Here is a 144,179-nt window from a genome sequence, read left to right as displayed (position 1 = left end):
ACAAAGAAAAAGTTTCAAAAAATTGTCATGCACAAAAAGAAAATCATGTATATCATGTTATACAAAGCATGTTAAAATCTCTTATCAGTGGTTCTCCAGTGGTAGAAAATTGTTCTTTCAGAAAAAAGGTCTCTTAAAATCTTTGACAAAAAATCTTTGTGCTCCATTATAACAGAAACAGTATATAATGCCACACCAATTCAGTAAGTATATCTATGCCCCAATGTTTATTTTCCACGACATGTAAACATAGCACAATCAAAATCATTTTAACAATTTTAATATCCAAAAAAGTATCTATTAAGTCACTCAACCCTTATTTGCAACGATAAAAAAGCAACCAACTTACAAATTAACATCACAATATTGTCAGGAAATTTAGGGAATGTTTATAAATCTAGCACATCCTATAATAAATTCAAATAAATCAACAGATACATGTAAAACATTAAACATTAAGGTCAATAAGGAACCTGGACTTGATTGTTAATACTAGACAGATGGACAGGAGTCTGTAGTTGAGCACAGTGGTGTGATATGTCTAACAACTAAGTCTACCCCCCCTTTGTTGACCCCCTTCGGTCTCTGGCCAGAAGGTTGTGCTGCTGTTAAAGCTTGACGTAGTGCCATTTGTCAACTGAAAATATGAATGAGTGCATAAAAAGTAAAATTAATAATCAAGCATTAATAACTAATTATACTTATGTTAAAAAAATAACCATGAGTACCTTAATCTGTCAAACAATTCCAAGTACAGTCCCTAAAACGTTCTACTTTCACTTTTTTCGTGCATTCACTGTGCGTTCACGGTGTGTTCACTTGTGCTCTCCGCTCCACTCTGTTCCCAAAGCACTCACCGTGCATTCACAAAGTTTTCACCTTGTGCTCACCGTTTGTCAAGAGTTCATCCTGCGCTCACCATTCGTTCATCGTTAACTTATCGTTCCGTCATATTATATTTAGGCTGATAACAATATATATGTGTAGTTTATTTGTTATTTTTTTCTGATTACCGACAAAGCACAATGTAAGGATAACTCCTGAGGCACTCCGAATAAATCGTTCATCTTGTATTCACTAATCTTTCACCGTGCATTCACCATTCACTTTGAGCTTGCGTTTGTACTCCGTTTGTGCTGTGCATTTGCTTACCATTCACCGTTCAAGAGCACTCACCAAATTCCGTTCAGCATACACTCACCATTTACTCAGAGTGCCCTCATCTTCCGCTCAGCGTGTGCTCACATTCACTTATCGTCAAGTTAAAAAGTAGAACATTTCAGGGACTGTACCAGTATTATCCTATGATCCTCCCACCCCTTATTCATATATACATACAAAGAAGTATATTTACATGTACCAAGTATTATTCCCTCTATTTCTTATGGAAACTTATAGTTAATTCATTGCTCTATAGAAACAGCCAGACTGAAATCTACACGCCCCGTGTATCGATTAGTCGAAATTTACAGCGGCTGAAACGGACAAGAGAGTGACAGGACTGAAATTCACACGCCCAGTTTATCGATTGGTCGAGACCTACAACTACCTAAAAAAAATCACGGACTGCACGAAATAACCATGATGATGTCAGACTCAAAGTCTCACAGGAGATGATTTGGCTGTTTCTTTTAGCTAACGTACTTAATATGTACATTAACAGTAAAATAGTGAATTTTACTTACTTTTTACCCTCAATTTATTAAGTAGTTAAAAGAAAAATGTTAATATAAACAATAAAATGCATTCTTTAATGATTCATGCGGGTTATGAAGGTAGCTATCATTGCAGAAAAAACTAGAAAACTGACCAGTCAGGAAGGGCCCCGCTATGACAATTAATATAGAAAAGTGAAAAAAACTTTGAATTCCATCCTCTTTATATTAACAATGATGAAAAATAAATGCCCGGCATAAGATGTAAAGAACTGCAATATATATAAGGTGGTAAAAAAAATCTGATTACCTGTTAAAATTAACAGCATAAAGGCAGAAAAAAATAAAATTAATAATTACAAAATAGAATAGTGAAAAAGGATATCTTAATATATATCTTGATTTTAGAATTCAATAAAATTATCATAAATCATTGTGTACTGTATTTTAACCAAAATAGAGTATGAATATTATATACCGGTATTTTAAATCCATATTTCAAAGAATGTACACAATACTACACATCATTCAAAATTGACCTTAACTTCATTTGCAGACACAGGCAGTGCAGTAATTAATCTCAATGTGACAGATAAAGATTAAGCTTAGGATTTTCTTCCTGTGGAAGGTTAATTAATCCCAAAGGACAAATATTGCACAGCCTTCCAAGTATACAATGGTAACATTCTCAGCAGTTATCTCTCTTTGCCAATTCATAAGGAATCTACCCCATCACCCAGCTCCAAACCAGAAGACATAGAGAACCAAACTTAGCATCAAAATATGTATTTCTGCCTACTGAACTACCACACCAAATTTGAACTTGATTGGGCAACCATGAAAAAAGTTATTAGAAAAAAACAGAAAATTTGTGGACGGAAGAGTGACAGAAGGACGGACGGACAGAGTGATTACTATAGGGCACCCGCAAATCCTTGCGGGGCCCTAATTACATAACCCGCGTTATTTTTTCTGCAATGTCGCTACCTTCATACCCCGAATGAATCACCAAAGAAAGCATTTTATTGTTTAAATATATACTTACTCTCGTCCGCTACTGGTTTTGCCGATCCTAGCTGTGGTTGCTGAAATAAACAGCCAAAATCAGATGATATGATATCAGGTATCTTTAAAAAACTGTCAACAAATTTTGTATTTTATTTCCATTGACTTGTACTCACAGCTTCAACAATTTTCTTCCCATCTTCTGGCGTAATCTTGTAAGGGCTGCTTGCAACTGATGTGTTCTCACTACAATTACATCAAGTCAACTTTTTAAACTGAAGTACCACCAAATTATTAAAATTAAATCCAAATGGAAACCTTCTCTTACAAATACAAAAGACATAAATGTAGATGAAACCCTGCAAGTTTATTAGCTTATATTTAAAGTAATTTGTGTGTTTAGCTTTGTACATGCATGTACTAACATGTAGAACAAATTACATACACATGCAGACTTTAGTTTTAGAAATACAAATATGAACAAACTCACCATGCAATTCCATGATTGTCACACTCTTTCCCAATTAATTGCTGCCACTGTTTATTACATTCGTTTACCACTTTCATGGCATATTCCTGAAAAATATTTATATAAAGACAGTCATATGGAAACAAAGATAGTAAGTACATCTCACTTGGGAAAGACCATGTTATACAACAGTGACAACCAATTCAATGACAGAAAAATCAGAACAGTCAATGAAATATTTGAGATAGAATTTCTTTTAACCGTGATTTACCTTGTTTTTAGCTTCTCCGTTGAAGGCAAATTTATTCTCTGGCTTGCCGTCAGGGATCTTATAAATTTTGAACCATTCATACGTTGCCTGAAATCAAATAACATTCCATACAAACTGACTTGTACACTGAGTGATAGCATCGCAAATGTTGTTTATAAAAATACACAAATCAAATTTAAACATTACGGTACTATTTTTTAAGAATCACATGAAAAAATCCAATCAAGAGATATCTGTGTTACATATAGAATTCCCCTTACACACAGTTCTCATTATTGGTGGGACAATACTTGAAATTGATTGGCACATCAGTCACTTTTGGCCACATTACAAAATCAGAAATTGTCAACATTATATCAATGGCCAATCTTTCCGTAGGATGGAATTTAAAATGAATGTTGAGCATGGGGCTCAGATATTGGTCAGACAATATTTGACAAGGGTACAGCATTAAATCTGGTAATATTTCAACAGAGATTAAGACAGGAATGATCATGATACCAGTGAACTAGGATAAGAATGAAGGAAAATTGCAGGATGCTAACACATGCTTAGAAATTCAACTAGATTATAAGTAAAGGGAAACAAATACACAGGTAGATGTGCACCATTTCCAAAATTCGATAAAACTAAAACATTATTATTTTCACTAAACATTTGTTTTGAGAGAGAAATCTGAGATTACAGTTCAAGATTAACGTAGCTCGCGGGTTTGCTGACGTCACAATAGGAATCGACGTAAAGAGTTGACCGTCATAGTAAACTCATTATTTTGTTTTAAAATGAAAAATGAGATATTTAGAAGTATAACAGAAAATATTTTAAAAAGCTTATATATGCGGTTTATGACTGTTCATACAAAGATTTATAATATCAAGTGCTGAAAATTTAAAGATGTCTCATACATTGTCACATTTCGTTCTATAAAGATAAAGAATGAGTGTGCGTTAGAACTCTTCCATTTAAAGTAATGTTTTAAAATAGAATGTATGCATTAACTTCGCTTTTTTTTACAATTATAACTTCCGTAATCTGTACTACCGATTAAATTCTTAAATTTCTTTTGGCTTGAGATAACTGTTTTATTCGATTACTTACTTATAATGTCAGTAGTTGCCTGGCATTTTATTTTTGCATTGATTGACTCAGAGTTTCATAAAAACAAAAATAGTAATTTTCTGTATCTTTACAACCTTACATTAATTGCATTTTTAAATAACATTCACAATAATGTCTAATAAGCATTAACATGTTCTAAAATGTATGTGTGAAACAGCTAGTCTTGTCAATAAATGCATTTCAATTTGGTGTTCTAAGAAGTAAGGAAATGATGACGTCAGGCTAACGTCGTAATGAAAATATAAGGTTTTGAGAAATCTTTTAAATCTTTAAAGTTTTTTTGCCAAAAATTGGCCGAGAACACATACTGATATTTTTTTATGAATTGATTCATAATTATCTCCTCTGTTTTTGTGTTGAGTATGATTAATTTTGTCTGAATCGTTTAAAAGTGTGGAGCATAGTTTTGTAATGCGTTTCTCGGTTAAAATGTGCATTTTACTATATATTTCATTGAAATGGCGTTGCTTGAGTTTATTAATGACACTGTATTTGAAACACGATAACATTATTACCGCGCAGACGAATCTTAAATAAATTTCAGAAATAAAACTATAAAACCTATGGATCACATGGAAAATTTTCAAGGTAGGTTTTCTCACAAGCCGGTAAACCCGCGAGCTACCTTAAACTTGAGATTTTGTTGTATGTTTATTCAATATTGCAGGCAAATAATGGATTGAGACATAACAACATTAGAATTACCTTTTAGAAAATGAGCGGAAGTAGACTGCACAGAACCATCTGTGGTGAAAGTGTGACGGCCCTTTTTATTAAGAAATTGGAAATAAAAGATGAATGCAAAGCAGACCTGCCAAATGTCAAACAATTTGTGGGCCACATCCACAAACTTACTTAATATCCATTCATCATTATCTCTAGTGAAAACTCCTTTACAGCATTATGATCCAAGAGAGATAACTCTAGTTTGTTTGTGAAAATCATCAAGATTTTATGAGCTGTTTTCTCTCCAGTGCAGACTTGAAGCAATTTAGAGTAGCGTAATTAGGAGCATTCAAGTATTTTTAGTACATTGTTTGTAGTAAAGTGTCATGTACTGAGGAATTGGTAATTGCATTTTCAAAAGTTTGGTGGGTGGTTTTATATCTTTAATCATGCAAGTTACAGTAGCTGAGACCCAAGTCAGTTCAGTTAACCAGGTATTTCTCTCGAAACCAGGAAATGGTACAAAAGGAACATGGAAAAAGTATTTACAAAATTCAAATACCAGTACAATGACATGGTAAAGGTCAAACAGAGGGAAGTTGATTAGTATCTTAATGGTAAAGCAGAATCCACTGCTTTTTTTGTTGTTTTTAAAGTTGCAGTCATCTTCATTTCAAATTAAAAACCAAAACATTTGTAAAGGCACAGTTTTACAGGTTGTGCAAAATTTTTGTTTCAACTCAAGCCTTCCTCCAAGAGTAATGAAAGCTGCAAATGCATGTACATCAGATACTTAAGCTACATTAACTACCATAATACTGCAACTTAATATTATATATAACACTTACTAGTATTAAATGATGAATAATTCCTTTCTAAATCTTATATGTCAAATGCTTTAACTTATCCTGAGATTGATATTATTTCTCTCTTTTTTCGAGTATGTTACTCATAACAAAAGGCACAGGGGCCACATTGCTCACATGAGCAACAATAGTCTTAACTCTGATAAAATTTGCATTAAAGAATCAAAATCAAAATATCTTGACAACTAAGTACAGTAGATCTTGCTAAAAAAAAATTTTTAATCTGCCAATTTTTATATTTTATTTTTTTGGGGTTAACACCAAGCCTCATTTTGTTGTAGTACCTGTAAGAAGATTTTTCTCTATTCCTATATACACCCCCCCCCCATTTTGTGGCCCCATTTTTCTCTAGGGAATCATGGTTTCATCAAACTTTAATCTGCACAACCTGTGCTTTCACAGAAGTTACTGCTTTTTGGACTGAAAACTTTCCCAGAATATTTTTGTTCTTTTTTTCCCTATATATTCCTATGTAATAATTCATCCTGCCATTGCGGTCCCACCCTATCCCCAGGGACTATGATTTAGCACACTTGAATTTACACTACCTGAGGATGCCTCCACACAAGTTTAAGCTTTTCTGGCCAAATAGTTTTTAAAAAGAAGATTTTTAAAGATGGAGAAGGCTTACATAGGCACTGCCTGCTGCCTAATCCATTTATGTAAATGTATATTTGCATAATAAAATATGTTCAAATCAAAACGACAATGCCAACAACGACAGACAATGGACAAATTTTGATTAGAAGAGCTCACTTGAGCTTTCAGTTCAGGTGAGCTAAAAGTGACATAGCCATTATGACCCACCATTTTATACCTGAATGTTAAGCAGTGACCAAACATTTATTTTATTACTGGAGGTTCACAAGTATGAACACGCACTCAGTTTTAAAGGAGACATACCGGTAAATCATGATAAGGGTGTCTTTCTAATACAAGTAATATTGCTCTTACCTTGAGAAATCCTGGCATATGCTTTTCAACATCTTCTATATCTAAAATTGGAAATCAATACCTTTTCTAAAGCACAAAATTTTGAAAATGTTTTCAATCAAATGCACTGATGTTCAAGTAATTAGTACATACAGCAGTAGACTGTATAATTTTTAAGGAACATAATTAAACCAAGTATAAACACAGTACCATTGAGGTCGCTGGCCAGTGGGTCTGTGACATCTATGGCTAACACCTTCCAGTCTGTTTCACCTGTACAACAGAACGCATATACCTGGTACATGTATATTCAAATAACAGTGATTATACACATGGAAATACACTTAAATAGATATCATTATTTTGTCTCTGGTTTTGGCATAACAAAAGGTGCACAATAAGTTCATCCAATTTGCAGCATTTGAAGAGCTTTGTTTACTGGTAAATTGTAATAATAAACACTTTTCCCTTTCCCATCACTCATTATACATGTACAACAAAGAAGTTTGGGGACACAAATCTGGTTTCTGGAATTGACTAAATAAAAAAAAATTCTCCCTCTTTTTATGTTGGAGGCATACATCTGTCTAGTTTCTCTCATTATATTTATTTAACAAGTTACAAGTCTATGTATATCTCTCCCCCCACAGCCTTAGTGGGAAGGCAGTAAAAAGTAAATTCAGAACTCGATGGATAAAAATCATATTTCAGAATCTATAAAATACACAGGGGATCTGAAAACTAAAAATTGTTATCAGAATATTGAGTTTGAGACTTCAAATCAGTGTAATCATCTGCAATAACTACCTTCATCGATCAGGCACATAACCCCCAGGACTTTAACTTGAATCACTGCCCCTCTCTTGTGCACCTGAAAAAAATAATTCAATTACTGATAACCCTTTTCTAAAATATTCTCCATTGACATCAAATTCAATGTTAAACAAACTTATTTCAGAGGATTTTTATGACCTTTAACCAATTTCAAAGACAAAACTGAATCACTTTCTGCTTACCTAAAGAAAATGTCTCACTTCCTTTAACATACTTCACTGACCATTTTGAGTTACTATCTGTACTATCTCACTGACTATAGGAACTAACCATCTGTCCCATCTCACTGACCATAGTAACTCACTATCTAACTATCTCACTGACCATAGTAACTCACTATCTAACTATCTCACTGACAATAGTAACTCACTATCTAACTATCTCACTGACTATAGGAACTAACCATCTGTCCCATCTCACTGACCATTGTAACTCACTATCTAACTATCTCACTGACCATAGTAACTCACTATCTAACTAACAATAGTAACTCACTATCTAACTATCTCACTGACTGTAGTAACTCACTATCTGACATATCTCACTGACCATAGTAACTCACTATCTAACTATCTCACTGACCATAGTAACTCACTATCTAACTATCTCACTGACAATAGTAACTCACTATCTAACTATCTCACTGACTATAGGAACTAACCATCTGTCCCATCTCACTGACCATAGTAACTCACTATCTAACTATCTCACTGACCATAGTAACTCACTATCTAACTATCTCGCTGACAATAGTAACTCACTATCTAACTATCTCACTGACTGTAGTAACTCACTATCTGACATATCTCACTGACCATAGTAACTCACTATCTAACTATCTCACTGACCATAGTAACTCACTATCTAACTATCTCACTGACAATAGTAACTCACTATCTAACTATCTCACTGACTGTAGTAACTCACTATCTGACATATCTCACTGACCATAGTAACTCACTATCTGACCTATCTCACTGACCATAGTAACTCACTATCTGTACTATCTCACTGACTATAGGAACTAACCATCTGTGCTATCTCACTAACTATAGGTAATAACCATCTGTCCTATCTCACTAACCATAGTAACTCACAATCTGACCTATCTCACTAACCATAGTAACTCACTATCTGAACTATCTCATTGACAATAGTAACTCACTATCTGACCTATCTCACTGACCATAGTAACTCACTATCTGTGCTATCTCACTGACTATAGGAACTAACCATCTGTGCTATCTCACTAACTATAGATAATAACCATCTGTCCTTTCTCACTAACCATAGTAACTCACAATCTGACCTATCTCACTAACCATAGTAACTCATTATCTGACCTATCTCACTAACCATAGTAACTCACTATCTGACCTATCTCACTGACCATATTGCTTCACCCTTTGACCTCTCTCACTGACGGTAGTAACTCATTATCTGTTCTATCTTACTGAACATTATAACTCACTATCTAACCTATCTCAATGACCGTATTGACTCACAAACTGACCTATCTCAATGACCATACTGCCTCACCTTTTGACCTATCTCACACACATCTAAAGGGTCGTTGTCTCCTAGTGTTTTGGTCTCTGGTGTTTCATGTTTAGGGTCCTCCCATGTCTATGTAAAGAAATCAATATCAATCATAAATCAAATATCTCCTAACATTTAGGTATAAATAAATATACCTATATGCTTCCCCTAATGTTAAAGGCTAAATTTAAAGGGATATGGTCACATATTTCTTCTTCAAATTTTACTTTTTTAAATTGCTGAACTCAGGTATTTCCAATGGTCAGACAAAATTTTAATGCCAGTTATCAAGTTATAAGTGAGAAAAACAGCTCATAACTCTTTATTATGTTAACAAGGTATGGTGACATCAAACTTCCTGCATTTATACCTGGGGAAGAGCGCCATAATTCCAGATGTATCCGTGATGAGGAAAGACATTTTTCACATATCTTAAGGCACCTTTCTTAACATCCTGCTTGATGGGGTTCATTTTCTCCTCTTTGCAAATCTAGAAGTACAAAAGCAGTAAAATACATAACAGAAATCAATACATCCTCATGAACACATCATCAGAATTCAATCTAGATTGTAAACTTCAAGTTAAAAAATCAGTGATAAGTCATTTTACATACTGTTGTTCCAATTTTCATGGATATAAGGAATATCAAAGTTTCGAGAATATTAAAAATGGTCCTATGAATACATTACGTTGTAAGATACTGCACTTCAATAAACATTGAAATTCATGGATCAACTCAAAAAAGTAATCCTTGAAGATGGTATTCAACAAATATTAATTAAACCACAGTATCAAATCACTATCAATAATTTTTCATTACTTCTTTTATCATTTCAAGATTTCTTAAAATTTAAGTTGAAAAGTCATAATAAAATACAGCTTTTCAACACATTTGATGTACAAAATAGCCAAGACAAGTAAACATGGCAATGAAGATATGGACAGAGGCCTAGTACCTCCATCTTGCTGTTTGTCCAGCGTGGAATTTCTACCACCATATTCATCACCGTCTTCTCTGTGTTGGCAAACAGGGGGATGTCATGGAAGGGGGACACAGTGTTTCCATTGGGGCCACCTAAGATATAAAAAGGAGATTACTATGGCTTGTGGTTAAAAAAAACAATTGGTTCAATGCTACATGAACATTTTTTTGCAGTTAATACTCTTATTATCATCATCATAGCCAAAATGATAAGCAATTTACAAATTTATTCTACTTCATAAATACTTACACACATACAAAAATCACACAGTTGTTCACCTTGTTCTGAATGTAAAACTCACAACATCAAAATAAAATATGTTTGTGAAATTACTTTGCTGAATGTCAAATGGAAGCAATTTTAACCTCTATGAATAACATGTACATTGATGCTACTGATCTAATTAGAGACAGATGGAAGGATAGACACACATGCAATTATAGATAAAAGGAAAGAAAGTAAAAAATGAAGCCCAATACATGTATTACTCAGATTTGATTTACAGAACATAAAAAAGAGATGTTCTTTAGTTCCTTATAAAAGATCTATGAAATTTACTACCGGGTACATCTTTGCATTAGAGGAGCTATGTGAAACTTGATCAATAACACAGCACATCAAAAGAAATAAACTGCCTTATATGGCACTATAGTTCTCGGAGTTTATTTACTGACTGAAAAAAGTAGTGTTTATATTCCTTGTTCAACTCAAAACATTTTGTGTTCCCATATCTTTTTACACTGTTACGTGGCCACTGTACAGAAATAACAGTCAGTAATTGAGTATAATATGGGCAGTTCTAAAATTAGTTAATAGTCTTGGGATATACATGCTGCTTACCCTCTAACTTTTGTAAAGGAGAGGGGGTATATTGTGACAAGGCAAGCAGACACTGAACAATACTGTTACATTTGGTCTGTCACTGATACTGGTTTACATTACATTGAAACAAACTCCTAAACCAGTCAGTATACACTGGGACAATTTCAGTATGTATATTCTGTAGAATTATTTTAAACAGGTTAAAACATTGTCATACAAAATGTACATGCACTGTTCTACAATTTCAATATTTCATAGGCATAAAATAGTAAAGATTGTCCAAGGCATATGGATCGAGATTTATTTCAACATCATGGTTTGTAAGAGTAAAATTATACTGGTTCATATACTATCGAAGGACCAATAAACTGCACACTAGCTCCTGAACAGAGTAATGTGCAATTATGAAAATGTCACCAGAACAGTGCATAATATGAATTCATACAGACAATCAAAACAACCTGCCTCTTGAGGGATTGTAACTTTACTAAAATATGTAAAGCTTATGATATAGACATTCTTGTCAAAATAAAGTTTGAATAAAAATATCAGGATTATAATATAATAAAAATATGAATGTTTTGTATCCAAACTCGAAATATTTAAAGTCAATCCAAATCAGAATTTTATTTTACGGGTGATCAAGTAAGTGAGGTTACAACTTCTATATAAGCCCCCCAAAAAGATCACAATATTTTTTAAATATTTGTTTCTAAAAGCATTTTTGAGATTATTCTTCTTCCTTACTGTCGCATTTTAAATGCAGTTAAGATTCTTGGTTATCAATTTTAAACTTCAGAGTGAAAAAAGTAATGATTGCTAATGGATACATTTTATCAAGGTCATGAAAGGTTGAATAAATCCACTGTCACTCTTCGATGCATAGAATCAACATATGCCAAATAACACTTGAGAATACCATAAGGCAAACTCACTGGAGGATTCTGGCATCAGTTTCAAAAACTGAGTACAAACCAAATTTTTGTGCATGCGTTAGAGTTTTCAATTCATGACAAGGTAAAGTTTTCAAATAATGTTGAGTGACATACATTGGCAGCTAACTGGGCATTCAGTTGTTTCAACTTGTCAAAGGTATTGGTAAAATTAACATACTTCCAAATATCTACAACTTCAATGTCCAACATTTACCTAATTATACATATACATGAATGGTAATGTACAACAGTTGTACGACCTTAAAATTCATTCAACATGTCTAACCAATATATACGGGTAAATATTGCACTTAACATGTTCATAACATACATTTAAGCTTACTGGTACATGGTTTTGTGGTTATATTATTGAAATAGATAAAAAAAAAAAGTACGATTTATATTGAGAAGCTGTCATCATTACATGTCACAAGTACAAGTGCCTGGAGTGTATTGCAGATAATGACAAGGAGTTGAAATATACCTTTTCTGTAATATTTGACAGCTTGGATGTAACTAATCAACTAAGGGGCTGGTAATTATATTGATGTTTTTATCCTTTATAACCCTAAGTTCTTTTAATTAACTGATCAAGATATACAAGAATGGACTATAGGAATATTTTTTTATCAATGGTCACTTTGGGCTTTTAACAACATGTTTGAATTGAACAGGACAACTGAAACTCATTGTTATCCCACTGGACCAATGTTTACAGATGACTTGGGAATAAATGTCTCAAGGGGTAAGGGCTCAATTGTGACAAAGCACTAGCCAAAATTCAACAGCAACTGAACATTACAAGAACTGATACATCAATGTTTTAAACTCATAAAGGAAAAGAAAAACTGAGATATTTGATTTGAAATGTCTTTTGATTAATTGTCACTTTTGGCAATCTGTCACTTTCATAAAGTAAAAGAAGAAATATACATAATCTTCACAAAGTTAGAAATTTCCAAGAATCCCTATATATATAAACTGAAACTTGAGTCACCTGTTATCAGAAGTTGTGAAGGATTGAACCAGGACATGCACTTTTATCTCTACTCTTGTTAAAACATATCATTGATTTTTCTGTTCTGGGTGTGTCTATAGTCAGGGAACCTTAATCATGATGATTATATAAAACAATCAAAATGTATCATGAAAATATCACAGAAGTTATTTTCACCTAGGCTACCCTAATATATAAATAAAAAATTTAAAGTTAATAATAACGTAGGGAAGAGAAGCAGATGAAATACAAAGTCTTGATTTACATTACACCCCCCCCACCCCAAGATTCCACCCAAATTGTCATTAATGCAAAATATAAAATATTTTAAAAGGGTAACGTAAATCACAAGTGCTGTCGACAGTTCAGCGAGTAATACGGTAACAGGCTTCGACGTGTTATTTATTATTGTTTAGTCCTAAAATCACAGAGTATACCAAAGAAATGATTTCAAACTCACTGAAAAATACTCTATATTCCAAAGAATTTGGGCATCCTCTTTCAACTATTCCGTATGACATTTTGACCTGTGAAGAACTGCTGAACAGTCTCTCGTTTGAAGCTAGTTTACGAAATGTGGCTGCTGTCGGAAATATCACAGGCTGCTTTTGTTGCAACTGTTGGAATATATTTTTTTGCAAGAAGACCTGAGTTATTCGTCTGAACCGGTCTACACGTTGCATTGAATAGGAAGTTGATGGTTCTCACGAAGGAAATATCAGTGCGCGCGCATCGGGGTATTACTAATCACCTCTGAATACGCAAATGAACTTGCTTGTTTATCATTAAAAAAAAAACCAACACATTACCACACAATAAACAAACAAACTATTTTGTTATCGAGATAATTTCATCGAAATTATTTCACACTCTTTATTATCTAAGTTATGCTTTTGTCTTGAGCTACATGTAGATCGAAACTGAAAGTAGATAAAATCCTTCTCCAAAGTAATGAAAAACACTTAAATTTTAGCAGCCATGTTATCATGTTTATCATGTTATTAATTACATGTACTTAAAATAAAATTAAATTACAATGCTAAAATTTAGACCAATCCAGATAAATAAAAATCATTGATCACACTGTAAACATTTTTAATCAGTTGTCATTAAATAGAAACACAAAAAACTTTAATTTGAAGATTTAATTATTTTTGTACAAATGTATTTTAAAGTATACATGTAGTTCTCTTGCACGTTAAAATGTTATGCTAGGCCCTACAACCATCTTCGCTAGCCAAGGGTTTTCGGTCCACTTTGTGCAAAGTGGACCGAAAACCCTTGGCTAGAGAAGATGCCCTACAACCGATCCTCTGTTGGCCCGAACTGATTACAAACACCGAGCTCTACAAATTACTCATAATTTGATATAGCCAGCATAAGCGGATTTTGCCTCTTTTTTTAAAGGGGGGGGGGTCCGAACCTTTTCTGAGAAAAATAAGAAATTAAACTTAATCAAATTCACATGGTACTAATTAAGGTTATCTAAAATAGGCATTGGACCCCAAGGCAAACGAAATTCTCCCTCAGCCCCCTAAAGATATTCTTTTTGGATCTACGGGAATCAGCTAGGTTTGTCGGACCGTAAAAATTTTGACGTCTTCAAAATATTTTTAGTTACGAAGAATCTCGCTGAAATAACTGAGACTAATCAAACTGCTACCGCTTCACCATCCCATCCAAATATCATAGCAATTCAACAGAAATTTGGTATTTGTAAAATTCTTTGAAAATCGTAGTAATTTTGATGTTTTTAAAATTCTCCTGTCAAAAGTAAATATGACACAACCCGACCATTCAAATTGAAAGTCTATTAACAAACACAAATTCTTTCCCAATGTCCTAAAATACAGGTTGGAAGACACAAAATAATCTTCGATTTTTATGTTGTCCATTAATAATGGGACAGGTGCAATGGCTTGCTGAATTGACATTGAATCCAACTATGGTAGATTTCTCTACTTCTTGGCGGCATTTTGGTCCGCGTGATATAGTACGGCACATGTTTTTTTTAAAAGTCCATACATCATTTTTTTTCTCTCTACACATTTTACAATAATGTAATGCCTTTTTTAACACAGTAACACTATATCGTTATAAAGAAATGCTACACGTTATTCGTTATTTAGTTCGTTGTACATTTTATTTTTGTTAAAGCAATTCAAAATAATGGTATTGTAACTATAACTCTTTGAAAGTATGATTAATGGGATACAAAAACTCGTCACATAGCACGAGAAATATCTTATCATGACGAGTTGTACAGTTATTTGTAACCTTCTTAGAAAATAAGTTTATTAAAGTAATAATAATCCCTTTACAATATAAGAAACTCATACCAGTATATAAATTACAGGCACGTAGCATCAGGGGGGGGGGGGGGGCAGGGGGGGGGGGCCTGCCCCCCCCCCCCCCCACTTTTTCTCGCAACAACCAATTTACATATAAAAAATGGAATTATCATGGAGTTGGCCCCCCCCCCCCCCCACTTTTTTGAGAGTATGTAAAAAATTGATATGTAAATAGGGAAATGAGGAGTGAAATTGAAGTTATATAGTACGCCAGCCCCCCCCCCCCCCCCCCCCCCCCCCCCCCCACGGATTAGGATTTTGAAGATTTTGGGAAACTTAAAATTTTCCTTTTTTTTTCTTTTTTTGCTTGTCAAGATTTTTGGGATGAGTCTGCCCCCCCCCCCCCCCCCCACTTTCAAAAACGATGCTACGTGCCTAAATTAAGATTATCATCTCATTGTCTTACATTCGAAACTGGTAGATACAATAATGTTTCATTAAGAAAGATGCATATGTCCTTTATGTACTGAAGAGATAGAAGATGAATATCATTTTATACTGAAATGTCCCTTATATTGTCATTTAAGAGAAAAAATTCCCTAATGAGTTTTACTATATGAAACCCTATTTGGACGTGCATTTTTACCAATAAGACAATGTATCTGTCTTTATTAAAATTCAACTCTTGTCATTACAAAATGTAAAAGAATTTGGCACAATTAATTGTTCAGAATGCTTTTGTTACGAGAAAACTTCATGTGTTTATACTAATTGTCTTAATTGTATGTCTATGAGCTGTAAAGCTATTTACCAATAAACAATACAACTACATAATACAAACTTGGATACTGTAATTGGGAGTAATACATGTATTCCATGGAATTTCCGGTTGCACTTTGCCCTTGCAGAAAACTTTTAAATTTTTCTCCCACATAAATATGCTTCTACATGCATATAACATTCATGGAGGGTTATTAAAATCTTCACAAAAGTCGTTATGATCAACATTTCATTGTAAAGAATAATCGCACGACAGCTACTTGTAAATCATTTATCTTGTTCCAGTCCTATAAGAAGCTAGATTGCCAAAACATACAATGTCTTACAGGCTAAGTCGCACACATAAACGTGTGTTTAAACTTGGAGAAGAATTAAAGTATCAAATAAATTCAAGAAATGCGAGAAATAAGAATGACATGCAAATAGCAGCAACTTTATTTGGGAAAATTAAAATAACTTGGACCTCGACGCCTACATACATATGTATATCCTCAATTATCTTTTACTTTCAAGCATATCATAATTAATCCAAGTTCAATTTTGTCGAGTGAGTCACGCAGTATGATAGTAAAAAAAATTGGAAAAAAGTTCAACGATGTCACTGCGATTAACATTCTAGCACCAAGAGAACCATTTAAAGTGAAACAGGCTGGAAAACTCTCGCACAACGGTGACAACTAGCGACATGAGTTATTGTCTTCAAAATAAACGCATGAATATTTTTAAAAGTAACGTAGTTTAACCGTGATGATTATACGATAACCAAAATATAGGTGAAATATGCTCTTATTTTTTGGATGAAGAGCTTGTAATTTGTTAGAACTTTTGAATAATACTGCAATATATATATATATATATATATATATATATATATATATATATATATATATATATATATATATATATATATATATATATATATATATATATATATATATATATATATATATATATATATATATATATATATTGCTTCGCGTCGGTTGACAATGGTTTTCTCGGGGTGTCAATTTCAACTGTTACCCTCCTATGAAAATAAGGAAATGAGGAGTCAAATTGAAGTTACTCCCCCCCCCCCCCCCCCCCCCGCCACGGATTAGGAATTTCATGATTTGGAGGGAGGAAATTTTTGGTAGGGAAAATTTTTTTTTGGAAGTATAGTTTAGAGTTTAGTCCCCCCCCCCCCCCCCCCCGGATTAGGATTTTGAAGATTTTTGGAAACTTTAAATTTCCTTTTTCTTTTTTTTTTGCTTGTCAAGATTTTTTGGATGGGTCTGGCCCCCCCCCCCCCCCCCCACTTTCAAATACGATGCTACGTGCCTGTGTTAAATACTGAAATCTGATTGCTTTCATCTAAAAATTTAATTCATATTAATGAAGAATTCAACACTTTTAACCAACATTTCGAGTTCACATACCATGTTGACATTCGAAACTCTCGAGGTTTTTTTTATATTAAATACACTGAGTTAGAGTTATCTCCCGTATTTCCTTTGATGAACAGAATATGTATATGACAAATTTTCAATGAAAATTTACATGTATTTGTAATATCGTTTCTGAGTTTATCCATGCAAAGTGATATTGTGGAAACATAAACTAAAGAGCCTCCCGTGATTAAGCGTGAATGTAATGCGCATGCGCAAGATTGTAAAATCCAAAAAATCTAGATGATTTCCGATTTTTCAAAGGAATTTTCGTTGATTATTAATTAGCCTAGCGAAGCTTGATTGAGAAAAATAAAAACAAATTGGTAATCTTCAAGTACCAATGATGTTTAAAATATATAAAACAAAAGACAGTACTCTTCCGATTTCTCAGTATTAAAGCCCCAAAATTCGAGTCTATTATTTTAATATAGTAGTATAGATCAGATGCGGGTCCAATCAAATACTAGTAAATATCTACAGGCAAAACAATTTAAAACATGTAAAACATGTAACAATCAGTGGTGTCATTTTATCAAATAAGATATACAACACGGAAAGGACACCAAGTATAAATGGAGTTTATTGGGTTTTTTAAGTTTTTAAGTTGACATCAATTCACAAAATTCAAAGGTATTTTGTCTTTTACAAAATCAAGGATCTAAGTATTTCTTCCTATATGGTGAAAAAACGTGACATTTTTGCAAAAGGAACAATATCTTTCATAAGGAATGCCTAACCATCTACCAATCTCTACATGATGGCGCGCAGTGATTTGATGTTCGAAATTTAACGCATACTTTTCGAAATTTGATGGCAAAATGCTTACAGTACTTTTCCTATCCAAATGTTGATTTAAAGGTTTTGTATATTTATGACCTTTGGAAGAATTTTCAATATCAAATTACCATTTCTGCACCAACTGTCTGGTCTTTCAGTCTTTGTTTGAAATGAATTGAAGACCGTTGGGATGAAATAGAGAGAGCTAACTGTTTCGATTGTTTTGTCTATATCTTGAACATACTTTAAGGCTATATTAGTATTACCAACTACACAAAGGATACTGTAATTGTTTGTATCATCGACTTTCTAAATACATGTATGTAATTTTGTGAAGCAGTGCTATAGTTTAACAACACCAGCTGTTACAAGGACACTAAATAATCCAAGTAACACAATTCAAGTGGAACATGATGCATTTATGTGCAGGGGTAAAATCCTAAATACTTCCGGGCCATCATCAAACAAGCATTGATTAAAAACCCCACCGTCCTCATTAAAAATAAGAGTCGATCTCACTAACAATTATTATTATTTTGTGGATGGAGGAGGGAGGTGGTTGGAAAGTCTTATGCAGGTTACCTTTATGATCAGTCTCAAGAATAACACCTGCGTATCTATTTTTTAATTGTTGTGTTTATAATTTTGAAAAAAAAATCGCAATAAGGAATAGTTTTAAAGTAAATGAAGTTCTTAAAAACAATTTCTAAAATAAATATATCTACATGTGTTATAGGACGTTCATAGAAATAACCAACCGATATGTATATATACTCCAGAAATCCGAAAAATCGAAATCCATGATCTATAAAGAGGTTTATTTGTGTCCTTTCACATTATTACATTATCTCCCTTTGTTAGGAGACCGGGGAAAAGTTGATATAAATAAATCCTGACCTCAACCTCTTTCACAACCTGGTGTAAATTCTTACATCCAAGCCTTATCATACTTTTATTTATTTGGTTGACTTTAATATTTTTTGTCTTCAAATTTGTCTTCATAAAAAAATTTGGCACCCTAGCATTCCACTCTCATTATATCCACACTGTCACAAAAGGCAGTATCAGTATTTTTAGATTTTTAGTACTTCATTTCCATCCTTAAAGTATATATATATATATATATATATATATATATATATATATATATATATATATATATATATATATATATATATATATATATATATATATATATATATATATATATATATATATATATGGTGTTCCGATGGGGCCACTTCGACCTTCGCACTTTTGCCTTTAAGGCGAAGATGCGAGATGGCAAAAGTGCGAAGGTGCGAAGGTGCGAAGGCGGAAGGAGCGAAAGTGCAAAGATGAGACGGCGAAGCGCGAAGATGCGAAGGCGAATCGAAAAAGCGATACTATCGCTCCTTCGCCTTCGCAACTTTACATTCTCGCCTTCTCAACTTCTCACTTTCGCCTTTTAAGTCTCAATCGATAACACGGAATTTGACGCTGGCACCGTACTCGCCCAAGGTTTTCCGATGATTATTCCATGATATTATTGGTACATATGCGCTAGGCCATCGTGCTTACTATGAATGTTTATAGATATTTTAATGTGTACATGTGACATAAATGTTTACCAGTGCCAGCTATGCCAAATTATTATATACTCCACATAAAATGTTATGTCCGCCATAATGTTAACACATGCAATTCCAGACTCCTTCCACTTACCAGCTGTCTGTTTACCGTAGATCAAAAACAGTAACATTCTAATTTATGCGAAATTCCTTGTTCATGCATGGATTCAGAGGGGAAGAGGTGGTCCGAACCCCCCTTCCGGAAAATTCAATATTAATTTATAATTTCACACAGTAAAGGGGGGAGGGGAAAATTTAATTTTTTTAATTTCATTAAATTTTTTTCTAAAATATGCCTCGGACCCCCCCCCCCCCCCACGACAAATACAATTGTAACCCCCCCCCCCTTAGAAAAATATATGGATCTGCCCAGGTTGTTAAAAATAAATTCTAAAAAGTTTGTCTACTGACCTTAGATGTCATTAAACGATAGAGATCTCCACACTTATATAAAGGCAAAGGCGGAAGCGCGAAGATGCAAAAGCGAGAGTGCGAAGTTGCGAAGGCGAAGGAGCGATAGTAGTATCGCTTCTTCGCCTACGCAACCTAGCACTTCCGCCCTCGCATCTTCGTGCCTCGTCGTCGCATCATCTCACTTTCGCTCCTTCGCCGTCGCATCTTCGCACTTTCGTCTTCGCAACTTTACACTCTCGTATCTTCGCCCTATAGGCGAGAGTGCGAAGGTCGAAGTGGCCCAATCGGAACATCATAATAATGCTCTTTTCAGCATAGAAAGGTTTATGTAGCGTTCATAAATATAATATCTTTGTGGAACAACTATTTATTATGGTGTTCCGACGGGGCTACTTCGACCTTCGCTTAAGTTCGAGGATGCGAGAGTGCGAAGTTACGAAAACAAAAGTGCGAAGGCAAAGGAGCGAAAGTGCGAATTTGCGACGGCGAATGTGCAAAGGTGCGAAGGCGAAGGAGCGATACTACTATCGCTTCTTCGCATTCGCAACTTCGCACTCTCGCATTCGCAACTTCGCACTTTCGCCCTCGCCTTTTTTGATTGCATTCATCAAGTTTCAATCGATAACATGGAATTTGATGCAGGCACCACTCGCCCAAGGTTGTCAGATTAATCTTAGATATTATTGGTACGCATGCGCTAGGCCATCGTGCTTACTAAGAATGTTTATAAATATTTTATTGTGTAATGTGACATATATGTTTACCAGTGCTGGCTATGCCTAATCATTATATACTCCACATAAAATGCAATGTCCGCCATCATGTGTACACATGCACACTTACCATCTGTGTATTTATCTTAAACCAATACCGTGGTCCGGACCCGAACCCCTTTCAAAATTCAATACAGTAAATGGCGAGTAGGGGTCCGGACCCCATCTCCGCTGGAAAATTTAAAATTAGTTGTATCGCTCCTTTCGCCTAAGCCTTCTTCGCGCTTCGCCGTCGCATTTCCACACTTTCGCTCCTTCGTCTTTGCACCCTCGTACTGTCGCCTTCGCAACTCTCCCATCTAAATTCGCCCTCAAGACAAAAGTGCAAAGGTCGAAGTGGCCCCATCGGAACACCATAATTTATACCTTTGCACATACCTGCAACTTTCCAATATATAAGTGAGCACAAGGTACAGTTCTGTGCAAAACTGGTTTTATTTTTGTAAGAATTTAAAAACAAGGGTTTCGATCAGTTCTTTTTCTCACAGAATGGACAGTTTTCGGCTTATGTGTTATACATAATATCAGAATTGTGTGAATGTGTACAGTATAGTATTGTTTGTATACTGAGTTATCATTTGACACCCTTCCGCTCGTCACTATTTTGCATCCATATCAGCTTATTTTAGCATACCAACTAACATTATTTTATTATGCAAGACAGAAAATTATAACAACTCGTATACAGCTATTCTCATTCTTTTGAAAAGCTTTAAGAAACAAACAGTTGTTGATCTTGATGAGATTATTTTTTTTTAAAGAATGAAGCAATTAAAATAAAAAAAAAATCTTTTAGAGATAATTGTACGTACATAAAAGATTGAAAAAATGAACACTTTAATTTGTATTGATACGTCATGATTAAAGAAAGAGTTCTTGCGACTATAGTACACACAGTTCTATGTTCACTCATATGCCTTGTGCAAGCACATTTACATGAAGCCAACTTGGCCCGAAACTTCATTGAACACACTCCATGTACTTAACGTATGCGGAATAAAATGATATAAAAGAGGAACGTTCTCGTGCATACTTTTTATATAAATATACTGATATGAATATGCACAGGAAGGAAGCCGCTGTCTTGTTTCGAGGATTAACTTGTTTTGCTTGAAGTCGGCTACTGAATATAAACTGTGCCTTTTATCACACACGTACGTTTACGCTTATGCCTTTATAAAGACACAAGTTTTTGTGACGTACTAATTATTTTTAAAACCAAGTGTACATCTGGTATATAAACCCTCAAATGCTTTACATGTAAATGTACATCTATATATTTTATGTGACACCATGTTTGAATCAAGGAAGTTAAATTTATAAGATAAGATTGCCCGAACAAGAGATTTTTAAACCCCCTGTTGATAGACTGCGGTCTAGGTCGCCAGAGTAGAAATATCAATTTTAGTCAACGAGGAAGTAAATCGCGTTTGTGTTAGAAAAAAACAACAGTCAAAAAGACAGCTCTACTGTGCTACTAGTGTACTCACTGAATACAGTAAGTTAACTTGATTATTTATTCAGTATGAAGATCAAAAAAAGTTTATAATCTATTTGGATACGAGAACTGTATATTTTGTTGGAATATATCGTTTTCACAGTGTCGACATGGGATGTCGTGAATCAAAGGAAAGGAAGGAACCCGGGGACTTCACAAATATTAATGGTGAACAAAGTGGACAGGTGAAACCATCATCGGATGGAATAGATAATCCCGTCAAATCCGATTCAGAGCCAAATTCTGCACAAGGTACTTATGTTTTATCATGTCGTGCTGACACGACTGTTCTCGATAACGTTTTATCTCATAACATGAAAAACGTGTGACGATTGAAATAATAAACATAACCAAAATACTCACAATTGAAAATGACTGTTTTTGGAAAAAGAGTGTAAGAATGAGATATACAATGTACACACATAACTACAATGATAGCTATAAGTTCTGCTTAACTGACTATTTTTACAGTGGTAAGTAAATCGATATACCCAACATTTGACCTAGATTATAAGTTGACCAGGAAGCTATACGAATGCTACACAGCTTTCTGTTTCTTCGTTTATGATGACATTGTATGTAATCGTTCAATCAGACTGTATAAGAGTGATATGTGCATTTTACAGATAGAATCCATCTTGTCTCTATAAAGTGCCTGCTTCCTTTTTTGGTTCTAATCCGAATTTTACAAGACCCAATGTTGGGTATTTACCCGTCGTGGGAAGTGAACAGACGAGAGAGAGAGAGAGAATCTGGATTGGATGTTGTGTACTTAGCGAAAGTGTTAATTATATAGAAGGGTTTGAAGTGGCCAGAAAAGCAGTGATAATGTACTATGCTTCTAATGCTGATACAATGATGCTTATTACTCTTCTTTCTTCTCTTTTTTATACTGCTATACATATTGTCTGATACATTTCAGACAATTCATTGTACAAATACATGTATGTGTAATCCGTTTTTATTTACATGTACCTCTTCAGATGGTTTGAAAAATGAGATGTTATATTATCAGTACTAATACAAAAGTAGCTTAAATACAGAGACGTCTGAAGTGGTTTGAGAGTCAACCATCCCAGTCGAATTCTCTTCCTTGTAGCATATCATTGCATGGAGTTAGCGCTCCTTGAGCAGTGAAAACCGCTCCAGTTATTGTAAAAAAAAGATGCTATCTAGTCCCTCTCTATTCTGGTTGATATTCTCCTGTTTATTCAATGTTTTTATTGTTGTTGCTGGTTCACTTGTTATATGGAATGATTTACCACGTGCATACGGATATTTTTTAAACAGTTGTAATTTATGGCAACTTTTGCCAATTCTTTTTTGTTTTAAAATTTCAAGTACCAAAGAAGTCTGGTGGAAGGTTCAGCTCATGAGATAGTAAAGGATAAATTAAAGAGGACTTTCAGTGTTTAAGTCATACACTTAAGTAAACATGCACTGTACATGAACAATTTAATAAAATTATGGTCAAAAACAGTTGCGATAGACTTACTTGGTTCGATCCAGCGATATCGTAGTACTAATAACATTATTGCTTTGGCAACATTGTTTGTACCAAATACAATGACATTCAAAAACATACTGGTTAACAACAATAAATTGAAACGGAACATCAAGACATTAGCAACATTATAATTGGCACGATCGTCAAATTCAAAGGTATACACTATAAGCTTAATTCAGAGCAACAGCTTCACACGAAACACGAAGAAACAAAATCTGAACAACAGTGTTGTTCTAAAAGAGAGCATAACATCAGTTTTTACAGCAAACAGAATGAACCAAACTGAAAAACTATGTTGACAACTTTTACAACGAGGCAAACTCAGATCAATGACACACCAAGAAACAAAATTAGGGAACAACTTGACAATGAGACAAAAATAAACAAAAACAACAACAATACAATATTACAACATGATACACCTCTGGAAAAAATTCAAATAACAGCTCGAAAATATACATAACAGAAACAATCCTATGTAACAGAAATATGTCTTTTCCCTTGAATCCAGAATTCTTGAATTATTTTTGTATCAGGTGAAAAATATTTACATGTATAACAGAAACAACACAATGGAAATCTTTCTCTTCTCTTGGAGTCTGAACTCTTGAATTGTTTCGTTTCAGGCGGTAAAGGGACGCTAAGGGCGCTGTATGACTATGAGGCCAGGGCGGATGGAGATCTACCCTTTAAGAAAGGTGATCGCCTTACCTTGTTGGATGACAGGTAGCTTTTTAACTCAATCAAATCCATACCATAAAAATCGATATCACGTGAGTGAGATAAGTACTTTTATCTGATAAACGATATTCATTCAGGAAACTTTGCCAAAACACCCGAAAAAAAAGATAAACCCTAGTCGCCTTTAAACAGAGAAGAGCTGCATCACCTTTGTCCTTCAATACATTAATACAATAATAGTATTACAATCAGCACACGGAATCTTAATTTAAAAGGCTTGATTACATGTTTATAATTTGATAGATTTATGTTTGCCTTACAATTATTAATCGTTTGGAAAGGTGGTTTATGGAAAGTTACTAGTATATCAATATTTAAAAAAACCCCGAATATCAAGTAGTTCAACACGAAAAAATAAACATGAAATAGGTGTAAACGGAACTATTGAATCGATATTGAAGATGAATTGTCCTAGGGCTTTGAATCCTTTAAAACTCCACTTCATAAGTTTATATGTGTTTATCTTGTCAGCATATATCAAATAAGGGTTTTATCAAAAGTACAGAAAAGGTGATTTTTTTTTCTTTCAGTTATGTGTTGATCGTTCATTCAATAATAAAATATATTCGTATAATTTCATATAACTTCCCGCTAAAGAAATAAATAAGTAATGGACAAAAAGAAGATTGTTACCGCATTGTTAATCCTAGGAGATATCAACAGCGGACAGTGAACAATAGGAAATATTTAACACGATAAATTCACTTCATGTAACTTAATAGAATAGTCAAGTTTCGTTGTCTTAACGGATATTTCTTATGGTGACATAAATCTGCCACCACTTGTCAGATAATTATGTTAACTTCTCATATGATAACATGTGATATTGTTATACTTTCATGTTAAATACTGAAATCTGATTGGTTAAGACACAGTTAATAATATTTACTATTACCCTCAGCGTTAGCAACGCACTTGGCAACGGGTAACATTAAAAAATGTTACATGCGCGAAAATTATGCGCGTACGGTTCGCTGTAGAATTCACGTTAATCCTATATAAAAGCAGTAAAATTTTCTTAAAAATTTTAAAAAAGACATTCAGTATAACAAAATAAATAGTGCCTGTTTGGGAGGATAACAGTTGAAATTGACACCCCTCGAAAACCATTGTCAACCTCCGCTTCGCGTCGGTTGACAATGGTTTTCTCGGGGTGTCAATTTCAACTGTTACCCTCCCAAACAGGCACTATTTATATAATGTCGACTTGTCAGATATTTATGTCAACTTATCAGATCTTATGTTGACTTGTCAGAAAATAACCATAGTGACTATAGATCGAGACTCAGTATTTTCTTGTCAAAGCGTGTTAGTGCCACTAACTGCCATTTACTTGTCATCATTATATCATATATAAGTCGACATAAATATTTGACAATATTTGACAAGTTTACATAATCATCTGACAAGTCAACATAAAGATCTGACAAGTTAACATAATTATCTGTCAAGTCTGTCAAGAAAATTATCATTCATATTGTAAGTCGACTTGTCAGATAATGATGTTGTCTTGTCAGATGTTATGTCGTCTTGTCAAATAATTATGTCGACTTGTCAGATAATTATGTCGACTTGTCAAATAATTATATCGACTTAAAAGATTATTATGTCGACTTGTCAGATCCTTATGTCGACTTGTCAGAAAATATTATTTCAAATGGATGGCACAAAGTGGACGTGGAGAGGTTAAAGTGTTGAATTCTTAACCACGTGAATAAGTGACAAGTCGGCTTAAAGAACTGACAAGTCGACATCAAGATCTGACAAGTCGACATAATTATCTGACAAGTGGTGGCAGATCTATGCCACCATAATTTCTGCATTTTTAATGATCAGTTTAATGCTGACAAGACGGAAGATATACACCCATCTACCGGTAAATGTGTTATCCAAAATATACCCATTATTAAATCAAGAAAACAGATGCTGTTCGCAAAGTGTTAAGAATCAGTATATGGTCATTTAACACAAGTAGGCAACATTATGAAAGACCATTACAACCATCATCACAATGAAATATTTATATACATGTATGGCCTATTTACACATACATGTACGGCGTTTTCTGTTGCAAATCTTTAAATAGCCTTAATGATAAAACACAATCATTAAAATATACATTTAGTGTAAGTGCAAAAAGAAACAACTTTTTCAAATCTTCCCCAACATTGCCCCCCCCCCCTCCCCTCCGCTCTCAAAAGAAAAGAAAAACAGCAAAACGAAACAGCCAATCAATATAAAACACTTCTATTATTGACACTGAAAACAAGAAACCAGTGAATGATTTGTTTTTATGGTTATTGTTGGAATACCAATAAGCAATGAAAATTAATAAAACGGATATAAAGATTCTTCTTGAATTTATTTCTTTTAAACCAGATAGAAAGAAACCATTGTAGATAAATAAGATGACGTAAAAGCCCTATAAACTAGTTATAGCTGCTGCGGAGTTGCATGATCAAAACTGACTTTATTTTTTTCTTTTTAATGGAAACATAAAATTAATGAATAAAAGGAGTCTGACATATTAATTAATTCCTACTTATCGGTCAGATGAAGAACATGTTGAAGTTTAACGAGTGTCATCACGTGACATTTTAATGTCGTCTGCTTTTGCCGTTTTTTCCTTAGTAATCCTGATTGGTGGTTCGCACGAAAAACAACATCGGGAGGGGACAAAGACGAGGGTTACGTCCCCTCCAACTATGTGGCAACAGAGGATACCTTGGAAACATACGAGTGAGCCAATATATTCTGTAACATGTATAGACTAAATTAATTCATCACTTCAAAGATCGAAACAAACCCACTATGAGTTGGTGTTTACCCTTGAGTAGACAATCTTGCCAAAAATTTCAAAAGAAAAGATATCTCTTTCTGTTTTTGTACAAATTAAGGCATTATGAGAGTTTGGTTATCTAGCATTGTTTTTGGCAAACAACACCAGTTTATTTATATAGCAATATTATAAAGTTAAAAATAAAATGAGGAAAATACATATGCTTACCATACACAAGCCTTTCAAATGTTATACAGAATTAATGAATAATTGTGTATTTTTATCATTCAAATTCAGATGGTTTGTTGGGAAGATTTCCAGGAAAGAATCAGAGAGACAGTTATTAAGTCCAGAAAATGCATTAGGGTCTTATCTGATTCGAGAGAGCGAGACGGCACCAGGTCTGTACCAAGGATAGGTCAATAATTGTTTGCACTTTCACTTCCTTTGTCCTTCTCCAATTTCAACCGTATTGCGCAGATTCAACCATCAGATTCTAATATTCCGCCTAAAATTAATACAAATTTAAACGTTAAAAAAATAAGTACATAATTTTGAAATTTTATTCTAATAAATTTATTTTCAAAAAGGAAACTATGTGCTTTGCGTCCGGAGTTTCCAAGAAGGAAAAGGTGATGTGGTAAAACATTACAAAATCAAACCACTGGATGACAACAAAGGCTTTTTCATCACTGCACGAAGAACGCTGCCCAGTCTTCAGGACCTGATAAACCATTACACTGGTACTGTACCATTCTACAAAACATCAGAGATAAAAAATGTCTTTTGTGATGTTTTATATGACTATAAATGTACATGTATACATTTCATAACTTACATTTATACAGAATCTGCGGATGGATTGGGACAAAAATTAGAGAAACCTTGTGGAAAGTCAAAACCAGTCATAGCTCTGAGCAAAGACGCATGGGAAATAGATCGGGAATCTCTAGAACTATCGAAACGCTTAGGGGCGGGGCAATTTGGAGAAGTTTGGAGAGGTAACGTCAAAAAGGAAGAAAACCTTTCTACATTTTTGATGTTGAAATACAAGTCTAATTTAATTTTCATCTTGAATATTTTAAGAGCGTAGAGATTTATACATTTGAATGTGATTCTGTTCTCCTTTAAGTTAATTAAAAAAGTTACACGGTCATCCGAAATCTAATTTATTCTTTAATCAGGAAAATGGAATAAAACGACGGACGTTGCGGTGAAGACCCTGAAGCCAGGGACGATGTCTATCGAAGCGTTCCTCCTGGAAGCCACGATCATGAAAAAATGCAAACACGACAAATTAGTGCGACTTTATGCCGTGTGTACAGACAAAGAACCCATCTACATTGTGACAGAGCTTATGTCCAAGGGCAGCCTTCTTGATTACTTGCGAGGGGACGAAGTCGATTCTCTCAAGTTCACGCAGCTGGTGGATATTGCTGCGCAAGTATGTACAAAGAAATCTCATTAGATATAAATTTTCAAAACGGAATATACGTAATTGCAGTCTAGCGGGGATATGGCTTAAGCCTTTATAAACTCATTTCAATATAGTTCTTTTCTGGGCATTCGCAGCAAGAAGCCAACACATAAAGAATTATTTGAACAAATAATCACAAAGTACAAATCAACAACTTTTTTTGAACAGTCGCCTTATTTAAAAAAAATCGAATGTCACTTTGTATCGCAAAACAAACTATAATGTGACATATTAGGCCTATATGTTGTAAACAGTTTGAGAATAATGTACTGCTATGGAATTGAAAATTCTGTGGTAAATTATAGATGCTTTATTGAAAGCAATTGTTTGAATTTATAGAAGAACTTAGCATTCGAAAACGATTATATCCCCAGGAACTTGAACATCTTCAATGGAAATATTAAGACAAACACAGTAAAAATTCTAAGTTGTACTACATGTATTTACGCAAATCGGCTATATCATTTTTCGGATTTCTCCAGAGTAGTCTCCTAATAAATGATGAACCAATTTTACACATATCAAAAGACGTTCTTTTATATTTCAAACGTCAAGCAACTGTGCAAACAGTACATAACCTCTCTCTCTCTCTCTCTCTCTCTCTCTCTCTCTCTCTCTCTCTCTCTCTCTCTCTCTGATACAAAATATATAGTAGCTACACCACTTTGTTCAGTGTATTCTAAAAATAAAATAAAATTAAATGATGTAGGATTTTGAAAAAAAAATAGAAATGGAGGCAATGATTTTCTGACTAGAATATACAACATATACATTCGGTGAATCTTTTGCACTTATGTTGAAAAAAAAATATTGGATAAACAATCGTAAGATAGTGCGCCAACAGAAGTGAGAAGAGATGATGTTGATACAATAAGTTCTCTTTGTCTCTAGCTATACAAAGTAAAACGAAATCCGAGGATTGAGTTAACAATCGATACCTTAATTCGTAGCACTTTTGAATTTGTAGGTTATATGTTGTTTAGAAGATAACAGGGTTATCCAAACAATATATATCACAATCACCAACAATTTTATTTTACGTTCATTTCACAAGAATTCAATTGCTAGTATATATAGATCATTGCGCAATACACCTGCCACAGTTCTCCATTTCAAAGGTTGGGGAAAAACCCCAAAGATTTCCCGAACGTTTTGTTGTTTTTTGCTATTTTTTTCTTCGAGTTTCATTCACACAATCCTTAGGGTAAATAACAAGAATAACATATGACTGAATTGTTGATAATTGTTCAGATTACGAGCAAAAACTGTATGTTCATCAATCCTCAACACATTCTTATCACTTTACAAAATTACCCTTTAGAGGATGATTGAAACTGTTTTACTCATTACATGTAATAAGTTGATTATTGGTGAGAACCATGTGAGTATCAGAACTTGTGATCAAATTTTGTATATTGTTATATAAAAAAAAATCTGATTTTAATACAACATTTACATTATTACAACTAGCTGTCAATTTACACAATGACAATACTTATGTATATATTATGCAATTAAATACGTTTTTTAAAAAAGGGGAAATTAATTGTAATAAATCAATAATTTTGATTGTCTACGAGGTACCTATCGATACTACCAAATCATTTGATATGGCAAAAATTGATATAAAATCGGACCAAGCAGCTTTAATTATACTTGAACTTTAATTGAATGCAATATTGATATGAAAATGCACATGCAAGCAGAAATTAATAAATTAATTGAATGATTATATGAAAATGTCTTCAATAAAGAAACCATTACGGCGGGGAAAGATTTGATATCTATCAATATTAGAGAGGGTCTATAAATGAAGTGTATTGTAGGTCGCTAGCGGAATGGGATATTTGGAGGAAAACAAATTAATTCACAGAGATTTAGCGGCCAGAAACGTCTTAGTCGGGGACAACAACTTAGCAAAGGTGGCGGATTTCGGTTTAGCAAGATTAATTGAGGATGACGAATATACCCCCAAATCCGGTAAGTCTGTTGACACTGATTCCAATGAAAAAAAGAAAGAAATTCTTCAATAGCAATCAGATTTACTGAAAGTGGTCAACATAAAATGGGGGAATGGGTCACGACCCAATTAATGTGTATTTTTGTGTTTAAAATTGTGTTAATAAGCAGGAGTTAAAGATGAAATGAACTATTTTGGGCATTCACTGTTGTAGGTGCTAAGTTTCCCATAAAGTGGACGGCCCCAGAAGCCGCGCTCTATGGACGATACACGATCAAATCCGACGTGTGGTCTTACGGAATCCTGTTGGTGGAAATTGTGACACGTGGACAAACACCTTATCCAGGTACGATACTTGTGGTCAGATTCCATGGGAAACTGTCCGCAAAATGTATGCTAGATAGTTTTATGGTTACCTAGTGTTAATGTTCACGTTAGTGTTAATGTTGTTTCTATAAAGCTCAAACTTTTAACGTTCAATAAAATTCAAAGTGCATAGTGTTAGGTAGTACAGGTGGCCATGGAATAAGAACTTTTAACGCCAAAAATATTTGTGGTCGCCTTTTTGGTCATTGGTCCTTCATATATTGTTTGAAATGATTGTTGAAGAATTTTAAAAATTAATGACATTTTATATTGACGAAGAATCACTCGAAGCAATCGTTGTTTCTCTACTAGATACAAAATCTTACTGGTTCCAAAACAAGAGACCTGTAAATTGGCAAAACCTTATTGTATATTTTCTGATGATTAACACGTATTTCACTCATTCGATTAAGTTCAGTCTATTAGGCTACATTAGGCATAATTTTGATATGATTGTATATTTTGGTATAATTTCTTCCTCACACCATTGTGCCACATATCTCAAATGGAACAATCTGGCTAAATCAACATAGTATTTGCCATTTTGATATAGATTCCAGAAGTATTTTGCAAGGTCAATATGATTATCTTGAGTAATCTTCTTAATATCTCGTTTGAGCACAAAACCCCGAGGGGTCATCATAACCATGAGTCGTTACCAAGGCCGTCATCATAACCTACGTAAACTAAACAAACTGGTTAGATATCAGTAAATGAACAAAATTAGGTTATCATTATTGTAATTGTTAGAAATGTGGCGACTGAGTCTAGTTTTAGTTTTGAGAGTTGATTTGCATATTCTCAGGAGATCGGAACAATTTCATATGTAAAAATAACCTTGTAGAATTTCCCCCCAAAACAGCGTTCCGTTGACTAGACGGATACCCTTCCCAAGAGCAAATGTTGCTTCACAAATTGATCAGGTTGTCCCGCAAGATATTCGGAAAATTTGCGCATATCAATCACAATTTGGGTTTTTCGTTTGAAGAAAAAAATTACGTACGGGTGTACTAAGGGCAGATACACCTTAAAACGCATTGTGACTTAGAACTAGATGAAGAGAATGAATGAACTAGATGAACCAAACGAATCCACCTAAAAACCCTAATGGACGACTCGGTGTTTATTATTGTTTTTTATTCAAATAGACTTGATAGTCCACACTTGCATAGATGAATTATTACTAATAATTAATGTCGGAAGATGAAGAACTTTTGTTTATCGTTTGTATTAAACGGTAGGAGGATCAAACCAACTTTCATCAGCTCTGAGGATTTCCGTGGGTTTGGTAATAGATGATACGATGTCTCTGAAGGTTCCATTTGCAGATTTTGCTTACTTTTAATTAGTGACGTGTAAACAATTCGTAACTATGTATAATGCTTTTCAAATATTGGATTAGGACAGAAATTGATGATAATAAAGAGTAATGAGAACGAGTACTGTAGAATCTATTTAAAATGGGGAATTACAAAAAATGCATGTTAATAAGTTTATCTAAAAAGTTAATTCCATTGCAGCGAAGATAAACGTCAATTTTAATTCCGATTTATCCGGGAATCTAATGTAATGCACTCATTTAATTTGTGTGATTGACAATGAGATTGCAGGTATTGATGATGTAAATATTTGTTAAAAGAATGAAAAGGTGATTTACAACTGTCTCTTATGATTTGTGTTGCAATGTATATGATGATTTGTCTTCTCAGGCACGTAGCATCGTTTTTGAAAATGGGGGGGGGGGGGGGGGGGCTCATCCAAAAAATCTTGTGACAAGCCAAAAAAAAAAATAACTAAATGAAAAACAAAAAAGGCAAGTTCACGAAATCCTAATGGGGGGGGGGGGGTGTTTAGCGTAGTACTCCTATAATTTCAATTTTCCTGTTCATTTTCTTATTGGGGAGGGGAACTCCTTCATAATTCATTTCTTTATATGTAAATTAAAGATAAATCTTTGCTGCCCAAAAAGTGGGGGGGGGCAACAACCCCCCCCCCCCTTGCCCCCCTTCCCCGCCACCACCCGCCCCTCCCGATGCTACGTGCTTCCTTCTATTTCTGAACATTTAAGAGTCCAAAAAAGAGTTGAATCCGTTGATACAAAAATGTGGGACAGTCTTATTATCAGATGTTTCTCATTCACGAGTCTACTTTGTTCATCTTATTATCAGACCTTACACAGTAAAATCTCAGAAAATTTATCATGGTTGATACCAGATACTGATTAAAGCACGCACGTTATCGCGACCTGAGGTGTAGACTAATCAGGCATCTTTCGTCACAAACAACAGTGCAAGATTAATCAGCGCTACAAACAAATGATATAATCTGTGATTACAGGAATGATGAACAAAGAAGTTCTAGAACAGGTGGACCGCGGGTATAGGATGCCTAAGCCAGCCCACTGTCCAGACTCCATGTACGAGATGATGCTGAAATGCTGGGACAAGAAGGCCGCCAATAGACCAACGTTTGAGTACCTGGCTCAGTTCTTTGACGATTACTTCATTTCCACTGAGCCCAGTTACAAGGATGCAGACGACTACTAATTAGAAGTTCTTAATTAAATCACGATAAACTTTATTACTTGATCTACGTATAGGTGTATTTACAGGTGGTTTTACACCTACATGGTTGTTCATACATTGACTTGTATAACTCTGGAGAGAGAATGAGGGGAGAGAAAATGAGGAGAGAAAAAGAAATTAAGTATAGTTAGTTTCTGTATATGTTAGAGAGAGAGAGAGAGAGAGAGAGAGAGAGAGAGAGAGAGAGAGAGAGAAGTTAGTTTATGTGAGAGAGAGAGAGAGAGAGAGAGAGAGAGAGAGAGAAAGCATTTTAATGCTTTTATTTAAACAACTATATAAACATTTTAGGTGATATATATGTATATTTAAATGTATATTTTATAGTATTTTTGTTCACTCAAATTTTTTTTATCCAATTTGATTTTCTTTTAGTTTCAGTGCATTGTGTACTATAGCGCTATTTTTTCATGCGATTTCATCCAAGTACATTAGATATTTATTTAAGAGTTAAATAAATTCCTGCAACATGTTTTAATTTACTAGAGTAGAGCGCCAGTGTGGAGTATTAATTGATATGAAACGGTTAATTTCAAAACCGTTACATATATCCTCACCAAAGACTGCATTACGAAAGGGGGGGGGGGAGGCAGCAAAAGTGATTTAGAACAGAGGGCATAGATACCGAATACATACAAAACAGTCGTAGTAACAAGTCAATACAACTGTGTTGTAAACCCAAAACAATATTTGGATAGACAAAGAAAATGTTAGGATTGTTATAAATCACTTTTTCAATGTGTCTTTTTCGTGTGTTTTGGTCTTCTTTCCAACTGATTTATGAAAACAGTGCGGTTTGTTTCCCAAATTAGCTTCTTGTCCAGACCAGACAGTTAACTAATAGAAAAACAGAATGTGTACTTTTGTCAGAAATTAATCATGTTATACTGATTTCATCATTAATAGCGAGTAGATTGGAATGAGTTCATTGCTGACATTTAAAAAAAATATAGTACATATGTACATGTAGTATAATGTGCAATTTGTTTAGTGGTCTTTGTTTTATGATGAGGAGATTTGTATGTTTAGGGGTATAGATTTTGTACATTTATAATTATGTATTTAAAAAAAAGGTTAAAACCACCATGCAAGACAAAGATATATTTGTTATTTTTATAAAGCCATTGTACAGTTCATTATTTTAATTCTTTTTTTTTAATATTGCAATTGTATGTATTTAATTTGGAATAAAACGCGTTAAAACTTTGTTTTGTTTAATACATACATGTCTGCATTTATCTTGATTAATGTAACTATATCACCAAAGAAAGAATAAAGGTGTATGTTGGCTAATTGATTAAAGTTAAATTCTAAGTGAAGAGCATTTAATTACATGTAGTATCAACAACATATATAAACCGTATGATGTTATATCTTGACGCAGCTTAGTTAGTCAAAGGGTTTTGGGTTTTATCATTTGTACGGTTAAGTGCTTAAAGAACTCATCGCTTGAAGTTTCCAATTGAGTTAAAACCATTTTAACAAGAGCTTGGACTTTGGGTAGTTGTGTCAAACGGCAATGTGACTTTGAAATCAACAAGATTTGTCTGGCTTTTGAGCTAAATCTACTCAATCATTGTATATTTCAATTGAAACCAGTGTCGTTTTTAACTTGTTTTGATGCAAGAAAAAGATAGTGCCATCCTACCTAAGTCTAAAGTCTTGTAAAAATGGTTCTATAGATATTTATCCAATGTTCAGCCTCTCTGCAGTAAATTTAATATTGAAAAACGGAGAATGGAATAGGTACACCTTTGCATACTCTATATATTATGAAAGTAAGAAAATTGTTTGAAATATTCTATAATACATGCTCGTGAAAGACCATTGCATGGATGAACTTGTTATAAATGCAGAATTTACAAGTAGATCTTTAGCTAACATGCTTACCAAGCATCATCGACGTTAAGAGAGAGAGAGAGAGAGAGAGAGAGAGAGAGAGAGAGAGAGAGAGAGAGCATTAACTGCATGAATTAAGAAGCGAAGTCTAAATCTTATAAGTCAATTAATGAAGTGAAGATGAGAACGACAAAAGCAATTTATCATGATTTTTATCCAATAAATGGTGTCAGCTTTTCCGTTCAGAAATAACACGTGGTTTATCGAGTGTTCATATGATGAATGTCACTGTCGCATTACTGGAGTTGACTTATTATATATTCTAAATTGACTATCAATCATTTGTGCATTTTTGCGTTGGAAACATATGAATCTGAAAGATATTTGATGATAAACTGCATTTTGCTTTTAACTGTTATCCTGCTGAACAGTTTTTTGATTTTGTGTTGCATGTATTTGGTCTGAAATCGGAAGGAATGATATATTGATGCTGAATAAGGTTACATTCTAACTAAAGTCTACGAATTCAACGCGAACCTGCCAAACTGTTAAACCTAATTAGAAGCACGTAAATATGGTCAAGGGGAACTAAATTACCGTAAAACCTAAATCTGTCCAAAGAGTCTTGCTTGGAGCTTTCCCTTTGTCATTATAGTCGCAATAAAGACTCTATTTAACTCCCCAAATGACAATTTTCTCAAATTTAATTTGTATGGTAGACGGTACCGTTGCACTTTTGATCGAATTAAAACACAGAGACATCTTCATTTTGGTAAATAGGTTAAAAACAGACGATCGTTGCCACAAGAGAAAAAAATGACTAACCCCTAAATTTGTATCCCAATATACTTAATTGTCTGTTTTTTACTCCAACGAAATAATGTAGATATGTTCAGACGATCCTCGTGGGTTCATTGATAAATGGGGGAAAACATTGATGAATATCGTAACCAAAACTGATGCATATAATTACTTCACCAGAAAAATGCAAGAAAGCTCTCGGATTATAACCGCGCAATGTAGTCATGGAGTAGACATTGTAAACAAATAAATATATATACAATTAATAGAAGTGTCTTCTGAAAGATTCTCTTAAATGAAAGTAAGATTTTCGAATTAAGCGACGGACAATATCAAACAAAACATTGGAAAGAAAAGAAAACACTAACGGAGACAAACGAATATAAGATATATAAGTCCCAGTAAAAATGATATTTTTTATGTTAAGAAAAAAGGTGTGGCTTAAAAGATTATATTTGATTGTGAATCTATATTGATATATTATTGAGGATTGCGGATAAAAATGTGCGAAATTCCAATTATGATTATACTATTTTCCAATATATGTTCTTATTGGGTTTCTCTCTTTCATTTTGGGTATGGATGTTATTTTTTAACTCCAGATCAGAGTATTTTATCTTATGGAAGTCGTTAAAGCAAGTATTGCATTCCAGCGCTGTACGTGTCATTTTTGCATACATGTATTTATAAAAAAAAAAAAAAATTCTAAATTTTATCGAAAACAAATTCAAAGCGGTTGAGCAAAATCTTTATTTTGCAAACGAGCCACAGCCACGTGACTTGGTGACGATTAGCAAGTTGGATTAACGCCTACGTGGTCCGGATAATTCAGCGTGTTCAGAGATTCAGTGAATTAACCTTCGCTTCATTCGTCTTCAGTTTGAACCCGTCAGACTCAGTTGGGCTCTCCGAAAGATCTTTAATATTATTGATCACCCTTACTGAGTAGCCCCAAGAAGCCAAATTAGTTTACAGCTTGTGTTTTCACGTCGTTAGCGTATTATAACAAAAAGATTTTTGTATCAGTACAAGAAAGTTTAGTTTGTTGCTGTTGTGTTTTAATACAGTAACCACCCCTTATTGTTTCATCAAATATATTAAAAGCAAACCTAGAAAATGTTTTGTTTAATTGGGATTGTTGTCATTTACACCTATGTATTGGTGGGTGTAAATACAAAATTTACAATATAAGGTGTCATGTTGTAAATTTTGTTACCAGGCTTCAGCATGGTAATTTTGTTTTTACATCCACCCCGCAAATTGAAAAAATACATCGTGACATTGGTTTGCTCGATGTCCGAGACTTGTGGTGAATATGAACAAATATTAAAATGTCTACTAGAACATGCGTTTGGAAAAAATCAATCAAGTAAAATTTGTTAAAAAAATGTCCCAGTTTCCATCGCTCTGCTTCAAACTAGGCACCAATTACATTTTCATACAGCCACTACAGACATTTTTCAAATGTGAACAAGATTACTGTAGTCATTCAAAGTGTTTTTTATATCTCCTTACAAAGAAGAGTTTTATGAATACGCTGAGAAATTGAATCAATAATTTTTCAAATGTAAAGTGTGATTAATTCCATAAATTAAGTTGATACAAGGCCTCATTGAATTCTTGTAAGCTTAATTTAAAACATTATTCAAATCAATTTCAAGTTCAGGTCGTTTACTTTAACTAAACAAAGTTGCTCTCCAAGAACATATATAACGAGTATTTATAGCAACATAACGTCAAAGGTTTATACATCCATACATAATAACATTACAAAAAGAAAATACAATGGAGAGAGAAATATGTGTAAAATAACAGACATCTGTGTATAACAAAAAAAAACCCAAAAAACGATTGCTTTTCCTCTTAAATGTTTGTACTACGGTCTTTTAAAATGAGATTTTCTTGATTGATTGATGATTAAATCTCATCAAGAAGGTGGAAGGCAACGATTTCAGAGCTTTTGTTATACCCGATGCTCGGGTACCAGCTCTCTTTCGTGCCAAAAATACGCATCATTTATAAAACTTGATCATAACAATAGCCACCATCCATATAACCATGTATTACCCTTATTCGTACGAAAGCCGAGAAGGATCATTCGAGATTCGAGATTCGAAATACGAGATTCGAAATACGAGATTCGAGATTCGAAATTCGAGATTCAATATCTAAATTAACCAATCAAATCATGGATCTGAAACCTGTATCCTAGCAACATCAAACTGTTCTAAATAAAGATCATTCGTGCATGCTCTTTCCTACAAATAAATGTCTTTATAGCTCTTAATAAATGCTATGTTCACTTCTCCCTACCTAACTAAATAATTATTTACTTTTACACAGAATATCTAAGTAGACTAGTAATAATGCAGTGTGCTTCACGGATCTAAGTGATTTTGTTTGCCCTGGTGCATTTCCACCTGATGCGTTTGAACCCTGGGGTATTTCACCACCAACCCGGGTTTATTCACCCCTTTTGTGTAAAAATGCGGTTATGGTAGAGAACTTCATAAGCGTAGCTAATTTTTTCTGTAGGAGGTCCTAGGCCAATTTTAAAAAATTTTACTATGTAAATTTAATAAGCTCCAATTTTCCCGAGGAGGGGGTCCAGATCCCCTGACCCCCTCCTTTCTAGATCCCCGCATGAAGATTAGTACATGTATCTAAATAATCTAAATATAAATAACCTGTCCTGTTTCACTAATAAATATAAGCATTACTTATCGTTTTTATGTATGCATACAGTGATACACTAGTACTATGATTATAAACAAATCATTGAGATATTATCACATTATACGGAATTATTAATAAATACAATTTATTTTCCTTTTCCTCAGTAAACAACTTATTATGAGTCTTACTTTTGGAATTGTTTTCAATATAGAAGGATACCTACTCTCTACAATTAAAGGTAGGGATGATAGGGTGCCAATTTGTTCACATTGCCGATTTCTTGTGCAGAGAACAGTAAAACTTTTTAAAAATTTGATTGTGCATGAATATTTGTTGTAATTGTTGTACATGTATTTTGTTATAATTCATTCATTGATATATCAATAAGAAAGATTAAAAGCATATGTTTCACAGCCAAGTTTCTCTGTAGTTTCCTACCCCCCCCCCCCCCCCCCGCACCAAAATTGACAATAATAACATATGAGTCATACAAATGTTTACTTTTTTTGTAAGTAAATCTCTAAAGATGTAAATAAGCACTGCAAACAAAGATGTGTGTATTTAATATACTACTACATTACACTTAGCCAGATCAAATGTAATCAGGATGAAGCTACAAGGGGTGAGTGGTGCAAATTTACCAATTTGTCGCCATACACACAGAACACCAAATAAAGAAACTGTGAGTGGTGTGTGGAATGCATAAAATTATTATAAAATTATCTCAAATAATCAGTGCAAAAACCAACAAATAGACTGTTATTTGTTACATATCCTGCAAAAACATTGATAAAAAATGCTATCGTCCCATAACATAGCCGGTTAAGTTAATGTGTACATATGGTCAACGTACATGTAATTCTAATATACAAGAAGGCGGACGTATCAGGCGGGGATCCAGAAAATTAAATTTCAAAAATGATCGGTTGAATTACATTAAATGCTTTGAAAATTGTTTTAAACTATCGCACGGGTCAAAATGCATGATAGAAGTTATGTACAGTGTAATTTGAAACTTTCATTTTATATCAATATGTAGTATTACCTATTATAACAAATGAGAGTATAGCACAACTGCCACAAGCAATACATGTCCTTTACCGGCACCACCTCCCTCCCCATAAAAAAATGAAACAATTGTCGTTTTATTTGCTAAAATGTGTGTGGTTCAAGATTTTTCTAAAGGACATACCCGATTAGAATTGAAAAAGAGTCGTACGTTTAAAACTAATTTTGTCAAATTTTTTAGATTCATTGGTTATATTTTGGTCCATTTGGGTAAATAGATGCACCAGCGCAGCTCTTATTTATATATAATCAGGCCATAAATTCAAAATATTTTCAAAAATTAATAGCTTTAAATCCAGTGGATGAAAAAAAGGAAAGCAAGTCGAACTCGATGAGTGCTAATACCTGTGTTGAATGAATGGTACAGTAGGATATGCGCAAAAAAGTCCCGTCTACTATTTCCTACCCTATATTTATTGGAATATTAAATCCGATTATAAGAGTCAAATTAAAAATCAAGTACGGATATGTACCTGTTTATCAAAAGTAAAACTACTCATAATTTATCTACAGTGCATCGTTATGGAGCTACACAAAAAGTTTTATATTAATTTGCCGAGCCAAATAAAAAAAAACCCTGGAAAACGAAGAGAAAACAAAGTGGGGACAGAATAACTGGCAAACTAATTAGGACTTTATAGCCCCCCCCCCCCCCCCCCCCCCCCAGATTATTGGAGTACAACATCCGCACACAATTTAAAGAAAATTTCATGTTTTTTTTTACCATTTTCGCTAGCTAATGTAAGACATCACAAATACCCCAAACCCCCTCACGGAAAAGGAAATGCTAGGTGATGAGAGAGAGAGAGAGAGAGAGAGAGAGAGAGAGAGAGAGAGAGAGAGAGAGAGAGAGAGAGAGAGAGTCGATGTAAATCACAGGTGCGCTAACACCGTTAAAATTAAAGCTTGCTTGTTGGTCTGCCCTACCCTAGCTACCTCCTCTCTTTTCTCCTTTTAGAGGCTTAATTATTGTCCATATATGCTTGTAACAAATCAAATCAATTTCAAATTCTAAATCAAAACTGAATTTGACACTACAAAACTCTCTGTCTGTCTGTCTGTCTGTCTGTCTCTCTCTCTCTCTCTCTCTCTCTCTCTCTCTCTCTCTCTCTCTCTCTCTCTCTCTCTCTCATATCGACATATTCTTATCTGGATTTTTGTCTTTGAGGTTGTAAATCATTATATCTTCTATGGTTTAAAACTTCATCATAACCTTTTGACATGTCGATTATTTCATTGAGTTTCGTTTCATAGGTAAAACATTTAGATTAAACAGATCTTTCTTCGCGAGCCGATTTTTACACAGTTGGGGCGAATACACTTCGGGTTAAAATTGTTCGGGGGGAAATACATACAGGGCAAACAAAACCACTTAGATTCGCAAAGCCAACAGTGTTATTTCTAATTTAATTGTTTATACTGTGTGGGGTTAATTCATCAATGTTAATTTAACCATGTTATAACCACTATATAAGAGCTATTAAGACATTTATTTGTAGGAAAGAGCATGTACGAATGATCTTTATTTAGAACAGTTTGATGTTGCTAGGATACAGGTTTCAGATCCATGATTTGATTGGTTAATTTAGATATTGAATCTCGAATTTCGAATCTCGAATCTCGTATTTCGAATCTCGTATTTTGAATCTCGAATCTCGAATGATCCTTCTCGGCTTTCGTATATTCGTGACAATACTCCGAAATATTATATTGCTAATCAAAGCGCAGTAAAGGGACTCAAAAGATTGACTAGCATCCAGTTACAAATATTTCCAATAAAACAGTTATTAAAACACTCCCTGATAATATTTATGAATGTTGTATTCATCTGTTGATACCTAGTACATGTTTGTTAATATCTTCATGTACATAAATAACTCAAACTCGATGTTTAGCAGAGAACAAACCATTGGTATTAATATTAAATCCCACGCCTTTTCAGTTTGATCACGAGTTCATTTGTTCATATCTACATGCACTTTAGATAACTCAGTATCAATGTTTCACAGAAAAAATCCACTTTAATTTCTACGCCTTTTCAACTTGAACAGGAGGAAGTAAAACCGGAATTACTGTCTGTGTTTAAACTTTTCTTGAATTTGATACAATACTTATAAGTATGCAGAGTATATTTTATAGAAAACACAGCAATTAAATTGCCAAACGTACTTCTATTGCGCGACTGCTATAGAATTTGAAAATAAAATCACTCATTTTACAAATGGAAAAAAAAGAAATCCGAATAATAAAACAAATTATTTTCAAATTGAAAGCTATGCATTTGCAAAATCAATTTTTCAAGAAAGTGATAATACACAACTCAATTTTAGATATTAGATATCATTTAAGTTACACATACATGTATAAGGTTATGAACTTCATCAGATAAATTTGGTGAATTTTTTTATTACCAAAAGAAACATCTAATTGCTGACTTCGCTGCATGACATTGCTATTTTTGAATTCTAAAGGGAATGGCAATATAATAACTTTAATTACTTTATATTCTTCATTCTGATTATTTAAGTAAACACTTCATTGCATCTTGACTAAAATTGCCTTAGAATAGAAATGTTTTCCTGTAAATTGTAAAAATATCGTTGATTTTGAAATAATGAAGCAATAAAAATGGTTGGCGGTCTCGTCCTTTAATTAACGTCGGAGATACTAGATTTAAACCATGTTAGAATCATACAGTTTACTGGCACTCGCTAAACTTACAAGCATTGAACGGTGACTATGAGCGAAGCACATTCTATTTTCACAGAATATTGACCTTTTTTAGCGTTTGCTGTGATTATAAAGGACGCAAAGCGGAAATCATCTCAAAGAAAATTGAATTATATTCTAACAGCTTCCGCTATCTTAGAAGCGTGTCTTGCAGAGAGTATCCAGGATTCCGAGAGAGGGTAATTTTATTACACATCCATTGGGGCTATCTCCCTCCAAACAGCTCTCAGAGTGTAGATGGTTGGTTGGCATTTATGTTTGAGGGCATAAAAATATAAAAAACAAAACCAAAATGACTTGAGGACACATCAGAATAAATGGGCATTATCTGTATATTGTGGCCCGCGATGATTAATGGGAGGGCCTCGCTGGTCATGGGTAGTTAAGGGGATTTAGATCTTATTCATGTGTAGACCGTTTATGACCTCTCCTGCCGGGATCCCAACTTGTGACAAATCGTCTATTTTCCGGTTACTTGATAACATTTATAGTAATGTAATTGAAAGTTATGGTTTAACATCATTGTCTTATTCTTTTTATAGATAAAAGCTAATATCAGAAAAGTGATGATGCTCGACGCAAATGGTAGATTTGGAGATCAAATTGGTAAAGAACTACCTCGTCGTATTGTGTTCAGTTCATTGTTGTATCATACTTGGGAAGTTTTGTAATGTGTAAATGTATTAGTGTAGTTTAGAACTGTTTTGCGAGACTTGATATCAAACTATAGCCGTTTAAGACCATTTCTCACGAAGTACCCATTCTCTCATAGAGCTAATTTTGCGTGTTTTGAAAATTGATACGTTTCATAGAATTCGCGATCACTTGTAGTTTGCGAGAATTAGTCCTAGTCCAGTTACATCACTACCCCTTGGGTCTAAATCCGTGGGGGGGGGGGGGGGGGGGGGGTTGTCCTGTCCTCAAGCATCTGTGGTATCCTTGTATGAAAGGGCAGGGAACAGTACAGTATTCAACAATAACTTGAGCAGTACTGACCTAGTTCATGGATCATGTTTTTATACTCTCCACGAATATACGATTTAAGGTAATTTGGGACACTGGTGGGGCTTTTATAATTTTACTTTTCCAGCAATTAAAAAGAGAAATTTTAAGTATTTTTGGTCAAATATTGTAAAATTTGAAAATTCTACACCAATAAAAGAATTTTGATTATAATGTACTTTTATCCACATTAATATCGACAGGTGTCCAATACCACGTTAAATAATATACACATAGTATTGACAGTCGTGGTCAGTTATGTATTAATAGTGTCATACAGATGTCGCCATACAAGAATGCCAAATACAGAAACAGCAAAGCAGATGCATACTATTAAATGTTAATCCTAGATTGATGAAATTCATTCAGATTCTAATTAAATTAAGTTGATGAAAAGAGGTCATGTTGTACTAATTGTGCGGTGTGATTTATAAGGTCAACATTCTACTCAGTTAATGATTATGATCTTCTATAGGGAAATTTGGTATTGATTCCTTAAATGTCGTAAATAACCATTTTTCTGAAGTGCTTTGTTAGAAAAGATTTATTACGGGTGGTCAGTCATGATTTATGGAAATTGTTTTTTATCATTAAGTATGCATTAAAGATATCACACCTTAGGTTAAATCAAGTATAAACACACAGTGTCTTTTGCTTACATGAAATACGTTGACTGTTCTGGTGTTGTAATGAGGTATTAATAGTCACGGTAATGTACGTAAAATGTAATGAAAGTTGCCGTAGGTACATGTATGGTGACAGAATAAGTTGTAGCAAAACTGGTGTATCTGTGTCAATCACGTGCCAAGACACTTTTTTCTTAATTATGCACTTACAAATCGATATATAAACAGATAAAGTCGATTTTATTCTTTAAAACCTTTAAATAGGTATACAAATCAGCAATGCGAATCTGAACGTAAGAAACACGATATGGACAATAGTAGGTATACATTTACACATCAGCAATAGCAAGTATACATGTAGATAAAACATTAAAAATGCATGTTCTTCCTAATCAAAACTTGTTTGTTGAATTTTTTTCTTTGTTTACATAAATGAATGGACACATATATGACTTAATGGGTTTAGAATATGAGAAAAGTTTTTTTTTTCTATCTTGTTAGAACCTAAGATTCCCGATTACCTCTAAAAATACGGATACACGTTATTAAGTGCCATTACCAGAACACGGTGTTTTGGTATGTGCTATTTTTCATATAATACAAACTTCTTTTTTATAACCAATACTAGCGATAAAACCAACCATTTTTTATAATACATGCTGACTGTGACCATGATAAGTCAAAGTGCATGTCAACAAAGTGACCGTTTTTGTCCCAGTGACTAATGATTCACAAAAATAAGAACTAAAAAATCGTATAATTGGATGTCAATGAAGCAATGATCAATTACACATGATAAAGTTATTCTTAAAAATTTGCACACCATTTGCATTGCGAAATGTTTTACCGATGGTTACATTATATAAATAGTGCCTGTTTGGGAGGGTAACAGTTAAAATTGACACCCCGAGGAAACCATTGTCAACCGACGCGAAGCGGTGGTTGACAATAATTTTCGAGGGGTATCAATTTCAACTGTTATTCTCCCAAACAGGCACTATTTATTTTATAATACCGAGTGTCTTAATATTAGATAATTTTTTACTACTTTTATACAGAAATGACGTGAATTCTACGCCAAACCGTACGCGCATAATTTACGCACATGTAACAATTCGTTGTGTTACCCGATGCTTAGTGTGTTGCTAACGCTGAGGGTAATAGAACGGATTATCAACTGTGTCTTAACCAATCAGATTTCAGTATTTAACATGAAAGTATAATAAATACATATAATACCGCTTGCGTGCAAAACCACACTTAAAACCATGCACTGGTGATATGAATATTCACGATAACTTATCCCGCAAACTCTTATACACTGTCAATAGTAGGTATGGTAAGTTCGCCATGTATTAAACACCCTTTATCTTTTATCAGATGTCCGCTATTGTTCATATAAATAAAAATGTCGCACATGTAAGTGTTCATTATTCTTTTTAAGAAAAAAAAATGTATAAAACAGTTAAATGGGACACTTCCATGTTGTTACATATTATTTATCGAAATAAACAATAAAATTAAGAGCAGTTATATAAGTAGTTTCTTTCCCAATAGTGCCATCTAACAGCGAGCGCAGTGAGTTATAGGGTTTACTACGAATCTGTAAGTCATGAGTTCGAATCCCACTGTGGGTTTACAATTTTTACCTTTCAAAATATTTTTAAAAGCTATTTTTTGGTTAGATATTGTAAAATATGAAAATTCTAAACCGGTGAAAGTATTTCAATTTTAATGTACATTAATCCACATAAATATCGACAGACGTCCCATACCACCTTAACATGAAAAATAATTATGCAATGGGTTATTTTATAATAGGTCGAACGATGGGAATAACCACGCAAAAGTTATTAATAAACAATTCTGGAGAATTTCGCTGTACTGACAGACTTTAAGACAAAGATAAAGACTATAGCCCCCTGGTTTGAAGAAAAAATTCTGAACATCAGTAATTGAGATTATAGAGTGTTCATTAGAACTATTTTAACAAGACCTTGGACTTTCCGTTGGACGTAGCTATTTATTCTTGCTTCAAAATAAGTTAAAACTGGCGCGGTTTTAAGCAAAATATGCACCGATTGCAAGCAGACAAATCTTGTTGATTTCAAAGAGAACCATGGCTGAGTGGCCAGCAGTGAAATAGACAGACCTACGTCACATTGCTGTTTGACACAACTTTATTAAGTCCAAGTTCTTGTTAAAATGGTTCTAACAAGTTGCTGTCCTTTAAAAAAAGGACTACAATACGTGGACCATTTGCATGTGTTTCCAACGAAAACGTGAAAGCCTTAAGATTATCAGACATTCCACCGACTCTAGCTCTCTGCTTTTAACCACTAAATTTGTACGTTGTATTACGTATACATGTATGTATAGCCCTGACTTTTTATCTCAGAATTTAAAGGGTTCATACTTCTAAAATAATTATGATCTATCTATGAATGAAGTTTGCATGTATAGTATCAGGCATTCGGTGAATTCTACTATTTGCGCACACATTACGAATCGCACTACTTTGTTATTAAAGAAATGATTGGCATGTGATATAAACTATCAGTATTATGAAATAAGTTAATGTTATGCCGAAACTACAACATGCATCAAATAGCATAATTTGCAATGTTTTGTTGTTTTCCGAATACACATGTAACTAACTTTACTTTTATAGTAGGCAATGCTAGAGAACTTCCCGATTAATTTTATAAGCATTTAAGTATGATTGAATAATTGTGTCACTGTATAAAAGTTTAAATCTCAAGAAAAATGCATCAAAATATGAAATTTTTAATTTACACAAAGGTGTCACTGCATAACGTTATGCAGTGACACCTTTGTGTAAATTAAAAATGTGTCATGAAGTCGCGGCCAAGAGACGGTTTTTAGTTTATTTGTGTAAAGGGGCAAACAGGCAAACAACTTGCAAATAACAACACTAGTACTTCTTAATCATTATACATCTTAGGATTTTCTTAAAGTACATGTACAATGTTTATTTTTAATGCAGCAATGTAGTCATGAAGAAAAATAGGTTTATCTATTTCGGCATTCAAATATGCTTTTACAAATAAACCGATTTTTTCGTTAAAAATCTTGATAGTGGTAGCTGTAATATGTTCTAATGCAAGAGCGACGTCTGTAACAGCAGACTCTTTTGTGTTGTTTAGATAGAAGATAGATAAAGTCCTATTCGCAGACACAAACTTGTTTTCAACATTGACGTAATATAACCTATCGTTTTCATGTTAGGTTCTCTTCTATCAACCAGTTTACTGAGCACTAGTTAAATATATCTTGTAATGTATACATTAGTCGAACAAAGAAAGAAATCAATTAAGAAGGCCTAGACACAATATAAGAGATCTGTTACATCTTACAATATTGGTTTACGTTCCTGTTTTGACTTTTTGACCATTTGTATTTAATTGGTCTTAAGAAAATTAGACGTCGTTTACTTTCTTCACCCCAGTTTTGGACAGCTGAGAGTACGGTGACTTATATCAGATAAAGAAAAAAAAATCATTGTAATAAAAGTAAAATTTAAAAAAAATTACTGTATATCCATTGTTTCTGGAAGTTAATTCAAACACTTCTATTTAAGCTCTAAGATAAAAGCAAATACCCGTGGAATTTATGATGATATACAAATAAAAAGGGCTTTGTTGTTGCGACATTAAAACTTAGTGTAAATTTAAAAAATAAGAATGGATGTGCAATGCCATTATTTTTCCTGTATTAATCTTTCAAAAAAGATGGACTATACATAATATGCAAAAAACGTTTTAGTTAAATAAAAGTCTTAATCAATCCAGGATTAGTGGATAATATTATTTCATGACTAGAAAAATCATAATTGAATTTTCAGATGGTTCTGATCAGGCACGTAGCATCGTTTTTGAAAGTGGGGGGGCCAGACCCATCCAAAAAATCTTGACAAGCAAAAAAAAAAAAAAAAAAAAAAAAAAAAAAGGGAAATTTAAAGTTTCCAAAATCTTCAAAATCCTAATCCGTGGGGGGGGGGGGGCTCAACTATGCTTCCCAAAAAAATTTTCCCCCAAATCATGAAATTCCTAATCCGTGGGGGGGGGGGGGGGGGGAGGGGGGTAACTCCAATTTGACTACTCATTTCCTTATTTTCATATCAATTTTTTACTACCTTCCAAAAAAAGGGGGGGGGGGGGCCAACTCCATTATCATTCATTTCTTTATATGTAAATTTTAAAAAATTTGTTGCTGCAAGAAAAAGTGGGGGGGCCAGGCCCCCCCTGGCCCCCCCTGATGCTACGTGCCTGCTGATTTTTTGAGTTTTCTTATTGTAAATAACACTAAATGGGTATAAACATATCAGAACAGGCTTAATTTTGTAAAATTAGTTTTTTTTTAATCAGAAAATTAATCTGTAAAGTCTTGAAAACCTCCTAGTTGAAATGTAAAGCTCAGTGCAGCAATATTTGTGCGATTTGTTAAGGCAGATAAGCCTATGCTGTAGCAATGTGCAATGATAAAGCAACAGATGAGAGAGCAATGAGGGTAGACGAACTGCCTTGAAATGAACGTGAGTCGAAATAAAACTTCTAGTTACCAATATGTTTCCGGAGGATGACAATGATTATTCTGATCAGTAAGCTCCTAATTAGGAAGTCGTCGCTTCTTGTTAGAGGTGTAGTAGTGCATGTGCAACCAGTGTTTCCTCTATTTCCACGTACAGAAATAGCTCTTTTGAATCTCTGTATTTGTAAGCGAGACATAAAATCCGGTGCTGTATTATAAAGGCCAGGGATTTGCTCGGAATGAAAATGAATGTTGAATTTATAAGGGACGCTACCTTGAGACGCCTCATTAGTTTCACAAAATTAAAATTTTTACAGGAGGTTTTATTAATGACTTGGACAATGCTATCTGAATGTTTCACAACTGATGTGTTTGACAACTCTTCGCCCAACAATTTACTGCAAGCACAATGGGAAAAAATCCCTTACTGAAATAGTGTTTTCTAGCCACCGTTCCTGAAAGGGCACATAGGACGATTTCGTGCCAAAAGTACACCCAAACCCCAAATTACTTGCACCTGTATAAAGATGTTGGGATTGAGAGGTGCAAATTTTCCCAGAATGCTTTCCCATGAAAATGTTATAAAAATTTTGACCAAGCTATTAGATCAGCTCTAGGTTCTGAATTTAACCTAGGACGGTGATAAGGCTTTTGGCGCCCTTCATGAGATCATTAATTCCACGGAGAAATGTTCTACCAGGTGGTATCACATAGCATGCAAAATTTAACAAACAAATAAGGGAACGTAACTCACACAGGGTAGTTTCCTTTTCGATACATTATTAAACTTTTGTAGACGTAACAATTTGTCTTCTGAAAGTTTTATTTCAAACTTGATATAATCTAGTTCTAAACCCATAAATTTTATTGTTGTGCAAAGGAAAACTGTTTTTTCTGATATATTATCAATTAATGATATAATCTGACAGAGTGTGTAAAGCCATCGGTGTATCATAACTCTGGTGAGTTTGGGTATCCAATAAACAGAAAACCATCAAGGATGTGTACACAATGTACCATAGCAAACTTATCCAAGAGAATCCAAGACAAATAGTCAATAAATCGGAATTCACCTTGGTTTTTTCTTTGGGACAATTTCAAGGGATGAAACTTTTTATAAATTGAAAATGTTTACCCACTGTAACTAACAAATTAAGATATACAATATACGATATAGATTTCAAACATACGAAATACGAAACAAATGTCAGCTTTAAAGTGTTATTAGATTATCGATTGTTACTCTAATGGTAACATATATATTAAAAGAATAGTGCACAACATTCATATTTTGTAAAATAATATGTTCTTTGAAAAAGGAACTGTATAATGATAAATACATATATTTAAATTAAAGTGTTTGTTATGAAATTAGGTCATATGCTTTTTAAAACAGCACTATTCATGAAATATAATAAGTTATTTTTAGTTGTTTTATTATTGTCGAAATCATACGTGGCTTCATTTTAAAGGTAGTTCATATCTTCTTACGAGTTCCATGTTTTTGTAGCAATCACGATTAAGTACGCTTGTGTACCCGAACTCTGTATAAATGATATTTTAAGAGGTTACCAAAGGAAAAAGAGAAAGGGTTGCTACTTCAAAGACTACAAAAAAGTGGATTGAGTTATTTTACATGTTTATGCATATAATGAATTCAATTTCTTTTTAACATGAAATCAAATTGTTAAAAATAACTTAAATGCCCCTCTTTTTCCTGAACGAAATCATTATTTACGAAATTGCATCCACAGGACTAATATCATTACAAATATAGTGATCTGGACGTCATTAAGATTAAAAGTATTGCGGATAAATTCATGATAACAACAAAGAAGATGGGTGAATAAGGCGTGTAAAATGACCATATGAGGAATGATTAGATACTGCAAAATTAAAATATCATTAAATCTGATACTTTTTAAAAAAATAATTAAAAACAATGTATATTTAACGTAAGATTGGTTTGTAACCCTTAAATATTTTAAATACTTGCAACAGGTTGATTTAAACCGGCGTATTAGTGTCAAAACCTCCAAATAGTGTCATTCTATAACTTCAATGCCTTTTCTTTTATGAAGTGGGTCTGAGCTCCATAATTTTATCATAGTCAATATGCGGTTTAATGGAATTTAAACCGATTTTAATCAACAAAAATGTTGAGAGATGACCCACTATACTTTAAAAATGTCATCTTCTTTATTGACAACTTTCTGAGCAATATTTTTCAATTCAATTCATTTCAGAAAAAAAAACACTTGTTTAAATGTCTTCATATTAAAATTCTAGTTTTAATACCGCAACAAAATAAGAGAAAAATAAATCGTATTACTTCACACAAACACTCGAGAATAGGGTACACAAACGGCGTAGTTTATGAAAAAAATGTTAAGAAATGATTGACACATCTGTCTTAATCTTTTGTGATATTGAAAATCAATCCCTGCCTGAATTCTTCAGCGACAATTTTCTTAGAAATTCGAGTACATTTAAGTCAGCTAAGTTGTTCCAGATGTTGGACACATATACTTATCTAGTCAAGTTAGACTTACATTTTATTTGAGGAATAAGGTATGAGTACATGTATTATAGGATGATCAATTACGGCCGGAAGTGATCAAATCTAATAAAACAAGAAGGGCTTTATTCTTTGTTTCCTTCTTTACTTTCATTTATATAATTTTTACTTATTGTTTGATTAAATATTAAATCAATAACATTACTATGTTATTTTCATTTATATGACTACAAACACCGTCTAGCACCCCAACCGCGTCGTTGATGAACTGTACCGGTGTTGTATAGCAGTTTTTCCCCCATAGTAGCTTTTCCCCCCGGAAAACCTACTATATAGTAGCCTTTCCCCTCGGGGGGAAAAGCCACTATATAGTAGCTTTTCCCCCATAGTAGGGTTTCTCCCTCACGTTTTTGGTTCAGATTTTATACAAAATATTTATGGAAACCCAGAAAGGATTAAAATCAATGTTTCTACACTCCCAGGTTGCATATATCTGCATTCATCTGTACAGGTTAAGTTTCGTTTTGCCGATTTATCATTTTTTATAGACAATGCTGAAAATTGAACATGTGTGTAATAGAATTATACATATAACTTAATTTAGGTAATTAATTGAAAAAAGTACTTGGTTTTACAAGATATACACTTATATGCATAATTCTGTGTTCTGAATTTGTAAGTGAAAAATGTTTTGAGAATTTTTTAATACACAATGTAAATCTATCAGTCCGTCTGTCTGTTTGTGCACATTTTATCCAGGCTAAACATCGATCTGTTGTAGAGAAATTTTGTTTCCGATTTTCAGAGCCCGATGTTTAAAATTCTATTATATTCTTTAGGGCCCTATATCTCATAAACTAGAGATGACCACATCACCATATTTTCACAGTGGCAGTGGTTTACCACTTGTAGATGACTTTGAAAATTTCAGCCCTCAGGATAGGGGCCCTCGATGTTTCAAGGCCCGATGTTTAAAACCCTATTATAATGATTGAATAGTAAGCGTTCTGTAAGTGGGGGCCATAATCTCAAATTCTAGAGATGACCACTAACCATATCTTTACAGTGGTAGTGGTAAACCACTAGTAGATGACCCTGAAAATTTTAGCCCCCATGGTAGGGGCCCTTGATCTTTCGGAACCCGATGTTTGAAATCCAATTATAATGAATAGTGTATTTTCTAGGGCCCCTTATCTCAAACACTAAAGATGACCACATCACCATTATTTTTACAATCATTTGAAAGTAAAAACATCATTTAAAAATACACACTCACTCACATATTTCTTTATCAAAATGGTTGAAAATTCCGGTTAATTCTGCTTTTCTTTTGCTTTTCTTTTTAAATTTACGAACAAAAATTTTAAAAAAGGTACGCGGGTAAATTCATTATTCTTCAAAACATTTAATCATTTCATAAGATGACTAATGATATAATAAATAACTAGATAAATAAATCAATAAGAAGATGGGGGAATTAGATGGCGCAAATGCCCATTCGGTTTAGTAGTGAAATACAATTTTGAATTTATTTTTTCCCAATTAAATCGATTAATATATATTATAATACAAGTTTGCAAAAGCACAATTTCTAACTATATTCAGTTTTAAATATATTTTAAAACAAAAAGATAAGAAAAAAAATATTGCCAGAAATGTTTGTGGTATCGAACCCATAACATAAAAACCCTAGATATATAAGGTTAGCTTATGTCAGGTACTCTAACCACTGACCATTTCAGACACAACAAAGTGGGCTGTTTAAATATTATGTGTGACTTTGACCACGAGTTTACGGACTTCTATTATTTTTTCAAAGCGGTAAGTTGTTGGGATACAAAATTATATTTTTAATGCATAGTGGGTCATCTCTCCACATTTTTGTTGATTGAAATCGGTTTGTTTTCCAATAGACCTTAATTACACTATGAGAAAAATATGGAGCACAGACCCACTCTATAAAAGAAATTGCCTTGAGGTAATAAAGAATTGCAATATTTGCAGGCTGTGATAAGTATACGCCTGTTTGAGTCAACATATTCCAAGTATTGAAAATGTTTATAGGTTAAAAAGCAATTATATGAAAAACGTATATTGTTTTAAAAAAATGTTTGAAAAAATATCAGCTCGATTAATTGATATTTTGATTTTTCAGTAGCTTGTCCGACCGTGTATGGGCATTTTACACGCCTTATCCATCCATCTTCTTTTTTTTCATAAAAGTAGCAACCGAAAAACAAAAATAAATACCCAACAAAAGCGCACTTGATATACGACTTTTTTTTACTTGCCAATTGATTAGAAGAACAAGCTTATATTTAAAAGAATAAGTCAGCTCATCGCAAAAAATGTGTTAGTTTTTATTTCTAATTACCCTTGTTTCATTGTTCGAAGAAATAATATGGTACACAAGTAAATCTTTATTGCAAAAATATGAAATAAATAAATTAAGTACTAGTATACGATTTTTAGGTAAGTGAATTGTATATCTTGTTTTATATGGCATCGTTTTCAAAATTGTATATTTATAAATCACGTTGCAAAATAAAAAAGCGGAAAAATTAGCACGTAGTGAATTATGATATATACATAAGGTTAGTTCGGGCTCCATTTCACATTTTCCAAAGTAACCAGCAAAGATATCGACTTTGTTCTGTTTTTTAAGCCATTTCATTTTTTGAAAAAATATTTACATCATAAGACCTCGCGTTTCGTTAAAAATGTGCTTAAAAACGTGAATATGAATATGCGTGACTTTAAAACAAAATTGTAAATACTAACTTTACACATGCCTTTAATACTATATCAATTATAACACCCCTTTGTTTATATCAGGGGTGAAAAAAACCATGTATTTTATTCTGTGTATTAATAAATGCCATAATTATCCTTTACTATAAGAAATTAATATCATATCAGTTATTGTAAATTATTGCCAAGAATGGTCCGCCATAAACATGACCGGAATGTAAAAAAGGGGGAAAATCTACTATATAGTAGGTTTTCCGTGGGGGTAATCTGGCTATAAAAAGGGGGAAACCCCACTATATAGTCAGCTTTCCGTGGGGGAAAAACTGCTATATAGCCATTTTTCCGGGGGTAAAAAACTGCTATATAGCCATTTTCCGGGGGGAAAGTTGGCTAGGGGGAAAAGGCACTATATAACACCGGACTATATGTTACAAAATCGATTCGCAGTGATATAACAGAGAAAGACACTGGAAAGTGAAAACACATTTTGATAAAATCTTTATTTGACAATGAATCAACGTTGCATAAAACATTGAGTAAAGGTATGTACAGAAAATAGGAAAAGTAAGCGAGCAGTGTCTGACTACAGGGAGTGTTAAGGGTGAGATATTAGTAACAAACTGCATCAATATTATATTCCTGATTCTATCACATATAGAACCATTTTAACAAGACAATGAACTTTTAATAGGACGTGGCTATCTATTTCTGGCATCAAAACAAGTTATAAATGACGCTGGTTTCGAGTGAAATATTCATAAATTACGTAGTCTTAACTCAAAACCCAAACAAATCTTGCTGATTTCAAAGATGAAAGAGCCATGGCTGAGTGGCCAACGATGAAATAGACATGCCTACGTCACATTGCTGTTTGACACGACTACCCTAAGTCCGAACTCTTGTTGTTATATTGTCAGTGGCACAAGAACAATTTCTAGATTACAACTAGAACTCACAAATGATTTAAATATTACATTGGTTTAAGTTGAAAATTGTTTCGTATTATAAACAAAATATGATAAAAAAGGATATGAGGCTCAGTATTGAAGACTCGACCTGAAAAAAAAATGTCAATGTAGATGATCACGTAACATTAAATCGTTGCATCCTAAGGCTTATTTATAAGTATTTGCTGTAGAATAATTTAATTTTTGAGAAACGTTTTTCTAATGATTTTCTAAGGGTAGACTTTGGTTATCATTTTATTGTTAGAATTCCGTGGGTAACATAGCACTAAACTAAATTCGCATAGGTGGTTTCACATTTTTACTGAAAAAATACCAAGTCCAAATTTTGACAAAAAAGACTTGTAAAATCTGGGGCTTTTTTTCTTTTAGAAACTCAATTTATTCTACTTTAAAATCATACAATGTTCTTGTTATAATATTAATATTTCCAAAATTTATTTTTTATAAAGTTAAAATTAGAAATATTTAATGTGAAATTTGTTTTTTAAACCTAACAAGATATTTCATTACATCACACTCTCCTTTTTCTTATCTTTTCTTTACATGGAATGCTGTACAAAAATTACCAAAAGGTGTAAAGAAATTTGGTGACTTGGTTTTTTCAATCGCCAATGATCGTAAATTAAAAAAAAATATACTTACTAAATGGGTTTCAATAATTATCTGACCTTTACATCAAATATCTTCTATCGAAACAAATAACATCAAAAGAGTGCATTCTAATATTTGGGAAATTAGTAATATTATCCCTTTGTATACATAAAAGAGGGGATTCACCACGATTTCCTGATTCAAGATAATAGAGTAAATTAATAGGAACCTCAACAGGGTATACCTAACTTCATTCACAGCTAGTAGGAGTGAAATTACAAACGTTTGTAGATAAAACAATTGTTTTCTTAGATCTCCTAATCATACTGCCTCGAAAATGAAATCCAAAGATCACAAGCATCAATCCCAGACAGAAAATTAAGGACTAATTGCATATCATCTGTGTTCTGAACGTTGTACTTCAAACTAAATAGAAAGGGTTGTCATCGAATATACGTACATTTTTTTTTGAAAGAAAAAAAATATATCAGAAGTCAGCTGAAGTACATGTAGGTAATCCCAATCTGAACAATTTTGTTCATGTTCGATCTGCGAGAGAACAAATGAAATCGTTTCATGAATTGTGTCCGATTATTCATTATTTTAAGCATTATCGAGAAAAGTTACAACTAAAACCCTTTTTAGCCTGTACAGTAACAAAACTAGCTTTACCTTAGGTTTCCATGGTAGACTAGGCAGGATTAGCTCGTTTCTATCTTCCAGCTTCAAATATTCTACTTATCCATAACATACATCAAAACGAACTTTATATCCTATGAGCAGCCTGTCTCAGCACATTTTTTACACCTCTTTACATCGCAAAACTTGTTGCAGAATGGAAATAGCACCGCTTAGTAAGTAGGTGAGATAGTTCGTTAACGCTCGCAGGCGAGATTGAAGGAAACCCCGAGTACATGTACTTACAATCAAAATTTGCGGGCTTTGAGGGCATTATATATGTCATAATTATCTTACCCTATTACAAAGTGATTAATAAAGAATATCTCGAGATATCCAGTATAGTCGATTATTATAGTCAGTGATGATTATAATACAATGCTTCAATACAGTGCAAATTGCCACTATACATGTACACGTGTTATGCATTCAATCTTTAAGCCTCCAAAAGAGGAAGATTTCATCCACGTCTTCCTTCTGTGTTTCTAACTGCGAAGACGTTACGTTACATATACTAGTAACTTTTGAACCTTTGTAACCCCCCCCCCCCCCCTGCAAGTTTGACAAAAATATTTAAGAAGAAACACCCTTTTAAACGTACTGAGGCAAATGACCCAAAGTGATTGTCTGTGATTGATATAATTATGTAAATGCCGACTCGGAGGAATCACCACTCATCGTCATTTACAATTCGTCTGATTACAAAAAGCTGACGAAAAGACTAGACATATTCTGATTGAAAAAAAAAAATAACGGACTGACTAGACATTTTCTGATTGAAAAATAAATAACGGAGGGACTACATCGACGTATTATGACGGGATATGAAATTATTACATCTTATTAATACTACGCACAAACACAAAAAGAATCTATAACAGGAAAAGTTGGGCATATTTGCACTACCAAAAGATCTTGTTTTTTTGTATGAAGTTGGATGCTAGTTAATATTTGCCGCTTAGTAGCCATGTAATGATTTGAATATCGATTTACTTGTAGTTGTATATATTTTTAAAAATACGTTAAAATAACCATTGAATTTCAATATTGAAATGAACGTTTTGGTATTGTATTATATATTATATAGTTATAATTTCAAAGTCCATAAATTGTGTCAGCTCGAATTTGGGTAAATTGGTAAATATTTTCTTGATTCTATTGTACTCGGTGCAATGATGCAAGGAAAACAGGGAGACAATTAGCTATCTTAAACCAACTGTATCCAATAAGACACTCAGAAAACTACAGAGACAAAACCAAGTAAACTGTCTCAGATTATTTACGCATATACATTCACGTGTTAAACAAGGTACAAACACTACACAGGACATTTTCATGCAGCCAGCAATGATTTAATTTAACTAAGAAAATTCAGAAAATTGCATGTTTGATAAGGAATGTTTTCACATATGAAAATTATATAAATAATAAGAAATGAAATATCAATATATCAACTAAAAAGATTCACATTACAATCGATTTCAAACAGGTGGTAAAATTTCTCTTCTGGATGAAAAGTTTTTCGCATGTCATTGAACAATAGCATTGCAAAAGGTAACGCCCATCGATCCCGCAGAAAGCAAAAACGATTGACTGTGTTCACCCACTGGAACGTATATATAAGAAACTGAAGACGTTTTCTAGTCCACTCGGTGTATAAAATTGAGAGGAAGCCAGAGTACCTGGAGAAAACCCCACGTGTCCGAGTGGGCGACCACCATACCCTCTCACGTACAACCACTAATGATCACGGGGATCGTACTCGGATCGCAGCGGTGAGATGCGAATGCGCTTACCACAGCGCTACCCGGATATTATATCTTTTCCCATAAGTCATTTTTAAATTAATGTGTAGTTGCGATTTCTTAATTTGCTGCTGATGAATGAATATGTCTCATTTAATTTGATCAAATTAAGAAAAAACTGAATCCCCTTAAAATAATCAAAAATCTTGGCAAAAGTAAAATTCAAAGTCGTACAACATTGCATTTTGGACAAAGCAAATATTTTACATTTGAGTAAAATAGGTGATTAAGGTAAAACTTGCAATTTTAAAAGCAATCTTTTGTAGCCATTACGAGAGAGAGAGAGAGAGAGAGAGAGAGAGAGAGAGAGAGAGAGAGAGAGAGAATTTTGAAATGAAATATAACTCTAATCAACGGATACTCTTTTAATCCCATTTTTCATGTATTGTATTAGTTAACATTTTAAAGGAATACTGAATAAAACAAAATTCGTATACTATATATTAAGTAACTACAAACTAACTGTTAGTTTATTGAAATTAAGTGTCTAGACTAAGTGTCTTACATGATACACACACGTCTTTTTTTTTTAATAAACCGGAAAAGTAATAACAGAAAATATCGAATCTTTTCTTCAAGGGGAGATCATCTCGATCGGTCACGTGGCTGGCGGGATTTTGGGTGCAATTATGACACTGAGACGTAAATCCTATTTTGTATTGAGTTTGTGTATTGAACACGTGTCGGTGGGTGAACACAGCCAATCGTTTTCTTCGGGATCGGTGGGCGTTACCTTTTGCAATGCTATTGTTCAATGACAGGCGTAAAACTTTTCATCCAGAAGAGAAATTTTACCACCTGTTTGAAATCGATTGTACTTTTATATAAGCATTTAGTTTTCTTCATTCTTTTTCACTATTCATGATATTGTTAGGTCGCCAACATGCTCTTGTTTGTTTTAAAGTTATGTTATGTAATAGATCGTACATTTTATATTTTTTTTTATATAGTTTGAAAAGTTTTCTGCATTACATTGCACCAAAGATATCCCCCTGGTATACATAACACACATTATTATCAAGTTGTTTGCAACATAATGTACCAATGTAGTTGGCGTTTTTGTTGGTTGTGATAATGACTCACAGATAGAACCCGATTGAATTTACAAGTCTTAAAATTCGATAGTAGTTAATTAATTCAGAATGCATATCTAGAGTTGTACAAAATATGCAACAATGATATGATCGATGTTTCAATGTACCCTTTTGCTGAATGACAAGGGATGTATCATATACATGTATCTTGGAGTAAAATGTGATGAACAGTTTGTCTCGAAAGATCAACCACTTAGTAAGATTAAGTGAGTAGGAATCTTTTATAAAGTTTTTATTTATGATGAAATATAGCTTCAAACATGCTTGATATTTTATTGGCAATACAGACCTGGATAATCGAGGATTGTACATAACTTAATTGTCTCTGGTAAAACGTGTACCTGTTGTCTCTAACAATCGTGACGTATTTATATCATGAAATATAATAGAACTTCATGTTTTAACATTTCATGATGAGAAAATACACGGTAAAATGTTATTGCGGAGATTAAATACCTTCGTTTTTTGCCATTTGATGTAACAAGGTATTCAGTTGATTACGATAATTATCTATTTTGAAACAATGAGACATAGAGAAATTGATCAAGTGCATTTGAAAATTACTTTTTTTAACATGCATTTGTCAATTGAAGCTCGAAAAACATTTTTTCTCTGTCTCAAGAGAGGAATTAGACCTTAATATCCGTGTCAGCATTTTGGATTTAGGAACCACTATCTTCATCAAAGGTTATTCACTCTGTCAACGTGTACCACGAACAATACTGGGAATAGGTGGGGATACCACTGAGATATATCAATCGTGTATCCAGTTGTAAAATTTAATTCATTTTGCTAATCATAATATAGTTTCAATATTTTATTCTCCATCGAAAAAACACATTGTACATTATCATAATAAAGTTTCGCAGGACGAAAATTTGTTTTACTGCAAATACAATACTTGTAACAATTCACAAGAAACATACACGTAAGTCACCATATCGACAATAACTTTGAAAATTACAAAAACACGTGCAAAAAGTGATGATCTTTAGAACTGTTCAGTTAGAATAACAATAGACAACATGCAATACTGATGACAAAGACAATAACACAATTTCGTTTGACCACGCGATCAAATCCAAGTCAACAGGACGTTTGATAATGATTGTGTTCAGACGTCTTCTTGCAATGTCTGACTCTCTTTATCGACATACAGGCCGTCATCATCACCATCGTTCAAAGAGTTGGCGCTGTCGTTTTTTGGTCGGTGGTCTCCATTGTCAGTAGTGGTTATCATTGTGGCCATCTCGAACTTTTCGGCTTTCTTCTTGTCCTCCATTGTTGTGCTTTTCTTTTGGCTTGACTTTGGAAAAACGCTATTTTCATGACACAAGCTTTTGTTGACGTCGTTGGACGATGCACACTGAAACGCTTTAACAAAACTGCGACGAAAATTTTCACTCAAAAAAGCGTACAGTAGTGGGTTTAGCATACTATTGGCAAATTGTAAGACGGTCAAACCGTTAAAAAGATAAATTTCCCACTCTTCTATGTCATTCTTTTTAAAAGTCAGATTTATTTGGAACACCCAGTAAGGTAGCCAGCAAACAACGTACACCGATATGACTGCCAACACCATTCTTGTGACTTTTCTATGAGATCGCTTTCGCTCTTTAGATTTGATCGCCGGGCCTACGTTCTGTAACCGTAAAATTACGGAAATGTAAAGGACCGATATCAGTGAAACTGGAATAAGGAACCCGAGTAGGAACGTGTACCATGTGAATGCCTTGTCCGCTGGTATTGGTTGACCATCCGGCCAGACGATAGTACAGGTCTGACGACTGCTTGTTGGGTCAGCGTGTGTCGTTGATGAGTAAAGAATTATTGGAAGCATGACGAGGAATGAAACTGACCACATGACGAGGCAGATGAAAAAAGCGATGGTAGTGTTGCGATATCTGGAGGACCTCACAGGGTGGCAGACGGCGAGGTATCTGTCAGCACTCAGCGCTGTCAGCTGAAACACGCTCGCAAAGAAGTTAATTGAGAATAACACAAAGTACATTTTACACATTGCTGCTCCAAAAATCCAGTGTTTTAAAATGGTAGTTACAATGAGAAAAGGTAAACTAGCCAGGAACAGGGCGTCGGAAACAGCCAAGTTCAGTATATACAAATTAGTAACAGTCTTCATTTTGGCGAATCGTAAGACGACGTAGATAACGAGTCCATTTCCGATCAAGCCAACAACAAAAATCAAAGAGTAGGAGGTTACCAAAATGACAGTTTTAGCAGTGATTGACTCGTCTCCGACCGCCGTTTCACTTCTGGTACCGTTGAGGTCGCAGTCGTAAAATGCAGCTTGTGTAGTCCCATTAACCACACTTTCGTTTGTTAACGAAGAAAAAGTCTGTAAGGACGTCGCCATGCTTTTTCGCCTATTACGGGGTATTTCTTCTAAACGTAGCTAAATAGAATCCTTGTTAGACGCACTTTACGGAGATCATCACCGTAAGTTACTTGCTTCCTTTAACTTTTCCATCTGCAAATATAGAGAAACATAATATCAACCAATATTTGATAAATACAAACATAACAATTAAATTGATGACGTACATTCAAAGACAAAGGATTTAATTTGCATTTGTGTTGTTTATACATAATAACATATCATTTTCTGCCCAATTCCATTGGTTAAAAAGCGTCCATATAGATAAGTTCAATGAATTTTAACATTTTCTTAAATATTTAAAGAAATGTAGGATTAATTGAATAGGACAGCTTACTGCATCCTAACATTGAAATCTTTGCAAAATTAATAAAATTGATATCAATGAATATTCAAACATATTATTTAATAATATTTATCTGACATAAAAAGAGATTTGCTTGAGATTCTGACACCCGTCTCGTGTTCTGAAGAAGGAATAAAAGATCCATATAAATCAGAGATTAACAATCAGATAATGAATTCATGTTACTTTGAACAAATGTCTTGAATATTGCAGTATTCAAATTGATTATCAGTAAGGATAAAAGGTTTTTATGCTAAATTCCTTAAGATAAAACGATAAATAACCTGCCAGTAACAAACCTATTTTGACAGTTTTATGTAAGCCGACAGGATTGTAGTGGAAATAGGCAAAGAAAACTGCATAAATTTGCGTCAATTTTTCAACTTAAAGCTTTAAAAAAGAGGAAAAAGCAATGAATATTTAATGCTGTCAACCATACCGCAAGGATTTAAGGATATTAGCAAAAAGAAATCAAGACTTTGTAACTTTGGTGATGTAATGCAAGGCTCTGCGTGTGTCAAGCAGAAATGATGCACACTATTATAACCTTTTATTTTTACTTCTCTGTACCCTTGATTGATATCGATTGTAATGTGGAATTTGGAACTTAAATGTCATTTCTTGTTTACGACTCAAGTGACATTTCATATCGAAGATGTAAGCAGATAATGGAAATTATAGTGAAACATTAATAAAACAGGAACAGGGTTGCGTCTCATCGTTAAGCCTCGTTTATTGCTGCAACGTGACAGATAACTGTGTTGCACATGATGCACTTACGCCATTAATTGGCTAAACAAAACCCGCTGCTAAAACAGCAATTGTACCATGTATTAAAAAGCAACATTGCCGCTAGAGACACTTGAAAGTAAAAGTTGACGAATTAATTTCCGATTGCCTCCAAAAACCGTACTTTTCTGGGCTTCTGTGTCTCTGGTGCTGCATAGCAAATCTTTGTTTTGCCTTGATTAACGATTCAAATAAGCCCGTTCGAAGTGATGCCTATCATTAGAATTTATCATAGTAGAGATTTTTACATTTTTATATTTGTTCAGCAATCAAGGCCCAGCGGGATCAGCTGGGAGTATGAAAAATAACAGTAGCCTTACATCCTGCAGTTGTTTATCCGGAAAATACCATATCACACAAAAATCAACATGAAAAGGGTTATTGGCTTTCATCCTTGAATGTGTTGCATCGTGACTTACGACATTTAATAGAGACGTCCTCGTTTTTCTGTTAGAACAAAGTGATATAACGGGACGACTGTTAGAGCCAATAAACACAAAATCAAAAAATCAAAACGACATTGAAGCTCTTTCTTTTCCTTGGACAGAGGCTTGATGAACATGTAAACTATTCTCTCCTCCAGACACTCAATTTTGTACCGACCATAAAAGAAGGCTATAACTTGCTCGTTTGACAGATGCCCTGTTTTCAACTAAAATTTTGTAACTACTGAGTATTTTTGTGCTCATCGTCATGCACATATGTTATGTTCAACCCTATATGTTTGAATTTCTTTTTTTCTTAATTGATTAGTTCTGGTGGGATTCTTAAAAAAATCAAACAAACCCACACACATCACACGACCATGCTTAATTATCTGTATTAAAATATTAAAACACTTGGGTTTTTTTTTCTTTATATGAAATTCTCCCTGGACAATTTTCAAAATCGATACTTTAATTAGTCCGAGAAACTAATTGAATCTTTATAAAACCAAGTATGGAGGTATTTTTTCTTTATAATAAAATGTATTATTTAAGGTACAGCGTTAAATTCTTAAAAATAAATGTTTTATTATTTAACAAAAGTGTTTGATTTGCTTACCTTAATGGAAACTTTATCCAAAACCCTCACACTAAACAACATGTAACCACGGCTGAAGGTGGTTCTTGTTTCAGAAACAATGCAGTAACTGCTGTACTGAGGAAAGACCAGAGCCCAGAGATCGATCGCACTATATAGGCAAGAGAGTTGAAATGGATTGAATTCTAACAAGAAAAAGCTTGGGATTTACAATCCACCTTTCTAATCTATATCGCGCCTAACCGACACTATTAATTCACCGGAGTACACGAACATCGCAGATTACAAAAAGGTTCCACACAAATCAAGGAAAATGGCTGTGAAGTTACATGTTTTCTCTTCAGACGATTAAATAGAAATCTGATCATCAACAGGTGAACACGGTTTATATTGATATACTTTTTTGGCTGAAAATACATGACCTATATTTTGACTACTAAGATTTGTATCTCAAATACTAGTAATGTACACCTGAGTTCGATTACAGATTGGGATGAAATATTACCCCAATCATACAAAATGCAAATCAATGAAAACAAAGGGAAAAGGTTATATCATTATGTTTGCTGCATTCAAAAAAAAGTAAATTCTTGATCATGTATAATAATAGACTTTTTTTTATCCACTCTAATCGAATTCTTTCGCGAATAAAGAATCCTCATGACCTGTTTATTCTGTTTGTTTTACGCTGTTTTTCCCAATTGTTCATTATTTCTTTTAAAAGAAAACAATGGTAAGATTTGGCCTTGTTCCAGATAGAGGTGTTTTGGAGAATTGATTCGTGAGTTTGACAGGAAACGTCTCGCGACAAATAACTTCATTGATAGGTGAATTTATGGTTCGAATTACAATATGATAATAATTTCTTTTCTGTAAGAGTGTTTGATCGGAAAATCGCATGGTACAGCATTAAATCCGGAGTCCGGTAATTTAAACAAATTTCACTACCAGCATGAATTTGACAGTCAGATATGCTTTGTTTAAAATGAAGAAAACAACAACAGGATCTTTTAGTACGCCTCAATGTTTTATAACTCCACAACGGAACTATCAAAATAGGTCTACCAAAGATATGCTTGATTTATAGAATTTCTCTCTCTCGAAATGTATATGTGTGATTGATTAGATAGCTAGTTAGCTGGGCTTCGTCAAGAATCACAATACCTATGCACGGAAAATGGTTATTAAATCCAGTATTCTATTGCAATCATATTAAAGCTTGATATTTGAGATGCCGCAAGTGAGATGACAAACGAGCGTCTCTTGGCTCGCCATCTACCGACATCACCTAATTAGTCCGAGACATATGTAAGATTCAATACGATTGGCTGTACTGAACAATTACTATGGTTTCATAATATTTCTGAACAAAAGATGCTTTTGTAAACAAGTTCTCTTCAGAACTTGTGTACACCGGTACATGTGTACGTGTAAAAGCAACAGGATGAAAAGTAAAAGTAATATTGTATAATTTAAATGACTTTTAACCACTCAATACTAGTGATCTATAGTGGTGGCATTTTGGACAAAAATCACTAACAGAAACATTGGTATCATACATAAATAGTAATAAACCGAAGGAAAAATAAAATAGTTCTCTTATGGCAAATTTTCGAAGGAAATTTAATGGTTGCCGGCGAAAGTAATTTCTTTGATATTGCATTCATGTTTCAATTATGCTAAATAACTTCCTAATTATACAACAAACATTAGGTAGTATTCCAGACCACACATTTTCAATCAGGGCTCGTAAATTTTGTTACAAATTGCAATCAAGTGTCGGTAATTCAATTTGGGATCTAGAGTAGTAAATCAATACTTAGATCTGAATGTCCTATATTCTACCAATTCAAGGACTTTATTTTTTTAATGAAAAACATTGTCGTATATAGAAAATAGACTTATAAAAAACCCTGAATATTTCCAGAAACCGACAATACAATTGAATATTTACATCCACTTTATATAAAAATCTTTGTACGATTACATTTATCTATATATTATATGATATTAACATCTGTCAGAGTACGACATACATGTATTATATTTCTAAAGTTAATTTTCGAATATATTACTTTCTGTTTTGATGGTAAATTATAAATTGACGTCATAATCTATAATATGATAATTATTATATTTATATATAATATTTACTGTCGTATATGGAAGAAACGACTTTTCATCACATAATAAACTGATCAATGATAAAATTATGTTCTATTAAGCTTTTATCTATATAGCTATGAATAATTTTAAAAGGTCAAGATCTAGTAAATGATTCCAGAGTGTCTTTTTTGTGCTAGAATCATTATGACGTCATATATGATTTGCTGAATCTTTTCCCGTATTTTACGACTTTAAAGGAATTATGTGGAAAATAAAACAATATTTTGACATTCTATATTTAATCACAGGAAAAGTAATCCCGGTTCCCATATTCAATTTGATATCATTTTAAAGAGGAGGTCAAGAACTTGTTTAATGTCGTTTTTGAATAGACTGTAGGCAATCTAGATTTATTTCATTAGTAAAAAATGGACAAAACTCCGAGATTTGTTACTTTATCTTTCATATTTTATATAAAATGGTTGTTTAAAATATGAATTTTTTATTGTGTTTACCAAAAATTAAAGGCCCGGTACACCCTATGAAACAAAGATATTGTTATAAAGCATCATTAAATAAAAATATATCTTGAATTTTATAAACCTGTAGGCACTTTTCATGTACTAGATCTGGACCTTAAAGAGAAATTCAAAGCAAGATATTATTCAATAATATCAGCTAATTTTTAACAGACTGGGGTTTTGTATTTTTCTGTAATACCCACCGAAACCAGAGAGCATTAAAATAAGCCAATGAAATCCCAAAACTTAAGGCGTAATCGCCTTATGAGCCAAGTATAAAGAAAATGCTTGCCGTGATTGTGTTAAAATATTTTTATTTTGAAGAATAATCCTTTTACTGTACATATGTGTTTTTATTTGTTATATCCCGGTAAAATTAAGCTGACGTACTGATACATTCTAAATAATAAGAAACGTTAGAAACGACTTCAAATGAAATAAAAGTTTACTGGAAGCAGATGTTCACCTTAAAACCAATCTATGTTTTAAGATCGATTCATTGTTGTTATTACTACTCATCAAAAAGCAGTTGAATTGAGTAAACCAGAAAACTTAATTTGAATCCAGACTTTTTTCGATACGATCGTCAGATGCATATAAAACAATTGATAGCAGATAGATGATATCAATCAAAGAAAATCGGTTTCAAACCCCAATCATTCCGAAGCTATTCAAACTAAAAAATGCAAAAGGAGGCTGAAGTTAAAATAAAAAGTTATTTTTGCCAAAAGCAGACTAACATCTGATAATTTACCTACAGTAAAGCAGAAACAGGAGCATTTCCTTTCTTTATTCGGCATCTTGTACATGCTCTGTGATGAAACCAAAAAATCTGAATTTAATTGTTTTTTATGTCAAAATAAGTTGAACAGCTTCAATTTCTCTGCAATAAACCAATGATTACTGACCATTATAAGATCAGATAATACATACATTGCTTTCTTTAGCTATAATCAAACCGTTTAATTTGCTGAGACCAGTTTTATCCATGAAATGTGATAAAAATAGGGTTGATGGAAACATTATCGTAGCATGCGTTGTATTGTTCGGGGTTTTTTTTAAAGTTCCGCCCATTTTTTTTTCAGACAAATAATACAGCCGATCTTACGACATAATTAGCAGTAAATATAATTTCAGGTAACTCGGAATACCATCAATGGTAGATGGTCTTGGTTTATTGTTCGAAAAAAACGAAGTGACCTCTTTCAACATTCCATAGGCCTGTGCTCCAGATGAAATAATCAATGTTCATTTGCATATAAATTTTGAAGGCTCAAAAAGCGTACCCATTTTTTATTTTCTTTGAATCGATATGATTAAGTATGTTCAAAATCTTTGCATTTCGAAGTAGCAAACAAGTAAAATTTAACGCTTTTGGTTGTATAAAAAATATGGTACGTTTAAAGCTAACACGTGCAATGCAAATATTAATGACTCGTTGTGTGCAAAACAAAATAGAGTTATTCTGTCGTATGAGAGTAGGGAATACACGAAAAAAAGGATTAATTTCACAACTGTTGAATTCAAACAATTGTCTGCCACAATATTAATCTTGTTTTAATTTGCACATATATCGTAAAAGGAGAGAGTGTCAATACCAACTGAGCCTCAATGAGCACTGATCAAAAGTATTTGTACATTGATTTCACTTGTATAATCATCAGATGTTTTGTTCTGTAGTAAATCTAATACGAACCCCAGGCTGTATTTCTTTTACAAGAAACGAACAAAGGAGGTCATGCTATGTAAGCTATCGATAAAATTGATTGAAATTTTAATCACAATTTCACTGAAATTCCAATTATTTTAATAATTTATGTATATATTTATAATTATAATCAATTATGAAATCGCATATAACTTCGTAAATTCAGAAAAATCACTACTCAACTATGCAGTAAATACAAAATGATGTTCAACTTTAAGTTGTTCGGTATGCTACAAACGCGTCTTGTAATTTCAGAAGTAAGTTAACTCCATTTTAACTAACTTGAGGGCAAACACACGAATTTCGCAGAATCATTTAGGATAATTAATCTGAAATAAACCTGCATACGAGCAGAGAAGGATTACACCTTAAGCTACAGATAATGTATCATCAAACCTGCTTATGCGAAGTCTTGCGTAGAAAAACTTATTGGACTTCCTCGCCGACAGCAACTAGAAAGGACAATGAGATGCCAGCGGCAGCCTCAGCGAAAGAAAGTGATGAAAGTGTGAATTAGTGGAGACATAAGTGGTAAAATTCGTAATTATTTACGGGTTAGAAATAAATGAAGATGCAGATGGGCTTAAATTTAACGGACGCTGTTTAAATCAATTACACACGACCATCAAGCTTTCAAAATGAGCCAAACTGGAATTGAAAATGATTCCTGCTATCATAGAGACCATGTTGAAAAAACCCTAGATAAATTGGACATGTAGATCTAACTCTATTAATTCACAGATCCTTTGACAAGAAGGAATTAATTAATGAGGAATACGCGTAATGCATTCATGATTACAAGCTATTTACTCGACGCCAAAGAGTAAACTTTTGTGATCTGTGTTCGCACCATACGATGCAATGACAAAGAAAGACGAATACTCGGGTAATAGCGAGCGCAGCTCGCCGGCGCGCAGCGCCGGCGCGAAGCGAGCTCTACCGGCAAGGCGTGTGTGAATAGAAAATTCGGACTAGTTGCACATTCATTCAACGGATTTTTTTGGCGTCAGTAAATCGGACCAGTAATGCATCGTTTTAATCGTCCCAGTAGTTCCCTGTAATCATGGCAATTTTTATCACTTCACACTCTCACGAGAATCAGCAAGACAAATTTAGACAGTAAAAACAATAACGATGTAAGCGACATACAGTCAATGTTACCTCTAAAGTTCACCTCAGTACACTTTCAATCAAAAATAATCGTGTGACGTCACAAACGTTTACACATTGATCCGATATATTTTTTCGGAGTCAGTAAATTTTGACCCACAATTCATAGTACCAATGGTTTCCAACCTCACGTTCCAACATCACGTTCTCCCGAGAATCAAAGTAAAACCTTTGAAAAGCTTATAAGATGTGTAATTTTAAGAACATCATGCTTTTTAAGTAAATAAAACAGTATACTTCGCATACTTTTATTTCTCAGGGGAGTTTTAAAGAGTAAGACGACACTTAACCAACGTCAGCTTTGACGTCACAATAAGCACTGATAAGGGGAAATTACTCTAATTGAAGTTATTGTAAATCTGCTGAAATGACCAATCCTCTTAAAATCTTGCAAAGGCTAAGATAAAGAACAGCTGACGAATAAGGACATTTCTTCAGATACAGGAAACAGTTGTAAATTGCACTAATTTGGATGAATGCTCACAAATATTTTATTCACTATAATTACGGTAATTTCCTGAAACGTAACGTTATACGTAGCAGCGCCTTTTTTTAAAGGGGGTGGGTGGGTGGATGGCAGCCTCATCCAAAAAATCTTTGCAAGCAAAAAGAAAAATAAATCATGAAAATTCTAATCCTTCAGCTCTTTAGCAGTTCAATGGTTTCTTTATTTTCACTTCCATTTAAAACATGCAGGGGGGGGGGGGGGGGGGCAACACCATGTTCTTTTAACATGATAAGCAAATATTTTTAAGCGTAAATTAAAAATAAAATTAAACATTCATTATTTTTTTTTAAGTGGAGGGGCAAATCCATGGTAAGTCGATTTTCTATGTATAAATTGACAAAAATGAAAAAAAATTTAGCATGGGGGGAGCTCTATGATGAGTCAAGTTTTATATGTTCTTAGCCCTACACTTTTCAATATATTTATTGATGGTATTGTCAGTGACTTGAAACAAAATGTAAAATGTGAACCTGTACATGTAAATAATCTCAATGTAAACTGTCTGCTTTATGCTGATGATATTGTTATTTTATGAGAGAGCAAAAGTGGTTTACAAACTAGTTTAGATATTCTTTACAACTATTGTTCAAATTGGAAATTACAAGTCAATGTTGATAAATCTAAAATCATGGTTTTTAACTCAAACAGTAAACATCAAAGCATCAATTTCACTTTCAATGGAAATACTATGCAAGTTGTATCAAAATACTGTTATTTGGGTATTGTATTGAAAAGTAATGGGAAGTTTAATTTAGCAACATCTGTGCTTGTTGAAAAGGCCAGAAAAGCATATTTTAAAATGAAAAAAATAATTGGTATTGATAATCCATGTAAGCTCTTAGAAAAACTTTTTGATTCTATTGTACTTCCTGTACTTCTTTATTGTTGTGAAATATGGGGAGTGGATCTCTCATTGAAAGATATTTCAGTTATCGAAAAATTTCATGTAAAATTTCTTAAAGATATACTTGGATTACATTGCAAAGCATCTAATGCTGGTTGTTTGGCAGAATTAAACAGGTTACCACTTTGGTCTAAAATCTCATTCTCAAGCATTAAATATTGGAATCACTTGATAACATCTAATTCTTTGGCATTTAAATAATATCAGGGAACGATCAATTCCAATTCCTGGACTAAGAAAATTTATGGCATCCTAGACAATTTGGGATTCTCAAACATTAGTAATTATAAAAGCACAATCCAACACTTTTTACCAAACATAAAGCAAAGAATCATTGACCAATGTATCCAAGAGCAATCATCAAAAATTTTTAGTTCAGAAAAACTTTCATTTTTTCAAAAATTATATATGAGAAAAAGAAGTCCTTATGTTGATATACTCAGGAAAAGATCTGAGAGATCCTCTATTAGTAGAATAAGATTAAGTGCACATAAACTTGCAATAGAAAGTGGTAGATATAATGCCACAATTAGGAATGAAAGATATTGTAATGCTTGTAAAACTGGTGCAATTGAAGATGAAACTCATTTTCTTTTTCAATGTAAAGCCTATTCTCATCTAAGGAACAGCTATTTTAGTAATTTTTATAAGATAAGTAAAATAAATATTGCCAATAACTTGGACAAAGAAAGATACATTTTACATGTATGTTTAAATAGTGAAATACATACTATTTTAAATATTACTGTTAAATTCATTAATGACTGCTTTGAACACAGATGTCAATTAGTCTAAGGAAATGTTAAACTGATCTATATAGATCAGTAAAAATATATATACTGTACATGCAACTATTGTAAACATACAATGATGTTCTTATATATTCATTGGGCCTTTGCCAATTATTGTAATTGTGTTTGTGCCAATAAAATATTTGTATTTGTATTTGTATGTAAGTTTAAGAAAAAATGTCTACTGCAAAAAAAAGGGGGGAAATCAATCAATCAATCATAATCACAATCACTTTAAAAGAGGAGATGCAGTGCAATGAATATTTATATATTAAAATCTTTATTATTTAACAACATTGTATCTGAGATTAAACTATTGTTCTACATATAAATAAATAAATTATAACAAATCTTATAAACTATGAATAATGAAAATTCACTGAAAAATAGGTATGTTTTATTTTTTGGCATTCAAATTTCACGTTGTTAATTTTATTATATTAATTTATTATAATTCATTGTTTGATCACATGCTGTGCTCGCCCCAACGGTCGCACCGTAAAACATATTAAGAAAAAATGGTAAATATTCATAAATGCAACACGGCATAATCATGTTAAGTATCTTTAATTTACCAAATGTTGGTTGAACATCCAACTGCTTTTTGTGCAATGCTGGTGATCGGGGTAAGGTCATTCGTCATTCGTCGCAAATGGCGGATCTTTAAAATGATTTGCAAAGGAAGGGTGTCGGTGTCGAATCCCCCTCCCCCAATTGAATAAAGACCAAAGCTTCAAATAAGTGTTTTTTAAGGTATAAACATATAAGCAATACTGGTTGTGCTTAAGAAAGAAGGATTTTATAATGGACATCTTTTTCAAATTCTAAGGTTATCCCAAAACACTTGATATTCCATATAAGTACAACAATTAACCATTTCAGATATTTATATCCTGTAAGAGTTAGGCATTAGTCATTTTTGTTAAATATATGTTGTCTGAGCATTCTTACCCACAAAAAGTTAAGTATAAAATATATTAAGAAATCATGCAAAATAGCAACCTAATATAGACATTTATACAATAAGAATGTGTTATCAAAGTAAATTGTGAAACAAGTATGTTACGACATAAAAAAGCCGCAGGATCTGTTCCCTTATAAGGATCACGATGTAGAAGCGGTACTTTGATGGAAGGAAGTGTGCAAATTTACAATCCGTTGAAGTCACGTGACAATTGGAGTGATGAAAATCATAGTTACTTATCTTCGTGGGATGAGTTCTGTGTCGTTTAGAATCAATAGATTCATTGCAAAAGTCGTTTATTATCTAGATATTTAATATTGTGGGGTGTTGATGAAATATCAGAAAGTGAAAAACCCCAGGTGAATTTATCTTCTTCGGCGAGAGTTTGGTATATCAGCGGGTTCGAACGGTAATAAGGCCCTTCTTAGGTTACCAATTACAACTCCGAGCAGCAGGTTCCCATTAGACCTTATCATTGCCGAGAATATTATGAAATGAAAAGATATTAAAGATTCATGGACAGAGACACTTGTATCCATGGTTGTTTTATTTTTCATATTAATGACGACCACCGTCTGTAAGGTACTGAAATGCACTTCCTTATAGGCTAACAACGCTCATTAATAGTCTGGATGAGTTAATAACAATGGGAATTATAGTATTTTATGATACACATTAAAAAATTGCATGCATTTTAGACTGCAGGTTGCTTGTCTCTGGACTATAAATTGCATGCATTTTAGATTGCAGGTTGCTTGTCTCTGGACTATAAAGGTGCATTTTCAATAAAGTCAATTATTCTAGTAGATCTTTCTATAATCTACTGGGATTTACATATTAATGAAACAAATGTGTTTAAATAAATAAAATGGTTGATGGCTTTAAAAAATATCGTAGATAGCGAAAATGTGCACGTTTCATTTATTTCATCATACATTTATGCTTCCGTTTAGCATTTTGCATGTGTATTCAGGAAATCCATTATAATTATTCTTCGTGGAAAGATTTAATACAAGAATATCAGACGGCCATATCAATTGGTGAAATTCTCGGAATTCTAAACTCAAAAAGACATATTGGGTCTTGATTCTCTGAAAACGTATGGAAAGCTAAAAGATAATATAAAGACAAATCAAATTTAATAGGCTATTTGTAGCTGCGCTTTTGAGAGAGAGAGAGAGAGAGAGAGAGAGAGAGAGAGAGAGTGTGTGTGTGTGTGTGTGTGTGTGTGTGTGTGTGTGTGTGTGTGTGTGTGTGTGTGTGTGTGTGTAATGGGATGGGGTAGACGTACACCATGCCTAGAACCCCCCTTCCCATCCACTAACTTCATTAATTTTTATCATCCTAATCTATCGGTTGGGGGGGGGGTATACCTCGGATATCTACTTATCTATTTATCTGTAGATTAACAATCTCTATCTGAAAAAAAAAGTGGCGAGTCAGTTCAATTCAAATTTTATTTTTATATGTGTGATAATTAGATAAAGACTGTTTACAAGGAAATGGAGATTGTAGATGATCCGAAAATGACCAAAGTCAACTGAATAGGACAACTTCAATGACGACGGTGTTGGTCTATCTAAGTTTTTCAGTGATAAATATGTAAAAGTTTTACTTTACATATTGAACAATAATAAAACAGACGTTTTGCATTCCAAAAACATGTCAACGAAGCATTAATTAAAAAATGCACCATAACAATTTCAAAACGAAATAAAACATTCAAATTATGTAACTGAATTGTTTATAACTAAACTAAGTTTATTATGCTGTATTAAAAAAGAATTTATAAATATTAAGATAGTTTTTCTTCATATAAGTGAATGTAGATATGACTTAAACAGAATGGAAACCCATCAATATCTTTCTCGCCTAATGTCACACTGACATTCGTGATTTGCTGAGATTTTAAAGTGATTCTAGATCAAGGTGACAGCTATATCTGAAATCTATATTATGCTATGATTATGTTTTACAAAAAGACCCTTTCCGTTTAAATCTACTAGTAGCTTTAGCGCATCAAGCACAATATCATTCCAAATTGTTGATTTTATCAATCGCCGTTCAATCCTTTAACATATTGCTATCTAAGAATCCAATCATGCACTTTGATTTATAATGTACACGCCGAGAGCAGAAGCAACAGATGCTGTAAGCTTAAGAAAGGATGATCTTTAAATAAAATGCCTCGCCGTTGAACTCGCGGATTTAATACCCCGACAAATCCCCAACTACTTCTATCGAAATCTTAGAAATTAATGTGTCTAAGCACGAAAGCACGTAGAATGGAAACTGAGTGGAGTTATGTGCAAATATTAATAACAGTTATCATAGGGACTTAGCAAAAAATGAATGAAGCAATCCAATAGAGCAGTGTTTTTTGAAAACTACTTCAATTATTCTCTGTTATTAAACAAAGAAACACTCAGCAAATTGCATCGCAAAACTATCCATTTACCAAAAGGAAACGAATGTTAAAAATGTATTAATTAATTACCCGAGATTTTTTTGTTTAATCTTACATCTACAGAATGCACATATTCACAAAATGCCCCTTTTACTTGTACAAGAGGCGCATGCATGATCTGTGGATAAGTACAAAGCACTTATCTGGTCATAATTTCTTTTTACTGCAAACTGAAAACACAAAAGCTTATTTATATGAATATTTTGCTTCACTGTGTTCTCTATGTAGTGTTTGTTTGAATCACTAGATCACACAAAGGGTAAACACAAAACTATTTGTTAATTATATATAATAAGAGAGAATTATCGTGTTTACAGACTCTTTTTTATATCTTTTTGAAACATGGATTCGTCCCGAAGTAATTAAATTTGTATCTCTAAAAGATGTTAGTATATAAAGGCTTAGTTTATTGTGAAATGCGAGCAACAAATGATGTACAATGTTACGATAGTTATAAGGATTCAAATGAAGTTTAGAGCGAAACTAAGCTGACTGCGAAATAACTCAGCAAACCACCTGGTAATAATCCATTACTGGACTGTCAACGGTCAACGAAACTTGATACTCAAAACCTCTTATATTTAGCGCGTACAACATTTGATGGAAAATGATTTTAGAGTAGGTTTAAATTGGCGTTTTTCTGAATGTGCCAATTCTTATAATATACGAATGGCAATTAGCGATGTACTCAATTTAGCGGAAGTAGCTTTCCACCAAAAACGCTAAAAAGAGTACACAACAAAATGTGTTACGTTTACCGTATTCTATATATTCCGTGTGCTTGAAATTCCATACGTATACATTCTTTAAAAAATAAGAATTATAATGCAAAACAGCTACAAAAAGAACAAAGGTTTCCTATAAAGAAAGTGTGTAACACATCTTCTTACATAAACACTTAAGTTATTTTCCTAGTGCTGTTTACGCCTGTTAATGGTAACTGTTATAAACGTAGAACAGCTAGATTCATCCATCATTTTAACCAAGAACAGCCCTTTTCTGGTCTCACTTTTGACTGACATATGTAGCCAGGAAAATTCTCCTGATATATGATTTTATATACAAACCGAGTTTCATATGATATAGTCATCTGTAAAAGTAAGATTGCAATTCGTGATACCTTTTAATATTATTCACCATCTGAAAGGAGTAAGAAAAACTGAACGTTTAGGTTTTAAAGTCTTAGTTATGAAAACTTTACAAACCTACAACCACCTTTCTTCTCCAAATCCTCATAAAAGAAACAAGATAATACATTATTAGCATCAACTCGGCACTTTCTTGACAAAGTTAATACATGATGTATAATTAAGAAAATACTGCACCAGATAGTAGGGTTTCTGCTATTTTGAAGATGTTTTTACTCCAGCAATCACAAAGAACATCAGATTGGCAGCAGCTGTAGTCGTATGCGTATATACACTTTTGTCACATATCTATTGAGTGGTTATGGATTATTAACATTGTTGTCTATCAGTTATATAATTGTTTGCTTCCTGGCGTCTATTGAGATATAAAACAAGATACCTTGCCAGAAAATGCGGAAGACGGCAACACGTGATGCATAATTCACATCGAACAAACTACAACTGAGGATGGAGGATGCAAAGTTGAGAAGAATTTTTAATCTTTAAAAGGTTGTCTCCAGGATATTTCAGACTTCAGATAAGCTGTATAAGTTCATTAATTAAAATATTGTTCCATACACCGACCTATTTGGCTTTGGCTTGAAAGGAGAGACAACAACTCTCACCTGCACAGATTACATGCTGTAGAAATTCAAAGTTCAATGAGAGTTTAAGCCACATAATTTCCTATTTTATGTCGTGCTTCATACCTAATACCTGGTTATGGTTATGTTCATTTGTCATCAGTACCTGAATATATAATAACTTCATTAAAAACGCAGGAGGGTTTTCTGGATTGATTACCATGAATATGTGTGATTTTAAAACATGCAGCCTACGTGACTTATCTGAACGGATAAAAACAGTTCAATGAAAATTTGAAATCTTAGTTGGTTGAGCTAAGCCCCTTCTGAATGCTTTCAAACATTATTAAACTATTAAAATTATTATTATTCATCCAATTTGGAAAGTTGCATTTATATATATATATATATATATATATATATATATATATATATATATATATATATATATATATATATATATATATATATATATATATATATATATATATATATATATATACACACACACACACACACACACACACACACACACACACCAAGGCATCTAACAAAATTGCCTGTATCGCAGTTAAGCAGAGAAATTAAAAAAAGATACTATCTTTTTTTACTAAAGATATAAAAGATAGAATCTTTTTATAAAACATTAAGATAAGAATAAGGTATACCTTTCTTATGCTGGTCTATTAATCATAAGCGTCTGCGGAATGTTGTAAACATACATGGTAATAGATGATCTGAACAAGACTTGAGATACATTTGGTACTTATTCTTAGATTACATCAAATAACTTGATGGTATAGAAAATGGAAAGTACAGTAGAAAACTGATGTAACCAAGATTTGACAAGCCAAGTTTTAGCAGCACATTTAATGATAACTATTCAATATATTCATAGTCTATATGTATATATGTAAATATTTATATATATATCTATAGAATAGTATCGTATCACAGAGAATATTTGTAAGAGAGCTGATACTTTCAAAAGTGTTCTCGCAAATACGACGATGACTATAGACTTCCATTTCCCGCCACATCTTCAATAAATTTATGACAAGCAAGTGTAGAACACAGGTCACAGCAAATTAGTTGATGAGAACACACTCAAATACTAGTTTATCAAGTGAATGGAAATTGATTGTGCATCAAACACCCACACCTCAGTTGCTATTAGGAGTGACATTTTATCCTTGAAACAGTTTAAAATACTTAAGGGTCTTTGTAGGTGTTTGCTTTGAGGCGGCTTGCTTGTACAAGAACCATCTGCTGAAATGGGAAACGCGTAGTGGAAGAGGCGAAAAGCATTCATTAAAGGGAACGGAAATTGTTTTCGTAATTATAGAATGCTCTAATTAAAACACTATTTTCTGCCCTATAGACTTAGAAAACCAAACTTGTTTGCTAGGATAATTGATTTCTTTGATCACGGTAAGGAAGCTGAAGGAAGTTTACAATTCTTTGACAATTTTAGGAGGAAAAAAAGATTCAAAGTCCATATCATTGATAATGATGCAATTCAAGGTGCATTTTCTTACATTGAATGTGTTTTTTGAATAACCTGAGTTTTGCAAATGCGAAATCAAATAATTTATTTTCAGATTGCAGCAGATCTAGAATACACATCTTGCATTGAAAAAGTTAAAAGAGAAAGACTAGTGAAGGAGTCTGTCTTCCGTCATTAACTGTCCATTTCTTTCAAATCGATAAGGACGTGATATATGAAATGATCAAACTCCGACCATCATTACTTAAAATGTTTAAAATCATGCCACTTTGCAATTTCTCGATATTTCTTGTGTTTCATAATTTGATAAAAACTTTAAAAGCATTGGCATCATGTCGTTTAATGAAATGCATCAGAATCATGTATTAGTGGGAGACGAGAACCTCCAAAATGTTGTATTTTACACCGCAAAAACCGCCACTATGAATACAACTAAAAGCAAACGGAATGGATAATGGCCCAAAGGACTTGATGTGGATAGGATTCCAGAAGTCATATCAGTACTAGTATGAAAAGTGTAAAACTGCAAATGTCTCTGTATTAGCTCATCAAAATGAGTGTCCTTTTCTTTTTTGTAAACTAAAACTAATTGACTCAATTGAAAACGATACTTGCATTCCGAAAGGATATCGATTGACCTCTGTTGAATTTTACTGCATTCAAAACACGCACACTAGCTGGTGAAAATCAAAAGATAGAAATACCATTCTAACGAAGATTGCCAATTGATTCTTTACTGATTCACTGCTTACATAGTGTATAATGAAGACTACTTGAGAAAACCTGATTAAGTAGAGTGATGAAAAAAGAAACTGATTTGGAATACAGCTTCAAATTCTAAAGTACTCGTAAAGCAAAACAATTATCATACCATGTTAAGATTCTTTCGGTTCTTTACTCTTCTTGTGCAATGTAAAGTTCAAATACACAATGTCTAGATATCCGTACCCTACCTAGTTGTACGATTCAAATAAAACAGATGTATTTATTGATATCATAATTCTATTATTTTAGCAACGTTCTGCACGTTCTGCAGAGACAAATCAATAGAAATGTCATATATCTTGGGAGAACCAATAACCAGTATCATATAAATTTAATCTTTCAGTTCACTGTGTCTATTGAATAAGCATTGACAACTACATTGTAAAAAGGATATACATGTAGCTATGTTAAAATCTGAAAGTTATAATGCAACTATATGCAATATTGTCTATACTGAATTAAAGAATAGCTCTAAACGTGTGTATTCTTTAATCTAAACGTTGGGAAAAGGAATTAAAGTTAATTTTGTTTTGCCCTTGGTCAGGTATTTGATATAAGAATAATACAATGATGACATCCATCAATGTTTGTGTAGTTTCGAAGGATCGCAACTTGTTTCACTCATCAAAGATTATTTTCTCGGAAAATCTGGTTATGCCTGCCACTTTACATGTCTTTCGAGGGTTTAAGAGATTGTTCTGGAATTTGATACAAAAATACGATCAATACTACAAACGGAAGCCTACAAAATGACAGATATGGTTATCAGCGAATTTGGAAAATGTAATTTACCATCGCTTTTTTTAATGAAGATAAAATATTAAGTTTCGGAATATCAATTAAATAAGGCAGCTGACCCAATTATGACACGCAAAGTTTATACCATTCCCACATCATTATGAAAGGGAATTGTTATTTTGATACATAACGCGTTCTTGAATATCACAAACGACACTATGGTAAAGTTTATAGATTCAAAACAAAGTTTTGAAATTATTTTCATTACCATAACACCTTCTCTGTTTTTTCCCATGCTATTGACAAAAAAAAAAATGAAACGTTAAACCTAACAACAATTTGAAAAAAAAACACGATTTATGAAATTATTCATGCTATCAGTTTCTACTGAAATCAACATAAGATTTCCATTTGTAAAATTGCGCATTATATAATAAACAACCAACATTTTCAGGTACCAAAAAATAAATTACCAATTAAACCAAACGGTAGCTCCATTTCAATAATTTATTATCAACACTTTAAGCAATATACACTTCAGAAATAATTATAACGACTTAAGCCATGCATTAGAGTGTCAGAGTGTTTTATATAATAACTTACCCTAGTGACCGATTAGATGAAAGATCCAACGCAAGTAGCGACGTTGTCGTAGGTTATCAGCCGAGCGCTTTAACAAGCCAGCCACAAGACAGAAACTAATATCTGACCGTAGTGATGAAACCGTGTTGGCAAGTGACGTACGAGCCGATATGCTCACGCTCCGGTTGATAAACATCTTGTCAAAATCTCAACTCATGGCAAATCAGCATGCATAATTCCCGATCCGGGGAAAGAAGATGCTGCAAGTTGATTCGATTTTACATCGGTCTTTTATCGTCTTCTAATTTCTCCTCGGATTTATTAGAATGTAAGCCTGGCACGGGTCATTGTATTTGGTACATTGTAAAATACTTAGTCAAAAATGTCGATCGAAAGAATTCACAACTAAATAACTGAAGTTAGCATTGTTAAATCTTATAAGATATAGGTGAATTTCTATAATGCATTTGTTTATTAACTTTGGTAATTAATATGGTAATTAATTTAAACAACATGTTTATCAATTATGGTACTTAAAATTTAAACAACGTTATTATAGTGGAAATATAATATTGTAGGGAAACCATTAGTCTTAAAAATTTTGGCATGAATGGGTGCCGCTAATCACACTAAATACCATTTGCAATCAACAACTGTTAGGCATACTAGAATGTATACATTTACCAGATTTTTGTATTTTGCATATACATGTACTACTGTAAGATACACATATTTCGTGACAAAAACCCCATCGTCGTGTACTAAAAAACCGAAATCAGTAACCAACTTGTTAACCGACTTGTTAAGGATATATCATACAGATACAAGCATTAAATAACAGGTATTATTAAATAGGGAAACAGTGGAACTCATTTGAACTTTGATATAGGCAAATTTTCCCTGATCGTTTTAATGACTAATTCTAATTTTAAAGAGCAATTGTGATGTATTGACACAGAACATGCATGTGACTAATAAATCAGGACTGCAAGTTATAAATCATATTCTAGTATTTCAACAGACATGTCCATCTGTATATAATTGCTGACATACATTTAAGTAGTATTACAAATAAACATTTCCCCTGTATATGATGTAATTTGAGATAATATATAAATTATATATGTAACTCTTAATATAAGAAAACTAATTTGGAGAAGATTTTTTTTCTCAGCAATGTCAACGTTATAAAAACGTGATTAGTTTATAGTAATACTGTCGTCATAAAACTTACAGGAGAGTGTGCAAGCTGTACAATAGGCGTCGTGCTTGAACCTAATCGTTTTATGCAAGTAAAATGTGCCTTTACGAGCAGATAAAAAAACCCAAACCCGTTTTAAACGAACATCCTTTTTATATACATATCATAGAATATTGTCATGTTGGTATACAGTACATGCATAATACTGATGACTTTTAATTGCCACAGTAAACTAATCATGAACCCACTTTGTATATACTGACAATGAAATATTTTGATCCTGCGCATAATCATTCACAGTGAATGATAGATGAAACGAATATATTATATATACTAACAATTCAAACGTGTGTTACTATGGTTTATAAAGTGCTTTTCTGTCAGTTCAAAATAAAGTCTCTATACTGTAATCGCAGTGAAAACACAAGTGAATGAAAAAACATTCGTTCGACCCCAAAAAGAGTCATCTTGACTGCAAACAGCCATCCAATTAACGTGCGTATTCATATGCGTATTAAAAGCAGAAACGAAATCTTTTCAGACATTACTCAGAAATCAACCTTGGACACCAGTCACCTTTGTCCTTTGTAACCATAAAGACGCCTGACATAAGTTGATAATAAGGACTATTTACGTGTAAAATGTATTTAGTAGTACTAACAAAATGTGTGTGTATATATATATATATATATATATATCTATATATATATATATATATATATATATATCTATATCTATATATATATATGCACGTCTGAAGATTTACGATTTAAAGCGCTTATGTTTTGCAGTTAGTTTTGCTTATTCTGATGTTAAAATGTAAGACAAAAATATAAAGTGACTTAGAAAATCTTGGTATGTAAACCTTTCTTGCTATAAGTAAAAGATCCATAGCGTTCAAGACAAATGAAAAGCACCAATGTCTGTCAACTTCACCAAAGGCGTCACAAGGAATAGGACCTTAATAGGTTTTACTTAAAGATACATTAGCTGTGAAAATGATATCGATGATAACCAATTTACTTCACCATTCCCCAAAATGCACTGGGGTATATTCTTTCAGCCATTCAAAACACTTTGCTTGTACAAAACTAAGAAACATAAAACCGCCTTGCATTAAAGAAAAATAAGCTCTTTCCTGGTATTTGGAACAATTATTGGCTAGAAAGCCGAAAAACAAACATATTGATTTTACAATCTTTGAAGGTAAAAGTAGTTGAAATTATTTAATAATGTTACTATAAAACTTAAAACAAATATATGTTTTACGGTGCGACCGTTGGGGCGAGCGCAGCATTTGATCAAATAATGAATTATGATAAATCAATAAAAATAAAAGTATCAACGTAACGTAAATGAATTTGAATGCAAAATAAAATATAAACATGCCTATTTTTTCTTGTAAATTTTCATAATTCATAATTTATAAGATTGTTTATTTCTTTAAATAGAATTTATCTCAGTTTTTACAATGTTGTTGAATAATAACGATTTTAACATAATGTTTATTGCAGTTTATTTCCTCTTTTCTTGCAGCAGACATTTTTCTTAAACTTACATATAAAAAATTGATTTATCATAGAGCCCCCCCCCCCCCCCCCCGTTTAAAAAAAAATATAATTTACGTATTAAAAAAAATAATTGCTGATCATATAAGAAAATCGGTTTTGGACCCCCCCCCCCCCCCGGGAGGATGTAATAAATGTGAAAATAAAGATACCATTGAGCAGTTAAAGAGCTAAATGCATACTACGCACTCACCATTCCTCACCCGGATTAGAATTTCATTTTACTTGTAAATATTTTTTGAATGATGCTGCCGCGCCCCCTTTTAAAAAACGTTCCTGGAAATTAATTACTGTAAATATATAGTGAATAAAATAAATGTGAGCATTCATCCAAATGAGAGCAAGTTACAACTGTTTCCTATTAAAAAAAAAAAAAGATGTCCCCATTCTTTAGCTTTGCAAGATTTTGAGAAGATTTTGGTATTTATATTCCAGCAGATTTACAATAACTACTTAGAGTAATTTCCCCTTATTGTGACGTCAAAGTTGACGTCGGTCAAGTGTCATCTGTCTCTTTGAAAAACCCTGGAAAAAAAACTAAGTGAAATATACTGTTTTGTTTACTTAAAAAGCATGATATTCATGAAATTACACAATTTATCTGTTTCTCAAAAGTTTTACTTTGATTCTCGCGAGAAGGAATCAAGTCTAGTGAGATCGTCCGACATTGATAAATTGCATTGTGGGTCGAAATTTACTGACTCCGAAAAATTCTGTGGGATCAATGTGCAAGAAATCCATTGTGACGTCACTCGAATGAACGACAACTCTGTTAGTCTTATGTAATGGAATTATTTTATTTACAATGCATGATGTACATAGTCTTTTATCTTGTTCTCGTGAGAGTGTGAAATGGGAAACCATATTTACAGGGAATTACTGGGACGATTAAAACAAGGCATTACTGGTCCGATTTACTGACGCCAAAAAAATCCGTTGAATGAATGTGCAACTAGTCCGAATTTTCTATTCACACACGCCTTGCCGGTAGAGCTCGCTTCGCGCCGGCGCTGCGCGCCGGCGAGCTGCGCTCGCTATAAATAAGATGATGCAAATTTTTGTTGAAAAAGACATCTTATTGTGAATCTTCTAAGGCATAAACTGCAATTTAATTTTTTATAGTGACTGTTAATCATTTGTTTTGATTGTATCGTTTTAAGTTTTTTTTTCTTCTTCGCGTATAGTGACATAACATTTAATAACATATTACTCGTATTTTACGCAGAACCTTTCAAAAAGGTACCTACTAATACGTTCCCACTATCACGATTTGCAGCGATTGAACATAGAAGATATTGTAGTAATCGCATAAAATCTTACCAGATCTTGAGGTATGTCTTGGCAATCGTTGATCGAACATTATTTTTTGACTGTCAAAAACTTTTCTACGATCAACTCGTTTAATTTTCAATCTTAATAATTCGTTTTCATCGTATCAAATCGCACTGCATCGTACGAAGCACGCCACACCCAATAATGTCCCCTAATCGTGTCAATCTGGAGCATCTTGATCGTGAAATGAATCGCCATCACCATCATATTCCATCACAAGAGAGCACATCGGTTCGTGACGAACGTATCGTAATGTATACAAACGTATATGCATGTACATAAGCTGCTCAAATCGGGGACCATGTCATGATGTTCGAATCAGACCGAGATCTAATTGGGAATTATATCTGGACAATCTTATCTGGATGTATTTTCTCGTATCTAAACTGGCGATAGGATCATGACAGATCACGTCACTTAAAATATGTTAATATGCGTCGATATCAAATCTCAACAAATCGCAAAAGCACACATCGACTCACATCACCTCGTACCTTACCTTAAAATAATAGACAATTTCCACGTATAGTTACGATTTGTCAATCGTGTTATTCGTAACAGATCGCACGGTAGTGGAAACCTCGAATTAACATAAAAAATGTTACAGAATGCTTTTTTGTGCTTTTGGATATGAGAGTTTTGTATATTGCAGAGAAAACACACTTTCCCTTTCACACGCATCATATATTCAAATTTAAAAAAAATCTTACATGAACATATTGCGAAAAATCTTTTATTTCTTATTTTCAGGTGACCTGATTCACTCAGGTGACCTATTGCAATTGGTCTTCGTCCGTCGTCGTGCGTCGTCCGTCGTGTGTTAACAATTTTACATTTTCTTACAACAAGGCCAATTGTTATAAATTTTAGTGGCCCCTTGAGCTAAAGTTTAGAAAATCCGAGATTCCTCCGATACTTGAAGCCCCAAAGCCCCCTTTCATGAGGGAATATTTTTCAACACTCAAACAATAATAGCAGGGTTACAGTCTGAGTAGTCTAAGAACTTATTTTGAAGCTTGCAATGCAAACATAAGACTCTTTGACGAGTCAGGCTGAGGGCTATGGGACTCAGGTGACCGTCAAGGTCTGAGGGCCTTTTGTTTATCAAACTAACATGTGATAAAGTTATAAAACATTTAAAAAATTAAACATAAAAGTTTTAGGTGAGGGTAGGTTATTACATTATCCCCATTAATCATTCGCATCATTTCTAAAATAGAAAAAGGGCATTGATTGACAAGATACAATACAAATAATTGATGTGATAGCTATCACAGAACGCATAAAATGAAAGCCAATACCTGTACATGCAATCGTCCGTCTTGATTTTAATGAAACAACATATATTATCTTTTACATCATAGCCCCCTTAATAAAAGTCTGAAAATTATTAGTTTAATCATGTAATGTAGACATAGAAACTATAACAGTGTAAATTACTCTCAATGATTCAGCTCCTAAAAGGTGTGAAATAGGCCACCGCCTAATGATGGAAAGACATTAGTCTAGCATTGCAGTCAATGTAGGAATATTATCAGTGGTTGAACCATGATATATTACCTTTACAATCAACGAACCTTTGAGGCAAAACATTTCCTACTATGTTTAATGGCAGATACACAAGAAGATAGCGAGAATGACAAAGTAGGTTCAATTTGCATCTGTGAATTATTTTAACACTGCTAGCAAAGTTGTGCTAAATAAAAAGCGTTTTCAAGTCATGTTATATGATTTCTGAAGTAAAGTTACCTTGTGTGACATATAAACAGAAAAAGTATTATATAACATAAAAAAATAACTATGAAAAAATGTAGTGATCCTTGGGTTAATGTAGATAATCAAAGAGAAGAAGAAATTGTAAACAGGAAATGCTGTTCTAAGAGAATTACAAAGAAAGAATATTAAGAAAATAAGTGGCATCTAGCATACAATGAGGAAACCAGGATGTTTTCTTTAAATATTTACACAGAGTGATTCATTTGGTAAAGCACATATATAGACGTGTTTTGGTACTTGTATCATTACCCAAGGAAAACACTAAACAAGAACACTTTCTTTGACTATGTGAGTTGTTCAATATATCATAAATGAGATCCTCCATTTATCAATCAATTCGAAAGTCTGTTTTAAAAATAAAAAAATTTTAGGCATTGAAAAAACTTGGACGGCGTTTAAGGACTTTATGGACGTTGTGGCTGTTTTTGGTAAGAAATGATAATCATTGTACAATGCAGTGCATTGTAGATCAAGAAATCGACGGCAACAAGCCAGTCAAATATAGAGACAATTTTGTGAAACGAAACCCTGGCTCCAAAAGCATAAATCTAAGACAAACTCAATGTAAGTCTCCGTATTTCCTTTCTCTTTCTTATGCATGTATATTCCTTAATGAAATCAAAGTACTGAGAGTACTGAAAAACGGGGTCTTGAAAGTTTGAATTTGTAATTGTCATGGATTTCCTCAAATATGCTTCCAAAATATATGAGTTTGAATTATTTGTAACAATCTATGTTAATTCGGCTTTTTTGCAATTGTCTAATACTTTGTCTAAATTTTACTCAATCCCGGCCTTCATAAATATAGAAAATTGACACAACGGTATATTATGTAAAATAAGACCCCAAGGAAAAATTTTAAAAATTACTACTAACCGGGAAAATCAAACAACTATATCAAAGTAGATAATTTTAATCATTAGAGTTATTCAATTTTGTGATCCAAGGGAAAATCCACAAATCGGACGGTATCCGTTATAAAAGTTTTATGAAAATCCCGAAAACTCTCAAACTGCTGAATTAACAAACAAAGTGAACATTTGTATACCAATAACAGACACAGGCACCTGACGTTAGAAATATTTTTTTTAACAATAAGATTCCAAGATTTTTGACAATAAAAAGATTTGTCACGGTCGCCATTTTGATTTTTAAGACCGACTAATCTGACACGATTTTCTTCATTTGTGATTCAGGCAAAATTAATAGGTAAAAATAAATCCGTTCGCCACTTACTACTTTTTTGTGTAAACTCGTGCATCACCTACACGAATTACGATACAACTGTTCCTTTCATTTAAAATCATACTCCAAAATCAGAGACATAAATTACAGAGATTGTCAACCCTGCAATTAGCGTGTAAATGTTACGGGACCAACCTTACTTTGAGAACTACAAGTGCAACAGCAATCTTGTATAAGTCATTAAATTTGAACCTGATAGTGAACATGAACATGAACCTTTAAATATTTTAAGCATGTTTTATTTATGAAATATTTACAAAAACTCTTTATTTAGTTAAATTACTTTTTTAGGTAAAGCATTACTTTACTCATGTAATGGTAATGTAATGCATTACTTCAAGAAACTTAAGTACATGTGTAATGGTAATGGTAATTTAATGCCCTAATTCATGAAGTAATGGTAATGCATTATTTTACAATGTAATTCACTCCAAGCCTGATTCCAACTAAGCCGGAAAACATGAAAATTAACATTTAACTTGGTTCTTCAATCGATAAGATTGTATATATTATATGATGTTTAAGTCTTCCAAAATGTATAATCTATTATAGATTTTGCTTACAATGCATTGTTTAAAATTTAAATTCAGTTTAACCAACTAAAGACCCAACGAACGAGAAGGCGAATTCAGATTTGTTTTTACTTTCTTTGTACAAAATTCCTTTAGAGACGAACAGCAGTCATACCGCAAGTAGACTGGAAGCCAATGAAACACCTATTTAATTTGTAAAACATCTGTGTATAACCCGTCCCGATTTTAACTTCGGCTTGCGCTTGAAGTTTGTTAGTATTAAGGTGAAAGATTGTCAAAATAAAATTCACAACTTTCAAAAATGGCACATGGCGTTTGGGAACTTTAATTTCGATTCAACCTTCAACCTCTTCTATAGATTAATGAGCTCGTACACCAACTGAATCGTCAACGGCGCTGTGCATTCAGTTACGTAAAAATAAAAGGGCCTCATTCCACATTTGAACCCGAGCAAGAATATTTTGATCAATAAAACTATTTGTTTATTTTCTAAATAGAATTTTGTTTATACACAGAGGACTTAAAAGGATTTAATGCGTGTTTTTATAATACATATTTACTGAAATGCATGAAAACTTTCTGCACTATTTTCTTACGCGTAGACCCAATTCATGTGTTCTACGCGTGCCTTCTGGTTTGAGACTTCGGCTGACAGTAAACCAATAGACGGGGTCACGTGACCCCGTCTAAAAATGGGGAAAAATATTGGCATTGAGAAAAAAAAACTACGCTCGCCTTGTGGCCGCAGATTTAGATAGGCATACTTGCAGATCCCAGTGAAATTGCACTACATAGTAACGTTGCAAGGACCCCGGATCATGGGTAAAGACGATGCTGGTTAACAAGAGGACAATTATATCGATATCATTACAATTCGTGATAGAGAAGAAGAAAATACACAATGAGATAAACAGAGTCCTGCTAACTGTATAATTAGTTCTTATAATAGGTGAAGAAGAAGCTCTTTGATCTATATTCTTTTGCCATGCAAATCACCCACATCTAATATCGTCTAGTCTTCACTGTTCTTTGATCTAACTGCTATATCAATAAAGGTAATGCATATTTATTTTTTAAGATTTTTATTCATTTTCCGAGTACAAACCTATAATAGACAATTTGAGACGCCTCTTCTTTTGAAAGTTCCTTTGAATATGGAAATGAAAGCTGACGTAAAAACCTATACATGGGCTATCATTGTGAGTCCGCTTACTACCTTTTCCGATTTGCAAATTTGGACTGCTTTATACAACTGTGTAATTTAGACGAAATGTTTGTTCTAAAAAGTGCATGTCAGCGGATCACAATTTTAGATGAAAGCAGATCAGAAAATTTGATTTGCGTGACGTGTATTATAATTATTTAAAAAGCATTTAAACGGTCTAGATAAAATAGAATCTAACAGATATAGGCTAAACAAATTTAGTTAGTTTTTTCTGGTACCTTTGATCAAGCGTAGCGCAAGAGGATAAGAACTATTCATCAGACATTACAAATAACCATATAGAAATAACAGGGACATTATAATCCTTTTGTAGAAACGGCACTTTGAGATAATGCAGTTTTCTCCAACCATGACCATTGTAGAAAAACAAATCTGGATATAATAGAAAAGCTAGTTGACAGAAATAGAAACGACAAATGGGCTCTTTATTTGTAATTCTTTAGTTGTCTTTAATATGATTTAAGTTAACCACTACTAGAAGCTGCATTTCTAATGACTCATGTAAACTTAAAAAATTGCCAAATGTACTTTTTTCAAATAGGCATGTACTACCAGGAATTTAGATAGAATGCTGTTTAGTCCAATGTTGTACTTGACCAATTCTCACCAATGTAGTTCTCAAAATACTCGTGAAATTATTCTAATGTTAAATACTGTTAACCAGCATATGACAAATTTTCCCGGGATTCGCAAGAGCTTCTTCGTCGCAAAAATTTCTTGCTGCAATATAGTCCTCAAGTCTAATCGCGAATAATAGTCGCGCAAACAGTTAATATACGGTAAAATAAAGTCGTCGCGAATAAAAATTGGTTTATAGTATATATTCATCCATTACCGATTGAAACATGTAATAAAAGTGGTATGGGACACTTCGAATTTTGACGTACTTCCTATCAAAATGAACAATAAAACAAGTATAGTTTTATAAATATTTTCTGTCCAATTACCCAACAGCGTAGCGCATTGGATAAGGGCGTTCACTATAAATCTGTAAGTCAAAAGCTTGAATCCTGCTGGGGCATTTATAGTTTTTACTTTTCCAAAAAAAAAAAACAAAGATGAAAACTTATTTTCGGTTTCACTTTCGGTTTGTCAGAGTAACTGCATAGGAGAGTTGATTAAAATCAACTCCCAAAAATGGTTATAATAGTTACGATTTACATATGGCTAAGTTTTTCTTACTTCTATGTAACATACAGCTATTGATAGACATTGAAGATTTTTTTCTGCAATGTTAAATATCTTCATAACCATATGAACCGCCAAGGAAAGCATTAATTTTATAGTTTAATCAGACTTTGTAGAGCCTTAACAAACAAAACATGTAAATAACGTCTGACAGATTTTAATACAAAAATCGCTAGTAATACCGGCCTATGGACCGTTAAAGGTGTTATAAAATCGTCCATAAACCACACAAAGCCTAAATAATTACGGGAAACGAATGATTTTTCCATGAAAATTGAATATAACACGATATGTTGTCCCTGTTCTGCCCATGCTGTGAGACTTGATGCAATGTGTTTGCTGTCTCCGATAAATACAGACAGTGGTTTTCACACACTTTGCCCTTATAAATTCCAATTACAGCGGCATAATACCAGATCAGTCGCCATTAGAATGCCATAAATTTTAATATCAGTATTAGGATCAATACGATTGATACAGAAAACAAAAGGAAAAAGAACTTCATCGTCGTCTTACCATATTTCTAACATCGACTTCTTTTGAAGGTTTGTATTGGTCTTAAACAAAATAAAACAAAACAAAAGGAAAAATGGAATTCATCAACCTCTAACCACATGTCTAGCACCGACTTCTTTTGAAATTTTGTCTTTGATTTCGATCTGCATTATACTGATATGTATTTAATAAAAACAGATCTTTAATTATTATGGGTAATGATTTACGTCAGCTTAAATGGAAATCGACAGCTGTTAATTTACGACTTTTCTTTCGTTTGTTTGACAATAATACTTAAAAAAAACACAAGTGCTGGAGTGCAAAATATTCATCCTTCAAAGCTTGTTTGCTGACCTCAATTGATTAGTTTCAAAACCAGCTTATAATAAGATAATCTTAAACATACTACACAAACAGAGTTTTATTATTAAGAATTATCATTTAAATCGATATACTCTGTAAAAAAAATCCCCCAAGGTCACTATTTCTTTGAATAAACCACAACCCGAATTAAAGCTACGTGTAGATGTACAGATGTATCATGATCTCGGATGTCTTAAAGCAATAATAAAAAAAAGAATTTCACAGTAGCAATAACAAATAATAGATATTCATTACTTTATCATTATATGCTGATTAAAAAGGTTCAAAGAATTACGAAATTTAAAAAATAAAAAAAATAAATGATTAATTTGTATTTTCAGAGCGGCAATATAGAGGTATTTATGAAGTGGAACCGATGAGGTTGAATAAATTGAATAATCTGAAATAATGACAAATTGCGAGGATAATTAGTAAGCATACGTATAGTTGTTTTCAGCAAAACGCTTAACTCCGTTCCTCAATAGTTATTCCAATAAGTCTAATGCACTTGCATGTATAATTTAAATTTTAAAAGGACAGTTACCCTTTTTCGATTGGTATTGATGATTGGTATTGATGGAACTTATCATCAAATGATATTTATCGTCAACTGTAGAATTCATAATGTGTTCATATTTCATGGGCATTTCCCCATTAGTTAGTAAATTACATATTTTAAACGTCTAACTGTTCTAAAAATATCTGATTGAGACAGTAATTATTAGAATATTAGAATGGCATGACACTGCAAGTAGGAGCAAAGATTAGTATTCCCCCACTCATATAATCCCCATACAAGTCGAATCGCTCCCTTGTATTTTGCCTCCTGGCATTAGAGATTGTAGTTCTAAAACGAAGAATGTAGTGTAACCTTATACACTTACATACATGTATTTGGCATTTTACGACCATGTTTGTTCATAAATATTGGAAACATAATAGCTTACGTAATGTGTTATCTCATAATGCTAGTTTAGTGTGTTATAGGACCAATGCCATCTAAAGATAAACAGTCAACGCTTAAATGTAATATGCATGACTTACAGAAAGAAAGAATCATATAAGTATTGGTTTGATTAAAAAAAATATCCGGATAAAATGACTATGATAATATATTTGTTTCATTTATCCACAATTTGAAATTTTTTGTTTTCGTACTTAAACAAATTTGGCCAATGAATCGGCAACATTAAAACAGTATGGCGCAACTATCATATCAAAGCTGGTTTGGTGGAAATGGACTTGTTGCAATATGGTGCTAAACGAAGCCTTTTCACCTGTAGAAATACAGTAATGTTTTTTCTTTATACATTGACCCTTTGGACACAATCGATCGGTATTCACATGGACAAGCAGCACTAGCTTTTCCAATAAATACTCTTATCACTGTCATTCCCAATCACTCTGGATGGCAATGGGCATTTAGTGGAAGCAAAATTGGATAAAATCCTTTCAAAAGACAAGAAAATGTCCCATTTTGAATCAAACAACACATCGGTTTTCTTTTCCCTACTGATAAAAGTGATGTTCGAAGTAATGATAAAGACGGCCGCTAGTATCATTGGGGGTTATTTTAGATCAAAAGAAATATATGGGTATGGGCTAAAACATTCATCAGAAAAATTTGTTTCTATAACCTTTGTTTGGAATTCATTCTAAATCCCAAATTTAATGCTACTTAATGCGTTGCAATTTTGATCACATCCTCTCTGCTGGTTAATTGGTGTGTATATGTAACACGGAAAGTTCCACTGCACAGGAAAACAATTGACGTGGGCCCCTATTGATAGCGGCGACTCTCCTGTGTATTAGTGCATCGTCACCAGATTAAAAGTTGACTTAGTATACCACAGGGCAGAAACGTTAAAACGTCAACCAGAGATATGCAATAAAATATGGTTCAAGGACCTTTTTTATTCATTGCCCTCTTTACGTTCATTTCGTTGGTTTTGATAATCTTCTGCTATCTATTTAATTTCTTTATTCGCAAACAATTGTAGAGAAATTAAACATTGACCTCTTAAAAAAAAATGATTAAAATTTCACTTTAAATATAACTGATTACACAACATCAATCGCTATAAGATAAAATACCAGCACGTAAATTTGGGGGAGAAAGATTTCAAGTTGACAACTCGTGTACACATACCTGGTGAGTTGCCCATTCATGTATAGAGAAATGTCAGTGATTTTCAAAAACATGTAACGGTTGTTAAAATAAGAATATATAGTTTTTGAAAAGGGCCTCTACTTTAAATTTGAATCTATCAATATATCAAATGAAATGTCAATTTGACAATAAGGTATATCTGAGTGCGTGATGCAGTGACTTTGTGTCAGGTTTTGTGAATACGCACTTTTGAATGGTGCAGTTTATTATATAAGGCTGGGAGGACACGTAAACATTTCTTCATAGGTTACTTTAAAATAGCAAATAAAACAGATTAACAATAGATAATAAAACAGGCACTTTGTATAACTGTTTAAGTTTGCAAGAATAAGGTGATTTTCATACGTTCAGTAAAGCCATCCACATTGTCAGCCAGAAACCACAGCAACCCAATTTAACATGAAGACACCAAACTTTCTAGTGTGGTTGTTTACTGCCTTCAGTTAAGAGTTGGTCATTGCTTCCGATTATTTTTGGCTTATTTGATTTGTACTTTTAATTCACGTTAAATTACTAGGAAGGAAAAGGCTACATTTTCTGAAAGTTTCCTATCTTCGGTGGTATCCAGTCAGTCCCCTTTGACCCCTTCGTCAGAATTATTTTCCCGGTTTCATTCCTTACCGTTTCAAATCATTTCTTAAATGGAAACGTTCTATTTTTAATATCCTGATGTTTTGCCAACTTTACTTTTTGTGACACTACGTCACAAGATGGCGATTTATGATTATATTTTGTAAACTTGTTTGTACCAATCGATTTGGTTGAATATCATCATACATGTAGCTCAGTTGTAAAAGAATCGGGCTTTTAAACCGCAGATCACGAGTTCGAATCCGCGTGGGGTTATGTTCATATTTACTGAAGCATTGTCTGAAAATCATATCCAATATTGCATATTTCTTCGCCTAATTGACTTCTGTACATCTGTGCATCATGCCATCTTTCATAATAAAGTAATCATAATAAAGTAATTTTCATCTGATTTGAGAAACTAATTCAAGGTGTAGTCAGCCACCTTCATCATCGTTTCTCCTTTTGCGTATGTGCAAATACTTCAATGTCAGTTCCTTCTTCCTGGTTCCTTGCGTTCCTTACCCATTGCTGCCAAATACCTTATTGAAAATTGGAATAAATTTACTGTAAAAATGTCCCATCATGCCTTTGTTTGCTTCTTTCTCTCTTAAAAGTAATTTGTTTGTCTGTCCGTCCATGAGTTTTACATTCTTGCTTGTCTTGAAAATATATTTTCCCCATCCGCTCAATTTAGCACAAAAATTCACATAGAATACTTCTGGGAAAAGGGTTTTCATTGACCTTAAACAAAGTGGTTTTTTTTTCAAGGTCAAGTCAAAAACTTTTTTGGTAAAAAATTTCTTGTACAGGGCATAAACAGCATTTTTTCTTTGACCTAATCTAGCGAATTTTTTGACCGTTAATTTCTCATGCGGAAAAGGAGTGCATTTTCCCGATACGGTCCTTTCCAACCAAAGTTAGATTACATATCACGGGGTTTTCATATAAAATACAGCTCAAAACTGTACAATAACCGTATTGCCTTCCTTTGTTAAAACTGTTAACACTGACCTAATTCATATCCGTATCACACCCCTTGTGGAACCTATCTGATATTATCCAGTTTCTATTCTATTCTATTTTATCCAAGCAAGAGAGTTTTTGTTGCAGACAAGTTGTATATAAGTAATGTATTTTTATGTTAATTATATTTCTGGGCAAAGTGAAACGATTACTGTTTTTTAATCGTCATTTATTTGTAGTCATTGCAAAACACAACGTAACTTTAAAAACAATTATAAGCATGATTTTTTTTGTCCAAACTCTCCGCAAATTGTGTAAAATTTTGGTTAAAAATCCGATTTCAAATATTTGTAATCAGACACTTGTATAAATTATGTGTTAGTTTTTTTTAGAAGCGTGCGGGGTGTTACTGCAATGTATATAATCAAATTTCCTCTAGAAATTCGGTATGTTACTACTGTATATAATCAAATTTACGGTAAAATACCCTGTTTTGACAAAACCCTCCGCACGAGCCCTTTACCATTAATGAAATCGTGATATTAAAAAGGATATGGATTGTTATCTATCTTCAGTCTCTTTAATATCCTACATTCTTTTCTAAGATCTTTTCTGGCATTAATTAACTTGCTACAGATTATGAAGATGCAATCAAATGATATTAATAGTAGGCAAACTTCGTTTTGTTTTTTGTTTTGCTAGATATAGCATATTTTATTGCATATCAGCACAACAATAAATCAAGAAATCATTTGTTAAATTGACATTCTGACCTTTAATGTTACAGATCGGAAGGATTTTTCAACAGTTTAGGTATATTTCATTACACTTCGAAGTCTAAGCTATAATTTGCCTACCTTGAAGCACGATGTTCATTTATACACATAACTGAGCATCCAAAACCAAAAAGCTTACAATCGAGATAAATGAATCACGAATTCGCATTTTTATTTTAACTTCAATAGAAAAACAACACGTTAAAAATACAAAAAAGAGAAGAAACAGGCGTTTGGAGAAGTATATACAATTAAAACAAAACGTCAAATAAAAGAAGAAAGTGACAAAAACAAGTGCAATTATCTTTATATCAAATCAAGGGGCATAAAGTAAACCATTTAATGTATCACTAAATTCGTAAACTGTTAATAGTTTTATTTTCAATGAGAAGAATGATGTTTATTTTATCTGATGAGCAATAAACGAAGTTTCAGTAAAGAAATACGTTCGCTGTGCTGTACTTTATTTTCATCTTTCAGGAGGAGTTGTTCTTTTATCTTAGAGAGCTGTGAAAGTTTTGATAAAATAACTTTAAATTTGTTCTCAATGGCAGCACTTGAGGTACGTCACAGTTGTGTATTTGTTCAAGGAAATCATGAAAAAGATAAAAGTATTTGTAGCATCATAGAATAAATATAAGGATAAATCAGCATTCGTCTTTCTTGGCAATGTGATAGACAGAGGGAGCAGATGGTTTATGTAATGAAACACCACGACTAACACTCGATAAGTCAATAAACGGTGTTAATGAACACGTGTACCTGTTTTATGTTATCATCGAGGTAAACATAATTATGAAACCCAAATATTAAAAATAATATCTACATGTTCATTTATTTTCCAATCTATATTGAACATCTGTGAACTATTAAAAAGAATTGATTAGAAAAATTTTCAAATCAATAAGACAAGAAAACATTTACAGAATGACTTTTTTGATGTATCCTCTTTTTCTTTTCGTTTGATATTGTACATGAACGTTAAAAAGTAAATGTTCTTTTTTCATCTTAATTTTTACTATAGACATGTAATTATTTTTATATTGCATTCATATGACACATTTTCCTTTGGTAAAATAACCAAACATGTTATCAAATATATTTCACTTTCAAAAAAAATCAAATAATATTTTAAAATATTTACGTTAAACGAGATATGGTTTGCGTTATCTCCTCACATTCCACAATCCCCACTTGCAGTGTCGGCGCCCTATTAGCATACTCATCAGAAAATGAAGCTTTTGATTGACAATTTCTATCCCACAAGATAAGCACCGCCAGTGTACAGTGCCTGCAGGTTGCACTACAGTATTAAATTCTACTATATATTCTTGCATGTTTTGACGTGAACCTTCAGTGAAATACTGTTATGACACCTGCACACTATGAAACAGATCCAATATTCCGTCCTTACTTTGCTCTGAATTCGTTTCAATGTTTTATAAATGTCTTGAAAACCGTTTCAAGCATAGCCAGTCAATATTGTGCCTCTGTCTTCTCTAGGTAGTCATGGATCAAACTTTTCGACAAACGCTAAAAAAACTAATAGAACTAGTGGTATGTTAATCTTGAAAACGCATGTTAATTACAAATATTAGATAGAATTTTACACGTGATGTGTTGTCAGTTGATTCCTTTGATGGTTCTGCTTCTTCGTCGTATATAGAAACATTAATACGGATTTTGTTCTTCGCTGCCCGTATTACATGTATTATTTAAGAATATTTACATTTTCAAGTGTTTTGTTTGTGATAACACTACGAATTCAACTTTGTAATGTATAATTCAATACAGCTCATAAATGATTGCTTTAATATTTAATCGTAAAATTGCTGATAATTATATACACGTAAATATAAGTAATAAGAAATAATTCTTTGGATATTATGAAATGATCAAATACGGTCGGGCGAGGTCAAATCTATCATAAAGCCCTTCGGTCTCTATTGAAGTTGATCATCCCCCGACCATATTTGGTCACCTCATTGTACCCAGAGCATGGAATAACAAAAAAACCTTTTATAAACAGACCCTTTATTCAGAAAAAAACACATTAGAATTCGACAAATATTAAAAACTGTATTGCACAAATATAAACGTTAATGTAAAAATGAGTAAACTTGCATATTATGTACATTGTAAAATATTGAAAGTTTAAGCAACCATTGGAACTTTATAGATATATTATGTGTCATAATTATAATAACCATACTGCCAGTTATTGAATGTACACACAATTAGAAAAAGCTAAGCTTTGCTTACAAGTTTGACACCTATATATATACTGTGACCTTTACAACCAAACGATAAGCTAACATTTACATGTATTAAACTTGGAGTTAATACTTTTCACTTACATGTTGATCAAAAAAATGAAATATAAAAAACCCGCACACAACATTCATTCATTAGATAAAAAGTTAGTGTAAGGCAATAAAAAATTTAAAAAAAATTGAATTCGAAAAAAAAGCTGGTATCTTACGAAGGATTCCGTATGGCAAGGCAAGAGAAGGCTGATGGAACAGTTATGATTTGTTTGTGAGTACCACCACAGCTACCACCAAAGCAACCACCACAAGAACTGAGAGAACGACGATGACGATGGTGAGCCGCCGATTGGACAACCTGTACCGTCTGGCCATGGTCTTATTAACAGCCTTCATGTTGTCTCGGTATTGCTGTGTCTGGAACAATGTTATAGATAGATAAAATAGATATTTCAGGTATAATAGGTAACAGGTACATGTATTACATGCTTCCTATAAGATATTTAAGGTATGATATATTTCTTATGTATGTTGTAAGCTCACTGGAAGATAGGTGAGTATGTATGATGTTAGGAACTATCAAGTTCAAAATGAAAATGATTACAAGAGACATATATGTTAAAGGGGCATGGTCACGATTTTGGTCAAATTTTTTCCCCCGATTTTAATGTTCACAATGCTTTAGTAAGACATTTTTAATAGGCAACCAAAATTTGAGTGTCATTTGTTGAGTTATAAGCACGTTACATGTACAAGGCTTGCAATTCTTTGCTATGTAAACGAAGCTTTTGTTTACATTTTGAATGTTGAAGGGAAAATTCCAATTTTAGACCTATGAATGACTGTGTTAAACTGTTCATTTATGCTTAAAATGAATAAGATGAACAAATCAGCTTGGAAAAGATTTTTTACTGGTATATTGAGCCTATGTAAACAAAAACAGGGCACGAACCTTGTTTACATTACAATGAATTGTGAGCCCTGTATCTTGCTTATAACTTTACAACTAACTCTCAAATTTCATTTGATCATTAGAAATGCTTTTCTAAAGCATTGTAAATAATAAAAAAGGAAAAATAAAGTTTGACCAAAATCGTGACCATGCCCCTTTAAAAAGTGATTGGTGAAATTAAAACGTGTTCCATTGTTGTGTTTTAATAATAAATTGTGTTTACTGTAACCCCAAAACGAAAATCTCAATAGTTCCTGGAATAAAACTTGTGACAATGATTGGATTAGTTGTAATATGCCGGAAAATGAGACACGTCCATGTACCAGTGCAGCGAATATATATGTTGCCGTGTATAAAATAATTTCCTTTAATAATTCATTTATGTTCTTATATATTCTGTACAATATATAACTACTTTATTTTTAGTATGTCTCGCCGTAGAAAAATATGAGAGAATAAAATATTATTACCTAGAGAAGAAATAATTTCCTGCATTAAAAATAACCAGTAGAAATTTAATATACGATATAAATAGCTCCTGGTAGATTAAATTATAGACAAGATTTATTCCATGTAGAAAATCCTTTAAGACTACCTATGGCATTCTGTTGTTCCTCTAGAAAATCATTGACTGTTGAAAAAAATCTGAATATCGTAATAAAAAGTCCTTGAAAATTCTCAGATAATTATTTTCTTCGAACTTTTTCCTCGAAGATAAAAAATAAAAAAGTCATTAACTTTGTAAGCAAAACGTTTTCATATGTTATTATGCAGTTTTTTTATCCGGCATATAGTTTGTACTATTGCATACAATATACATGCAAGTTAAAAAAAATAAGATTTTGGTAGACTTTTAGTTTTTGATACTGATCTTTCTCTGTGTTTTTTAAACCTTTGTAAACATCATTTCTACTTTTAAAACAAAATCTTTTAAAAGACAGTGTGTGCATTTTAATTTCCCAAAGTCACATTTATATAGACCAGACTCAGTATTATATATTTTCATTCGAATTTTCACAGGGAAAGTCATTACCAATTTTTTATAATACGTTTCGCAATGTGTGATTAAAGGATGTCGACTTCCTGATTAGGATTACTTGACATAGCGTGACAGTAAGTGTTGAAGAGATTCACCTTGTTTGCCAGGTTTTCCGAGGAAGCTGCTAAATTAGTTAGCTTGTCTCGTCTTTCGTGCAAAAGTTCGATATTTTCATTATGACTTGACTCGTTGTTGTTTTTGGTTCTGGAGATGTGTATCTTGGGTGACTTTGGCGATCTGGGCTGAAAGAAAAAAAATCACATAAGCATAATTGACAAAACTAAGTCTTATTTTACAAGATATTTGAAAAACTTAATTTGGATTTGGATTTTGGTACATATCTTTAAAATCCTAAATTTACTTGCTGTTATTTCATATCATTTGGTATTAGGAAATAAAGAAGTCAAATAAGGTTCTATCAGTAGTCATGGCTTTGGCCAATTGCTAAGGTGAGGAAATGAAAACATCATCTGTGTGAATTCGACCCTTTAAGCGACCTTTTAGCGTTTTTAGGACTTTGAGTTTATCTTAGACTTCAACAAACTTAAGATAATTTGGACAAGCCATTTCTTTCATCACAATTGGAAAATTAAACATCATACGTGAGTAACAATCACGGTGATACATTAACACTGTCCGTTTCGGGAAATACATGTAGCATTGTCGGTGTGTTGGATGTCTCTTCTTTGAGACCTATTCAAGCGAACAATGCCAAACACTGATGCCACAAGGTGTGCTCCTCAAACAACGTTCCTTTGTGATTCAAGAAAAACTTAAGCATTTGCTGCTTCCACACATTTTGAGGGAAGCTACAGATGATGTATCAAGAAAAAGTCACGAAAAGTAAAAAAAAAAACAAAAACCACGTAAACCATATTTTGATTTTCTTTGATATATAACCTTAATTTATTGTGAATTGTGGTATTTAAAGATTGCCATTGAAAATCAAGATTTCAAGTTAAATTCACTCCCCTCTCATAACATTTCGATATAAGACCACCTTTCAACGCCCGAGAAATGTTTGATAAGCAGTGACTTCTTATTAACAGAGATATGTACAAATGTACAATGCAAGCAAAACCAATATTTAAAGTAGACCTTTATTTTTGTCGGTGAACACACATTTTGTTATACAAATACTAGATTTTATTTAAATCAGGTTAGAACCATCAATTTCTTTATGAAAAGAAAAACATATCTTCTGGGATTTCGTATTGATGGTAGACACATGCTTTTTCTTACAAAAGCCACTTATACAACTACAGGATAAATGGGATACATTAAAGCATGCTTAAAACTCATTTCCTTTCGTTTTAGTAAGAAAACAGCTGTTTAATTCAAGCTAGTGCTGGTCTACGTTATCCAAAACATTTTCCTTTGTTAATAACACAAGATTAGTGCGTTTTTAAAATGCAGAAAAACAGATTAAGAGAGCTACATTCAATGAAATGGGAGCGAAAGGCAAGAAAGATTGCAAAAGCAATTCTCTATCGAAACAAGTTGAACGTATTCAACAACTGTGTTACAGTAAGGAATTTCCCTTTCTAAACGAAGTGAAATATTGTCTCTGCAGAGCGGAATTTTCTTGTGGAAGAAGCTGATATTTCTTACATCCCACGTCAACCTCTTTTCTTCAAGACAAGTGGTTTACTTTATCTTAGAACAAAGCATCATAACAGCGTGTATTCTTCCGTTGCGTTTGATCGTCTGCATTTGTGTGTAATGATTGTCAACAAGATTTTACGAACAGTTTCAAATTTATTGCCTTTCGGTGACAAGAAATGTGGAACTAAGCGGATATGATATTTTTCAAACAGTGAGATAAATTCGTTCGATTGTATTACCAGTGAAACACTCCCTCATCTACACAAACAAAGCTTTTATTTTTCTGTTTATCTCTCAAGTGGTAACGAGTTTACTATACTAAATTGTTATAATATTGTTTACGCGGAATGCTATTGCCTCTAGATCTGATATTGAAAGGGATAAATGTGAAGCCTTAACATAAAGATTAATTCTTCTTTATTCTGTTTCCCCATTCTGATCATACTATTGGCCAATCTTTGGCATCAGCGGTCGATCTGCGTCATCTGTGAGATGACATCCGGAGTGTGTTGCACTGAAGAATCAAAACATCTTAGACCAACTGATTAAACAAGGCGGGGTACTCAATGAAAATCTTTGTACCAGTGTCAATTCCTTTTAATGAAGACTTATCAGTTTGGTACTGGTGTCAAATACTAAAAAAAAGTTTTTCACTCCTAAAAATTCATCGGGATAATAATAGTTTTATTTCCAATTTTGGGTCCAGAGGGCATACATGATTACAAATATTAGAGAGGAATTTCTAAAATTAGAGATTCTACATACGAGTATAAGATCAGGAAATGTTAAGGGTCCTCCATACACCTGGGAAAAGTCCTGCCTGCAAGCCAATTCTTCTAAATTACTTAAAGATATGGATTTTAAGCATGTGTTCGGCTTGAAAATGACCCAAAAAATCTCACTTTGGGGGAAAAAATCAACTTTTTAAATTTTACCGCTGTTCATGAAAATACACCCCCTGCAGTATTCGATCTCGAGACCTGCGAGTTGGTAGACTGAATGAACACCCACTGCGCCAAACGAATAGACAACAAATAATGGTGGTATAAACTGTTTCACAATGATCTAAAATCGCCATGTTGTGACGTACTGTCATCAAAAGTAGAAGTCACGGGGTGTCGAGGATCCTTAATTCGAAAAGCATACGACACAGGATTCATTCCTTATCAACAACATTAAATATACAAACCTTTTTCATGTCTGTCATTTCCAATCCATCCTCATCTATACCTTTACAATCCTAGAAACAAATATGTGTTTTAATGGTAAAAATTTTAACGTTACATCCTAGTCAACAAAAAATATTGCATACAAAGTTACATATTGTAAAATTAATTCAGAATCATGTCTATTTAACACTTATTGATAAGTGTATGCTTGATAACAATGACGTTGAAAAGAATAAAATATTGCCGATTTGACAATTATGTGCTTTTAAGAACGAACTGAAATAGTTACATGACATTGTACACTGTAGTATAAAACGTGCCTCGGCATATATATTAATAAAATAATGTAGATACTTTCTCTGGTCTTATTCGTCAAAAAAGGACAAAAAATGATTTTGGTTTATTTCATCACATCTCCGGTACTCTTTATTCAGTTTTTTTTTATTTATCAAACTATTCATCGACCCAAAATTGAATTAATTACTAGAAGTTCGAATCGTAAAAATAAAAAGTGATATATGTATGACAATGCTATATATCTCATCAACATATATATCAGCTTAGATTACTTTACCTGCATTTCAATGATTTCAAACTCATCATCAGACTTTGCCTGTAATAAAAGGAAAAACGATGGTAATGCATGCGAGATAACTCAAATGTAAAAAGTATAAAAACAAAAAGACATGGCCGTGCTGTGTTCGTCGTGTATATCGGTGATAAGTAAAAGACGCGATCAGCCGTGGGTATCCGACGATGGTGTTGAATCGAGATTCTGTTATCTATTTTTCTAAATCAACCATACATCAACCATTTGTGAAATGTTCTTGATCTTTCTGAGGTCGGCTGACTCGGAAAACATGAGGTTAAGGAGACACGAGACGTTCCTCAATTTTATATAATTTTCCTTGATATTTTGTTCCTTGTTCTTGTTAATTCCCAGAAATTCAGGGTACATTACCAAGCTCTTTTCGGAGCTTCAGTATACTGTAGAATATTTCGAACTTTTATTAAAATAGCATGCAAAATGCATTTGAATGGTTATAAATAAAGCCATACTATACATTTTCAATTGAACACTTTTTATCTACATAAAAAAGAATCATATAACATAAAAATATAAGTATAAGATTACTAAGTGGAAATCTTCACATTGTGGAGATAATAGTATAAGTACCTAAGATAATATGAATATGATCATCCAAATTTTTGAAAGCGTAAAAGCCTGTATCTTGAATATCCAAATCAGGAAATCTGTGGTACCTTGTCCTATAACCTTTCCATAAACAACGTATTTTAAAGGCGATCCATCTCAAACGGCTTAGTATAATTGTCATATCTCCCAGTGTAGACCGACAAACAAACCTCGCTAAACCAGTTCAAAAAACTGTCATTGAATTGCTGAAGGCTAGTCAAAAATATTGATTTTTTTTTTTTTAGAATTATTTTGTTTATGTATACCCATCATGATTTAAAGTCTAAATAGTTTTTAATGATATAACATGTATATCACAAACACAATGACTTTATCGCTTATTAAATCGATGTTGCCATGCATGCACCCAGCTAAATAAAGTGTCAAATATGAAAATGTTAAACCAAATGAATATGTGAAACCAGGTGCAATAATTTTAATGTATTTGTTAAACCGAAGACTTTAAAAGTTATATTAATGAGTAACTATTAATGCTTTATGAAGTTCACAGAACGTTTTTTTTTTAATTTAGTAATACAGTTGCATAGCAGACAAACGATATCCAGGATACGTGCTTTTATATTAGCTACAGAGAATGACTCATTTGAGAGAATACAGTCGGCTTATGCATAGAGTCAATGTTTTGGCTTGGTATTGATTCATTTTCGATCGCATACTGACATCTGTTGCGAAAATCTATTGTAATCGTAATCGCCTACATAACGATATATTATTAATATACCAAATATGGCGAGGTAGTTGCACGCTTGCAATTCACTAACCTATTCGGCAATATTCGGGGGTTTTTTTGTTTGACGATAAAAAGTAAAGCTTTTTATTTAGAAATATCATGAAAAAAATGAAACTCACTTTAACTTTTATATCTGAATAATCGATCGATATATTTCAAGCTAGTGAAACACTATGTGTTATTGTGGACTGGTGTTGATGCTAACATAGTGACAGAACCCCCCCCCCCCCCCCCACAAGTAATCCTATAACAGAAATTCCTTAGCTTATTTCAGAAGAAATTTAACAATGGTCATCTGATAATGTGCGATAATCAAGGTGAAGGATGCCCGAGGCACACAGATAATTAGCGATGACAGGACACAAAAGACTTTCTACAGAAGGGAAGTTACTCTAACTCGCGACGCTTCAATCGATACGGAAAATGAAAATGAAAAAATCAATCGTGAAACTAAAGATGACAACCACAAACCCTTTATATTTACCTTGTGTAGAGCCATTTCCGGGTACGATTCAGCCTCTCTCTCATTCCGGGGTAACGTCCCTTCTTCCCTCCCGTCCCCCTTGGGACCTAATAGTGCTCAGCTGACAATTGAGGATCAATTTCTCACGTGATAAAGCGTTGCATCTTACTGTGGGACTGCCGAAGTCAAGTTGTGTGTGTGGATACGGTTGACTGCCGTATACTGTTTATATTTTTATCAGTGTACCTCAGTCCTTCCGTAGAAGGCTCGTGACGTACAACAATTTCTTTATCTGTAGTCCATACTTGTATGTCCGTGTACCTTAATCTCAATCACTTACGAATTTATCAAATATAGTTTACAAAACATTCAATGTAATGTGAAGTCGGAGTGAGCTTGTTTGATATGATGCAATTCGGAAAAAATCGTCAAAATATGTCCAAACCCGATCATTTATTAGTGATTAAATTTTTGTGTCCTTTATTTATTTACAAGAATTGCTATATCCATGCCATGTTTTAATACATTTAAATCGAATTTTAGGACAGTAGAAGAGCGGTTTGTTTATGAAGCATACTTGCATTACACGATGTATACAATGTACCACTGTTTTTATTGCATAGTTCAATTGCTGTGTTAAGATATTAGAACTATACTTCTATTGTCCATCTTTTTATCGGCTTGAAAATCATAGCTCATTTTGATATATCATGAAATAATTGTATTGTTTTGCTATAACTTGATTGAAAAGATACAAACTATTTAGTTTCATTTTTAAATATCAGGCACGTAGCATCGTTTTTGAAAGGGGGGGGGGGGCGCAGACTCATCGAAAAAAATCTTGACAAGCAAAAGAAAAAAGAGGAAATTCCCAATATCATAAAAATCCTAATCCGTGGTTGAGGGGGGGGGGGGTAGTAGTCTACCCATAACTTCTTTTTTCTGTCTTAATTTCGTTTTTTTTTCATTTCAATTTTTACATACTATAAAAAAAGGGGGGGGGGACACTACACGATAATAAACATTTTTATATGTTAATTCAAAAAAAAATCTTTGCTGCAAAAAAAAGTAGGGGGCCAGGCCCCCTGGCTCCCCGGATGCTACGTCACTGATCATAACTAACGGTTTTTAAACAATGTAATGAAATTTTGAAAAACAAAACAAATTTGACATTAATTAAACAATAAAATGCTTTCTTCGGTGATTCATTCGGGATATGAAGGTAGCGACACTGCAGAAGAAAATACATAACCCGCGTTAGCGGGTTATGTATTTTTTTTCCTACAATGATCGCTACCTTCATAACTGGCATGAATCATCAAGGAAAGCATTTTATTGTTTAAATTAACATCTTTCTTTTAATTAATTAATAAATTGATTATGAAAAGTTAGAAAAATTCATTAAATTAACTGTTATTGTTCAAAAGTACGTTTGCTAAAAGAAACAGCCAAATTTTCTTCTGTGAGACTTTGAGTCTTACATCATCATGACTATCTCGTGCAGTTCGTGATTTTTCTTAGGTCGCTGTAGGCTTCGACCAGTCGATAAAACGGCGTGTCAATTTCAATCATGTCAGTTTCAGCCGCTGTAGATTTCGACCAATCGATAAACGGGGCGTGTAGATTTCAGTCTGGCTGTTTCTATAGAGCTAAGAATTAACTATAAGTTTCCGTAAGAAATAGAGGAAATAATACTTGGTACATGTAAATATAAATCTATAAATCATTCAGTCTCTGAGTTGTTATGTCAGGTAAAGCAAAATGGGCGCTCTTTTGAGATCTCAACGATTTTGTTTCTGAATTGACAGCTTGTTGGCTTAAGAGGTTTTTTTACATGGTACAGAATACGTATGTAATCCTTCCCTTTCGGCCTGCCACGACACAGTAAGATTCATTACTGTAAGTTACAGGTATGCCCTTTATTAAGAAAAGCAAATCGTATCAAAGGACTATAGGACTATCTCCTAAAAATAACAACCTCACTTTTTTTCAGAACATACACACTAGTTCACTTAGAAATTGTTGGAAAAAAATCAGTTTATTACATTTTTCTAATACTAGGCTGATTAAGCCAAATAGGGGTATACAGACATATTCTAAAAGTTGTAAAAAGAAAATAAGGATGTGAATCTTCGTTTTATCAGCTAAACTGAACCGAAACTGGTAAACCATTTATAAATTATCGAGAAAGTGATGATGTGTTCCGTATAGAGAGTCCCTTTATCTTCATATTTCATGATGATGGTAGTCGGGCGAAGATCTTGTAGTTTTCAACACGTGTCAATTATATCACTGTCAATCATAATCCACGTGGTACAAATAAACGATATAAGATTAAGGGGTATAAATATTGTGGATATCTTGTAAAAAAGTAATCAGTTTTGACATGAATTTTTTTGACTTTTAAATTGCATAGGGTGTTAATCTAATAAACCAACATATTGCTGAGTAAGGACCCACTTAAAATTGATCTTTCAAAGCAGAAAAACAGCAGCTCAAAGCTTGTAAGTTTGCAGTACAACAATTTATTCTCGTTAAAATCACATTATTTATTACAATTATATATTACAATAATCCATAATGCAACATGCCCGTCTCTTAATTGCAGTCATTTTGAACTTACCACCAACCCAAATGCTACGAGCAAAATTGTGGTTGTATATGAAAGTCGACATTAAAATGTGCCTTTTTGCTCTGATCTTAAATTATCCATTATAATACACAACGAGAACAACTGTCACAATTATAAGCACTAATGTTAGTACAAGAGCAATGGCACAGATCACTTTCCGGTTTCTTCGTTTCATCTTCTTCTGTATGGCTGCAGCAGTAGTACTAAATGAGCTCGACTGGAAGGAGAGACAATATATATGTTTTTGTAACAAAATATATACCCTATCAGGATTAATTTTATATTTCGAGTACGCAAAAATAATCGCACTCACTCTCGACAACTTGAAGTGTAATTTTAGATAAGCCTGACAAGGAAATGCTATAAGTACATTCATGCAGATTTAAAAAACATGCATAATCGAGAGTCAATGACCAAAGCATTCACCGACTTGCTTTAAATCACATATTAACAAAAAAGAAAATGTTCGTTATACAAAGGCCTGTAAAAACCAGCGTTATCCTAAACACCAAATATAACTGTTTTCTTATAGATATGAAACATAAAATACTGCAAATCCACAAAAGCCTTTACCAAATCCTCCAGACGACCTGACCTCGTTTCGAGCTCTTCCAGTTTTTCTCCTCGTCTGGAGATTTCGTCGACATTGTCCTTCATTATGTTTGTAACCTCTCGGACCTGACTACGAAGGATGTCTAGTTGTGTTGTTTTTGCTTGTTGTTGTGATTGCTGTTGTTGTTTCTGCGGTTGCTGACAGGTTGAGGACACTACGGGTTGTTTAGGCATTGGAGTAGCAATGGATTCGTCGGTATAGAAAACAGTTGTGTTGTTACCCTACAAACATATCAAATTAATAAATTGACCAAAAAGATTATTATATGACCATTTTCTTTAGAAGTAAATTTATCTACAGAAGGCGGTGCAACAGGATTAACAGAAGGCAAAATCAAATCCTCTTATACGTAATGTAGAGACAGTTATGTTGTTTTTATACATATATACGTGGCTCAAACTGTTACAGTGGAGTTATTTGTTCAAGCAAAGAGGGACACCTTATTTCTTACAATAACGAAAACACACAGACAATTTTATGAACACATCAGACAATCACATACTTGTATATATAGATAAATCGCCCTATACTATAGAAATAGCAACTAAATGTGTTCATCTATTAAATATTACTCGACAAGGAACCCAAAATCAAAAGGAAAACAGAAGAATTTTTCATCATTTCATGAAGAAATTAGTTTAAGATTCTACCAACTTGTGTTATAATCAAGATAAAAGCAATCTGTCTTACGTCGTTCTGTCTGTATTGCTTTGAACCATCGGTGCTATTAGAGTGATCGGTCAATTTCTCTTTGAGAAACACCTTGGCTCGCTTTGCCTTCTTTTTGACAAAAGCAATTTTTGACTCGGACTCGTCTGTAGAAGTCGGTATTGGTTTCTTCTTTTTATGCTTAGGTTCAGATACCACATTAGCACTGGATTTCTACAAGGCACACATATTAAAGCCTATCAAACCGAGTATAACATTAATTAATGTCTTGAAACGAAATCAAAATACAATGTATGTTTCAAGTTGAAACAAAATCCTAAGTATACACGTTTCATATTTTTTTTTCGAAAGTGGTTTGACTTCTTAAATTTTTGCTTTGAAAATCGACTAAAAAGAATACAAATAGCAATGATATATTAGCGACACATAATAATCACATTTTATGGATTTCATTAATTAATATCAAATATTTAAAAAAATTTGGCAATTTAAATTATGGACATGACACAAACCTTCTTAGAATAAAAATATTTATCTGACTATATTTACATTAATCTTAAATATTTGGTGAGCATTTTAAAACCAGGTTTTGCTTACATTTCCACTTGCCTTGCCTGGCGGCAATTCTGCAATTTTCTCTTTCGCCCTAATCGTAATATGATCCCCTGAAGCCGGCCTGTTTTCTTCTCGCATACCATCTGTCTTATCTACAGTTAAATCGTCAAGTGAACGACATTTGGTTACTTGAGGAGAAGCATAGATGTCCATTTCGTCAAGTCTTTTTCCTGTCTTTTCAACTTTGGCGATATTGTCTTCCATCGACGTCTTAGCTTGCTGGACCTGTGCTCGAACCTCGTCCGACACATTTTGTCCTTCCTTCCTCCTGTCTTTTGCTTCTGGGAATGATTCGGATTGCAACTTTTCAACATTGCTGATTACGCTAATCTTTTCTGCGTCAGTAAATGCAACACCAGAACGATTTTTGCGTGATTTCTAAAACGTAAAATATTCTGATGATTTGTTAAATCATTCATCGCATAAGCATGCTTTATCGGTAAAACCACTCAAAATACAAAATAGTAAAAATAATTCCCAAAAAGAGAAAAAAAATGCAGTGATACATTAACTGTAGAAACTGAATGGAATGACTTAAATGATTCATGACATTCATGCATCCAAATGTATATTTTTTGAAAGTTGGACAATAGTCAATTTCACGTACCATAGCATTGTGCCTTTGTAGTGGCTGAAAATATAACAATCATAATTTTTAATATTAGTGCAATATGTACTAAACAAAACGAATGGGAAACTAAATTTTGTTCTTCCGTATTGTTTTCATCAGTACTAGTATATATACAACATTGATATATTTCATAGTTATGGGTTTCGTAGTCTTGTTCATTATGAATTAAACTTTGGGTGGGTGTATCTTGGATAAAATTATCATTTATGCCCGTACCCTATTAAATTTTTTTCTATTAAAAACTTTTGGTTTATCATGCATTTCCTTTTTTTCTGATACAGTTTGACTAGTACGGTTCAGTATTTTGAAAGGTTGGGACAATTCATTTAAAGGAAATAGTATGCATGCCATAAATTTTCCTGTTTCATATCGACAAAAGCATTGTTGTTAAGTGTAACTTTTACAATTAAGCTAATTGAGGCATATACATAATACAAAATAAAATAAAATACAAATGTATAATAAAAAAAACATTAAAAAGCAAAACTTAAAAGACATGAAGGGACCTATCATATGCACTCTTCACAACTAGAGTAATGGTAGTGATGGTAGTGACAGTATAAACAACGATCACTTCATAGTATCACGTTTTAAATAAATGAACAGCTGCGAGAATGTTGCTCAATTTTCATTATTTGTTATACCGGTATCATAAAAAGATTCCAGCGTACGCATCAACTTTAAAACAAGTATTAATCATTTATAGTCTATTCGAATTCTTTAACAGGATTATCACTTTGTTTAGCAATTAACTCAAAATATATTTCACTCTTTTGATTTAGCTCACACATCTAGGGAAATAAAGTTAATATGTTATATCAAGAAGGAAAGTTGCCTCACCCTCTTGTGAAATACAGTTCTCCAATTAAACAAAATAGGAAGTTGTCACTTAATTACATGTCATTTTTATTTGGTCATCTATTAATTAAAATCTAATTTTTATGTTATTGATGCAATGGAAAGAAATGATATATGGCGCACTTACCATGTCTCGGCATATCTTATACAACTTTACATAACTTATCCCTTAACATTACATGGTGCATGATATCCTCTCTGTTTCAGCCCAAACTACACTTATTTGTCAACTTCCTTCCAATGATCTATTTTAATTACGTTCACTTTTTAAGAGACAAAATGCAGCATATTATGACTAGTAATGAAAGGAGTACACGTATATACAAACGACTGGGAAATACCAGGAAACAGGGGAATCCTGTGGTCTCGCATGCTTCCGGTGATTCAGCGGAAAACAAGGATACTTAGAAGTAAACTTTTTAATCAATTTGATGGGGGATACATTTAGGCGAAGATGGACATTGTTTACTGAAAACTATATGTCTACATATTTGTTTTAGAGATTGTAGATACCGGCATTTCGGTACATTTGTAGTTCAATCAAGTTAATGGAGAAGTTGTCAAACATATATGATTGACAATTGACAATCAGTGTAAATAGATTCAAATGGTACAGATAATAAAGAATTGAAGAACAAACATTTCTTGATACATAATATTAAGAAAAATTGAGTTCTCACCTCCTCACTTCCACCATCGACGCTAAGTGAACCATAAAAGTCAACATCAACCGGAAATATCAGAGTAGATTCTTTTCTGTGTGTCTTGTCGTAACTTTGTTCTTTTTTAGATTCAGGAAAGATTGAAGATGATTCAAAGCATTTGATTTCGTCGGATTTCAAATCAGTTAAAGTGTCACACGACTTTGTAAGATTTGCCTGCATTAGTTGAGACTGATGTCTCTTTGTCATTGATTCCGTTTGCCTTCCCTCGTTGGCCAACTTTGAAGATACCACCAAGTCTTTGCTATCTGTATTTTCCGAAGACTGAAATGACTTTGACGCAGACTTATGTTTGTCGTTTTCTTCATTAACGGTAACTTTTCCTTTTTCATTATCAGAATCTTTTCCGTGTGTCTGATTTATGTCTACATAGCCTTTCCTTTTCTTTCGGAGCACCACTCTTTCTGGTTCTTCATTGATTTGGTAAACAGAATCGGACGGAAGAGACTGTATGTTGATACAAAAATAACTCTTATTTGACTACATGTTTTATTACGATTAGAACAAGACTAAACTTTATATTTATAAATTTGGCTCCTAATATAATGCAATTTTTTAATGTTTGGGTGTTAAACATGTGTTATTGCTTATCAAAATGATGTTAGTGTGTATAAATGTGTGCATCTTCACGTTTTATCAAGACTACACTAGTGTATATATACTTTGCAAACGTGTTTCACAAGCTTGTCATCCATTGAAATAAATGAATGAAATATCCATCATGAGTTGTGCATTTCTTTATTTTTGTGTTGATGCGTTTAAGTTTCACGGTACACTACAAGTCAATGACGGAAATACACATAACACACCACTGTAACTTTCTAGTCTTTTAAAGATTTTAAATGTTTTAAAATAATGATTTACGGCTTTCTCGAAAACATAATAATGTACATTTGATAATAAAAGTGTTGAGAGTTTTTGGGTTCATAGATTAAGACGTTGAAGCATTCTTTAACTGAGACAAAAGTTTGCTGCTGGGTGGAGGTGTTGTTGGTGGTGCCTGTGTGGACTGTGAGAACACCCCGCTTACATACAGGAAGATGGCCCCACCGACCAGTAACAGTATAATCACTATTATCACAACTAGTACGCATATAAGCTTCCTGTGGCGGGAACGATATTTGTGTACCACCTGGGTCGAAGTTATCTTAAAGCTCTGTGACTGGAAGTAAAAGCAAAGGAAACAATGTATGAATACAAATGAAAATTAAAAGGAAATAGGTAAAATAAGGTTTTTAATTATCAAAAACATATTTAACAATCTCAATTTATTTAATAACTTAAAAGATATTTTATAAATACTTATTTATCATAAGTTTGAACCATACATGTAGCAGCTACTACATAACATTAAAGGCAATCTTGACCAAAAATTGAATCTATTTCCTTTGCTTTACCCAGAACAGAAATATGTATGTATGCAATGTTGAAGACTTGTGCATAAATCCATTTGTCTCATTATAATTAATACTTACAGACGCTTGCAGCTCTTCTGTTCTGACTTCAAGTATGTTTAGTTTTTCCTCCCTTTCCACAACTTTCTCTATGTTGTCTTTCATGATTCCCGTTACCTCGCTGACCATTTTTCTCATGTCTTCTATCTTGTCCATGGATACATGACTAGGCTCCGCTGGAGGATCCTGATCATGTGTCTTGTCAATAAGAATGTTTATTTTTTCATGTTCTTTTTCAGAGAAAGCAAAGGCTTGTCTGTTTCTCTTAGAACGCTGTTTCAAAAAGAGAAAAACGAGTGTTATCATGAATATATTTAAAAAAAAAAAACAACATATGATGATAAACAATTTATAAACTCTTTAATTTTTCTGATATCCTTACCATGGCATCCTTACGTCTTAGTGACTGTAAAATAAAGCGTATTTTGTTAAAACTCTACCCTGAACATATGTTAGAATAGTCAATAATTACATCTCATATGCAAAGTGATCAAATAAAGACATACCATTTTGCTCCGACGTTGTATGAAATAGAGAGAGTAGGTGATAGAACGAGTGGTTCATGTTTTGATGAATCAAAACAAAGGTTTTTTGTCAGACTTCTATTTCGCCTTAACACATCTTAAGTATAGCATCCTGTATTCATATATATATTAAATAGACCCTTTGTTGTTCTTGGCAAACGTCCGGTGTTTGTTGCAAATATGCTCACCAACTGCTACTTTATTTATGAAAATATAAATGCACATAAAGTTAATGCTCTTCTGTTGATATGCAGCAAATAATAATACATTTTTATATAATTTCTACACTTTTTATTGTAAAAGCATCCATATCGAATACATCAGTTATGCCAACCTGTTTTGAATAAGCAAGAAAGATATTGATTCTAAAGCATTTTTTTAGAAGAAGAAAGCTCTGCATCAACACTTCTGCCTATATGTTTATAAAAAAACAATGATCCTATTAAAACGTGATGAAGACAATATGTGACACATGATCTGGTATCTAACAAACTCATTACTTTTATTGCTTTCTTTTAAAAACATTGTCGATGCTACATGAGTTAACAATTAAGGAACTTGTACAACACTGGAGCACAAACTTTGATATTTCGGTGCATCTAGAAGTGATATTTTGATCCTATTTATTTTTAAAAGTCTTAATACATCGACCTATATAGTAACGTAATTTAACAGTAAAAGTATTTGTAAAATTTATCCTACATGTACAATAACAGGTCAAAGGGATGCAACTCTACCTGAAAATGTTTCTCTGTATGTGTGTCTTTTTTCAAATACTTAACGAAAATGTAAAATTTTATCGAGATAAAAAGTTCGCAGTTCTTTGTTATGCTTTAAAATCCAGGTAAAGATTGGCAAATATCCGAAAACTATCTCTTAATCATGGCAAAGTTTACACATCTTTATATAACATGTTCAGGGAAAAATATAATAATGCAAGTCCTATAAAAACAATTGCAGCTAAATAATAGTAAAAGTAAACAAATCCGTGGCTTTTTCTGTCCATGTCTTTTATTGTCGACGCATTTTTCATTGGATGTGTATTTATCTGAAATAACAGAATAATCATTGCTGTGAACACATAAATTAGCATCCGGAATATCTAAAATAATTCTCATATTATTTATATCTAACATCTTTTACTGTAATTAACAATAGTTAAGTAAAAAATAATTGTTTAATGGAGTTTTACAGGGACCTACATTTTTGCTGATATCAGAAGGCAGAGTTGTCGTTCCTGCATCATCAGGTATTACTTCGGACATGTCAGATACGGCATCCTATTGATTTATATAGAACAAAGTTTATTTATTCATATGTTATTATAGCTTTGCATATACCCACTACCAACCCAGTACCAAAAACAATATTTATAATTTTAAAATTCTCAATTGAACATATCAATATAGCGACATTCATATTTAAGAGGAATGGGTGTTTGTGGCCATTTTAAATTGTATTGATTTTCATTAGAAGAAGAGCTCAAAATTAAATGCTAAAATTCATAGATTTTTTTAAACAGATATTAGTTTATAAATTTACAAATCATATCTCAAAAATTAAGGAAGATCTGGTGGTTGGTATTTTGTCAACCCAGCCTCCTTAAACACTGTTTTGTAAACATATCCAAGTAAAAACTTTTTTTTTACGTATTTGAAACCTTTACGATTTAAGGACGCTTGATAGTAAACAATTGAACCTTTTTTAAAATGTTACATATTATTTTGAAAGCCATGAAATCATTCTTCTGTATAGAAAAAAATCCTAATAAATAAAGAGATCGCATGATCAACAAATTATCCGTCAGATCTCATTAAAACTTTTAAATATGAAATTCTTAGACATAAGCTGTTACTTAGTACAGAAAAATTCCAAATATCATTGCATTAAGATCTTTTCCTATATCTTTATGTAAATCTCTTATTTTCAAGGAGATGGATTAAGTCTATATATGGCTTGGTCCATCCAGCCCTCTTAAGCTTTCAAAATTTGCATACTGTTCAACAAAGGAAATTTATTAGAGTCTAAAAATGGAGACGACCATATAGGCTTTTTTTTAATTCAGCTCTGAATGATTTAGATCGTGATAATGCTAATCTGCTAGAGACTCCGCTAAATTTTAGCTGCTATCGTGGTTTCATTAATATTCAAGGGTATCAATTATTGTGGATAAAGTGAAAATCACAGTTTCAAGGATATGTAAATTCTTGGCCAATGATCCTATCAATACAAAATGTAAATAGAGATTGCACTTCAATGAACGCTTAATTTCGTGGATCAACTTGATAACGAAATCCACGGAAATTGGTATTCAACGAATATTGATGTAATCACAGTATGTTACTTTTACACCTTAATTAAGACACTTTGAAATCATTTGAATTGGAATGCTTAATTCTATTATTTCAACTGAATGGATATTTATTTATATGGTGCTTGGCTTAAAAAAGAATATTGATGTTGAGAAAGTTTACCTGAAAGTCCTCGGATTCATCTGGATCAATGTCTTCTCTTTGAAGTTTAGTTGGATTCATTTCATCAATAATATGCTCAATTTCATCTCTTTCATTTTCTTCTAACCATAGACCTGTTCTGTTTTTCCGTGACCGCTTCATTAATACACGTGTAAGATCACATTGGTTATAAACTTTATTGCTAGTATTATGTAACATGCCATATTAACAACACAAAATGATCTATTAAAATGCATTTTCCTTATTTAAACAACCTCTAAGATTATAATCCACAAGTTAAAAACTTCATCTCCCATACCTGATATTTTTTATAGGAAAGAAATATAATAAAATGAATTGCAATGAAATAGACATACATGTACTCACTAATGATCTGGAATTAGGAATTCGCAGCGTCTGCAATCATGAGAAAATTATAACTGTGTTAGAATGCTTTCATGTAACATGGAGTCTTCCAAGTAGGCTAGTTCATTATGGTCAAACTGTGATGTTTTTTAGGCTAGTTCAGTCTGGTCAAATTGTGATATTTTTTAGGCTAGTTCATTATGGTCAAATTGTGATATTTTTTAGGCTAGTTCATTATGGTCAAACTGTGATGTTTTTTAGGCTAGTTCATTATGGTCAAATTGTGATATTTTTTAGGCTAGTTCATTATGGTCAAATTGTGATATTTTTTAGGCTAGTTCATTATGGTCAAATTCTAATATTTTTTAGGCTAGTTCATTATGGTCAAATTCTGATATTTTTTAGGCTAGTTCATTATGGTCAAATTCTGATATTTTTTAGGCTAGTTCATTATGGTCAAACTGTGATGTTTTACCTCAAGACTTTGAACTTTGAATATGTATCAGATGTAAGAGAATTGGAATAGAATAGAAAAAATTAACAGAATTCTGATAGTTATCACAAAGCGAAGAAGTCAGTTGAAATTCAGCATAATATTGTGTAGTTAGAGTAATTTTGAAGAAAATGATGTGTAAAATGTGTTTTTTTTTTTTATCACAATGTCTTATTTTTATCACTAATTGAAAAGCAGAAAATAGTGTAAATGCCAATTGATTGCATGATAAAATGATGAAATGAGAATTACTAAAGTTCTAAGGTAGATTTCTTCATCCAGATCGTCGTCTGTTTCTGTGTCTTTTGTTTCGGTGTTCATGTCGTCATCGGCCATTTTGCGGTAAGTAATAATAACGCTGTTGTCGTCTGCTGAATTACGAGTTTTTTCATCTGTATATTTTGTATGATGTCCATTTCCATCATTCTGCATAATTTACAGCCAATTACTGTTAATTAACTAACTCATAAATATGTATGTTTTTCGAAATGAAATAAGTAAATTCTGACCATGACTTTTGTGTACTTTAACTTCGTTTAGCCGGATCAATATTCAGAAACCTTGGAAAGAGGATTCGCAATATGTAATAAGTTGGTTGGATGTAGAAATGTAACATCTTTATCAAATATATCAAATATAATATCATATTATTCTAAAGTACGAACTTGGTTAATTTACATATGCTTGTTGTCGTTGTAGATTTTTGTTTGTTTGTTTGTTTGTTTACCTCCCATTCATTGGTGTCTTTTTGATCAGATGACAAAGTATTCTCACGGCGTTGTCTTTTTTCTAATACTTCAAGGATATTTACAAGTTCTTCGGCATAATACTGAGCGTTCCTATTTCTTCTATGGTTCTGCTTTTATTACAAAAAAAAAAAAAAAAAACGTATACAGGCAACTCCAAGTATAAGTAGGTCATAAGGATCTTTCTGAGAATTGAAACAAATCACCTACCAGTTTTCTCTTACTCTACAAAAGAGATTTGGCAAAGTTTCAATAAATGATATAATATTTTATGATTGTTGAATTTTTTTTGTACAAGACTCTTTAGTTCATAATTAATAATGTTGAAAATCACGTTAAGAAGAGTCAATAGATGCCAAAGCTGATGAGAGCAAATCTATTCATTCACACAAAAAAATAAATAGATTGATAAAATGTTGGACTAAATGTTATTTTTTTAAAACTTACCATGTCTCCTCGGTAATCCGTATATCAGATCATGCATACAACAACAAAGGAACGAAATCAGTTTCTTCAAAACATCCTGTTCATCTTCCTTATAATGCTCACAATCTGTTATTGTGTCATGCATATCAATAAATATTTATATCAATATCTTCACAATTGTCTATAGGTTTATGCAAGAAGTGATTCTTGGTAATTGTACATCTTTACTTTAATACAAAATAGAAGTACATTGATAGTACATGTACTTTAGGAGTGGATCTTTCATTTTAATTTGGTTAATCTAACAGACCTTAAGGACAATGTTTGTTTTCTAAATTTAATAACACAAACCCTAAACACATGTTGTGTTTGCAGTGATCATTTTGGCCATATTAAGTTGTTTTCTTTTTAAGCATGCGCAGAAAAATACCAATGTTATGTTTTGACGTTTTGTCACGGGTCAGTGATTTCAATCGGTGATCTTTTATTGTATCTGTGCTATTGATGTGACGACATATCAGTTACAAAATGTTGAAAAATTCACATCATTTAATTTCCTAATTTCAAAATTATTAAAGCTATTTATTAGGAGTTTTTGAGTGTATACGGAGCTTAATCGTTTGCCTTTTATTATTTTCAGAAAGTTCAAAAATTGAAATACTGTGGAATCATTTAGATTCGTGGAGGTCAATTTTCGTGGATTGTGGGATTTTTGCTTATTCGTGGGATGTCATTTTGTGGATTTGTCGGTTTTTCGTATCAGTAAGATAACAAACTCTTTCAAAATTTGTTTCCGTCGAGGATGTAAATTCGGGGGGGGGGGGGGGGGGGGGGGCTACCCACGAATACCACGAAAATTGAGCCACCACGAATTTTAATGGTTCCACAGTATTGGATAAAAAATTTAAGTACGCAAAGTTGTATATAAAAAATTTTTTTTATCACGGGGGTCGGTGGGCAAAACAAATGACGCTTTTTTTGCCTAAAAATATGGTTTCCAGAACTCCTTTTACAATTTATGAAGAAGTTATGCCATCTCTTGGGAGATGATAGAGCTGTCCTACAGATGTGCAATAAGATTTTTAAAAATTAAATTTCACCCAGGAAGTCAAATAGTAACAGAAAATTAACATTTATCACTCCTAAAAATCTGGTTCTCACAACTCCTCTCATGATTGAATAAATAGCAACATCATTTATTGGAATATAACATTAGCTGAACTATAGATGTGAAAAAGGTTTAAGCAAAATATATTTAATTCTGAGGGTCAATAGTATCTGCAAAATTGTGTTCCTCCCCAAACAATCTAATTCCTGGACCTCCTCTTAAATTCACATGCAAACAGTTCAAACCAAAAATGTACATAAATGACCACTCATATTTATTATGGGATGGGATCTCATCCTTGAAAATTGCAATTTAAAAAAGATACCAGAAATTGTATGTGACCTTCTTCTAATCTAAATCTGGTATAAGAAAGTGTTATTTTTGAGCAAATACTTGGCCCTGGTGCCATAAAACTTAAACGAGCTTACTTTTGATCTCAGTCTCACTTTCCCACTATATATTTCTTTTGTAAAAGTGAGACTGAGATCAAATTTGAGCTCGTCTAAGTTTTATGGCCTCGGACCTGGTGTTGGTATTACTGTCTAATGACAGCATCTACGTTTTTTTATAAACACTTGTAATTTCATATTTTATTTCCCTTGGTAAGTTTTGTTATGATGAATGCCAGAAGATAATCTAAAAGGATGTAAACAAAAATGAATTTTTATTGAGAAGACAATTTGGAAGTCAACATTAAAAAAAAAAAATTATTAATATACAATGATACATATCATATATACGAAGAAAATGAAAAAAAAAATACAAAGATCTCTATTTGAATCCATGTAATTATAAATGTTGATGTAAATTGTTTAGTCAATATCCAATGACTTTCAAGTCACTCTTGAATAAGTATATCAATATTTGCTATTACATATAATGAAATTAGACACTTAAAATTATTTCACCATATCAATTCATAGTGCGGGTAAAAATATAAGCATTATCAAAATTATCATACATTGTAACCAAAGCAACTATGATTTCAATCTTTTGATTCTGCCATTTGTTTTCTTCCTTACTTTGTTTGCAGTCTCCTTAAATCTGTCCACCTGAATACCGGGAAGGAAGTTACATCATCCAATAAATATCTTGAATACTTGAAACATTTACAGATGGTATGATAATACTCTGTGTTTCCTTGATACAAGCGTGGGTCCTATTGCTATAAGCGTTATCATCAACATAGACATTAATAAATCAACAACATCGTTAAGAAAAAACCTGGAAGCTTCCGGGGGCTTTGTCCTATTTGCCACCACCAGGGCTTTGCCATGGACCGGGGTGGGGGGTGGGGGGCTCAACGCGGCCCCACATTCTGGATCCGCCACTGATTCAAATCCATGAAAATATTATGCTAATACAATTCGTCAATAATGCATTCAAATGGTTTTATAACCCATAGAAAAGAATTTATCAATAGTTCAACCATAAAATAAGAATCAGTACTGTCCGAAATTAACCATTTAATTGACCACTAAATCCTAAAGCGGCTAAAACTATAGCTAGTATTAAAATTGTCCCAACAACAGAAAGTATGATCCAAAGTTTTCGATTCTGCCATTTCTTTTTCTCCTTCACTTTGTTTGCAGTCTTCTTAAATCTGTTCGCCTGCACGAATATAACAAATAGAAGGAAGTTTCATCAATCTATTATAAATATCATAAATACACGATAAATTTAGATAGTATGATAATTCTCTCATATTTCCATGCTACTGTCGCGGATCTTATTGTTGTAATTGCCATCATCGTTATCATCAACATGGACATTAATGACTACAAAAGACATCGTAATCAAGAAAAACAATGATTAAGAACCTATCAAATGTGTGTCACTGATGGACTCACGTTTTGTTCTAGTTCCTCTGCCCTGCCTTGCAGGTCGTCTAACTTGTCTCCTCGCTCTAAAACTTTATCGATGTTATCCTTTACTACATCCTTTAACTCGTCCACTTGTTGGTTTATTGTCTCAATCGCTGGCCTGTCCGACATCTCCTTTTTTTTATTTGCGGTGTAGGTCTAAAACTGAGAATTCTCTTCTTCTATTTAGGGTTCACATATAAAGAACTAGCTGGCTATAACTTTGAGTGACATGTATGTGATAAAACTTAATGGTAAGGTCTCCTTAAGAACGTCATAACATGAAAAACTTTAAGTACATTTGAAATAGGAAGTCCTGGATGATCAACTGTAGTACTTCAAATGACAGGGGGATATCGAGAGGAGCTAACAGCAGGTTTAAACGGTGCATGTACATGCAACTTTAAATGATTACTTTTAAAATAATAGCCTAACTTAATAATTTGCACAATTATATCAAATGTTTTGCAACTTGGTTTGCACCTCATGACAGCATGCAGTTAAGGTTCTCTGGAACTGTTTATTTAATGATTGAAATCACTGAATTTGCAAAGAAGTTAAATTTTAATTAATCATATCATTTTTTTTTATTGACTGTTCATGTACAATGCATGCAAGGCCATTTTCAATTAACATTATGTATAAAATTTTAAATATGCGTGGGTTAAATGTTGCATACAGGGGCATTTGAGGGCATATGCACGCAGAGTGCATTTTAGAAAAAGAATCCAGAAGTGTAGATTTCCTTTGTATACTTATATGATATTTACTTTCTCGGGCATCGAATGATTAACATGCCTCTTTTGATCCGTTTCCAAAAACTAAATTGTTCACTCGACACTTACAATGTACTACATGTAGTAACGTTCATTATGAAGTACGTTTATTTCCTTACATTCTTTTTATTTGCAAGTTACTAATAAAGCGTTCTCTTCCCATTTCCAATTTCCAATGAAGTAATAAATAAGTTGTACTGGGATCAACTAGTTAATGCAGCAACTTTTGATAAGGAAACATTTTTTGGGTATTGTAAGGTATCATTATTATGGTCGGGGCGTGATCAAATCAAATAAAACCTGAAATGCTTCATGATAAATTTGATCACCCCAAGACCGCAATTATGCATAAAATAATTTCTTATTAGTTGTTATTTATATTATTTTTCAGCAATTGTACGATTAGTTATTAAATATTGACAAGTTAACGTTTTTTCCGTTTTCCATAATCATGCGCTTTGATTGTGCTCCAACAGTACGCAATTTAAGTCATTGATTAATTTATTAATATTGAACTATACATTACAAATTTGATACGTAGGGTTATCATACTTTTAAAAGACCCTGAAAAATGAGAATATTTTGTTTTAATGACCCTCACCCCGCCCCACACACATCTTTGTTTTACATACAGCTGCGTGTAATTGTTGATTTTATTTTTTTATAAATCAAATCAGAAGTTTTCGCGAGGATTACGTGACCAGCTATAAGTAAACATCGGGTAACTTTGGATGAAACTAAATTATATACCGTATAACGGGTAATTTTTACTGCTGTAATTTTTTACGAATTTGTCATAAAATAGGATGATTTGAATTTTTACGCGTTATATTTTTACGAATTGGACATGTCCGTAAAAATTAAAATCATCTGTGGTAAAAGGGGGGAAAATTTCACAGTGACTTTGTTATAGTTAACACACATACAAATCAGAAAATCGTTCTTCTGTTAACGATTCCTTATATTTATGATTGCGTTTATACTAGGGATGTAAATCGGTCAATTTTAAGTACTCGGTTACTCGGACATTTTTCCGATCGATTACCCGGGTACTCGGTAAGAGTGTAAATAAATATGAACAAGTACATTGATAAATGTAAAACCTTGCTCACTTTTGTAGAAATTCCTTCTTATGTTTAACACGAATGTGATTTAACATGTTTGTCGTTCCCCCCGTATAGGATAAGTTTATTTCGCACAGCAGACATTTTACGTTTTTTGAAACTTCAGTTCTTTTAAAATATTTCCAGACCTTTGAAGTCAGTGGCGGCGTTTTATATCTGTTCAATTTCTCTTCTGTGTTCTATCTAATTTATGTAATAGACTACATAAACGATGTTCAGCGAAAAACAAATCATTAAAGTAAGCCAAAGGTAACAGGTGCTTGGTCACGATAATTACTATATAAACACTGCCACAGGCGATAACGGTCATTTAGCATATTTAGAGGCGTAGGTAATCCTAATAACTGTATGTACAAGTGACATCCTTACTTTATACATTTAACTTTATTTCATATGAGATATACACTTTACTTATTCCTATTTATCTGGGTATCATCATTGATGTACACCATGTGCTCGTCTCAGTTCAATTTACCGGGAAAAAAAGAAAGACAACTCCATTTCAAATTTTTTTTCTCTCTTTCTTTCTTTCTCTCCCAACCAAAAAAGACATCCAGCTACTAACGTGGCATTATACGTAGTTTTAAAAAATATTCAAGACTGAATGAAAGATCTGAACTGTTATCATCACGTGATCAAAAACGCTCAATTATACCTACATGTACATGACAGCCGTCAGAGACTAAGCTGAAGGTCATGAACATTACTCTCATACATACGATGTAGAAATTAACGTGCGGTGTTTTTTTTTACTTCTGTGAAAATTTACGCGTTTAATTTTTACGGATTTATAAAACTCGTAAAAATTAGTAAAAATTAGCAGCACGTAAAAAATACCCGTTGTACGTTCTTTTACCATTGTGCTATATATATCCAATAGCAAAAGGCTCTTGTTTTATTTACGTTAAAACACTTAGTATTACGCAAATGCATTATATGTGTTTTGGTTTTCCATAATTAGTTAAAGCACTAAATTGTGAAGTATGCATGACACTATGCTAATTTCCCAACAAACTGTGTTTTCGGTGATTGACGGGGAAAGCGCCATTTTACTACGTTTGTTGTGCATAGGTAATATTCACTCATAAGAGAAACGTTTATTTTTAGATCACAAGAAAAACCAGTATTGGGGTCGATCCGTTTTATTCAACAGAATACATGTGACTTCCCTCTAGCAGAAGAATATTCCTGGAATTATTCAAACAATGGAGAAGATCACCTTGGCTTCCATTATATGGTAAGGTTATATATTTACCTAAGTTTTTAATCAGGTGGATCTCAGGTGGGCGTGATGTAAACATCTTACACACATCTTAAATTTCGTGATTACTTGCATATCTTGATTGTATCTACAACAATCTAACTAATTACAGCATCGTCATGCTTAAGTAAGACCTTAAAGTTTAATAGTCTTTCTAAAAAGAAAATATAAATTAGAAATGACATGCGTGTAAAAGCAAACAAGTGTATTCTCTCATCGCTGTGATATAACCTTGCATATTGCATTACTTAACATGCATTATTGTTAAAAGGTTAATTTAGTATGCATGATTTCTATGGGTCATCCTAATTTTATGGTAAATCAGCTCTGCTGGTCATCACTAATACTGGATCACATAACATTCAAGTATATTACAGCTGTCCAAATGTGTACAACATATATCTGACCGATAATACGTTATTTAAAAAATGAAATAAATATGAAAAATCAAGTATAAAATTTTCCTTGATTGGATCAATCCAATACATATTTTAATATGGCAATAAAAAAAATGTATCATACAAAGTATGTACGCTAGCATCACTTCTAGCTATAAATAGATTATAGAGAACCACAACTTCTGCAACGAACGAAAAAATAATACAGGCACGTAGCATCGTTTTTGAAAGTGGGGGGGGCCAGACCCAAAGCAAAGAAGAAAAAAAAGGAAATTTAAAGTTTCCAAAAATCTTCAAAATCCTAATCCGTGGGGGGGGGGGGGGGGGGGGGGGGGAGACTAAACTATACTTCCAAAAACAAAAAAATCTTTTCTACCAAATTTTTGTTCCCTCCAAATCTTGAAATTCCTAATCCGTGTGGGGGGGGGGGGGGGGGAGGGGGGGGGGGGAGGTAAGTTCAATTTGACTCCTCATTTCCTTATTTACATATCAATTTTTTTCTTACTTCCAAAAAAGTGGGGGGGGGGGCCAACTCCATTATAATTCATTTTTTTATATGTAAATTTTAAAAAATTTGTTGCTGCGAGAAAAAGTGGGGGGGGGGGGGGGCAGGCCCCCCCTGGCCCCCCCCCCCCTTATGCTACGTGCCTGTAATATAGGCTAAATCATGTAAATACTGTTGCTCATTGAAAACTGATAAAACCTACAAGTAATGGAAAATTTTTATCACACATTGCCCTTTGATAGTAACAGAGTTTCGATTAATTTATGTCTGAAGATTTTTATCATATCAATTACGTACAACAATTTTGTAATGCAATGCAATCCAATTTGACGTAGAAGTGGGTGTTTTATATCCTTTAAGTAATACTTATGTACTTACTAATAAAAATTTCGGAAAAAAATTCATTGGTCAAATATAACTTAAGTCAATTATCATACACTGAGGATCCAAAAATGATATCATATATAACTATCATTAATATTGTAATTTTCAGAATTGTTAAATATTTCTTATGCGTTCCATATTATTTTATCCAGCCAAAGTTGTGACAAAACAGTTAATAAAGTACAAAATATAATACCCTTTTCAGTTTAAGGACCGTTAGACATGTAAATGGATCATAAATAAATTAACCCATTAGAAAAATGTTAATATAAATTAGAAAATTTTATATAAATATTTGAAAAAAATACTCAATGACATACGAAGTTTTGTATTGTAAGACCGTCCCTTGGTTAGGTGCATACATGCTGTTCAGACTTTTGATGTGAAAGGCTCTTGTTCTATTTTTAGAATTGTGGAAAATCCGCCACGATCTGCATTGCGACGAGACTGGAGGATAGCAGTATAGCTACTAAAATTTACAACTACATCATGGTAAGTTCTTAAATTTAAAAAAAGATTTAATATTTTTTGCTTGTTGCCTCAATGAAATTTCTACACGTGGTGCTTGCTCACAGAAATTCTGCATGCATGAAAAAAAAAATCCTGGCATGTTGACAATATGTATAAAATTTCAAGGCCATCAGACTGGGTTGAATACGACAAAGCATCAAATAGTTGAAGCGATGAATCGTGATGAAAAGGGTATTAAAATTTGACCAGGGGTTGGGTTTAAGGCCTTTAACCTCTGATGGGTCTTTCTAGATCTATATGTACATAACCTACTGCAACTATATGCTTCCGTAGACGCAGCATCAATGGCAACCGAAACTTCTATGAATAGATTCTGTAGAAACCTTGTCTATACATGCCAACATGCACTAAGTAAGAACGAGAATATTTATTATAAAAACATTTACAAAGAACCAGTAAGTTTATGTGGCGAAAAGTGCGGCAAAAGCGTGATTTTTTGAAAATATCCATCCTTTTTATATGAAATCATAAGTTTCCGCTATTATCTGTGATATGTTATTTTTTGTTTACATATATTTTCAGAAAAGACTCAGGTCCTATTTTTAGACTTGTGGAATATCCTTTACGATCTGCATTGAAGCGGGACTTGGAAGAGAAACAGCTGCAACATGGTAAGTCTAGATAAGTTCTTCGTGAAATTAACAATTTACATGTACTTACTGTATCAGAAATAAAATTTCTTTGTGTTGGTGCTCGTTTACAGAGATTCTGCAGGCATGAAAAAAAAATTGGCATGGAATGGTATGTAAGTTCATTGTGGAGTAGACAGGGTTGAATAAGACATAGAAGTGTTGATTCATGATTATTCTAATTTGACAACAGGTCAAGCCAATAAACAGCAAGTGTTCTTTTTAGACCAAACACAAAACTACTGCAACGCAAAGTGGATTTTTTTGGTTGGCGTGCAGGGGGGGGGGGGGGGGGGTGGGGGTGGATGGGGTTTAAGCTCTACCTCCTTGGTATACGTTGCATGGAAAACATGGTCACCAAGTTTCAATCAATTAAAGTATCATTGATATTAGGAATTTCTACTTATTTCATGAGAAGAACATTGTATCTTCTTACCTTGTGTAATTCATATTTTTGAATGAAAATCCATTTAGATTGCTTGATTCAATCAACATTATATCAATGTCTTCCTGTGCAAATTCCGTTTGCAAATGATTCCATAGAGTAGTTCGTTGTAAATCATTTGACAATTTAATTTTGTTTTTAACCATGAAAGATTAAGTAACATTAAAAATCATCTTGAATCATCATAGAAGCACATTTTTGCAGCAAAATAAAACTGAAAAATACAGTTCAAAATAATTTAAAGGTATATGTGGCGTATTTTTTCATGCTTAGAAATATTTGATTCATTTATTTATTTAAATAAGTTATATAAAGATATATCTTCACAATAAATTACGCAGTTTATATCATTCGGGTTAAAAAGATATAGAAATAAATAAATAATTTTTATAAATATTACGGAGTCGATAGTAAATCCAGCATTTGAATAAACCCTGCCTTAAATCGGTCACGTGATACCACGCTCAGTCTATCTCAGCGACGACAAGAAAGATAGATATACCGTTAAGTTTGACAGATTTGGCAAAAAATGAAAAATGAGACAGACTGACAAGGATAGGAACAAAGGGAAGATTGTCATCGGAGACCATGTAGAATGATGGAATTGGAATTAAAGCCGATATAAACTTCAGTTTATCATGAAGTTGTAGGGGTTTTGCTTGTTAGGTTCGTAGTACTCCATGTGTTACATGTCTTTACATGTACTTTATAAACTACATGTAGAGGAATGTTTTAATAAAGAATAAATAAATACTCTCGCTACATGCATCCCTCAGGGAGAGGGGGGTATTCACTCATTTTACCGTGTCGTTGATGATAAAATCGTGTTTTATCTTCATTACACATAATTAGCAATTTACATCGTTCTACGATAATGAATAACGGAATAATAATGCTTCAGGTATCATCTGATATAAGAATTATCTAATTTAAGACATGAAAAACGTGATTCTGATTTGTAAACAAAGTATTCTTCCATCGTGTTTTCAATGCTAGGTTTTCCCGCACTCATGCGCAGTGGCGTTACAAATGGCGGATCACATTAATATTTATCATGTAGCAAAGTTTAAAGACAAATAACTAAAGAAAGAACATGTTTAACGGGCATAGACTTTGTGAAACATCTAATTATAAGAAGCACGATGTTTATTTTTACTCAAACTCATGTCAAAAATTTTACTCCAAATACGCCACATATACCTTTAAATAAAATAATGTAATTTAACGGTTCATGAAGTAGTTAATGAAATAAGTACAGTGAAGTCTCAATTATCCGGATAGGAGGCGTCCGGATATTTAAAATGATAATTTATTTGTTTGATACTGTTTTCTTTGCCTTTCATACTAAATAGCAACAAATTAGAGTTGACGTTGAAATGCACGTCTTTTTAATACAAAGAACCCTGCCTTATATTGTTATTTAAAGTTAGTCAGAAAATATAATTAACCAAATTATAAAAATATCCCAATCTCGCTAAATACATTGTGTATCAGTGTGAACTGTGCCTATTTATATTATGTTTTTAAAAATTTGAATATAAATACCACAAACTTATGTTAAACTTTTCAGATTTATAAAGCACATACTTCCTTTGAATAGAAGGTAATTTCAAAAAGTGACTGTACTTGTTTGTGCACAGTGTAAAGTTTCCCAAGCCACTTGAAGTCTTACTGTATATACGAGGCATTGTTTGCAACATGACTTGAAATAATTTTTGTTTTTAAAAAAAGTTATATATATTTTTATTTCTTGTTTCGTATTTTAGGCAAAATCAAAATCAAAGAAGATTCATGTCTTCAAACGATTCAAGAAAAAGAAAAAGAAGGAAAAGGTCGAAACAGAAATGGAAACTCAGGTATCAAACAGCTTCATGTGTTAGTTTTGCACTATAAAAAAAATGTAGATGCACGCATTTAAATAAATCATCGTCTCATACATATAGGTCAATAAATCTGTGTTTTTCTTGTTTATTATTGGATTGACTGTATAAATTTTTTTGTTCATCGACAAATGAATCTAAAAACCGCATCGCAAACTTTATGAAAGCCGAAGGCTTTCATAAAAAAGTTTGCGGTGCGGTTTTTAGATTCATTTGTCGATGATCAAAAAATTTATACTGTCAATGCTTATAATTCAATTTCAAACACAAATGTTGTATATTTAAGCGAAATTTATTTGTAAAAAGCAAGAGTTAACAAGAAACAAACAAGGTCATGAAATTAACACGCGGAGTGATTTACTCGAGCAGTTAAACAATTTTGAAAAACAGAATTGTTTATAAAAGATTTTGCTGATACATTTGTGGTTTGTTTTTTGAACAGCGATTGTTGAAACAGGTATGCACTGCCATGGTCGTCGGGATATATTTTATAATAAAAGAAAAATGATTACCTTGTACGATTTTAACACCCCATTTTGTGTTGCGTTTTGTGGATTCCGTTTGCCAGCTGTCCCGAAACTTTTTAATCTCGTCCTCGGAAACTGTTTAAAACCTTTTCATTGATGTGTTCTCAGAATTTGCGTTTTCTAGAGTTCTTTTCATTTCAGCAATTAATTTTTCGGAATTTTCGGACGCACCAGCATCATGCATCATTGAGTGTGGAAAAAGGATCAATCATCTCATCAATAAAAAATATCCTCATCAATTTCTTGCAGAAAATCTAAATTTTCACCGTTTTCTTCCATTTCTAGTCTTACTTTGAAATCTCCGTGCTCATCCGATTCCATCGAAAAAACGATTAATTATTCTTGCAGACGTGTATGTATATTTCATTTCCTGACACTTTGCCAGAAAAATATTTAGAGTTATCCTTCTTTGTTATTTGGAGTTATCGTTCTTGATATTTCTTCATTATATTGATTAAATTTGTCTCTAATTAAAGAATTCAAGAATATATATTAAATGGTTGTATCCAATATATAAAATTGTATAAAATCACATCATGAATGATTGTTAAAATTAAAATTTTAGGGGTTTAAAATACAAAATTTTAAAAATACTACTATAGCTGTTAATCTTCTGCACCATTCATACATGTATTTCTTTTTTGTATGTTATATATAAAACTAAAAATCGTTAGTATTGATGCGCAGCCAATGGGTTATTATTGAGTCTGTGCAGAAAGAAGTTCGCAAATCTCTCGATCATTCATTGAGGCATGAACGGAAAAGAGCGCAATGGTGAGAGATGGGTAGAAAGTGGTAAACGCAAAGAAAATTGAATTATACATGTATGTATATCCCAGTCAGTCAATGAATCGTCATATCAAGCTACCGTAACGGTTCTTATACGGTGGAATCATTAGAATTCGCTGTGACTTAATTTTTGCGGCCTTCTTGCGTAACCCTCCCCAACGAATCGAAAACAAATTAAGAAAGAGTTATCTTTCATATTGAAACTAAAAACCAACGCACCGACGAAAGTGCAATCCCATGAATAAGCAACAAAAAACCAAAACCATAAAATCAAAAAAAATTGGCACCAACGAATTGAAATGATTCTGCACTGCTGCACTCCAAGTGGGAAGAGATCGTACATTTTGGCCGTGGCATGCAAAACACTTCTATGCGTATATAATATTATGTACTAGTATTTACATCCACTAAGTATTTTCCTATAGTTCTTTAAAAAATCGATTGAACTTTATATAGAATTTAAGAAAATGACAAGTCTGACATCTACACGAACCAGTAAAACGACCTGTCCGGATACGAATAAGCATTCCATTAACTTGTAAAACTGCTTTGAAATGCATTGATCAGATAATTTAATATACATCTTAATTCAGTTAGCTATAATAAATAATTGTCACAAAGTTAAATGAAGTTATTTCTGTACTATTGATATTGTCTTTGCGTAGATTATTTCTTGATCAATCAAAACATACATGTTAACGATGATGAGCACTCACAACATTGCATAGGCTGACTTCAGACTGTAGTTCAGAGTAAGTTTAAACATAGTAACATACATACATAGTAACATACATTCCCATAGGATGCTCCTTTTGTGTAGTTGAATTAATCGTATATTTTTGTAAAATTTCGGTTAGATGAAAAATTTACAAAGGTAAAACAGTCGCATTTTTAATCCTGAAATTGCAACGGGGTATATTACTTAATTATAAAGGAGTGGTCAGGATATAAAACGAGTTAATAAAAAACCCGCATGTAAAATTATGTAGTTATATCTGTGTGAATTATTATGTTTACAAATAAATGTATAAGTGCTTCAACTAACCTTCCCATTTTCTAGCTTCAACAGCCGCTGAAAACAGTAGAGGACCTTCATCAAGAAGTAGACGAAGTGGCTCAGGCCATGCACCAAAACCTCGTAAAGATCAGGGACCGGGAGGGGAAACTCGAAACTCTGATGGATAAAGGAGAGAGGCTAGAAGAGGGGGTAATTTTGCAGATTTTATTCTGTGTTAACAAAACAAGATTGAAAAGGAGCACGCATATGAAATGTGTTGAAATGTTATTTAAAGATTGCTATCAACCACTCATTATTATTTCAATTGAGCATGAGCAAAACAAGTCAGTTTATATAAATTTATATAGTTTTATGGTTTCAAAGATAAAACTTAGACTCAGAATGGTCAGAGGGATGAAAATTCATAGATACAAAATTAAACATATTTACGGTACATAGCATAGTTGAACTCAAAACGTATTTCTTAAATGTTGGTCAAGTACATTCTATTTCAAGATAATATTTTAATTATTTCATTATAAGTATATAGAAATTTTAGAAAGCATGCATACACAAACCGGAAATTAAATACACTTAGACATCATACACCAATAAAACACATGGTTTATATCGTAGATGAACACTGTTGTCCATAGATGAGCTACTAATTGGTCATTAAGGTTGCTAACAGAAAAAAAATTGTTTCAGGCCAATCAATTTGCTGTGATGACGTCAAAGGCAAGAAGGAAAATGTGGCTACGCGAGCATCGAAGAAATATGATTTTGATTGGAGTTGTTATATTCTTTCTTTTGATAATACTGGTAACTGTTATCATAATTATCTTATGGAAAACAGGTGTAATATTTGTTGAATAGTCAAATGCATAAGTCAGTGTGATATGGTGAGCAATAAACAAACTTTTTTGACTGTGGAATAATTTGACATGTGTTAATACAAGGTCTGAAAAGTTCCTTTAACCACAGATAAGATTGGAAACAATGTGATGTGTCAAGATGTTTTGGCACACTGTTTCCAGAGAAAAATTTCGAATAAGTCAAGATATTGTGTTCATTTTTAATCATACAAGAATTGCCTGGTGATTTCATCAGATAATGTGTTCATTTAAACCTTTATAGATCTTTTTTATTAGTCATTTCCAAATGAGATTGTTAACTTAAAGTGTTATAAAGAGTCAACGTTCATTTTTTATATCATGTGCCAAAGGTACCACTTGAATTGTTTGTTGCATTTGTTATATATACATGTATATTATAATTAATCATAAATATTAAATTTTGAATGAATACATTAATAATTAATGATATTACTTTACGTACAACTTTTTACGAGGTGTGTTTACTGTATTACTAGACAATTTGCTTTTGTTTGTTGGACTGACATGTTGAAATAAGAACCTAGTCCAGCAGAAAAAACAACCTGTTCAGTTTCTTACACATATATACATATGAATTATTACTTGAAAAAAAAGAATTATTTGATAAAATTGACATCATTCTGAATGTTTTTGTTTGTTTTCTAACAAAAAATACCCCAGTAAATTCAAGTAGTTTATAGTCGATGCACACATTTTTCTAACTTGAGTACTTGACCAAATCCTACTCTTTAATTCTTGACAAATAATAAAAAAAACCACTGGGTTAATGATAGACTTGCAATACTCAGTAATATAATTAATGTGAAAAATACAGCCTTGATCCTCTCCTTCAAAACACGTTTTTGATACTGTAACAAAACAATACAAAATAAATGCTTAAATACGTTAAATTTATAAAGTAATGGACAAAAATTAGTCCTAAATAATCCTAATCTGCATAGAAACCAAACTTTTATATCATCTGCAATATATAGTCCCATATATATCTATTGTTCTGTTCATCGCTACACACCTCCTTTGTAAGGCCGAGAGCACTTTTCAAGTTTCCCCGCATTCAGGTATTTCATACACCCGAACACGTTACCTTTGACGAAAAGACGTGTAAACACGTGTTTTGAACAAAAATAATATTATAACCACTGCAATGGCAAGAAATATCTAATAAACGACGAAACATGACGGACTGAAATCCAGGCACAGATAATTCAAAAATTCCCCGATAGTTGTAAACCGTTTTCCTGTGTATGTTATAATTTCGTGCATGCGCCAACCACACACTGTGGCAGATCGAAAAATTTCAGTGATCGCATGGATTTTAGAAACGGAGCGTTCATGTAGAAACAGATGGGAATGACGTTACGTTGTTACTTTCTTGGATTTACTATCATTTATCTATTTAATCAGAGATATATTAGTATAGTCCCTGGTTTAATGTAGTGCCGCCGGGGTTATCAAAAAAATGCAGACGTTATGCACTCTGTATGAACGACACACGTGTTCGATATGCATGCAAAGTAGGGCAGTACTCTCTGTGCAAAATAATGCGGATATCTTTAAAGTTATTTCAAAGAATAAACATATTTTGTGATTTTTTGAATGTAATTTCTTTTATTCTCTATTACAACCATTTTACTTCAATGTGTAGTTCATGCATTTACAATGAAGCGCATTGAAGTGGTAAAATTTTACGTTTGAATGGAATGTTCTAAACTTTGTATCGAATGTCAATTGCTACATAAGTCACGCCCATTTCTTTTGAAACGAGGAAAATAGTATTCGTCACAATGTAAACACAAATAAATTTGTTACTAAAAATATTCGTGACTCTTTATTTTGAACAATATCACTGTTTCTGAACATATATTTGGAAAGAAAAAAAGTGTGTTTATGTGTGTTTTTGTGTTTAATGCACGTGTGTGAAATTCCTGCTTGTGCTGTTTAGAACAGTAGCGGTTTCGAAAGCATTGTGACGAATACTGTTTTCCTCGTTTCAAAAGAAATGTGTCTTATGTAACAATTGACGTTCGATACAAAGTTTAGAACATTCCATTCGAACGACAAATTTTACCACTTCAATGCGCTTCATTGTAGAAGTCCGTGCAACCTGAATGCCTCGATCGGAAAGCAACCGACCGAAACTTTCTCAACCGGTATATATCGCAGAGGAGCGATCGAAACTAATATGGCGACCACGTGCTTTTATGAATTCATGTCAGCTTCAATGAACTATGTACTGAGTTCATGGGCTTAATGCCTAAGAAAAAAGGAGTAGAATTTTAAAGAATTAATGTATTTTTGCTATATAATCATTACTCATTCATTAGAGCCCCGTCCTAGCACCAGAGCCCCTGACCCCGGGGCCATGAAATTCATAGTATTGAAATAAGCATTCTTCATTGTTATAGCTATGTACTTAGTTAATTGGCTATACACCCAGGGGCAGAGGAGAAGATTTTTAAAGAAAAAATGCATTTTTACTATATAATCATTAGAAACCCATCCTAGCGCCAGAAACCCTGACCCTGAATTTAACAACTTTCGTTGAGAGCTCAATGCTAAATACACTCATACCAGCAGTTTAACTGCTTAATATCCAGGAGTAAAGAAGATTGTTAAATATTGCATTAATTTTGATGGTTTAATTCTAGCCCAAACCCTCAGGCCCCAGAGGTCAGGGGCCATGAATTTCACAATTTTTACTTCCCTTAACCCATTGATGCTATATGCCGAATTTTATTGAAATTGGTTAAAGCAATTTGAGCTGTATTTTTTAGAATTTTATTTTGCTGTAAAAAAAAAAACCTGCTAGTATGAAAAGTCTGCATATAACTTAAACTTTTATGATAAATAAGGTTAAAAAAATCATTATTTTTTACCAGAGGAAAGATATCTCTTCTAAGGAACATATAGCAAATCAATTTTTGTACCGGACGACAATAATTTTATTTTGCTCCAATACACCCCTGCGAATGTTATTGTCATTCAAATTTTAGACCACGTGGTTTTATTTGACCCTTTCAGTTTCGCAGTAAAAATCGTACCTCGTGTATAAAGTCTATTTCACAGTACATGTATCTAGGTTCTTTATTTAGTAGTCAAATATAAAATCTAGAGGTTTATTGATTTTAAACTTTATCTTCATTAATTGGTGAATAAAATGTGTTCTAGAAATAAATGTGACTATACAAAAATTAGTTTTTGTCTGCTGTTGCAACAACTAACATGCTTAAAAGAGATCCCTCCTGAGGATTAATTTTCGATCCGCGCCTGACCTAGTAATTACATCAAAAGTGAAACAGACTATACCATTTTATGCAGAATGTTCCTTGAAAATGGCTCGATATACTAAGTTTTAATGCAAAACAGATACCAATTATTTTTTTTTAAACATGGTATAGCACACCACAAGCATCAAACATGGCTATGATTTTATTAAGCAACCCAATGGTTATATTTTCAACCACTCTACACGTGTTTGAACACGAACGATAACTCTGTTCTGAATATTATCGTTTAATATAAATAACTGCTAGATGGTAAAATAAGACATACATCTTGAAAGCTTTTCCTGTTTTAACATAAATCACAGTAGGATGTGATATGAAAAACGACCAGTACTTACGTATTTTGAGAATATTATCCGAACACTTATACTTCCGCTCGAAATTTCACAGAAATTGAACAAATATCGGTGAAGTCTCGTGAACTTTCATTCGAACACCCCTGAATTTATTACTTACTTAGCAACCATAAAGAAAACATTCCGAACACATTCGCAGGGGTGCAATGAAGGCTCATTAACGGCTTCTTTCACAAAAATTGGCGAAAAGAAATTTAAAAACCATGATAGTTTTGTCATGTAAGTAGAAACTAGCATTTTCTTTTTAAAAAAAACTTCATGAAAATTGCAGCTCAAAATGCTTTAAGGTAACTCCTTACTCGTAAAATTCTCTGATGAAAGTTGAAAAACCGAACTGATTTCAACTTAATAGACTTAAATGTCATCAATTGTTAGAAAAAAATATACATGTCATCACACTTTTTGAGATGCCAGATAAACATAAACTAAAGCATATTTTTGCATCAGAAAACTGTATTTTTTTTGTTAAAAGTAATATCTTGTAGGCAGAAATTTGTTTATCTTGTTTAATTTTAAGGTCAACTTTATCAGAAAACTAAAACTACAAAAATGTTTTAAAATTAATCGTTGGGATAAGAAAAACTATATCATTTAGACATACAACTGAGAGAGAAGTCAGAAAAGGAGTTATTTTCCCTTTGCATAGATAAGATGTATAAAAAATTGGAAATTTTGGAAAAAATTAAGCTGCGAAAATATCTTGAACCTACAAATAATTCTAATTACAACATGTGATTATATTCACATAAAATAAATAAAACTATCTTGCACAAATTTTAAAGATTTCAAAGTTTTACAAAAAGGTATGACATCACAGAACACTGGATCTACTTTAGGTGGTTCCAGAGCAGAAGCTAAAAATGTTTAAAAGTTTACGGGCGACGAACGACGACGGACAAAACCAGATAGCAATAGGTCACACGAGTGACTCAGGTGACTTAAATATAGTAACATGCTACATGTACTGCTAAGAAGTGATAAAAATTAATAAATGTATAAAAACTGTGCTATACATATGAAAATCAATGTAATCATGTAAAGAAACATTGTACCTACAAAATTATGAGCATGACTTTGTTTATAAGGAGCAATTATATCTTGCCTTTTTAATGATTACTGGTATAAAATAGCAGAAACTTCACAAAGGTGCCTTTTCACTGAAGAAATATTTTGTGAATTTCATTTCTTCAGTAAAGGTTTTATACTTACAAACCATTTATAAGATCAATAGTACATACAAGTCATGAGGAGAAACCACCGGCACAATGGTCTCTAAACAAGAGCATTAAATGGTTCCATATCCATATCTATGGACGGGTGTAAACTTTTACTATTCAAATACTAAAGAATGTACCCGGTATAATTATCCTTAATGACAAACACCTAGTACAAGAAATTTGATGGTCAAGTGTCCACTAGTGCATACATAAGGAGATTAAAGCCATTCAATAAATTAGTCCATGTACAAGTTAACATTAAATATTTATTTCATGTACAAGTTAACATTAAATATCGGTATATATTCTAAGGAAATGATTTTCTTTAGATCAAAAATGTTGATTTCATATAAAACTTTAAAGGTAGCTAAATTTTACATCTCATATTGGTATTTCAAGGTTACAAACCGTTATCATATCTTGGACACTGTATCATTACCGTTTGCTTCCCAAGTCTAATGACATTTTGGTTACATACAAGTACCGATCAGACCCAACCTAACACCAGAGTAAACCCCAACTAAACCCCGGGTTTACTTTCTGGGTTTACTTTTTGAAAATTTGGGTCCACTCGGGGTTTACTTTGGTTTTACTTTGGGTTTACTCGAGAATTGCTTTAGGAGTCAAATATACGCACTGAAGTGTGAAGCAGACCTGTATTTTAACTTATCATCCTACTGCCTGTGCTTCCTGCCCCTTGTATATTCCGAAAGAAAACCCAGGGTTTAGTTGGGGTTTACTTTCTTGTAAGTTTGGTCCGATCGGTACTGTAGTTACATAGAAAATACTAGTGGTTAAAACAGTTCAATAATAAAGAGCTTTTTCTTATAGGATACTGATGCGCTCTCTTAATTTGTCTATAAAGTTATCATATACAGTTACATAGCTTATTATGTTGAAGAATTGACGATTTACACAAATATTAAGTGTCATTTGTTGAATTGGTAATTATTCCAGTTCTTGTGTCAAGATTACTGTAGAGCATGCTTAGAATACATGTATTAAGACTGACAACTACTAGCATACTTATTTAGACAAACTTTTTTGATTAATTTTTTCCATGCATTCTCATTCACTAAAGAGAAACCTATAGTACATAATTTAAAGATATTGTTAAAGTTGAAACACAAAAACTCATAATAACAAGATGTGCCTAGTTTCTGTACATCTAACAAGTGGGTGTTGTTGACTTCTCCAGAGAAGGCATTTAATCATCAACACTCAGCTTTAGCTTCCGGTAGCCACCTTTGCTCGGTCGGCGTGAAGATTTCCGAAAATTAAAAAAAAAATCTTAAAGTACTCATCATACAGAGACACACAGACATTAACGAGCATGTACATGTAAACACAGAGTGCATTTTAGAAAAAATCCAGTCATTCTAGAAGTGTTGGTCTCCTTTATATAGTCACGTACTTAACTTTCTATACTCATATTACTTTATTTTCTGGATCCATTTTAAAAAATCAACGTGTCCCGTCGACATTTACTACATGTAGTAACATTCCAAATTAGCTTACATTTTTTAAAAGTTTCATGTACTTATGAAGCTCTCTCTTCATATTTCTAATTTTCAATGTAATATAAAGTTTATTCACTGGGATCAGTTGTCTAATTGAGCAACTTTTGGCATATTTGAATTGTATGATAATCTATTCCTCCCCCTAAAACACACAACAACATCGCAACAAATACATTACTTTTTTTAAAACTTACGTGCCTTAATGTACATGTATATTCCATTTTTGTTAAAGTAGATCCAGTGTTCTGTGATGTCATAATTTTTTGAAAAACTTTGAGTTCTTTAAAATTTGTGCAAGATAGTTTTATTTATTTTATGTGAATATAATCACATAGATGTAATTAGAAATATTGTTAAGTTCAAGATATTTTCGCAGCTTAATTTTATCCAAAATTTCCAATTTTTTATACATTTTATCGATGCTAAGAGGAAATAACTCTTTTTCTAACTTTTCTTTCAGTTGTATGTCTGAATGCTATAGTTTTCCTTATCCCAACGATTAATCTTAAAATATTTTTGTAGTTTTAATTTTCTGATAAAGTTGACACTAAAATTAAACAAGATAAACAAATTTCTGCCTGCAAAAATTTTACTTTTAACCAAAAAAATACGGTTATTTCATGCTAAAATATGCTTTATTTTATGTTTATCTGGCATCTCAAAAAGTGTGATGACATGTATATTTTTTCTAATAATTGATTAAATTTAAGTCTTAGATTAAGTTGAAATCAGTTCGGTTTTTCAACTTTCATCAGAGAATTTTATGAGTATGGAGTTACCTTAATATCAAATGTAGTTTGGATAAATCCAAATAAATATACTTTTTATACTTTAAAGGGTTTCCATGTTATTTATTTCCAATCACAGGATTAGCCTTTATGCACTTAAGTTGAAAACACTTACGTTTAAAATGTATCAAACTTTTTTGTTTCCTTTAATTAACCTCTGCACTAGAATGTGGATTTATTATTATGCTGATTTCCCAACAACCTGTGTATATTTTTGTTGGTTGCATCGGTTGAGATAACTTGTCGCAACAGGCCACATGTTGACCACACCTGCACAGCAAATCATAAAGATAAATGAGAAATGAAAAAGGCTTATCATTACTTTTTTGTGTAAAATATAATATTCCACGAAATGATTTGTTCAGTGTTATCTTGAGAATAGAAGATTTACACACTTTCGACGGTCGTGTTTTGTTATGAGGAGATAACTCCATCAGCATTACAGAAAATATTTTTTAACGCTCAGCTATTTTTTTTTTAATCATAACGGTTTTAATATGATATCTCATGTCTAAAATTTGATATAAATAGTATTTTTGTTCGTCGATGTACATTACTTTAGTATAATTTCAACATTGATGGTATCTTATTATGACCTATGATATTGCCATTTTTCGTATTAATGTAAATGTCAACAATTTCACAGGAGATAGCGTCTTAAGTTTACAGAACGTGTGTCTGATCCTAGTGTATATACCACCTTGACAACAAGATATGTTCAATCAACCTTCATTCATGCAAATTGAAGAAAAACAAATTACAATTCATGCATTGCAAAAAATAATAAATAATAAAATACATGTACATTTGTCAATTTAAAATACAAGATACATTAAAACAGCTGTTGAACTGCGCAGCACATCACCCTTAAGTGATTAAAAAGGTATGGTCTGGTCTTGTATGCATAATTTGCATTCAAAACAACTTGTAGAATCTCATACTTATAGTTTTTACATTGTATATCTTTTGGTAACAGTTTTGGTCAGTTTCGGACAGAAACAAGCCAGTTCAAGAAAAGTTTACATATCCTCAAATGTACAAAATGGACGCACATAACTCTTATCAGGTGGTCATTACCCCTTAATACTAGTAGGTTCTTTCGCAATAAAAAAATATTTAATTTAAGTGGATATTGATTATCTCTCAAGTAGAGTTTATACGAAATACAGTGTAATAATTTTGATTGTCAAGAGAGAGTTTCTTTTTATAAAATATGTAAGCCCTTTCAGGTTAACCTACATTAAAATCACTTGTGCTTTGTCTGTTGTTTTCTATCTGTCGGGAAAAACGTGAAACACATTATAAATTACTGAGAGTACGTTTTTGTCTCTTACATGTAATTCATAAACTATAAATCAAGCTTTTTGTGTAAAACATATCATGGCTTTTGAAATGGAGAGGATGACATTAAATTTGTTTGATGTAATTTTGTAAAAAGAACAATACATGAATGGATGTTAGTCTATAATCTTTATACATCATCTTTCATCTTGCTTCCAGCCTTGAGAAGAAGAAGTAAATTGTCCCCTATGTCGAAAAAAAAACTTAAGACATTCGATTATATTGATGATAATACGGTTTTTGTGCTACTTTCATAATCTATAGAGTCAAACTTCCTTGTATTACATAAAACGGTCTCGGCTTTTGACATGGAGAGATTTGCATAATGTTTGTTTAAAGCGATTTTCTAATACATCAATACATGAATAAAAGTTTGTGTTAAATCTTTTTACATTTTTTATTTATTTCAGAGAAACCATAATAATAAAATCGTTTCTCTTAATTAATAAGTTCAGACTAACTGATTACCTACGCTATGCTGATGAAGTTATTATGTGAAATTTTTCCTTATTGTATATTGCTTACTATATTTACGGTCAATGAGTTCAACATAAGAACCTCCTCTCCACGTGTGTTAACTTCTTTTTTTTGTAAATTATGTATGTTTGTCTCTGGGTTTAGAGGACTGCAATTGTTCGCGCAATATACTATAATACTATTAAATATTTTAACTATGTTTGCAGACATAACAGATATTCAAACAGACACAACTTCTTTAATGGCTTTTGGAACGACCAAAAAATTCTCATTTTTAAGGCGTAACTAAATACTTTACTAAATATGTTAAACATATCTAAAAAAGAAATATAGAAGATTTTTTTTTCAATTTTCAAGTGCCAAAATGTTAATTCACATTTTCAATGTATTTCACCATTTGCTATTATTTTTCTTTAATTGCTGGATCAAACATTTTAAATATTTTTGTTAAAACTGCTGTGAATTACGTTTCGATAATTTTCTTTCCAGATACACCTTTAAAGGGACATGGTCACGATTTTGGTCTAATTTTATTTTTCTGCTTTTATTATTTACAATGCTTTATGAATGCATTTCTAATGATAAAATGAAATTTGGGTGCCAGTCGATGAGTTTTAAGCAAGATACAGGGCTCACAATTCTTCGTCATGTAAACAAGGCTCGTGCCCTGTTTTTGTGTACATAGGTTCAATATACCAGTAAAAATTCTTTTTCAAGCTGATTTGTCTATTTTCTTATTCATATTAAGCATGAATAAACAGTTCCTAACGATTAACACATTTATTTGAGGTCTAAAACTGGAATTTTCACTTCAACATTCAAAATGGAAACAAACGCTTTGTTTACATAGCGAAGAATTTTAAGCACTGTAACTCGCTTATAACTCAACAAATGACACTCAAATTTTGATTGCCTATTAAAAATGCCTTACTGAAGCATTGTAAACATTAAAATCGAAAAAAAAAATTTGTCCAAAATCGTGACCATGCCCCTTTAAACACCATTGTTACTTCCTATTTTTTTTATTTGTCAAACCAGAAAGTTCTCAATTTAACATTCTTATAGAATATGATGTTATGCAAGTACATGTATACATACAAATTACCGGCATTTCAATCATAATTCATTTTTTTAAATGTAAATTTTAGAAAAATGTTCGCTGTAAAAAAAAAAGGTTGGGGAGGGGGCGGGGAGGGGGGGGGGGGGGTCTCATGATGCTACGTTCCTGAAATATCCTAAATTTCGTATTTTTCTTCTCATGATTGTTTTTTGGAACGAGAGAGAGAGAGAGAGAGAGAGAGAGAGAGAGAGAAATGAAATTGCTACATGCGATGCTCGTTCACAGAGTTTCTGCATGCATAAAAAAATTCCTGGCATGTTGACAATATATATACATGTTTGTAGAAGTTTCAGGCGGAGTAGACTGGGTCGAATACAATTATACGACAAACCATCAAATAATTCAAATGATAAAACATGATGAAAAGGGGCTTCCAATTTAATCAAGGGCTAATTTTAAGGCCTTTAACTTTTGTTGGGTCTTTCTAAATCTACATTACCTACTGCAACCTCCGTAGACGCATCATCACCGGCAACCGAAACTTCTATGAATAGATTCTGGAGAACCCTTTCTATACATGCCAATAAACAATCATAAATATGATAATTAAAACAAGGGAAAATAGTTGCACGTTACACATGCTATTTTTTTATTGAGATATAAATTCTAAGTTTATAACAACAAATTATTTAAGTTTCATCAGTGTTTCATGTACATAATCCGATTTGACATAAATTTGGTGATTTGTTTGCCTTTAGCTTCACTAATAAAGAGTTTGGGAAAGAGTTTAAAAGTTTCATTTTTAATCATTTTTACGAATGGTCACAGTATAACGAAAAGTCATTTATGATAGATCTAAAATGATATCATTAATTCTCCTTATGGTTAAAAACTTATTATTTATATGTGGTCCAAATGAACTTACTTAGCCAAGGTAATGACTTGCAGTCAAAAAATTAATACTAACTCTTCGATACAAATGAGTTCAATAATATTGTACTACATGTCCGTGAAAAATGTGCACAAATATAGGGTTTACATTTTTTATGCTTCGCCCTTTTGTTATAACACTAAAGTAAAAGATTTTAAGAGGGATCGATGTTCGTGGCCATTTTTAGACTATATTGATTTCCTCAAAAAGAAGATTTCTATATAAAGATATAGGAAAAAACTCAAATTTTAAAACTATATATATATATA

General features: G+C 32.8%; 7 protein-coding genes and 2 pseudogenes across 10 annotated transcripts in view; 3 read left to right on the top strand and 6 right to left on the bottom strand.

Annotated features, from left to right (window-relative positions):
* Positions 1-13,821, bottom strand: part of LOC128168170 (uncharacterized) — a 14,187-nt gene extending 366 nt beyond the window's left edge. The window contains exons 1-12 of the mRNA XM_052834299.1: positions 13,556-13,821; positions 10,315-10,433; positions 9,728-9,847; positions 9,358-9,444; positions 7,792-7,855; positions 7,195-7,257; positions 7,006-7,046; positions 3,401-3,487; positions 3,151-3,236; positions 2,837-2,906; positions 2,701-2,740; positions 1-637 (exon numbers count right to left, since the gene is read on the bottom strand). The exon at positions 1-637 is cut by the window's left edge and continues 366 nt beyond it. Coding sequence (XP_052690259.1) covers positions 609-637; positions 2,701-2,740; positions 2,837-2,906; positions 3,151-3,236; positions 3,401-3,487; positions 7,006-7,046; positions 7,195-7,257; positions 7,792-7,855; positions 9,358-9,444; positions 9,728-9,847; positions 10,315-10,433; positions 13,556-13,778 — 1,029 coding nt within the window. The 5' untranslated portion in view covers positions 13,779-13,821 and the 3' untranslated portion in view covers positions 1-608. The remainder of the gene's footprint in view (positions 638-2,700; positions 2,741-2,836; positions 2,907-3,150; positions 3,237-3,400; positions 3,488-7,005; positions 7,047-7,194; positions 7,258-7,791; positions 7,856-9,357; positions 9,445-9,727; positions 9,848-10,314; positions 10,434-13,555) is intronic.
* An 8,510-nt stretch (positions 13,822-22,331) lies between these two features.
* LOC128167126 (tyrosine-protein kinase SRK2-like) lies at positions 22,332-35,288 on the top strand. 2 transcript variants are annotated; one of them, XM_052832674.1, is made up of 11 exons: positions 22,332-22,668; positions 22,772-22,920; positions 24,802-24,901; positions 27,548-27,655; positions 27,993-28,096; positions 28,286-28,438; positions 28,544-28,696; positions 28,880-29,139; positions 30,999-31,152; positions 31,347-31,478; positions 33,836-35,288. In XM_052832674.1, exons 2-11 carry the CDS (start codon positions 22,779-22,781, stop codon positions 34,042-34,044), a joined length of 1,515 nt encoding a protein of 504 aa, XP_052688634.1. In that variant the 5' UTR covers positions 22,332-22,668; positions 22,772-22,778; the 3' UTR covers positions 34,045-35,288. The 2 variants fall into 2 exon arrangements, with proteins under 2 accessions (XP_052688634.1, XP_052688635.1); XM_052832675.1 differs by lacking the exon at positions 22,332-22,668 and having other exon boundaries at positions 22,675-22,920.
* A 25,292-nt stretch (positions 35,289-60,580) lies between these two features.
* On the bottom strand, positions 60,581-80,947 carry LOC128167546 (somatostatin receptor type 2-like). Of its 2 annotated transcripts, XM_052833330.1 has the most exons (3): positions 80,795-80,947; positions 64,353-64,482; positions 60,581-62,266 (listed from the first exon to the last, which is right to left on the bottom strand). In XM_052833330.1, the coding sequence occupies exon 3, from the start codon at positions 62,150-62,152 to the stop codon at positions 60,893-60,895; it is 1,260 nt and encodes a 419-aa protein (XP_052689290.1). In that variant the 5' UTR covers positions 62,153-62,266; positions 64,353-64,482; positions 80,795-80,947; the 3' UTR covers positions 60,581-60,892. The 2 variants fall into 2 exon arrangements, with proteins under 2 accessions (XP_052689290.1, XP_052689291.1); XM_052833331.1 differs by lacking the exon at positions 64,353-64,482.
* Positions 70,958-72,193, top strand: LOC128167547 (uncharacterized; annotated as a pseudogene).
* Positions 80,948-98,198: 17,251 nt separating the features above from the next.
* Positions 98,199-105,873, bottom strand: LOC128165816 (uncharacterized). The gene is made up of 5 exons (XM_052830661.1): positions 105,644-105,873; positions 103,788-103,826; positions 103,234-103,284; positions 100,535-100,681; positions 98,199-98,865 (listed from the first exon to the last, which is right to left on the bottom strand). Exons 1-5 carry the CDS (start codon positions 105,656-105,658, stop codon positions 98,707-98,709), a joined length of 411 nt encoding a protein of 136 aa, XP_052686621.1. The 5' UTR covers positions 105,659-105,873; the 3' UTR covers positions 98,199-98,706.
* Positions 105,874-108,124: 2,251 nt separating this feature from the next.
* Positions 108,125-114,453, bottom strand: LOC128165812 (uncharacterized). 2 transcript variants are annotated; one of them, XM_052830657.1, is made up of 9 exons: positions 114,323-114,453; positions 114,199-114,222; positions 113,838-114,089; positions 112,321-112,809; positions 110,759-110,782; positions 110,134-110,529; positions 109,558-109,749; positions 108,828-109,088; positions 108,125-108,471 (listed from the first exon to the last, which is right to left on the bottom strand). In XM_052830657.1, the coding sequence occupies exons 1-9, from the start codon at positions 114,323-114,325 to the stop codon at positions 108,328-108,330; spliced, it is 1,785 nt and encodes a 594-aa protein (XP_052686617.1). In that variant the 5' UTR covers positions 114,326-114,453; the 3' UTR covers positions 108,125-108,327. The 2 variants fall into 2 exon arrangements, with proteins under 2 accessions (XP_052686617.1, XP_052686618.1); XM_052830658.1 differs by having other exon boundaries at positions 110,146-110,529.
* A 185-nt stretch (positions 114,454-114,638) lies between these two features.
* Positions 114,639-119,476, bottom strand: LOC128165813 (uncharacterized). The gene is made up of 8 exons (XM_052830659.1): positions 118,846-119,476; positions 118,609-118,623; positions 118,380-118,511; positions 117,905-118,078; positions 117,181-117,210; positions 116,815-116,949; positions 115,543-115,620; positions 114,639-115,388 (listed from the first exon to the last, which is right to left on the bottom strand). The coding sequence occupies exons 1-8, from the start codon at positions 118,846-118,848 to the stop codon at positions 115,233-115,235; spliced, it is 723 nt and encodes a 240-aa protein (XP_052686619.1). The 5' UTR covers positions 118,849-119,476; the 3' UTR covers positions 114,639-115,232.
* A 1,073-nt stretch (positions 119,477-120,549) lies between these two features.
* Positions 120,550-122,055, bottom strand: LOC128165815 (synaptobrevin-like). Its single transcript, XM_052830660.1, has 2 exons — positions 121,783-122,055; positions 120,550-121,543 (listed from the first exon to the last, which is right to left on the bottom strand). The coding sequence occupies exons 1-2, from the start codon at positions 121,924-121,926 to the stop codon at positions 121,391-121,393; spliced, it is 297 nt and encodes a 98-aa protein (XP_052686620.1). The 5' UTR covers positions 121,927-122,055; the 3' UTR covers positions 120,550-121,390.
* A 2,566-nt stretch (positions 122,056-124,621) lies between these two features.
* Positions 124,622-133,572, top strand: LOC128165814 (uncharacterized; annotated as a pseudogene).
* The last annotated feature ends 10,607 nt before the right edge of the window (positions 133,573-144,179 follow it).

This window comes from Crassostrea angulata, chromosome 10, assembly GCF_025612915.1.
Source record: "Crassostrea angulata isolate pt1a10 chromosome 10, ASM2561291v2, whole genome shotgun sequence".
Taxonomy (NCBI): Eukaryota; Metazoa; Mollusca; class Bivalvia; order Ostreida; family Ostreidae; genus Magallana; species Magallana angulata.
Note: the sequence above shows the minus strand (reverse complement) of the source record. Positions and strands in the feature narration are given on the sequence as shown.

Excerpts from the sequence above, each read along its gene's own strand:
- LOC128165813 (XM_052830659.1), bottom strand. Across the intron at positions 117,211-117,904 it reads AAATCTACCTTAGAACTTTA|ACGCTGCGAATTCCTAATTC; the intron begins GTAATTCTCATT and ends TCATGATTGCAG. Across the intron at positions 115,389-115,542 it reads CTTCTGATATCAGCAAAAAT|ATAAATACACATCCAATGAA; the intron begins GTAGGTCCCTGT and ends CTGTTATTTCAG.
- LOC128165816 (XM_052830661.1), bottom strand. Across the intron at positions 103,285-103,787 it reads TTGAAATCATTGAAATGCAG|GATTGTAAAGGTATAGATGA; the intron begins GTAAAGTAATCT and ends ATTTGTTTCTAG. Across the intron at positions 100,682-103,233 it reads AAATGACAGACATGAAAAAG|CCCAGATCGCCAAAGTCACC; the intron begins GTTTGTATATTT and ends TTTTTCTTTCAG.
- LOC128167546 (XM_052833330.1), bottom strand. The coding sequence starts at position 62,152 with ATGGCGACGTCCTTACAGACTTTTTCTTCGTTAACAAACGAAAGTGTG.
- LOC128165815 (XM_052830660.1), bottom strand. The coding sequence starts at position 121,926 with ATGTCGGACAGGCCAGCGATTGAGACAATAAACCAACAAGTGGACGAG. Across the intron at positions 121,544-121,782 it reads CAGAGGAACTAGAACAAAAC|GCGAACAGATTTAAGAAGAC; the intron begins GTGAGTCCATCA and ends ATATTCGTGCAG.
- LOC128167126 (XM_052832674.1), top strand. The coding sequence starts at position 22,779 with ATGGGATGTCGTGAATCAAAGGAAAGGAAGGAACCCGGGGACTTCACA. Across the intron at positions 27,656-27,992 it reads GATACCTTGGAAACATACGA|ATGGTTTGTTGGGAAGATTT; the intron begins GTGAGCCAATAT and ends ATTCAAATTCAG. Across the intron at positions 28,439-28,543 it reads CCTGATAAACCATTACACTG|AATCTGCGGATGGATTGGGA; the intron begins GTACTGTACCAT and ends ACATTTATACAG.
- LOC128165812 (XM_052830657.1), bottom strand. Across the intron at positions 109,750-110,133 it reads CAGGCAAGGCAAGTGGAAAT|AAATCCAGTGCTAATGTGGT; the intron begins GTAAGCAAAACC and ends TGTGCCTTGTAG. Across the intron at positions 109,089-109,557 it reads AGCAATACAGACAGAACGAC|GGTAACAACACAACTGTTTT; the intron begins GTAAGACAGATT and ends ATATGTTTGTAG.